Genomic DNA, 127,032 nt, shown 5'->3' on the forward strand with positions numbered 1-127,032 from the left:
AGCCAGCCACTGCATCAGCAAATCTTGATTGCTCAACACGCGCATGAGTTTTTGCATTCCTCCTCACGGCTAACAGACAAATTTTGTTAAAATCTTTCAGAATGTGTTATATATACATGCAGTGAAGACAGAGGAGTCACTATTGAACACAGGAGCGGTGCATTTTTTGCTTTCCTCTGCAGGACAAGCTGCAAAGGCGCAGGAACTCTGTGGTCTCCAAACCCACCATGTTATCTCAGGCTGGATGTGGAGTTTCCACTCAGAACCATCCAGCCTTTGACTGCCTCATGCTCTCCCACAACGCATTTTAGGACCCCTGTGGCTGCCATAATCTTTCCATTAAAAGCGCAGCATCGTTAGCTGTTAGTACCCTTGGAGACCACAGGATCTCTGGCACAGTGTCTGCGTTAGAGGTGCCTCAAGTCCTCCAAGGGAAACCAGGACAGAAACCTGTGTCCATTTACCGCCCCAGGAGTAAGAGAACCCCTTTCCCCCCGGGGGCTCTGGGCCTCCCACCCCTCATCCCTACACGCAACTGCCAGGAGGGAGAGCAGGGATGCTGGGCAGGAGAGACGGACGCCGGCACAGCTACGGCGAGGTGCCCAGGCACCTCCAGGGCTGCTCAGAGCTCTGCAGAGGTGGTTACAGACCCACAAGCACAGGACATGGAGTTTATGCACAGGGAACATCTTGGAGCAATTTCTAATAAAACTTGTGAGAAGTTACACACACCCACGGTGCCCCCGGTGTTCGTGCACCACGTCAGGCAGGAGCACACGCGTCCACCGTGGCAGCATTGGGCTGCACAAAAGTTACACTGGCAGATAAATTTTGCTGAGCTTGTTCTGGAATGAAAACCTCCTGTTTGCCTTTTCCAAGATAAGCTTGTAACAGAGGGAGGAGGGAGAGAAATGAGGTGGAAACATGGCTGTGACCTGAGAAATCAATTAAACCTGTACATCTCATTAGTGCTCTGACAGGCGGAACAGTTACTGCTAGAGATCAGCCACTCCTGACCACTCGCTGCAGGTGTTTCAGGGTTTAAACAGACAAAAACAGATCTCCAGAACCCAAATTCAGAGCAGCTAAACATAGCACAGCCCTGGAACACCCCGAGTGAGCAGATGGAGAGGCTGAAGGGTTTGCGCCCTGGGGCAGACCCAGGGGTGGGCAGGGAACACGTCTTTAACCTTGGAAATCCAGGAGAGAGATGGGAACCCTAGAAAGACAAGCTAAGATTCCTGTGCTAAACACAGTCTCTGACACTCATGCCCCAGCCCTCCTTCTCTACTGCTTTTCCCTGGTGCCTTCCCCAGAAATCCCTCCTGAACCTATCAGTGCTCCTCCAGGATTTTTTCAGACATTTACGAGAAAAGGGAAATTGCACGTGAGTCCAAACGACTAGAAATACCCAATGCTTCATCGGTTACATTAGTGTGAGGATCAGCTCGCTCCTACTTTTATCAGATGTTCTCCATCCAACTTCTACTTCTGTCTTTAAGATCTAAGCAAACATCACCCCAGCTTTCAGCAAGGACAGGTCAGGATAAACCTGCTGTCACTGCAGCACTGCTGTACTCGACTTCTGTGTGCCACTGCCCCGTGGACCCCCTCTGTTCTGGTCCCCCTTTTAGTGTACACACCTCTATTTTCCTGCTGGCATCCACAACTTTAAGGAGAAACTGCTGCAGCAGAGGTACCTCCTCAGCTGCTCCCATCAGACCACAAATACACTTCATGGGATGCCCCGAGCTGTGTGGGAGCCCCAGGAGGCACAAGAGCCCCGTATTCCCAGGCTGGGGGATCCCACAGCTGGGGCCTCCCATTAAAAAAAAAAAAAAAAAAGAAATAAAAAAAAAAAGCACCACAACCCCCCCTCCCCAAACCACCAAGACACCGGCAAAATTAGAGCCCAGAAGGCACAAGAGCCACTATAAGCTTAAACGAGCTGGATTTTTATCCTGTCAATATGCTCCTCTCAGTGGTCACGATGAAACAGCACTGCTTTACCACGCAGGATTTTGGGAGAGTTTAGGGAGAAGAAGCAATCTGTGCAACCACACAGCCGTGTCACAGCCACCAGTTCTATTACTGCTATGAAAACAGCCCCACACACTGCCCAAGCTTTAGCACACAAGGGATAAACTTACACAGCTGGCTCAAAAGCCCACATCTGCTTTGCTAACCCAGCAGAACAATGGTTAGCAAGTGACCAAGGACAGGCCCCAGCAGCAATTTTTTCTTGCCAGCCATCAGCCAAGTTAACAAGAGGAACAAACACAGGACAAAACAGGGCAGAAGGGACTTACCCATCAAGCAGAGCATTGCACGGGCAGGGCTCGTCCAGGCACTCCTGCAGGCTTCCCAAGAAAAGAGGGAGAGCTTCTCCAAAACATCATCCTCTTGGCACTCCCCTGCTCATACCCTCAGCAGAGGCACCCTCCTGCCCTGACTTCGAGGTCCCCTATCCACAGCACCCCATGTCCTGGCACCCCACTGCTCCTTCCCTCACCCCCAACCCCCACCTGCCCCTCATTCCCAATTAAAAGCCTTCTCCCCGGATTGGCCAGCCCCTTGGCCAGCCCCCTGCGCTCTCCTTGCCCAGGTGGACCCCATCTCTCCCCCCATGAGGGCTCAGGTGGTCAGAGCCCAGTCGCTCTCATTGGCACCAGCTGCGTGAGCAGGCTCTGACCTGCAGCCACCCCCACTCCTTCTCAAGCCCTTTCCCTGGCTGGCAGGATCAAGGGGAAATCACCTGGGCCCTCGTGCCCTTGGCCACCCCCCAGGGCCACAAAGTCCCACTTGACCTCTCCAGGTCTCCCCAGCAGTGCCATGGTGCACCCCTGCACAGTCACCCTGCCCCACACCAGGCAAAGGGAGAAGGTCAAAAGCATCAGCCCAGGGAGGATGACGATGGTGATGGAGATGGCGACGGGCTGAGGATCTGGTTTCTGAGCACGGTGTGCGCAGGGAGGGAAGCGTTCCCGGTGCAAGGGACAGCCCCAGGGCTGACCAGATGCTCTGACCACAGCTGGACAGGCCAGATGTGGCCGCAGCAGTGGTAACTGCCCAGTCTGCAGTCAGCAGCTTTGTCTGAGGCCTGACTCACAGCTCTGGTGCTTACTGGGGAACGCTTTCAATTTTATTTTAAATCACCAGTCGTCGTGGTGGGCAAGGTCCCCAGCACGGGACCAAGCCCCGGGGCAGCGATCCCTGCCCTCCCTACTGCAAGTGCAGGCTGCCCGACCTCCCCTGGACTGGGGAACCAGCCTGCCCAAGTGCAGAGAAAGGCTCCTTCCCCCCAAGAATTTATGCATGAGAAAGCTTAGGCTCAATGTTTTTTCCCCATGAAACACAAGAACACTCAGAAGCCTACATACATTGCTTCTACTTTACTTCCCAGTAGATTATTTACTACAAAATACGCTGCCAAGACAGTCAAATATTAAAACACAGACTGTGTGGTACTAATTTCTACAGATTTCTCTTCTAGGGGCTAGTTTCAGTATATTTAACTTCTATTATCGTCCCTCCTAAACAGTTTCCTGGGATAAAAGCTTCCTTGGATAGCAAGTTGACCAGGTTGCAGTCAATAGGATTTATTGTTTTCAACTATCATGATCAATATGTATTTCACAGAATTACTAGAAAAATCAATCAGGACTGGTTAGAGATCTCTCTCTCATTAAAGAAAGGAGATCTGCTGTCTTGGCATGTTAATACCTGAAGCAGTACTGTGAGAGCTTGTAGGAGCCGTGGAACAGTGGGACTTGTGCTGGAAGCAAAGCTGCCGTCCAGCTCTTCCCGTTCTCAGATCCCTGTAACAGCCGCAGGCTCCTGCACTCACCCCACGACCTTTCCTTTTAACTGCTGGAGATCAACAGACTGTTAAAGGGAATCTGCTCCAATATGGTGCTTTTTTCCAAACAAAAAATATCACAAGTCAGTAATAGTAAAACTCTTCCAATACATTTATTTGTCACCAATGAAAATACTGTACAATAGCCAACAAAAGGGGCGGGGAAAGGCAATGTATTAAGACTGGCTTTCATCGATGTCTTTGTCTGGGTCCCTCTCTGCAGCTTCGCTCTCCTGTTGCTGTTTCTTCCAGAGTTTAGCCATGGCAAGTAGTTTGAGGTTAGGCTGATTGGCAGTATCTTCTGGGAAAATATAGTCATAGTATTCCTCCCAGCCAGCATCAGACTAGGGAAAAAAAAAGCCACGAAGCAAGTTTTATTTGCACGTTAATATTAGCTATGAGAAGGTGCTTCTAATAAGTGTAACAGTGAGACAAGGTTAAAATCAATGTTCATTAGACCATCCACAGCAGCTGAAACCAACGAGCTGAATGGGCGTAAGACAGCACTGCTGCTGCTGCTTTGAGTTGTCTGTGGTAGGAGTTTAAAGCAAAGGCAGCGTGAGCATTTGGTGTGAGTGCTTCACCCTGAATCATTGCCCCCCAGCCTGCTGAAGAGCCAGGAGCTCAGCAGCACGTGTTTCAGGCCAATGCTTTTTTTCAATTACTGCAGTAAAATTGATATGCAGCTACAGCATCCATCGTAGCTGACTTTGTGTACCAGACCCCAGCATAAAGCCACCAAGGACTCAAAGTGACTACTTGCACAGTTTTTCCTCTTACCCCATCCTCAGCCTGCAGTTTTCTCCTCTTCTTTATTTTTTCAGGCATAAGTTTATCTATCCTCTCTTTAGTGGTATCTGTTCCAAACTCCTCCTCGAAGTTTCTCCAGGATTCCAGCAGCATGACTCTCTCCTCTTTCTCCTCACAGTTTCGCATGGCCTTATTAGCCTCTTCATAAATCTGCCGGCATCTTGACAGACTCTCCTCCCCTCCCGCAGAGAGCTCGAACTGTGCAAAGCTGATCCATACCTGTGGCGAAAGCAAACCAAAACCAAGCTGAAACCTCCACTCTGAAGTCTGATAACTGAGTGACAGTTTAAAAAAACAAAGCAGCCAAAAAAGCAAATGTCAATGCAAGTCTAAAGCACTTTTTCATAAGCTGGTACCTGGAAAACCCACGTTTCTTTCACATACGTGAGATTTGCCTCATTTTGGCAAGACAAAATGTTCATGTAAGCCATGCTGACCAATTTCTTGCTGCTGTTTTGGGTCATGATAAATCCGTCTGAATTTAGTCAAACGACAGCACCAGACTACATCAGAAAAATCACAACTATTTCTTCCTTGCAATGTTTTTGCAACTAAAATCCCAAAGCTGCTCAGCAGGAAGAGGGCTGCTTGGAAACCTTCTGCAAAGCCTTCTTTTATGTGTATGCCTGTTGTTATATCTAATTTGGAAATTTCTTTCCCCTTTTCATGGCACAGACACAGGACTGAACTTAGGTTCAGTGTTGATTTGAAAAGGCCACACGAGCAAAGCAGTCAAGGGTTTCCATCCAGCACGGACCAGGTTCCAGACCAACTCTGTGTTCTGGGTACCCACACACACCTTAACGTGCTGTGTCCGCTGAAGCAACCTGCGGTAAAGATTTCGTGTTTTTTCATACTCCTCTTGCTCGATTTCAAAGTCAATGTAGGATTTCCAAAGAACCTGCAAAAGAGAAGTCTCTCATTATGTTCACACCACACTGAGATAATGAGGGGAAAAAAAAGAAGAGGAGAAGCATGCAGAAATGTAAAATTTCTCTGAAAAAAGTTTCAGAGATCAGAGTATTTATTGACCGTACAAGCCAGGATTACGACTCAGCAGTATCAAATCTTGTGCACCTAATCCACTTAGCTTACTCCTGTAAGCACGTTTCTCCCTCCATGTTCTATTGTGGGTTTTATAGCCCTGCGTGCCCTGCTAAGAAACAGATGCTAAATTAATGAGACGCAGGCTAAGCCGCTGCGGTAAGCGGTTCTGTTCAAGCTGGCGGATTATTTACATTTTAATTAGCCACACTGTGTAATAAATACCTTAAAATTGTGCCAACTGTGAGGTTCATCTACCCCCTTACCTCTGGCATGTCTAGCCGGGGCTGGCCAATAGCCAGGTCGTATATGGCACGGGCTCTATCGATATCGCCAAGAATGGTCTCCAGCTCAGCAAATTTAATCCACGACGTGCAGTTTTCTGGTGCAAACTCCAGGAACTTTTCGTACAGCTTTCGGCAACGATCGAATTCTCGCAGTTGTAACTCCAATTCAATATAACCTTTAAAGAGTTTGTTTTTTGGACATTTACCTATGGACGTCCCCTGTTAAGCAAAAAAAAAAAACCAAACACTTAAAGATCTCGTAAGGAAGAAAACCCACTATTTTCTAAACATGTTTACCCTCCAGTATTTGAACTAAAATTCATTTTTGAGCAGAGTTTGTTTTTTAAGACTCTGGTCAGGGCTGGTATGAAATCCAACCAATGTTTGCAAAATGAGTGTGCATCCATAAACATCCACAAGAACTCTGAACGCAGAAAACCTTCTAACTTGTTACACTTTATATAACATGGATTCCCCATCAAGTAGTAGTTCAAACTCACCCCGACTCATCAAATGAACACTTCATCTTGCACCAAAAGCTGAAGAAAGCATGGTACCAGTCTGCACCAGTCTTCCAGGTAAGCAGTTCCCAAGTATCTTATAAAACAAATTATATCAAGAGAAACTCTCTCCTGGACCACCACTGCTATTCATCATCGCATAGAGAATTGTCCACGCTCCCTGCCTGCTGACTTACCATAATGGATAGATGGAGAATGATGTTTTAAAGAAATATTTCCTTTTTGATATGCTTCAGCATCTGAAGAAAACTGTCTGTCCTAAGCCACAGTGCCAAGCTGTGAGAAAGTGGTTTCTGATTCTTAATTTGGGAATCTTTTAAAGCAAGAGTTAAGAATGGGCATATCTGGGACAGGTATGCAGTGAGCTTCACTCTTTGTGATGCTTTCGTAGACAAGTATTATTTATTAAGCACTGCAGCCTCTGTTCCCTCAAGCTAATGTGAGTGGGCATGGGTGTGGTGGAAACCCCCTTGGTTTCCTCTTTGCAGTCAAACCACCTCAACTGTTACCAACATTAGCTTTCTCTCAAAATTCTTAATGCTATCACTGAGCTTATTTACAATATCTGAACTGAAGGGAAAGAAAGTTTTTCATTTCAAAAGGTTTTGCTGCCCACATGTACTCCACTGTTCTCTGACACGCTGACATGCACACAGTGAACTCACACGGAAGCTCTTGAGATTGCCCAAAGTCCCATGATTGCTTCTATCAGCAACCTGGTAGCTGGGACTCCAACACTCTATTTGGCAGGCCTTAATTTCTGAGAGTCCAAACCTCCTATTTATTTAAAATGCTACTGTCAGTACAAGTATCATTTAAACAAATCAGCAGCAGTTAAAAATTTCCAAGTGCACTAAGCTGATTTGGGTGCTCTTGCATTCAGATGTGTGTTTTGTCAGATGAAACAAGGAAGCTGCATTCATTTCTGCCCGTGGCTAATTCATCATATCAAGCTATGCTTCTTTTTAAATCATACATGACAGTGATTACTGGTCCCTGCAGACTTCTCGGATGCTTTATATAAGTGGATTAAAACAGCCATTTATAAAGGACAATTTAAGATCTTTTAATGCCATTCCCTTGTTGCTATTAGTTAGCAAAGTCAATTATGGAGTTAACAAAAGCTTACCAAAGCTCTTCTGGCAAGTGGAAGGTTTTTCTGGCGTATTTCAAATTGTGCATACAGCAGCCATATTTTGGCAAATGTAAACTGAAAGAAAAAGAACAATGTGATGCTTAGGCTTGAAGCTTAGTAAATACTGCATGTGTTCTTTAAAAAACAAAATAATCTTTCTATACAAGATGTTACTGCAGTTAACTACATTTAATTTCAGTGCTTTCCTGCTGAAAATTTGAGCGTTCATAACCTAAAACAACTTCTCTAGAACAGGACAACACACTCCACCATGCATGAAAGCAAAAATGGCCAGGACAGAAGTCTTCTTAAACACAGAAAATGGTTCATTAACCAATCAATTGATTGGTAAAATATCAGCTATCACTGAATCAATTAACAGCTAATCAACTTTTAATAATTATTACAGATGAATCCTAATCTACACAGTTGATACTCAGACGACATGATTAATGACAAACTAGAAAAGGAAGTACACGAACTAAGATTTCTTGCCATTCCAAGGCAATGCTGATCAATTGTTTTAAGGGTTTGGCCATGTGGATATTTTAGTTAAAGCTCACTGGCAAAATAAAACACCAAACCAAAAAATCAGCCTTGAAGACCGACTGTAATGGGGAATACACACCTGAAAGATGGTTTATCAATACACCTCCCTCAGCTGGGACCATGCAGACAATTAGAAACAGTTGCTATAAAAGGCAGTAACCCCATATAAAATAGAGTAACAAGTATTCTAGAGAGGCTACAAGTGGTGGGGCTGAGAGCAGCTATAAAAAGACCAACCCGAGGAAGAAAACAAGTAAGTAAAGAATGCATAAGAGTTCTTCCCTGCTGCTTAATAGTACTGGACTATTTTCTGACTATATGTTATTTCAGCTTCTTAGAGCATACTTAGTAATTTGAAAATACTGGAGAAACCCTTGCATTGTATCTGTATGAGGAAATCTGACATCAGTACGTGGCCTACTATTTCCCATCAATAATGCAAATTACAGCCATCTAACACCTTAGCTTAGGGGAAAAAAAAACACTATCAAATCTAGAAGATAGACATTATGAGAAACTAAAGGATCTTATTTTGGGAATTTTAACCCAAGCCTCTACACAAACTGCTGGAGGAGCCATACCTTCTTGTGGGGAAGGAGCTCGATACATGCCTGATACACTTGTCTGGTTCGCTCTGCATCCTGTAAGAACAGGCAAAATTAAACACTTTGTTCACTGCCAAGATTACACTCCATTTTCAGATGTGCAATGATTGCAAAACTGCAGAACAGTATTTTCAAGTCACTTAGAATCATGTACACTTAAGATATAAATGTACTTATCTAATTAGTGTGCACAATGCAAAGAGGGTAACTTCTGAGAATCGGTCACCTTTTCAAAACAAGATTCAACACTAAGAATTAGACAATAAAACCTGGAGTGTTCCCATTATATGTTACATGACTATACAGTTACATGTATGCATTATACATGTAACTGCATACATGTCTACATGTATGCATACTATACAGTTGTATACATACAACTATATGTTACATGACTGATAACAGAAGAAATACACAGCCTCAAAAGGCCAGTACAGCAAGAATTTGACTGCTGCACAGAACAACTGCACAAACAGTTTTGTTAAATATAAAACTATTTCACAAGTTCAGGTAACAGCCAGGAACATGCAATTCACATGGGACTAGAAAGACCTGCTTCTGCTTGTATTATCAGTGTATTTTTGGATGAGTTGTGGTAAAACTGAAATATTTCTTTCCCCTATACATGGGAGTGAAAAACAAAGGGAAAAAAACCCATACTTAAATAGCAAATCCTCTAGCTGGTTACACAAAACAAGACAGACATGGTATTCTTGTTCTCAGTTTTCTTATTAACATATCTCTAGTTATTTAATATAAGGAAAATACTTGGGAAGGAAAGAAAAAAAGCTGAGTTCTTACTACTTGCCTTTGCTTCCAGCTCTTCATATAACGCGTAGTTAATCCAAAGATAGATGTATCTTTTCCAGTGTCTCTTCTCTTGAATTGGGGGGACGTTGGCGATGGCCCTTTCGTACACTTCTCGGACAGTCTCGGCATCTGTGTCACTTTCAACTAGCCTCAGGTAGTCAAACCATGCATCGTAATTATGTGGATTTGCCTTCCAGAAAGATGGGAGCAGGGAAATGGGAAAGAAACTTCAGTAATTACAAATAACAGACCTTGTTCCTTTACTTCCAGTTTTTATTCAGAATTTCTCCTTTAAAATAGATCATCAGAATATTAATGAAAACTGTCAGTCTCAAGTATGCTTAAGCTAGAGCTTTTGGGTTAGAGTGCATTTATTTCTTTATTTTTATTTTACCTACAAACATTAACTGAAGGCAAACAAACCAAACTATGAGAAGGGAAGAGGAAATGATGAAATATGTAGTACTTGGTGAATAGTGGATAGGAGTGACACATCTGTTTTCTCACAAAAAGGCATTTACACACAGGTGAGGTGTCCTGTAAGTTACTGTATAACAGCAGTGAAGAAGTAAGTTACAAGCTAAACTGCATTATCCCCCAAGATGACTGTGAAGGGTACCAAGCTCCGAGTTCAGTGAAAAACTTTGGCTCCACAATCTACATTAGAATGCAGAAGCAAAAAGCAGAGAATGCAAGTATCATTCTCTTCCCCCGTGGATGGAATTCTGCCTCCAAAAAGAACAGTGTTCTCTTGATATTTTTTTGGACTGAGTATCAAGGGTAACTTAAAACTCCTCAGCCTTTGTATCATGAGACACTCCTATATCTTAAGCAGCAGCTGGATATATGAGAGCCCAGAGGATATCTGTAATACATACCTTCACTTCCTCTTCATACTGGAATCTTCTCTTGCTGACGATGATGTCTTCAATTCCCCTTCTATCTCCAAACTTCTTCTCAAAGATGGTGTAATTCTTGAAGAGATTTTGGGCCTCTTGTTTTGGAATTCTATCCAAGGCGTACTTGTAGATCACCCTCACTCTTTCAAACTGAAAATATTTAATATCATTTAAGTAATATTCACAAAGTGGCTTCTGTCCTCCCCCCAATTTCTCAATAAGCTTTTGGCAATATTTAATAGAATACAGAATCATAGAATGTCTCAATGTAAATGATTGTTTTAGGACAGGACTAACACAGATCTCCCTGAAGAGTAAACTTTGGGGTGAAAAAACAATTTTTAAATACCGAAACCCACCATCTCTTATTGATTTACAGGTTTGGAATATTTAAAGTATCTTAGGCTGTGGTTTTGGGTTCACAGAATGTTTTCAATTCCTTAATGGCCTGGGCACTTTAAAGAGACTGGGAAAAACATGGCTAATGCACTTTTTTTTGTCATGCAGGCCTATAACCTCTCAGAAACTTACAAATCTGAGGATATGTATTTGATCAATGACATTATTCTCAGGCTTGGCAGATTTGGTGCCCATGTTTCTTAGAACGTATTTCCTTGATGTCACCAAAAGGCAAATAGAAGCTAAGCAAATAAATGTGTCCTTAACTCGGACTACAATAACAGTACCTCATAAGGTGCTGAAAAATACAAGTATTGCAGTGAATTTTAAGTGGCTTTCAGTTTGATATTCAAGAAGAAATCTTGGGGCAGTTGGTATTAGTCTGACATTATCAAGAAGGTCTTACTTCTTTCTGGTTCTCCTCAAATTTTGCGAAAGCCACGTACAAGTGCTCATCCATGTGCTCTTCTCCAAAGAACTCCACTGCCCTCTCGTATACCTTCCTTGCATGAGCAAAATAACTGTGCTTCTCTTCAAAGCGGGCGTACTTGATCCAGTTCTTAACATCAGGATGAACAATAACAAGTAGAGCTATGTTAAAGAAACAGTGGTGGTTGAACTGGACATTCAAACTGCGTTCTTCCCAGTGCCTACAGGGGGATGGACTGTATGAAACAACTCCCAGGGATGGCACATGCAAAAAACGCAACTGGGAAGAAGACACAAAACAGCTCTAAGCATGCAAAGGCTTTGTGCCCTCCTGAGAACTTAAAGAAAATTTTAAAAGGGATAAAAATCATGCAAGTGTCAGGGAGAAGCTTAAGGAGGAGAAATCTGAAACAAGTGATGACTGCTGGAACCATGAGTGCTGTTAAATACACACTGTTACGGCAGGGTGTACAGTCACTTAACTGACTTTGGAGGCACATACTAAACATGCTTTTAATACCTACTGCTGGCTCTCAGCATGGTGGCTTACTCCTAACACACCACAGTAAAAAGGAGCACAGGGACATAGCTGGAGGTAGAACAGATAAAGAAACGAAAAACGCAGGCTTAGTCTTGGGCAGGTGTCACAATGCACTAAAAAGGATATATCTTTCATAAATGGTGCGTGCCCTGTCCACCTCCTTGTATCTCAGCTCGAAGTTAATGTAGGAATGCCAGGCTTGCTCCTCTGGCTGCCACTCCATCCAACGTTCAAACACCTGACGTGACCCAGCAACGTTCCCCAACATCTCTTCCATGTAAGTATACTTGTACCTTAGAAAACAAGATCAAGTTTTTACAATCACACAGTAAACACATAAATTAGAAGGATTTTTTTGAGTGCTTAATAAGAGCATTACTGAGATTTCTTCATCTATTTCCCACTTGCAGCCCAGAAATGCCTAGAGACACTTGTGACTGGCAGCATGCAGGCACACAAACATCCTTCCCTCCCAGTACTGGAAAAGTACGAAACCTTTCCAAAGCTTAAGCCTTCCTCTTTTTCTCAGACTAGCCTGAAGACTTGCAGAAACAGAAAACAATGCACTTTTGCATGATACCAAAACAGAGAAATGATCTGTAGCCTTTGGGGGTAGAAGCAATGCTCCATCCTCTGCAAACGTACCAGAACTGGTTCACCCTGGGGAGGGTGGTAATGGCTCGATCCCAAATGTTTCGGGCATGATTAACCTGGCGGTTCTTCATCTCCATTTCTGCGTATTTCAGCCAGAGTGTGACATTTCTGTAGTCTACATCTAAAGCACGCTCGTAAATGGAACGGGCTCTGGAAAGCAGAGAGAAGTAGGCTGCGTTTATAACATGCCTCCAAGACTGATGGTGTTTCTCAACATGTGTCTTAAAAGGTTTATAGGAGATGTCTGCAGCTGTGTCATAATTACCTCTGTATTTCCTTCAGGCTTTCCTCCCATTGTGCGTACTTTATCCAGTTACTGATAACAGTCCTGTTTTTTCTTATGTTATCTTCAAAAGTCTGAGGAGAAAATTATTTCTGTAAGTAAGAAATCCCTCCGTGCAGACCAATCTTGTTATAAATGGCTTATGGAATATTATTATTGGTACAAATTCCAAATGTCTTACACCCATGCAGATGTAGTAAGAAATCATACTCATATAATACAACCTTCCTAAAATTTGTGTAACAGAGAAGGCAGAAGCGTATATCATCATACAGAGCAGGACTAAACTCAAGTTCCTGTAACCTGATACCTGAAATACTGATGGAATAACAACTGACAGCACTGAAATCTTACCTTCTTTTTAATCTCCTGCTTAATGTTTCAATAGCAACATTACCTGGACACATGGAATCTAGTCATTACATACAACCCTGAGTATACTTGGATGTACCAGCATGAGTTTATTCATTTTGACCTGTGTGCATCATTGCTCTAAATTTTTCTTTAAAGCAAGATGTCTTATTCTTATTCCCTGGATTTAATATGCTGGCATCAAATGTGCTAGACAAGTTTCAGTGCAATGCTGAGGCCATCTTTGGTCTTGTGCTTGGCTATTGTCGGGATTGGTGCTGTTGGGATTCAACATGTGGCTAAACATGGTTTAACACAGTTAATGTGGTGGCTCGTTACTGCCATTCACAGGAGAGATGAAAAGAGATAACATCAAACATTGTTTTTGCAGGGCTGTGGTGTTGACCATCTGACTCCAGTTGCTCTGCCTATGCCCGAGTGAGGTACACCAGCACCCAGCACAGTAAGGTCTGAAGTCTTCACGAGGAGTCCTAGCCACTATGGTAAGGAGGGAAATGAACACCCACTCAGGGCTGAGCACAGGGATGCTGTGCTGTGCTACGACAGTCACCAGTTCTGAACGTATACATATATGCTCCAGGGAATGATAGCTCTAGTTTATGCTGTCTGCATCTAAAAAAACTGCTGAGTGCTGAAAACATTTAAAGTTCCCTGTTAGGGATATGCTTGCTCTGCTGATCCAGGATACCAACTGTCAAAGGAAAAAGCAGAACAAAACTGTAGCTAAGTTCACACAAGCAAAGCAGTTCCTTTAAATAAAGGAGAAAAAATTATACCTGAAATCACATGCAAAACGGTCAACTTTCAAAATCATCAAAAGTAACCACGTTTAGTGTAGAAAGCTGTGTTCTGAAGTGTGTTAAGTGATACCACAATTATACAGAACAGAAATATCACTTGCAAACACGCTGTATTTTTTAAACAGTTGAGGGGGGAAAAAACATTAGCATTACTGTAAAGCTTGCTAACGTTCTGTCATGCTGGCTGGCCAGATACTAGTGGTGATGAACAAACTGCATATGAACCATGTATGCAACTACCCTTGCAGTGTTCTGAACATACTGAACATGGTCACATGTGAGATGTTGCGTAATACCAAGTTTTATGTTAAACAACACACGTTTAATTTACAATTTTTGCACAAAAGTAGCATTTTCTATTAAAATGTTAGGGTTTTTTAAGAACTGCTATTAATCTGGAAAACCCACAAGTAATACAGACTACATTTTGTTTAAGTTAAAATACAGTAACATTTCAGTGCTTTATACAACTATCAAGATAAGGTTTTTTTTTTTTTCTTTACCTTCCTTTTCCGGAGTTTATAGTCATTTAGCTCTTCAACATCTGTGATCTTCTGTTGTGGAGGAGGTGGAAGAAGTTCAAGTTCTCTCTCTTTTGCTTCTCTTAAAAGCTGTTCTGCTGTGATCTGAACTTCTGCAGGTGCTTTATTTTTCACCTATAAAGTAAGGGGGACTTGATTCACATTTCCTCCTTTTAATGCAACATGGAAAAATCCCCCAGGACCAATTTACTCCGGTGGCTCACCACGCTCGGTATTCCATAGAATAGACTCATAGAAGGGTTTGGGTTGGAAGGGACCTTAAAGCCCATCCAGTTCCAAGCCCCTGCCACGGGCAGGGACACCTTCCACCAGACCAGGTTGCTCCAAGCCCCATCCAACCTGGCCTTGAACACTGCCAGGGAGGGGGCAGCCACAGCTTCTCTGGGCAACCTGGGCCAGGCTCTCACCACCCTCACAGCAAAGAATTTCTTCCTCATATCTCATCTAAATCTCCCCTCTTTCAGTTCAAAACTGTAACTCCTCGTCCTATCACTCCTTGCCCTTGTAAAAAGCCCCTCTCCAGCTTTCCTGTAGCCCCTTCAGGCACTGGAAGGTGCTAGAAGGTCTCCCCGGAGCCTTCTCTTCTCCAGGCTGAACAGCCCCAGCTCTCCCAGCCTGTCTCCAAAGAGGGATTTACCGAAGGAGGACGCGGAGACCCCCTGGGATCGAGAGGGACCCCACCGCCAGCGCTAGCCCGGGCCTAGGCGGCTCCCGCCTGGGGCAGGAGGAGCGGCCGGCCCTCCCGAGGCCGCGGCGAGGGCCGATGGCACGAGGAGAGGCCAGGCGCTCCACCCGCCTTCCCAAGGCTGCGGGAGAGCTGCGGGCCCAGGCCGCTCCGGGGCGCCCGGCGCTGCCCCGAGGAGCGAGGCCCGGCGGGCGCCCGTTGCCCCGACTCCCCTCCCCGCCGCCGCCCGAGCACCTTCGCCACTTTGGGGATCCGCTGCTTCCCGGCCGCCGTAGACGCCATGTTGCCGCCTCGCCGCGCTGGCCCCGCCCCGCCACCCCTGACCTCACGCAGCGCCCGCGCGCGTCGTTGCCGCAGTAACGGCGGCGCGTCCCGGCGCCGGGAGCGGAGCGGGCGCCGGTCGGTCCGTCAGTCGGTCCGTCAGTCAGTCCCTGGCCGCGCCGCGCCGGCAGTGCTGGGAAAGGGACCCCCTGCCGCCGCGGGAGGACGGTGAGTGCCCGGCGCAGCCAGGGGTCCCGCACCCCCGGGCGGTTCCCCGTGCCCCCGGGTGGGGCGGGCTCGGCGGGCCTGGTGGGGCTGCGGGCGCCGGGCAGCCGGGCTCGGGGAGTGGGTGCCGTGAGAGCGGCGAGTGTCCGTCTGACGGTGCGGCGGGGCCCGGCTGCCGACCCGAGGGGCGGTGACGGCGCGGGCGGTGAGCTCCCGTCCCGCCCGAACGGCCCGTGCCGCGCCCTCCCGTCAGGGGAGAGAGCCCTGCCCGGTTCCGCGCCCTAGAGCCTGCCTTCGGGCCCCCCGAGCTGAGGGCGTGGGTCTGGCCGCCTTCCCCCGCGCCCGTCGGGAGGGAACGGTGGACGTGCCCCATCGCTGCGGCTGAGGCACGCCGTTAGCTCCTGGCCCGGCGCCGCCTGCCACGGCCCCCAGCGCCCGGTGCCCTCCGCGGGGCTCCTGGGCCGCACGGCTGGGGTGGTTTGAGCCAGAAACGGAGAAAACGGCACCCCACGGGAACCCCGCTGGTGCTGGAAGGCGAATGGTTCTTCACTGCTCGTCTTGCCAAGTCCTCACCCGGGGTGTGCTGCTCTCGCACTGGGAATGCAGGAGTTGCTGTAGGAGCAGTGCATTTTCTTATGAAAACGGTACACTTTTAATGTGTAAATGCTGCTTTCTCTCAGTCATGGTTGCATGAGTGTTTAGGGCCTCTAAGGGGAGCTAGTAGAGATATTTTTTCAATGTATTAAGTTAAACAACTGAATATGTAAATGTGGCAAACTTTTCCTCAGTTTTCCTCAGTAATCTTAATGCTAGCCTTAAGTTCGCTAACAACATTTTAAAATTCCAGTTTATTTTGATATATTGAGTTGACATTAAAAAAATAGCCAACTGTTTTAGTACTCTCACAGTTTGCAGTTACTTAATGAAATGTAGAAGTGAATTATGCGGCCATTTTCTTTGCTCATTCTAAGAATCACCTGTCGTTTAGCCCTGGGTATAGTTGCCTTCTACTCCACTAGGAAGAATACATATATCTATCTATCTTACAACTTAAGATGTTTGAGAAGTTGCTTACACAAGCTAGTATAATTTTTTCCTTGTAGATGTTACACTCAGTAATAAGTACACTCTAGCCTGGCTCATTCCTTCTACGTAACCACAATTCTGCTTACTAAAGTGTACGCATTAAAACCTGCAGAGGATATTTTGCATCAGGCTGGTGCCAGGATGTCTTTGCAAACATGTTTGCATGACCTGTGGTGTCACCTATAACAATATCTTGACTGCGTGTGAAAGATGTAGCTGTACACATGGCTTCCTCTGTATTTAAAATATATAAATTTCAGGGTTTCCTTTGTTATCCCATTTTAGTGGGATCTGTGGGGCCTAATAATCGGGCACCACATCTGGCTTTGGGAGCCAACATTAGAAATGGCCGTTGTGTTTGGTAGATTGGTAAAAGTGTTCTGCTAGTCTCGGTTTGTTGGTTATTGAGACTTTTCTTGAGTTACTAATGCAATATTTTGCACAAGGATATTTAAGGAATTGCAGAAAGTTGTTGTGTTTGGTCAATTTGTTTTACGTGCCTAATTCTTGATTATATCACAACAGGCTACAATTTCGAGTAGCCACACAGCTGAAAGACAAATGACCCGTTGATAGTCACAGGTGGTCTGAGTGCCTGTTGCCCCTATATGTTATGAAATTTCTAGGCGTGTCAGTAAATCTCTTGGACCTGGCAAATTCTGTGAACGAGGAACCACAAAAACATTTTTCTTCTGGGCAGGGAAGCTATAGAGCTTTTAATTCCTTCTGAAATTTGAGCATCGCTGTTGACTTAAAGAAATTTGAGGAGCTATTTTGGACAAAATACACGTAACTCACTTGAAATTGCTCTTTAATGTTACCAGGGCATTCTTATCCTGATTGCTTGCAGCTGATCCTCCCAGCCCTGTAGACTCAAGGCTATTAAGTTTAAATTATTAATGATGGGCACTGTTCTGATAGATAGCATGCAAATGCCTATAAAGGAATAAATGTAAAAGCAATCTGTAGCCTATTAAAAACATTTATTTCCTGTGTAGCATGTAGAATACATACAATAGGGATGATGGCCTGCTGTATTTGTACTCGTGCAGTGTTTGCATGCTGTATGTGTATGCAGGCAGTATGTGTTTTTGTAGAGGCCTGTAGGAACCAGGCACTTAAATCCATCTGAATCTCACTTCACAGTTTATATAAAAAAAAACCATTTCAAGTAACTACATTGAACGATGGATTGCAGTGGGATCTGCCAGAACAGCAATGCTTTCTTTCTTTCTTGTTGCAGTCTGTAAGATGACTAAAATAACTTCTTCAAGAGGAAAAACAGAAGTGGTCAGTGCCAGAAGAACAGAATCACATGATGTTTCAGATATTATCGGCCTCTTCAGCCATCTTACAGAATTAGTTTTTGGCAGGATTGATGTCGTGTACCTTTTGTAAGTAATAGTATTTTAGGGACATTATATTACCTTTCTTGCAGGAATCTTAAAGAAATTATGTTACATTTAAAATGACAGAAAACATTATGAGCCTTTACATGGCGTGGCGTAATGACTTTTCACAAAAAGGGAAAGAAAATCTGCTTCCAACTCCTCTGTGTCCCACGTCCGTGACTGTGCAAACTTGGATCATTGCTGCCAGCATGGTGAACGAGCTTTGACTATACTAGCTTCCTTTTTATAAAAGTTCAGAAGAAATATTTTTGAATAGTACCTGATGAAACCATCAGATTCCAATGTCTGCTGTGTGCTTCGTCTAACAGAATCCTTTTGCCTGTTGGAGAGTGACAGCAGAGGGACAGGGACTGGGGGTTTTAATCACTTTGTGGCTGTGACCGTTCTGTTTCCTTTTCCTGTGTATGTCTAAATCTTTTCCTTCTCTTCCAGTTTCCCCTTAATGAAAGGAATTAGTTATTTTTTGCCTCTCTTTACTCTTCCTTGGGAGACAGCCTCTCTCTGCCATAAAATATGTTTCAATATGCCTCTTCTTTTCGTGTCCCCAAGATACTGAATATCCTCCATGTTTTGACATCTGTATCCTAGCTGCTTGCATGGCAATGTTTGTGAAATGCTCATGGGTCACTTAGGTTTTTTCCACTCGACTTAATGGCAAGTGTCTCAGATAACAGCTATTTGGGGAAAAATAGATATATGAAGAAACATGCAAAGAAGAGGGAGCATTAAAGTCTTGCATATCAAATTCGTAATAATTGAGGATTTGAAAAATCATGTGGATTGTTATAGTGTCAGAATACACTAAATAAATATTTGGAATTGAAGCAACAGTGTCAAGTTAGGATGTGGGCAATGAAGCTGTATTGAGGCCTGATCCTGGGAGCACTTTTGAACATGGTTAATTTTGCTATTCAGACAGGCTGAATTAATAGTCAGTCACTTTTCTTTGTGTAGCTTCTTCACCTTCTGCAAAATTAAATTGTTTTCACAGAGAAAAATCAAATCTTGCTTTGACACTCTGCAATGAGAAGAATGAGGCTATGGCCCATGCTGTCTTTCTGGACTATCCAAATTGGAATGTCACTGATCAGTCTGATTGGGAATCATTCTTATATGAAAACTACATTAACAACAAATGCACTGTAAGTAAATTGTGTCATTTTAGTTGAGTTTTCATTTAAGGCTCAAGTATGAAAAATATGCATAGGCATCTAAAATCTATTTTTAGGTAGATTTGAGGCATTCAGGCTGAAAAAGGTGATCTTACTAAACCCTCAGGTGCTCAGAAGTTCATGAGTACCTGTTCTTTTGCCATGACAGTAAGTGAAGGTAACTGTAAGGATGGCAGTTAGGGAATGCAAGTCCTTTCTTTGCCAGACATGTGCACAACATGTCTGATGCATTGTGCTAGCACTGAGAGCAGTGTGAATCATAGCTGTCACCAATATTTTTCATTCAAAAACTGATCCAGCTCTGGTGTTATCTAACAGAACATTTACCTGGGAGGTGGAGTCCTTTCTCTAAGGTCCTTCTTACTGTAAGGGAACTGGAGTCCTCATTTCTCACCTTTTGGAATAAAGTTTTGCTATTTTACAGAACTGAATGCAAATTTAATGGCTTCAGAAGAAGAATAAGGGACAGGGAGTGTACCCCTGCTTGAAGGGTGGTGACTTAAACTGGGTGGAGGACCATGCTGACATGAGCATCTTGGTTCAGGAGTAAGCTTGTTTGGAGCTGGTGTGGAGACTGCTGCACTCCATTCTGTGTGGTGACAGTTTTTGTACAGGCTTCTCGGTCAAGTTTATGAATTACCCTTAGGCATTATGGGCTTAAAAGTTCAGGATTCAAATGCTGCCCATCATTCAGTGCAGCTAGGAACTAGATCCTGTGATTGTTGAGAAAAGATGGAAAATGTTAACCATAAACACTCAAAAGCTAGGCAGCACATGCCAGAATAAGGTATTACAGTATTGAAATTACCTCTAGACAGTTTGTTCATCAGTTTTCCGATGTTGGAAAGCCGTTAGCAACAGCTTGCAGAAAACCTGACAAATACAGCAATTGTGTTTGAAAATGCTGTGTGCCGTTAGAAGAAACAAATTACAGCCAAAGGGAGTATAGGAAAAACCCATGTAATTTTCTTGTAATCTGTTTTCTTTGTCCCTTGAACAGTACTTTGTGTACAGGCATATTGCAGGCACAGCCACTTCATTCACTGTGCAGCTGCTCCTGTTGGGTTGTGCTGCGCTGTCGGTCCTGCAGGCTCTTCCTCGGGCAGCCTGCGTGACAACATCTCTTGCAGCAGAGCTGCAGCTGACTTTGGAGTGCAGGGGCATACAAAGAGCAAAGACAAAAAAGAGCTTGAGCATGTTGGGAATTACGACTCGTCAGCAGGGGTGAAAGGTACTTTGGAACACTGACAAAGAGCAGAAGCACTCTTATTTTTCTAGAATGGAGATTATTTTCTAAAATATGTACAGAAGATTCAGTGCGTGTTTTATGCTTCTGCACTGACAAAACAACTGACCCTGTTCTGAGTTATAACTAGATGAGATATCATCTATTAACTGCAGGTTAAATCCATGCAGATGTGCTTTAGAAAACAGAGATCTGAAAACAGAATTTCTTAAAGTCTAGTTGACAAGTATTTTTCCTAGAGCACAGAAATAAGATAGCTTAAAGATCTAAATTAGGAATTGACTTGTGCAGAATTTAATTAGTGAAGATGCTTTACGGGATTGCCTGGTTACCATCACTATTCAGAAACAGTTACAGGCCAAATCTTGCCCCCTGGGCCTTCTCTTGGACCTCAAGAACAAAACATGCTTTTTTTTCCTTCTTCCTTTTTCTGTTGCATTTAAACAAACAAACAAAAAAACTGATTTTTAATTTTTTTTTTTATAAATGACTTTTGATGTTTATTCATTACAATAGCCTGTTGTCTTTGTGCTGGTCCATATACTGCAACCTATATGAAAACAGTTCTTGCTCTAAAGTTGCTGAAATTTGTTGGTGACTCTAGCCATGATATTTTAGTTGAAATTATACTATTCAGAAAACCTCAAGTTTCCCTATTTAAAATATTTTCTGTAGAAACATTTCATCGACAGGTAGACCTTCATTGACTCAGCATTTGAAATTAATATGCAAGAGAAAAGAGCTGAATTAATAGCACTTTCCATTCCAGCACAACAGTTTTCCTTTGCTAGTGTTTCCAGGTGAACTGGAGGCCCACAGAATAAAGGTCTTTTAGTCTGCCCTGCTTCTGCCTGGATATTTGAATGTGTCTGATGATGTGATCTTAAGACGTTGTAATTTTTCTTACTACTTTTCTTTAAAGAAAAAACATTTTAGGAGTATGAGAAGTATGTGAGCTTTTGCTTTTTTTAAACCTAGAAAGAACGTCTTTATCAGCCAAGTGTTAAATTAAATGTTGTTAAGATTTAGTTGTTAATTGTTGTGGTTAAATTAAAATGTTGTTAGTCTGGAATTAACTCTTTTAAATATGAAATGATGAATGTATGTTGTAGTCAAACAATAGTAAGCTTGAGTGTAAATCAAAAATTATTACAGAAGCACAAATAATGATATTAAAAAAAGAGTCTTTTATCACATAATTTATCCACATATGCTTTGCGGTTACTTATGTATGTGAAGCTACTCATTTGGAGTGCAGATCATATATATTGGAAATAAATGTGCATATTAATACTTGGGTTGGCTGCACGGTGTTTAGATTTTCATTCCGCATTTTGTAGCCTTTGAACACATTGTTCATGCATCTTTTTGTGGCGCAAGAAGAATACGCAGCTGGATGTTCCCAAGAAATTGTTAGGTGAGTTCATATGTAACTTTCTGTGTTGAAGCATGTGCACTCTCCTGCCATCATTCAGAGAGGCTTTGGAATTTAAAAACGCCTTAAGATGATCACTGGATCAAAATTAAGTCTCTCTCTAAACAGTCTCGGAAGGTAATAGAACATAACCTTGTATTAATCAAATGTGCACTGCTGGCTTTGAAACCAAGCTGTTAACGTTCCAAGTACGCTTCCCAAACAGTGTTGAGGTTTAGCTGTATCTTTGCTGTAATTTTCCACAGAAGCAGGACTGCAGTGGCAAGACAGATTGATTTTTCTTTTTCCTAGATTTCTGCTTGTAAAAATCAAAGCACGTGACTGAGCAGGAAGCTTAAAAAGCTGTAGATATTTCTGGAATATGCTTGTTCCTGGGTAATCTGTTGATAGGTTGTTAGCTACAGATTATATGGTAAGGCTGCAAACAATGCAGTACAAACAGCACAATATATTACTGTGTTAGCTCAATACCCTTGCTCAGGTTATTTGGTATACTCAGAATTGCACTTGGTGCCGTTGCAGTTGAATATACAATTACTTTGTCATGTCAGGCCAGCTCATCCAGATGCCAGGTCAGAGATCTGCCAGCAGAGATCTGGCATCTTTAATTTTTTCACCACTGGGGAACTGATATAAAAAGGAGGATGTTTGAAATCTAAGGTTTAGGAAATTGAGAGAAATGAAGTAGGAAAAAAAAAACAGTAAAAAAAAATGCCCAGATGAATTTCATATGATCTTATTTGTCATAAAGAAAATGTTTTAATTTTTGAGCCATCTGGACTCATGAAGGAAGATCAGAGACACTGGAGAAAAAATTTTATATATTAAAAGACTAGCAGCTTTGCCTGATTGGTGTAATGATGAAAGGCTGAATACAGTTATGTGATTTGACCAGGAGAGCTTTTATCACAGTACCAGAACTGCAGTTTATACTTCTCTTCATACCAGCTGATGAGAATTTAGGTAAGAATTTAATGTTATTTTATTCTTAAAATAATGAGAACAATCTCAATTCTCACTATCATTAATATGCACTGTGTTGGTCAGCTTTTTTTGTGTTTTTTTTTAAAATAACTGAGAACAGTTATCATTTTCTAAACATGCAGAAAACACAATCATAAAGTATCCTCTAATGGACATCCCTTATAAAAGAGGTTTATGCAGTTACATGTCTGCTCCCGCAGTCTATCCATTTCCTGCAGTCTTTAAATTTGCCAGAAACAGATGGGACTTCAAACAGGAGTAAAGATCTCAGAAATAAATTCCTCCAAGTTTTGTGAAGATTTCTGGCTGAATAGAGCCAAGCGACTGAAATCAGTACTTGTACTTTGAGAGACAATGACTAATAGGCCACTTGGCCTGTGTGTGTGTGTATATATATATATATATATATATATATTCACAAGCACACACATACATAAATTCATACATGTCAGCCAGGCATCATGCCCATACATCAGAACCAGTCACATGAGGTATTTTCTCTTATTTAGCCAAGTGAGTACAAGATGGGGAGAGGACACTGGTGAGGGTCAGAAGGGGTGCTGGAGACATGCAAGGAAAGTAGGATTATTTCTTTTAGAGCAGAGGCACAAAGATGGAGAACACACGTCTTAATTGGAGAACAGCATCTGACTTGGGATTTCAGTCCTGAATTCAGACTAATAAGCCATGCATCTACTTAATGACTGATTTTTGCTTGGAGCTTTATTTGCAGTGAGCTGGAACCTTTTCTGATATGCAACTTTCTAGACATCTTAGTTCCAAGTCATGCTAAAAAACTCCGTAGTGGTGTGTCAGCTACAGAAGACAGTGGCTGAATAAGGGCTTTTGTCAAACCTACCCTAGCAACAAATGTCAACTTCCCTTCAGCACGACGAGTCCTGACAAAGAGATTCTCCAGTGGCACACAATATTGGTTCTAAGACTAGTATTTCCTTAGGCAATTGATCCTACCAATTTGATTGCTTTGAAGCTTATCCAGGTTTTGGGTGCTGGATTAATTAACAAATTAATCTAGTAACAATTCTTTCATGTATTTATATTACTGTCATTTCAGCTTCATTGCCTAACTTAAAAGACTTAGAGCGTTATGCCATCTGTGGTTTAAGTTCAAAACTCCATTTTCCTCAAACGGTTTTGCTGATAATTGCAAAGCTTTCGTAATGAGGTTTCTCTGTTGCTCCTGACAGACTTTTGTCATTCACAGACCCAGACATGGGAAACACCTTTGAAAAGATGGTTACTGCTCCAGGTTCAGTAGCAGATAGAGACTTTACCTTGTTTGTGTGCCCCAGACATCGGTATCACCCACAGCTGTATATTCGCAAAGCAAGGTAAGGCAGTTTCTTCCTTCTGCTTCTGTGAGCAAATCTGTCTGGGTTAATTTGAAAAATTCTCTTTTTTTTTGGTTTACAGCATCGGTATCTTAGTTAAACTGCTATGATTTTCCTTGATCACCTAATTAAGTAGTTCTGCGATTATGCTGGTTTTATTCTACTTCATCACAAGATCAGTTGTATTTTTTATAGAACTATGTTGCTATCTGGAAAGAATACATTTTTGTCAGTGATGTTTATTCTGTGAATCTGCTGGCTTAATTGCACTGCTGCGTAATGAGTGCCTGTCGTTTCCAGGTCTCTCGGAGCATATTCCAACTAACTTTTAATTTTTTCTTGTTATGTCATATTCTGGCCAGTTGAGCAAAGTCTAGATAGGAAGGCCTATTATCTAAAAGAATTAAATAAGAGCGGAGAATCCCTAGTTCTGGTAGTCCTTCAGATGTGGAGCGTGATCCTCTTTTGTCTTTTGCACAGTTTTTTCTGCGTAAGCACTTCATACGTTCACCCTCGCTGTGTTTCAGGGGAGCAGGCCTCCTCAGTGTTGCTGAGAGAGCTGAAGGAAATAACAGGGTAACCCTTTTCCTTCCATCATGTCATCTGTTTCGGTGGATGCAGATTAGAGCACTTGTTCACAGTGGGAAGAGAGCGTGTAATAATTTTACTTGATTCTGAGTCATTCTGGAGTTGCTTTTGTTCGTTGTAAATGTAAGTGTTGCTATGATTAAATTAGCATTTCTGGTCCTTGTGGTAGAAACCGAAGTTTAGGGACAAGCACATCCCCGGGACACTGTATTGTAGGATACTGATGTGAGTGTGGGTCCGTGTCGACCCGTGCTCACAGATGGTAGTGCTGTATTAGGCGTATCTCTGCCTGGTGAATCCACACCTGTTTGTTTATGGGTTAATTCATGCTGACATCTCGGACTGCATTCTGGCAGGAGCCTGTCTCTTGGGGAGATGTTTACACATATTTAATTTCACCAAATAGGCCTGAAACAAATCTGCAGATTGTGCCCTTTTTCCTATAGTTTTAGTCAATGTTTGCAATATCCTGTCGCTTGACTTCTGAGCATTTTAAGAAAAAAGACTGAGGCCTGACCTTGACCACTTCACACCATCCTGCTATAGGTCTGGATATTTCAATATGTTACAAAATTATTTGCATACTAACTTGATCTACAATTTTTAGGCTTTTAATCAGTATTTCCTTTGGGTTGTCTACCATCTATGAGTAGGTGAATGAACCTTAATACTGAGAAGTTATCAGTAGGTGAATTAATTCCTGAGGATTTAAAGTTTTTCCATATGTCTTGATTCCAACTATTATGTTTGGGTTTTATTTAATTTGAATAAATTCTTTCTTTTGATGGCCATTGGATATTATCAATAGAAATATTTTTGACATGACTGGAAACGTAATGTAGGCCATGCGAATATTCCATGTAAGAGATACTATCTTGTCTGGGGTTTCTGTGGTGTATTATGAATAATAAAATTACTTTAGTGTGTTTGGTGATTTTTTTTTTTTTTTAAATTGGAAAACTAACCAGGAAACTGTTTTTTTTCTTAAGTGACACAGTATCTGGTGATATAAAATTCATACTTCAATGTTGTCTATCAGTAGATCCTCTGAGTAAGCTAAATTATGTTTGCAGTAGACGCTTTCCCTTTCCTTCTCCTCTGTATTCACCTTTGTGCTTCCCTGGCATCCATAGTAACGTTCAGTGGAGCCCTTTAGAGACTTATCTATGAAAGTTGTGCGCAGCCACCTGCCTAGCAACATGTTCTGGGTCAATGATAGGAGATTAGGGTAATCTCTGTTCCCTCTTCCCTTGCTTATAGAGAGGGGGAAAAAGAAGCTGTAAACGGATACTTTGCTTAACCATTAATTTTGAAGTTATTCTCCATCTGACCTTTATAATGTGAAATAAATCTGCAGTGTGCCAGAACATAGTACACTAAGCTCTTAATTTAAGTTTCTTGCTGATATCTCATCTTTAGATCCTGTCATTCTTGGTTTTGTACCATATATGTAAGAGCTTACAAATTTGCAGCTCTGTGGAATGCCTTTATTGTGCTTGTTCTTGCAGCCTAGGAATTTTGTAGTTATTTTTATATTAAAAATCTGTTGTGTTTTGTTTTTGTTTTTTTAAAGACTATGGTGCTAGTGGAAGATTGCAGAAATCAAAAATAATTCTGTTCCTACAGTTTCTAGTGTGCAGGGAGATGACTGGGCTTATGTGGAGCCCCTTGACTATCACGAGGTCAGTCTCTTTACATACCACGAGCCGGCAGAGCTGCCATCTGCATCTTGATGTGGGGCCGTGTGTCACGTTGTGTTTTACAGAGCAGAATGCTGTAAGGGACTCGGAGCAATCAGCAAAACGTGCAGTTTGGAGGTGGTGTGTGTATATTATCTATCCCAGTCAAACAGCAGGTTTCAATTAGAGTACAGTCTCATTCCTTTACCCCTAAATTAGTTTGGTTTGTTTGAGGTTTCATAACACATTATCAGATTTGCTGTATAATTGTGTTGAAGTAGTGAAGTTCTGGTAATAGAAAACTTTGCTGCAGCTTTTCCCTTGAGATAACTGCTTGCAAAGAAGACGACTGCTATTTTGGTTTGAGATATAAAGAATGTGAATTACTATAAATTTTCACAGGGTTTCATTGGTCATGGAACTTCATTTTAGTTGCATTTTTTGAATTAATTCTACAGACAAGTAATTGGTGTGTTATATTTTCTGTACTTTTTGTATATAATTTATTACAATGAAGACCCGAGAATAAAAAAGCTGAAACGACGTCAAAATAAAAGGGGTCACCGGTCCCTAGCAGAAAGGGGATCTTACTCAGAAGGGCGCATTCATTCCGGTGTGTACGAGCAGCAAAACCCATCTAGATACCGCCTAAATTGTCCGTTGGTCTTATGCTAGAGTTAGTTAGTGCTTAGAAACTCAGACCATGTTTGATAAAATTAGAAATAAAGTTTTTTGGCCCAGCTGTGTTAGCTTTAAGGCTTCTTCCAAATCCAGAAACATGTGAAGAGTAGAAATGAGAATCAGTTTATTTTTTTTTTCTGAATTGCAGCGTATGCGGATTTCAAATTATAGGTACAAGTATTTAGGTACAAGCACACACGAACTGGAGCAATAGGAGCCTGAAGCAGAACAGGAGCGAGCCTAAAACTGAGGGAACCCATAACCGTGCCTGACAATGACTTTCAGAAGCACGCGTTTCTGAAATATATGACACTTTTAGAGAAGAGAGAACTATTTAAAAATATTTTTCTATTGACATCTTATTTTAGGGAGGTCTAGAGGAGGGTGAAGGACGAAGGCCGGCCTCGGGCTGGCGGCGCGGCCTGGGCGGGCGGCAGCGCTCCCGGCGCCGGGCGGGCTGCGGCTGGCGGCTGAGCTGCGCTGCGCGGGCCGCTAGGGGGCAGGAGAGCGCCGGCGGGAGCGCGGGCTGAGGGGGGGCGCGCGCGGGCTGAGGCCCTCCTGCCTGTCGACCTGCCGGTCGCAGCTATCCGTGAGGGAAGACTCTCGAAAGGTTCATAAAAAAAAGGCCAAACTCGGAGCGTTGTGGCTGTTACACCAAGGAGGGTGCAGGCTGCTGCGGGCCATGGGCCCACGCTGGCTCTCCCAGGCAGGTGTCCCTCACAGGATCGTCTCCTGAGTGCTCTGTGACCGAAGGATGCAACCTGCTGTTTCAAAGGAGCCGGTTGCGGTGGTCTCTGTTCCCTTCAGTAAGCACAGCTGTATTCCTATGTTTGAAGTGCACTGTTTACTCTTCGGGATTTAATTCCTTTATCCTGTGCGGCTCATCTTTGTGTGATAACTGAGATAACCAAAAGCATGTTCGGTAGCAGTCTGCTTACAGCCCTGAGGAGAAAGCGTTTTCTTAACTCTGCAGTCCAGTGGTAAAAGTCATTCCTTCTGACGGCCCATCACGGCCCCGCTTTCTCACCACTTTTTTAGTTGCAGAATTGCTGGTTAGACCACTTAATTCTTGCATTTTTCAGGTAGATAAATAAGAAAGTGATTTCATCTTATTGAAAGCGGTTCCGTGTTAGAGCTGGTTTGCCATCAGCCTTTATGCCATGGTTGCAGCATGTATGACTGATGAATTCATTCATTGCATTGGTAAAAGCACTGAAACTTCTTGTTAAGACTTACATTGATCCTGGATAGCTTTTTTTTTAAGTGGTTTAATGGGAAATGTTGCCTATTTAAATAAAAATCCGTGCAGTACGGGGCCTATATGAGTCTCACACTGAAACTTGGACTGATTGGAAATGGGCTCAGGCAGCTTGTGCGCCGGCAGCACGGAGAGCAGGCTGGAGCAGCGGAGGCAGTCAAAGCCTCGGCGCGGCCGGTTCCCACCTATGCAGAAAGCCTTTCATGAGGCAGAGGAATAGAATAATTGCACTTTGGCCTTTGTATCCTTTTCAATAGTGGACCATTAACTTGACCTTACAAAGGCGTAATGGCTCGATTTCTGCCGGGTGACTCCCACACTGCTGTGTGTAATAACAGTAATCTAGCCAATACTCAGCACTGTTTCTCCCATACAGGAAGGCACTATTTTCTTTTTTTAAAAGAACTGATTTTCTAAATTGCACTGGTGTTGCTTTTTGACATCTCTGCCAGCTCTAACCAACTGATGATTGGGCTCACTGAATACAATTATTTTAAATGAGCCCTAGAGCCCAGGTCCACCTGGCCTGAGATGCCTTAGGCAGGAGAATTTAGGACTGAGCTGCCCTTGTATTTTGTTAGGGAAAGATAAGCATCTCCACTGGGCAATCCTGATCTTAAGAGGGTTGTGCTGGGTTTTGGAAGTGGTTCTATCTGTCCTCTGGTGCTGAGGCTCCCAGCTTAGTGTGCACTGGGGATGTCTCCTAGGTGAAATGATTTATTTGTGGGTGGAGGCTTTGGATGAGGCATTTGTAATATTTATCCATATGCTAACGGAGTAGAACAGAACTATCAGGACCTATTAATGGCAGAGCTTTAGGACGTTACCCAATCTCTTTTTTGTAGGTTGGAAGATTATGATGATCTCATGCCCATCTGGACACGTCAGAGTGAGACTCTGAAAGAAACCTATAATGAGTATTTCCTTGCTGATCTCATAGAATATCAAGATGAAGAAAATCAGGCGGCTGTTTGTGAGGTCAGTCTGCCATGAGCTCTGGTTTTGTCTCATGTTGCCTTTTTAGACATTTGCATTATAGATGACCAGTTTTCATTCCTGGTGAAAATTAATATTGTATGTGAAACCTAGTAGCCAGTAATACTTCTACAACATTTTTAACCGTGGATTTTTCCATCTCCTGGCTCAGGCAGTCAGATTTTTGCTGAACCGGAGACAGAAACACAGGAATTAATTTCAATAAGGAAGAGGCGGTAATATTTATTCTGCTGAAAATTCCTGTTAATATTTTCATGCGTTAGTAATTGTGCATGGAATTGTAAGCTGATAGGCAGCATAACCTACTTAATGCCAGAAGTCTGCTTTCTATAGCAAATGATTTTATAAAACGTTAACGTGTAATCACTACCATTGGAAGCCAAATGGGAAACAATAAGCCATTAGTGTAATAACACATTACAAACGGCTATCTTTATAAATAATACATTTCAGTTGTACATTTATAGCTCAATGTGATACCAGCACAAGGTGTTTCAGGCCCTCACAGTTTATACTTGCCGCTGCTGCCGCAGATTGGAAAGACACCTCCATGCGAACCAAGATAGATGCCAATTTTCCCTGCAGAGAGTGAAGCTGGCAGCCTCTTTTTGCACATATGGTAGATGGATTGGTTAATCAGCCTCTGCTGAGCCTTGGGCCTAAAATTACACAGCAGCCAGACAACCGCGGCGACCCAGCTTTTGTTCGGTTACGCAAACAAGGCAAACAAACAATCACTTGTTGTTTGAGGGGGAAAAAAAATTAAACTTTTTTTTTTTTATTTTTATTGGAGTGCTGATGGCCTGGTAAAACAGCTATACAAATCCAGCCCTTGAGTTGTGTTATCTTTTTAAAGGAGGCTTTCATTATGTGCATTAAGGGGAAAAAAATATTTTGTTTATGTGTGTTTCACGCGAAAGTTGCATATAGTACTGAAAATTGAAGAGCTTCCTTCTTCTAGGCTTGTCTTAGCTTAAAGCTAAAAAACCTTCAGGAGGCCAGTTCTTATTTTTCAGAGTGTATTTCTTTCTGAAGACTGCAGCTTTCTGGAAACTTTCAGTAATAGTCAAACATACAGAGTAACGTGCCATTTCAGCATTGCAGGGATCTTGTCATTTTCATACTTGCCAGGGCATTTTTTATTTTTTGAAGACTAGTTAGTAGGTTTTTTTGGCAACTTGAAAATATTTAGCACTTAGAATTACTGCAAATAACACATACCATATACTGTATTAGATACTGTTTATATACTGTATAATTGCTTTCTTGAATTAATCATTTTCATAGGAAAATAAAATATACTTTTCAGTTTGAGCACTATTTTATTTACAAAGCAGTGTCCAGTAATTAGTCAACCATCATGGCTAGCTAAATCCAGATCTTACTTTAGTAGTTAAAAGTTATATGTCTTTTATTTCCTGTAGCAAATGTTTTATTGAAACAATAGGTCATTATTTGGTCCACATATCTAATCCTAATGCTCTCGCAAGTCATCGCTAACAAAAGAATTGTAACATTTAATATAGGGGTCCTGATACACGCATTACAAGGGGGAAAAAAAAGGATCTTTAACTTTTGCTGAAGTAGTTCCTTTATACTTTTCTATTGTGCACAGCCAGAGACGGAACACTAACTGTTATGTTTCAGAAATTTTCTTGTTCAGTTTTTTGTCCTGACCTAAAATCATGTGCTCAACTTTTACATGTGTGTGACATTGCTTTTACATTTCAGGATGGTGACACTGCAGTGGGATTCATGAGTTTGTGTTCTCAAGTAAATGTTTCCTTGTTTCAAGAGTGTTTTGACTTAGGGCCTTTCCATGGACTCTGTAAACCACATCCTGAAGATATTCTCAAAACGCCACAGAAGCCAAGCATTCAAGAAGGTAGCTATGTTCTAAAATGCTAGATAGATTCAAAGGGCATTTATTTCTAGCTTCTGAGTAGGTTTTGCAAAAGGTTGGAAGAGGATATGGGTTTACTAGCAAGAAAATGTGTATATATATATATATATATATAGGGCACGATACAACAATGCATCTACAAGCCACCTTACTGCAAATGATAACCAGTAACATGAATATGTCACCTGTTTGTAGAACAGAAGTGTCACGTAAATGTTTTACAGTTGTCATCTTTATTTTTCGGTATCAAAGGGCTTTTTGTGCAGAAGGGCAACACATTTCTATCTCCTGATTATCAGTAATAGAATTAAAAAAAATACCATTAGGTTGTTATGTATCTGCTTGTCTGAACACAAAACAGCAGGCAAAAAAAAGCGACTCAGGAGCTACAGAGCAGTCACCAGCTGGTATCTCTGAGCTGACAGTCATGGAACAGAAAAGGGAAAGAAAAAAAGTCTTAAAGGTGCTCCTATGGACTTCCCTTCCCCTGCAAAGCAGCATCTTGCAAATCAGAGATGAAGGAGGCCAGCTGTCTCCTCCTGTATCATTCTTCTGCAGCTTCAGGAGTATTATTTCAAAATAGGTGACAGACATATGTAGAAACATAAATGAGACTGCGGGAGGGAGAAAGATCACTCACCACAGCGTTTTCTGAAAACTAGCTGGAACCCAGTCCTGGGCAGTCTGCTCTAGGTGACCCAGCTTGAGCAGAGGGCTTGGACAAGGTGACCTCCAGTGGTCCCTTCCAACCGTAACCATTCTGACTGTTACCTGGTTCTGGTAAAACCCTTAGACACTTCCGTGTGCGTTCCTTGCCCAGGGACTGCAAGCTGTCGGCCCGTATTTTGTGGCAGATCCTGTGCTGCTGAGCCTTTTAATGAGTATGTGGTTATTGCTTTTAACAATACAGCTGTTATACATTTTTTAACATTTGGGGAATCTATGAGACTTGTTCTAAATGTGAAAACTTAGCAAAAACAACTGGTCTGTTCAGGTTCTTGCATGACTCGTCAATCTAGCATCTGAGTGCTTTTCAGAAATTTATTAAGCAACGTGGTTAGCGGTCTCGTGTTTTCTCACTCTTTTTTCCTCTCCATTTAAAAACTATGTTAGTTTTGATGGTTGATACTACTTTGCAGTCCTGTGCGTTTCCTTCGTGTAAGATTTTTAAAAGTAGTAGCATCCTTCTATTTGGAATGAGAAGGGCAGCTCAGGGAAAGCGAGAATTATTTGTAGACTTTTCCAGATAGCTTGAACACAAATCACTGATGGTCTCGGACACCTGGGAAGGAACTTGAGTATCATAAGCTGAGAGCCTGACTCTGGTGCTGTTCTTAGAGAAAAGAGCCACTAGAAATTTAATAGTAAAATTAGAGTTAGCTCATGGCTATACACTGCTCAGGAATATTAATTCTGTTATCACTGAATAATAATTAAAGTCATTGTTGTAGCTTTGCACATTTTAGAATAAAAATAAACAAAGTGTTGGTTGTCCTGAAACATTATAAATTGTTGTTTATACCTTCCCAGTAGGGCCAGATAGAGAGAGATGAAGCTAAAGGCTGTGATAGTTGAATTTCAGAGAAAGGAATAAGAAAGAGGAAAAAAATCAAATTATACTATTATTACTCTAATTTCTAATCGCAGTTCAATAAGGCATTAGCTTGTTACAAGTTAGAGGTTTGTTATGGTTTATTGAAAATCTATGCTTTATATGGTAGATATACATATAAACAGCCTTTTTACTACTTGTTACACATTTGACTTATGACTGTAAACAAAAAGCCCATATTCTTTGAGCAGTTTGAATGAAAAGCCCTTTCCATCTGAATGATTCGGGGTTCGTTATTGCATGAGACATGACTTAAAATTCATTTCAGTATTCATTCATGAAAACTTCCAGGAAAAGCAGTGATGTTTCTTTTTTTTTAATTGAGAGAGGAAAGAAAAAAACCCACTTTTAATGAAGACATTTACAGCAAAAAAACCCCAACCAATTCATAAGCACAGTTCCCTTCCTCTCTGACTTTTTCTATTTTATTAAAAATGTGATTTGAAAAGAGAATTATCTCATTTGTTTTTTTGTTTGGTTTGTTTTGTTTTGTTTGGGTTTTTTTTTGTAAACATAGAGCCTGTGTGAGAGTTTCATCCCAGTAGTCCATTGTTAAGCCCTTCAAATATAAGGGCCAACCTATATCCTTGGAATTTGTTATAGTGTCAGTCACATATAGTTTATATTTGATTATATTGCATAACACATGCAAGATTATATGAATGCTATTTTAACAACTGCACTGTTTCTGCAGACTCCTGTATTGGAAATTTGCTGCCAAATTGTCCCTTGATGTGAAGGCACTGAAGGTTCACTAGACATATTGCATCAATAGAGGATGTGGACTTTCTTTTAAAGAATTTGAAGGCTGAGAATTCAAAATGCAAGCTACCTTCCTTTGTAGTGTAGTTTTATATTCCCACATTAAAAAAAACCCCACATAATAAGCATATTTTTTTAAGCTCTTTAGCTTGTAAGTAGAGACCACAGGTTGATATTATTTTTCCTTTCAAAATGTAATACTGAATAATAATGAAAGAGTATACAAAAATCTGTCTTTAACACAATATTGATATGCCACTTACGTTTCAGGGTAATTACAGTAATTTGGTTGTTACTCTATATGGTGTCATGAATTAGTAGCTACAAAACATTATGATGCAGTGGGAATGATTCAAGGGCTTTTCATCAGGCTTCATGGTGAACTGGCTTCTTGATCCTCCTGACTGTTACCTCTGCTAACAACCCAGCAATCACTGAATTATTTTAATTTTCTTTTTGTTCACGTTCCTCGCTTCATTTAGTGCAACAATATTTATGTTCTTCCCAGGCACTTGTGTACAGCGTGTATGTAAACAGGGATGCAGCTACATTTGACAGGAGTGGATGGTGGAGCCATTAAGGGATTTCATTTTAGTATAAAGTCAGAAACAACATATCAATATTTACATGACAACAAAAGACTTGTATTAATTAACTTCTGACACCTGCAAGGCTGTTTGTAATGAGAAATGTAGCTGGGTTAATCAAGACAACATTTGATCATTTCTGTGGAGTCTCACATCTGTGATACCCTCGGAGAAGCCATGAGTTCTAACCCCCGTGTTTCTTGCATCTGCATTCTTTTCCACTAACAGAGAAAGATTTTCAGATAACAGATTTTTTAAAATACTGTTGGCTAAATTATTTTAAACCTTTGAGGTTTTTTTTTTTTTTAAAAATGCTCATTACTATATAAAGAAATGCTTATGTCAGTGAATGTAGCTTAGACGGGTTTCCTGAAGTTCAGAGAGCAGTGAAGAATTCTGTCGTGCTGGGTTTCCTGAAGTTCTTTTTCTTCCTCCTGGAGCTCAGAAACTTTGACTTCCTTGTGCTGCTGGAGCTTTCAAATGCAAGGGCGTCCTGGCCTGATATGTTTTCTGCAGCAGTGATACCTGCTCCTCAAGAGTTTTAGTTAAATCTTATTTTCAGGCTTTATTTTTAAATATAAAACCAAACTGTGAACATACATGTAAAATTAGGGAGGTGACAATTTAAGGAATGACAGAACTATTGAAGATATATTCAGGGGCTAAAAATACAGCAGCTGACACTTTGCTTTAATTTTGGTGGTTATTTGGAGCAATATGTAGGATTCACTAGTATTTCAACATTTCTTTTCCAAGTTGATGATTAAAATAATTTTTGTCCGTAACATTAACTTTAAATATGACCGTTATGATACATTATCAGATGATCTTTTGTTCTGAATACCCTCACCTTCCATTGACTTTAAAGAAAATAATCCACTTTCCCCAAAGCGTGGAACATCTGCTGGAATGGTGACTGCCCGCTGTCTAGCAAGCATCATGATTTCATAAAAGTTCATAGCTGGTTCCGTCATGCTTGTGTCAGGTATCAGTAGAGTTCTGTAGAGCTGTTGTGTGTAGCTGTGTAAAACTGCCAAGATCTGTCTTAAAATAATGGTTAGGTAATTGAAATAAAACATAGTGCATCATATGTGTTCCAGGTTGGCTTTGGACATTTTTCTTGAGGTTTCTTAATATTTTAAATATCCACTCTGGATTTGTCCCTGGCCAGGGAACTGAATAGCAAAAAAATGGGTATAGTGATATTTAAATAAACTCCCTAACATATAGATGCTTGCTTTAATTGGCTTAAGCACTTGATCAGAGGTGCTGTATGTATATGCAGTGTGTGTATAGGTATATATAAAAAAGGAGATGTATACCATCATATATATATGTACCATGGCAGTCAGGATTTAAATATTGATTTATCGGATGGCTACAAGTAATTTCATCCTATTACCTTAGTTATCTGCCCACAAAAATATTATTGCTCAGGTTGGAATGAACTAGACTAGAATGTTACTATAATGTTACTGAGGATGGTAGGATGATCTGTCATGCAGATTTAAACCTGGTTTCTGTTACTTTGTTGATTCCTTTTCATGGGGACCTTTTATTCTTTTTTACGCTGCTGATGTCTGAAAGCTTACCAAAGCCTGTGGTCACTACTGCTGTGGGCATTTCTGGTGTGGTTCAACGAGTGTCTGGTTTTTTTTGCTATAAAATCTTGCACACACACACACAAAATTGCAATGGTTGACATAGTGCTTTGAAGCAGTTACTTCAGCACCCAAGGAAAGTGGCAGAGGGGAATTCTTAGATCAGAGGAAGAGAGGCAAAGTGACAGCGACTGATGAAAGAGCAACCACCTTTTATAAGAAGTAAAACGGAGTTCAGAGAGCTAGTTAGGTTTAGCATCTGAGAAGGGAATTTAAATCCTCAGGTTTTATTGTCCCTGCTTGCACCAGTAAGTAAGGGTTCTGGCTTGACAAGGATTTATTCTGAATTTCAGTTCTTTTAGGAGACCCAATCTGACAATCAAGAGCCCTTGCTCACCCGTGTGATCATCAGGAAACAAGTTAGCAACAGGCACAAGGTTTAAGATAGTAGTCAATGCACTCATGACTCATATTTTTCTCTTCAGATTTATTATATATAATACATGAGTTAGGAATTGCTTCTAAACTGTCTTGTTCAATTCTTATTTTACAACCAGTTCTCTGATTTTTTTTTTTTTTTTTTTTTTTTGCCTTGAAATCAAATAGTCTAATGCAATTCTAGATAGGTAACTATAGGAGGGTCCATTTTAACTGCAGTTGTTAAAAATAAATAAAATAAACCTTTCAATAGAGGTAATCTGGCCACTCCAGTTATTGCTGTGGTTCTGAGGGTTAAGCTATCATTTTTAAGCCTGATGCATTTGTTCTTTTTCATTACTCAGATGAAGATAAAAGCAACCAAACAAGTCAAGAAACAGAGTCTGTTTCATCCCAAAACTTTGAACATCTTCAGGAGCAGGATGCAGCTGTTCAGGTAATACCACTATATGCAGCAATGCCGATAACTTTAAAGGCTAATTTGAAGCAAAGGTGGAGGCCACGAGGGCAAGCAATGCTTATTATTTCCACTCCTGCACTGTCCTCTGCATGGGCCCACAGTTACATTTGCTGTTGTCCACAGATCAGAAGCTGCTCTAGCTAGGTTCTGGATGGAGGTGGGAGATAAAATAAAAAATAAAAATACTTTTTTTTTTTTTCTAGCTAAAAATCTGCTACTGAGGGAAATCTACCAAAGCTGAAAAGCAGCAATACAGCTTCAGTTTTCCCTGTAATGTGTAGAAGTTAAAGGGCACGTGTTCTGTCTGTGCCTCTTCTGTTGAGTAAAGCTCGCCTTAATAAAAGACCATTACTGTGAAATGTACTGGTGCAGCATAAATCAACAGAGGATTTATCCTGAGAAGTTTTAAAACGATCACATCTGTCATCTAGTCTCTCTCTTGGTGCTGTGTCAAAGCTACTCTAGTTTTCTTCCCATTATTGTTCATTTCTGTTTCCACAGTATTCTCTGCATTGATCCATTTTCTTTAACATAATGTTTTTAACTTTCACATATTTCCAATACATACAGATAGGGATGATGCAAGACCTTTTAATTAAAAGATTAAAGTATTTTCTGAAATGTTGTAAGTGATCACTTGTCTATTATTGCAGAAAGGTGGAGCCATTACTGTTTCCCATACTGAACTGCTGTTAGATGATGTCAAAGATTTCAAAGACTCAACACCCCTCCTTGAGACTGAAGAAAAAGATGCCTTTCATCCAGTGTACAGAGGAGCTTCAAATGCTTTCTGTATCCGTCTGTTTTTTATTGATGAGAAGCGTGAAACTAGGTAAGTATGGGTGAATAGTTACTGCTTCCCCAATCTTAATAACAGCTTTCAATGTTGTGTTTTTAGGACAAGTCTGAAAGTGATAGCACTTGCTGCAGTTCGGTTGGATTTTTTCTGTCCTCTTTTTTCCATTTCTTTTACCTTCACTGATAACTTACTGAAATTTTCAACCTGCAGCTGCAAGTTCCCATCTCTGGTAGGACTGTGGGGATAAAAAGTTAAGAATTCATTTTTGTTGGAAAAATGCTAGTTGAAATGGTGGAAGAAGGGCAGTTCTTCCTCTGAAGAAACATTAATTCCAAAGCTGGCTAACTGCAAAAAGAGCTAGATGTTACAGTACTGGTCATCTCATTTCATGGGGCAGTAAAGCTGTTTTTAACTCTGCAATTAAATGTTCTTATTTCTAAACACTTAGTCTCCCGTTACTGAGAGAATTGATTCAGTTTTCTAGAATCCACTACAGTAGGGGGAAGACAAAGGCTTTTTATCTTAAAATGATTGCTGCTGCTGACCTTGGACTCTTAGATCCTCATGGAGTAGAACAGATCTATAAATGTGATTTAGACATTTTTTTCCCAAATTTCTTCTACACCCTTGAAGAGTGAACCTATACTCAACCACATCAGCAAAAGCCTCTCCAGGAACATGGGCCCTTTCTGGTTATAAATGAGCCCTGCTCTTGTTTATAGATCCTAGAAAGAAAGACAAAATATGTAGATACTTACAAAAAATAGACAGGAAGAGGCCGAGCACACCCAAGAGCTTCCACACTTTTAAATACATGTAATTTCTAGAGACACAAGGTATCAGTAGCAAGGGCTTTATAGATCATGGGTTTGACAGCTGTAGTACCATTTGAAAAAATAGCTTTCTACTTGTAGTAGTCATTGGTGACTGACAGCGTCTTAACTTATCTGACTTAAAGGGAAGTTAGGAATAAACTTGATTAAGAAGAAAAATCAGAACTCCTTGAAAACTAATTCTATTTATTAAGCTGTTTCTTGATTAAGGAGGTGACCTACCTAAAGGGATTAAACGCTGTGCATCTGCTACAAATGCAAATATCCTAAGTTACCAAAGCAAAGCAAACACATAGCCTTCTTGGTACATATTTACCGAGTAACACAGCTTGAATTTATTAGGAAGAGAGAGAAATGCAGTGTTAGAAGTCTGTGATATACTTAGAAACACTGATCAACATGTATGTGGTAGAACAATCACACTGCAGAGAGTCTGTTCCAGAATAGTTAATTTCTGGACAATCCAGTCTAAAATAAAATTCAAGCAAGGTGGTTATTCTAGAACAAAATAACTATTTTAAAAATAATACTGAGGTGAGGGACTTGCTCAGGAATTACTCCATTACACAGAAATAGCAGTTCAAAGCAGTGATCTGTAACTATGTCAGGAAATAACCTCTCTGGAGACTAGCTGAATTCTCTGCTCATAGCATCCTGCTTAGGATAAGGATCTGTCACTTTTTTGCCCTCTTCTGACATTCTGCCCTTCGTATGCACCGTTACTGTTTCTGTTCAAGATATTTTCGCAGTGTTTATTGTTCAACATTGCAGTCCCATTCTTTTTTCCCCGGAGACATCTCTGAAACAGTTTGGATTGCAAGATGCGTATCTGTGGAGAAGATAGCATTCCTTTCTGAAGACTTTTCCTAAGATTAACACTCATGCAAGATCCTCCTCTCGGAGCTGAAGAATCTGTAGATCTCGGTGTTTTCAAATATTTTGCTTCCCTAGCTTGCATTTGCTTGACCCACCTGTTTGTAAAAGAAACATTAGAAAAGCGAATATGTTGAAAGGATGGCATGAGGTAATCCTGCCTGTATCTCAGAATCTTGTCCTGAAGGAGTTACTGCTGGCCCTGCACAGCATGGGTCCAGAAATAGGAGTTTGGTTGAAGTGTAGGTATGAGTGCATCTTAGCCCTCAAGGGAAGTTTGCTACTGGGGGATTTGTGTTACCCAGGAAAGCTGCTAAACGTTTCCATCTCTTAAATCCAGAGCTGTTAAGTGGTTTGTTAGTGCGTTGAAAGTGCAACGCCAAGGAACTAAATTGCTCATCTAATTGAACTAATTGTTCATCTGCAGATATTTGATACCTTTTTAAGCCCCCTGACAAATCTCCTACCTCCATTCTTGTGTTCCTTGCTGCCAAGAAGGTACTGGATACCAGAGAATAGAAAACTACATTGCAATGGCATTGTCGTTTCCTGCATTTAGCTATTCTATTAACTAATCATAATGATATATTAGGTGAATATATAATACCCCAATCCAGATCTATATTTATAGCTTTTTTTAAGTTTTCAGCTAGTCGTAGATATTTTAATTAGTGAAGAAATTAAAGGGAACTGAATTACAGGTCTGGAGGGAGGAGGGGGTTTATTAGTATTTTTAGGTACTATATATATGTATTGAATTTCTTCAAAAGACACATTTTGTATGGTGGAAAAATATTTTCTAAAACTTCAGCATAACTCTGTTTGATGGGTTTAGAGCTCTGTGATGTCCTTACACACAGGAGAAGCAGGAAGAATTTGTTAGATTTCTCATGTCTTTTTAAACTCAAATGTCATGTTTCACTGTCACCATGGAAAAGAGAGACGAATTACTCTAAACCAGTAGGTGAGAAGTGGAAAGAAGTAAAGTGTTCAAAAACAATTTCAAAGTATTGATGTTCCTGTTAGTCTGATGAAGAACGTCGGGTAGGTTTACCAAGTGGATAGTGACAGAACTCTTGGTACTGCATGAAAATATTGTGGAACAGAGCAACAGCTGTTTGTGACCTCAATTAACGTTTGCTATATACTAATGCTGCTCTGGCAGTCCATGAACGACTTCTGAAAAACAGAGTCAATAACATGAGTCAACTTTTTTTTTTCCTTTCAGTGAAGAGCCTAATGTTTTGATAATTATTTCAAACACTCACGTTTATTCTTGTTGACTTCTAGTGCTTAAAGCATCACTATTGACAACTGATGAACTAGCAGGACTGTCTGATGAGCACTGTGAATAAATGTTCCTTGCACTTACGGGGGTGTAAATATAGAAATGTATAAGATCTGTCTGATACGTGCTTTATTTAACAATGTTTACTCTTGGTTGCAGATCGCTGGATTTTTTGCATTATGTTTTCAACCTTTTTCCAGTACGTATAATGAAAGTTTTAAAGTTTGTGTGCATGTGTATGCATGATGGGACGGTAGTGCAGTTGTCAGCCACAGTATTTAGATGCGATGCCCGAGTCAGTCAGTGACTCACAGGAGTGTGCTATATATAGTTGCCCTGGACTGAGTTACCCTGAGGAGTCTGACTCCTCTCCTTGGCTGCTTTTGGACTTTATGTATTATGTACATAAGTACTTTGTTTAGGTTCCATGGGGAGTTTTCTGAGGTGCAGATTTAGAAAGCAAATGTTTCAGACTGCTTTAAAATCACGTATAGATCCAGACTGTACCTAAATTAAAAATAAAATCGGGGAAATACATCAAAGGAGGTGGAGTTAAAGTCTAGAAAACAGCAGTATTAAGGAAATCCGTAGTATTTATCTATAGCCTAAACAGTGGCACTGAAGGTTTTCTTTAGGGCAAAGCTGATGTGCAGCAAACAAGGATGTGAACTTACAGTGCAGTAGCTATTTCACGCTAACGCCCTGTGTGATCAGTATTTATCTGAGGTAAAAAAGTCCCCTTCCTGAGACATTCTAAATGCACGCTGCAGTGTGTTGTAAATTCACACTACAGATTACTGCATGCTAGCATCGTTTGGAGACAGCTCCTGGTGACTAGAGATACAGACTTGGCCCTAAATATCAGCATGTTCAAAAATGCTGCTTACACCAAAGAAAGTTCCCAGAGAAAGTGAACACAGAAAACATTTCCAATCTCTAAGCAGTTTATCCATCCAACAATGCACCTGTCACTCCTTGAAACAAAGCATCACCAGGTGTGGTAGGAAAAGTTAATCAGGTTGTGTGTTTTAAAGAGAAGAAAAAGAATGAGATTCAAGTAGTGTCTTTCTACTGAAAAGATGCCATAGAATAATCAGCCAGAGTAAACTAATGAAACACCTTCCAGATCTGTGCTACTCGGGAGTCTCTCAGTATGTATCATGCCCCTTGAAGTGTCTTTCTGAATTGTCAGTGTATTCCAGCATCCCTGCGTGCAGTGAGATTGTCTTAAAACATGTACTCAATAAAAAGGGGTGGGAGACGCTCTGGTGGCAGGGAGTGCTTGAACAGTTTGAATGGATAAAGTTATTTGTGGCATGCAGTTTTATTTCCAGAGGATGCTGTCTTTCATCTGAGAGCATTCAACAGAGATTCCTGCATTCCTTTGCACCTCTGCAGCCTTTAGAGCACAGGTCTGTGAACAATTACGTGGACTGCAAATACAGTGTGTCTTTGTATGCGTAGACACCCTGTAACGCCTGCACGCCAGCAGTGCCAAATCTGGGACAAGCTGGACATCACATATACAAACTTGCATTCATCAAGTCTACTGCACATGCAGTACAAAGTGAATCTGTGTGTGCACACTGGCTGTTTGTTCAGGATTTTGGGACATGCTGCTCTAGTTGATTGTCTCACTTGGCTGCAAACGTGCAAAAGATCTCAGATGGGCATACACTGTCCTGAAATTTTGCTGCAGAAGATTAGTAAGGTAGAGAAAAAGGACCTTTTAAGGGAAAAAATGTTAGTACTGAAGGTGTGGGCATAGAGATTATGTTCCTACTAGGCAGTTGGACTAGATGATCATTGTAGGTCCCTTCCAACTGAAATATTCTGTTCTACTGAGGAAGAAAAGAAGAGGGGTGGGGGAAAAAAGGACTGTTAGGGAATATCAGGTTATTAACTAATAAATCTTCACTATGGGAGCTAGAAGACCCATTTCTGTGAGCCAACTTAATTGAGCTGATCAGTTCCTTTGTGCTGTCCAGGCAACAAGCCACCTAGGTAGAGCAGTACTTGGTGTATGTGTACATTGTAAGCACTGCATTGTTTGTTTTCTTTCAGTCCCCTGTAGTCAGAAGCTTTTGTGTAAAGCTTGCATTGAGATCACTAAGAGTCTTTATTGTCTGCAAATCTTTTTCAGGACAAAGACTTCTGTGTCATCCTCGTGCCACATCATGTACCAGAGTTCCACCTGATCCAGAGTTTTGTTCGAGTTGTCCCTTTCTGTACTTCCAGACTTGGTCATGAGCTTTATGTATTCCACCGTGCGGGATTGCTCAAGTGAGTCATGTGCCTCGTGACAACAAATGATGTACTCTGAGCTACTTTTATGGAATATTCTTGCATCACCCAACTTAGCATGAGATGGGTATTCCTTTGCTATCAGAATAAGCTGGTGTTCTGTACGGGACGGCACAACATCTTGCAAAATGGTAGCTTGAGCCCCCAAAACAGTGTAGTTGAATAGCACAGGACTGTGCCTGGAGCAGTTAGGAGCAGAGCGAAATGACTTAGTCTTTAGCAGCATTACTGCAGCTCTCTTGCTGCCTGTTCTGGAGTGAATTGTAAGCCTACTCAGATGTATTTCCACACAGCACTATACTAGACAATGTAGAAATAGCGTTATATTTTCAGTGAAATAAAGTAGTTAGTGACATGATTTTTAATGAAACAAAAAATGAGATAATTAAAAATGCAAAAGCAAGCAGTCTTCTGACTGCAAGTGTTTATGTATAGTTTCCTTTAAGTAAAAACCAGAACTGCAATGCGAGGATTCATTTAAAATTTGTGTGTGCAGTACTAAGTGAAGATGAACATTGGTACGGACAAGTAGCTTCTTCAGGTTACCTTGTTGTGGACCAAGGCCAACAGAGAAACATGGTGCAGCGTTTGGCCCTTTGGACTTGGGTCAGGTTGCGTGACATTGATACTTGAAAGCTTGGTGTAGATTTAATTCTTGGAAACGTGGTATAACTCTCTTAAGAGAAATGCAGTAATGCGTTTCTGGAACGTGCAGAACACAGCAGTAACCTCATTGTTTAGTATCTATTTTATATGATTTATCTCATTTTTTGTGGTCAATCATTTATTTCAGTGATACCTTTCCATTTCTGTGATACTCTGAACGCTTCTGTAGCCTGAAATACTGGTGAGCTGGGACACAAAACCTCTCTTGCTATGACTTCTGTTATGTGGTATGAGTTTTCCAATGCTTTGTTTGTATAACAAGCCTATACTGGCCCAAACACCAAGCTTAAATTGTGGCACAGTTAGAGGTTTTCCTTTTTTTTTGTCTTAATGTAGCTAAATACTGTGTGGTTTCAGAGAAATACTTCTGTTTTAATTGCACACTTAATCACCTTTGGTGGTACACAAATAGCTCGTGCAGGAGCTGGCCAGCTCCTCTTGGACCTGTGCAGAAGCTTTTTACCATGGGATGAAATTGGGCTTCTGTGTCCTGTGTAAGAATCCAGCTGGCTGCAGAGAAAGCCACTGGAGTAATTCCTGTTAATCTCAGCCACAGCTGTTCAGTAATCCACCAGCAGGATTGGTAGTCATACGTCCTTGTGCGATTTTGGTCAAAATTAAACTTGTTATCAAGGCTTTAAAAAAAAAAAACCCAAACCCTTACAATTCTGATTAAATTGTGCATATTCCAAATTATACCAGCCCTTGCATGAAAACAGAACAGGGTCATTAGTGGCATTTTCCAACCCCCCGCTGCAACTGTGCAGAAAAGTAAGGAAAAATAGCCTTTCACTGAGGTTCAGGATCAGAAAAGCTATGGAAGAAACCAGGTGAAGCTTTTGGAAAGTTTCTGAAGAACAAAAGAACTCAGTGCACAAGAGCAGATACTCTTAGATAAACCAAAATATGAAAAAGTAAAAGATCAATATATTGTACTTGCACCAAGGGCCTTTGAAAGACATGGGAGTGAAAAGGAAGTCACAGAAAATGGATTAAAAGGAAAACGTGGGTAAGAAGATGGGAATATGAAGACATGAAAGGGCAAAATCAGAAGAGGCACAGGCACAAAATGAGATACTGATTAGTAACGGTTGTAAAAGGAGTGAGAAAAAGTGTTAAGTACACAAAAGAGTGCAGCAAATGGAAGTATAGGTCTGCTACTTAACAGTGAAGGAGAAAAAAATAACAGATGACAAGGCAGGGACTGAAATGCTTAATGGATACTTTCCCTCAATTTTCACTAAAAAGCATAATAATAATAATAGTGTCCTGGTCTCTGAGCAGTCAGAGGAAGTGGGCATCTAGAATGAGTTAATTCATTGCTGGAAGAGAAATGAGCACAGACCTTGGGAGTCCTTCCTACTGTTTCTTACTCACAGTGGATCTGGTGGGTTTGCTTATTTTTTAAAAAACCTGTTTCAATTTTTTGCATGTTCTGTTTTTCCTTATATTAAAAATGTGATTTGTTATTGGCACAACTGCCTTCTCTTGGATGTGAGTGGGGAGAAAGACTCATGTGCTGGGCTCAGTGGAGTGGCAGGAAGATGGCACGCTCGTGGGTTGCAGAGTGCTGGTCTGGCTGAGCACCATCCTCATCACTTGTTTGATCTTGCAATTAACTGTCTGTGGAAATGTGTTAACAAATGTGCAAACCAAGCTGATGCTCACTTAGTTCAGGATTAGTTTGTAATTTAGTAATCAAATGTATGCTTTTGAGCACTCAAATAGTCAAGTGGAAAATGATCAATGAGATTGAGCTGTGAAATTTCCCATAACATACCAAATATTTGGTAGGTTTATTTAAGGTACTAATGCTATTCATTAAAACCATGTTCCACAAAATCAGTCTCAGTATGGCTGTGGCTTAGACTGAAGAGTAGCACATACAAGTTTAAATTGAAAACAAGGACAGGAATGGAAATTATACTACGTGAATCACACGTTTTTTAACTGTGGGTGAAAGAACTTAATTCTTGGAAATTAAGTTGTAGTTCAGTTCCTTGACCAGCACTCTGTAAGTCTTTAATATGAGCGCCTTATTTAATGAGGAAGGGTTGATGCCTTTAACAGACAACATAAGAGAGTTCCTGAGCTGCTATAGACTGTCCCTGTGAAGTAAATCTTTTTTATGATTAGTGGGTGGGAAGATGTTTTATAACAGTGTGTAAATTAGATAAGTGCCAGGATATTCCTGTCTGTAGCTAACGTGTTGCTGGTTGTATTATTGCACAGACACTTTATACCATGTCACTGTTGAGTGATTACTAATTGGCAGTCTTATGTTTATCAGAGGCATTTTATTCATGTTAAGTTTATCCTCATGTATTACTACTTGAAGAACCGGGGCCTAACACAAATGTTAGTAATTTATTCTTTTTGGAGAAATTGGTGTTACCGCCTTTCTTTTGTACCACATCCAAAGATGACAGTTGGCTCTGTTTGTTTTATTTTTTTCTCTCTCTCCTTTTTTTCTTTTTTTTCCTGTCTTTCTCTGTTTCTTCCCTTTCTTTTTTCCCCATGTGTGTCAGTGTGCAGTTATGGATCCTACTTTTGTTTCAAAAGATTCTTTGCCTCCTTTCTCTGCTGGCTCTTATTCACATGAAGATTAGGTGATATCTATGGTTATAGCTAGTCGTTGCTTTGTGGGATTGGGCTGTAGGTGCAGAAAGACTGTTTAGTAGCAGCTAAAGCAGCATTCTTGAGTTGTATTAAGTAGATAAGACCTTTTATGTTACCCCGCAGTGAGTTAATATATGCAGTTGGAACAACAGTCATATAGCAATCAATTTCAGCTTTGAAAACATGTGTTTGGTGTTTGCAGAAGGCATGTTGTCTTAAGCGTGGGAGTTGTTGTCTTTGTCACAGAGTGAACTTTTACTCTTTTTTCCTTTTTTTCCTATAGGTCATTTAATGTAAGAAGGGCAACAACCAGTGACCTACTTGGTGTCAAAATGCTCATTAAAACCCTTAGCTTGAGTGGAAGTATATTGCGTGACCTAAAGACATTTATTGTGGCTCGCAGGGATCCAGTGAGTATTTGTTGCAAATATACTTAGAAAAGAATGGATAAACACTGGTAAAAGCATCCAGAAGGGATTACATTACTCTAAGCTAGTATACTATATGTGTAGTATATAGGTACCCAAGTCAGCACCAACAGTCGGTGTAGGCTGTATTCAGCCTGACCTGACAGCTAATCTAACCTGTGGTCTCTACCAACTACCCTCTTCTGTGGAGACTCCTCAAGTGCAGGGGCAGAAGCAGGCTGGATGCATTTTTTGGCCACCCACAGCCTGATTTGCGTCGTTGCTTTTTCTTGCACGCACATCTGGTTGTGTGATGAACACGTACTGGTGTTTTGTCACAAGATGGGGGCTTCTTTCTCCTTCCCATAATGTGGCCAGACACAAGTCCATCAGACAGCAGGGAACGTCTGCATTTTTGTTGTGTGATGGAAAATGCTGCATAGACAAAAAACCAAGCACTATCATTACCAATCATACAGCTGTAGGGAAATCCAGTTTATACAATTATTGATGGAGAATATCTGTTGTAATTAATATTCTTTCATAAGATCAGAACTTAACCCAAGACTAGATAAGTGGCTGAGCCAATAGCACTCCTGCAGCAGCTAGATCCTAACTGAAACTTTAGTGCAGTAAAGTTGTGTATGGTCAAGAGTCCAGCTGTATACACTGTTTAAACGTTATGCTTTGAGTTAAGGAAGAGGACTTAAACTGAGGTAGTGTGTAGAATGTATACTGGGAGGAAAGTATTTTAACTGGGATCATGTGTGAAATACACAGTTACAATTAAAAAGAAGATTACTGATGAAATAGGAAATGTGCATGTGTTGCTTTTGCCTTGCAGGATGGGACCGCAGTACAGGCTTTTGTAGCAGAAGTTCTGGATCAAATAGTTGGCATTTCTGTCATTAGAGATGAAATGGTAAATTCTATTTCTGTGTTGTATGAAAAATGTAATGCTCAGCCCTCAACACTAAAGGCTGAGTTTCGTGCTTGCCACTGTACACATATTTAACACAAAGTATATGCAAAAGATACCGCTTCTATAAACTTACTTTCTGTCTTTCCTGACTATGTAGACTGTTATTATTTCCCTTCTCATAGATGATGATTGACACACAGATGAAAAAAAGAAATCCTGTTATTTGCAAGAAGCTGTTCTGAAAGTATGCCCACACACCTCTTTCTGATTCTTTAGCACAAAGCCATTCTGCCTCTAAATATCTTTGTAATCACTTATTTTGCCCCCTGATTTCCAAGGTCAGTAAGCAGTTTTGCCATGCATACTGTGAAGAGTAGTGGTTGTCCTTCTAGATTTGCTTTCCTAACTTTTTTCCCCAACAGTAGATTCTGAGTGATTATGAATCACACACTTCAAAAGAAATAAAAAGCATAACGCTCTAATGGAGTAATAAAAACAGATAATGTTGCACATCATTCTTGAAAAGTAAAAGTTCTTTAAGGCTTACTTTAGTGACATTCTGCTCTTACTGAAAAGGTAGATTTTGTACTGTTCAACAGCTGTAATGCTCAGTTTTTAAAATAAAGCAGTCACTCCTATTTTCAAAAATAGCTATTAATTATATTAGGAGCATTGAGATAAGAGGATATAGCAATTTCTCTTCAGTGTATAAATGTGCAAAAATCTCAGCTTATCACTTCAAAGGGAAGACTTGTTGGAGGGCATTTCTTCCACAGCTCTTTTCTGCAGAGTTCCCCTTTTTCATTTTAAGTTTTGTGAGAGGACCATCTAGGCTTCTCTGTCTTGAACTCAGCAAAACAGTTTGTTCTTTTTTTTTATTCATCCATGAATGTCTGTTAACCTGTATCAGACATTGTTGTGGAAGGGTCAAATGTGCATTCCCTGTAAATAAGGGTGGGCAAACTGCAAGAATAGATTTTGATACAATGAAAAGATTGTCAAGGAAGATGTTCAGTCAGAGCACTTTGATTGAGGATACCTCTCAAAGGCACTTAATTTCAGTGGTCAAACTTAGTTCTTTAATTGATAGAAAGCAACTCATTGGCATTTGCTAAAATACTGTAAATGTAGCTGTTTCATCACTGCTGATTTCCAAATTCTTATTTTCCAGGATATTGAGTATATTCGATCACATTACAACATTGAAGATTTTATTAATTTTAATCACCACCAGCAAGAGGAACATGGACACCTTGACCACTTTGTCTTAAATCCTATATTTCATCACTATACAAAACACTTTCTAAAGGAGATTCTTCGCTTGGCTCACAAATCTTCTCTTTACTATCCTGTTTATCCACAGTATGTGGAAGGCAAGGTAAGAAGAAAGTTATTTGTGTATTTTATATTAAATATTGTCACCTTTGCTCACTTTATTTTTCTCTTTGCTTCTGTGAATGACCATAAACAGGAATTTTCTTAGCAACCTGCAGCAAATTGTACTTTCTTTTCTTCTGGCATGGTATAATCTGCACTCATGGGCATAGCTGTTACACGGCAGGGTTAGTCCGTAGCACTCAGTAGTGCGTGTGTGTCCAGACTTACCCAGTGGCTTCAGGAAGCATGTGGAGGAGCAGAAATTTGCAGTGTACTTGGCCTTGGCTCTTTCCCTAGTCTGTGAAGAGAGAGAAGGCCTTCCTAGGGGGTGGCTGCTTCTGAGCTGAGTCACTCTTTGCAGACGTCTGTTTCTCAATTGAATTTGGAGAATCCTGGGGCAACTGTGCCCTAAGTGTAGTTAGATGTCTTAAGTTACACACATTAGTGTGTTGCCCTGGGAGCAACCCAGTAGAGCAATAATTTGTTTGCTGCCTCCTCGTTTGTTTCTGGGAGAAGTATATCTGCTTCTTACCCACCTAGGTTTGGGTATTGCTGTTGCCTTGTGCGTTGTGTCAGCCCCCTCCATCAATGTGCTGTAGTTCTGATAGTCAGGTTTCTCCCTTTCTTGTCCATTCCCAATAGATCAGCTCTAGGATGAAGGAGCAAGCGTCCAGTATTCCCCCTCCTGCCTAGGTCAGGACCCTGTGTCTGAGTTGTAAACTGTAGTTTGGGTTTGACTTCATTTCTTGCCCTTGAGTTGGATGTATAGGTGAAGAAACAAGAAACTCACGACTTGTCAACTGAGGAGACCAACATAATAATTTTATTTAATTGCTTTTAACATGCTGATACACCTGGTATGCCTTTGTCACTTGCAAATGAGTTACCAATCAGGTTTTAAATGATGAGGTATAAAGCACATATCGTATCTTTATATTTAACAATGATTTGTATTTGCTGTCACAGTTTAATAACAGAACCTGCCCAAGTTGTGCTGTCCCACATACTGCTGCTCAGCTGCATAATCAGTTTTGCGAGGCACCGGCATTTGTTTAGATTCAGGACAAAGTGGAGGGCAGGGAAGAAAGACGGAATGATGTCAATGGGCATAATGTAGCATGGGTAAATGCAAGGGGATGATACTAAAAACACGTCCAGGTGGTTTATAAGAATGCTTCAAAAGTGATTTAGGTACTCTAGGCTGTGTTTCATCAGAAGTCAGTGGGACCTAGGCACCTCGCTGTCATTGAAAATGTGACTTGTGTTTCTGCAAGTGCCACAGGAGAACCATGAGAGCCTAATGCTGTGTGAGAAAATCCATTTCCGAGAAGAACGTAATTTGTGGAGACAAAATAAAAGATTCTTTCAAAAATACTCATGTATGTGTGTTGTCATTGGTCTCATGTCAGAAAAGGGAACACGAGGTAAAATTTTGAAAGTCAACTCGTTGATGTGTAGCCATCTAAAGCTACTATCTGGCCCAGCCTGATCACCTAGGCTCCTGCCAGCATTGTTGGGGAAAACACGGTGCATCCAGAGGGCAGTTCATCCATCCATCATAGCTACCTATCTTGGGAGGGGAAGAATTGCCCTCTGGAGACGCTCATCTCTGACTCTGGGGGGTGTCTGTGTGGCTAGCTGCAGTCAGCGCCTAGCTTTCAGATGGTGACTGAGATGCATTCTGTCCTCAGTGACTTAGGTGCTTTTGAAATCGCCACCATTTTTAACGGAGGAGTTTTGACAGGTTAGACATAGGTACATTGTCAGAAGGCTGTTTTTTCCTGTGCACTTTTGTGGAGTTTTATTAAGTGTTCTCTTGAGGAACCAATGTCCTTGTGTAGCATTAGATTCTCAGATTCTTAAGAGGCACTTAGAAAAATGCAGTTTAATGGCAGTGGATGGAAGAGAAAAGTTAAATCTTACTAATAATTCCAGTTTTATCTATTTCCAGGCTACAGAGTTCCTTTAAGTTACTTTACCTTATCATTGCTTTCTAATAAGTGGTGAATGGGATATTTTACTCAGTTATCAACATAGTAACATCAAGTTTTTTCAAAATTTTTGGATGGAACAGTACTTCAGTGTAATTTAGTTTGCATTAATGTTCATTCTCAATTTCCTGTAATTCTCTCATTTATTTTTTTCCTTTTCATGTCATAAGTTATGACAGAGGCAGTCATGCTGTAATAAATGGAATACAGCTATTCTAATGATCCGTGCTATTCACATTAGCATTAGGGGTTTTGCTCACTTCAAGTTTATGCCAGTTTATTAACATTTATCACTTGGATGAAGTTGACATTTTAGTCGGTATAGTATTTCTATATAAATTCATAACCATTCTTTGCCAAACAAGCAAAGGTTAGCTGTAAGCACATAACATAGCTTAATGAGGTCAAATCAAGCTGATTCATGATCACTATGGAGAAAAATATCCTCCTGGGGAAAATACTTGTGCTGAAAAATCCCATAAACCAAACCACTTGTTTATCTGTCATTCCCACAGAGATAGTAATGTAATTACTCTCATAATTATCTTCATTAGTGTCAGGAATTATCTGCAATTCATTCCTCTGCTCTGAGTATGTTTGTTTATTTGCTGATTTTTCTCTCAGATTTAGCCAACAGAGCTAAGAATTTTGTATTTGCAAAGCCATACAGCAGACATCTGTGATGCACTGTTCTGACATTCTCTCTGCTGAAATATAGATCGCTGTCTTTCAGTTTCAGAATCCCTGTGCCCATTCCCTGACATCTGCCCTTCATTACATGGTTCCCGTGCGAGCGAGACGACAGATTGTCTATCCTCTGGAAGAGCTTGGCATAAACGCTCCATCAGAGCAGGTCTCCAAGGATCAGGTGGGTAACAGAAGCAGCAGCAGGCAAGAGGCATAGTGCCAGCTAATGCAGGGTTTGGCAGATGGGATGGCATTACCATCTCAGTGTTGTTAGGTTGCTTCTTAATTACATTGAACATGGTGTCCATACCCTTACAATCCCAGCTTTGCTTCTGCACGGCCGTTGCTGCTTCTGAGCTTGAATTTCAAACACGTTACAAACAGCAATCACTGAACTACAACATTCACATACTAAATGCTTACATTTTAACAATGCCTTTTCGTGACGTTACTTACAAGATCCCAACACATTTTAAATGTTCTGTGTTAGTGTTTAGCCCTTGCTCCTGGTAAGTTTTTTTAGGTATTATACTCTGCAAGTGGAAAAAGACAATGTCATGCTTCTGACCGTTTCTGTAGAAATTGCCTAAGTCAATGTTATTTTTCAGTCCCAAAGTCAGGTTTCTTCCATGCACAAGATACCCTCAAAGATCACTTCAAAATACTGGGAATGATTTAACAGCAAAGGAAAAGATTGTTTTCCACTACCAAACAGTTCTTATTTGCATAGCACTCTTGCAGTCTGGAGGTTCTAAACTAAAAGTCTCTTAAAATTTCATTTGTTAAATAACTTACACTTTATTCTGTCTTACATTTTTAAGTAACTAAAATTTGGTGTGAAGATTCTTCCTCATGAAGCTGAAATATTAGGAAAAACACCATTTGTGATGGATACTCTCAGTAGGTAGCTGTAATTTCCTAAGGAAACATAATTAGGGAGCTTTATGTCTGTCGACTAACTTCCAGTTGGCTGAGATGGGCTCCCATATAATATTTTTAGTGCTGTCCTTTTCACAGTTAGTCAGTAATTTTTGGCATCCAAAACTCTTAATTAGGCAGCAGTTGGCAAAGCAAAATCGAGAACGTGGCTGAGGCCATTAGTCTGAGCTTGGCTTTGTTGAACAGTCTTCCCTCAACATGCACATCCTGCTGCCACCTTCTCTGCAGAATAAACTATCTGATGCTTTTCTTTAAACTACTTCGTGTTGTATCTTTAAAATGAACTGCTGCTCTCTTGGTAGAAGAGCTTATCTTAGCCTTTTTGTTGGAGCTGGAAAACCACAGACTTCCTATGTTGGAGAGATTTGCAAATCTGTTGTCTGCTCCATTCCCAGGTTCTTCCTGAGGATTTCTGAGAGTTGCAGGTAGTGAGATAATTGTTTAAAATCTTGAAAGTTTAATGAATTTCTATTTAATAAAATGTGCGAGATCTTCACTAACAAAGTTTTGCTGAAAAAAAAAAATTAAGACTAGCCACTGCATAAGTATCCATGCATATACACTGGCATTAATTATAGATTTTTGACAGACTGTGTTCTATCAAAACTGACATCTGGGGTTGATCCCTAGGTGGTAACTTGAGGATAAAGCTAGTCTGCTACTGCTGCCTGGAGTTTTCTGAAATAATAGCAAGAATTTGAAACCATACAGAGCTAAACTGACTCTTCTGTTGAGTGAATGAAATGAGCTTTGGCCACCATACGTTGGGAAAGCTTTATAACTTAAGAGGTAACCTGTCATAGGGGCTGAATGTACTCGTGAGAGTGAGAAGCTGGTGCAGATCTTGGATGTTTTGCTAGCTCTGGTAGTAGACAGGCATATAGGGCATTTGCCCTCTTTCTACTCTAACGTTTCAGGAAGGAAGATTGATCCCATCAATAATCTTGCTCCTCCCTGCAAAATCCTGCAGCTGAGTTGCAAGTAAAATAAGGTGTATTTTATAAAATCAATATAATCAAATTTCAGTAGGCACAAAGTTATTAAACTTCTACATTTTTGTAGCGATCAAAAGGCCTGCTCAGACACTCTGTAAAGAGAAAGACGGAATCCGTGTTGCAAAGAGCAAAAAATGTCACATTTAACTCCTTGGTGGGAACTCTGCAAGATGGAAAGGCTGAGAATTGTCACCTTTAAATATACTGTGACACACATTTTGGTCGTCGAAGGTGCTAGCAGGCTAGGAAGTGAGGTAAAAGGGAAATGGAAAAACAACGTCGTAAGGAAGGCATGGAGAAGAGAGGGAGAAAAGTGAAAGGCAAAGAGGCTGGAGTGGGAGTTAGTGGGAAGTTGTCTGAGGCAAGCACCTGGAGAAAATATCTGCTATCATTTTTGTTACGGTGGTTTTAACAAGATAGGGGCAGGATCTTGCAGGATCTTGCAAGCTTTGGGCAAGCAGGGATTCCAAGTAGTTGAGACTGCTCCTCATTTCTTTATCACTCTTCTCTCTTCTAGCTCCCCGAGCTTGTTTTAGCTGAGGGGGCTTTGCCTTCTCATATTAAAAAGCACTTTTTTCTGACAGTAACCTGTGCCCGCGTTGTTCCTGAAAGCTGGAGGATGGGTTATTGTTGTCATTCTTGGTTTAGATAGCTCTGCGATGATGGCAGGATTTTTTCACATAAACTACAATACAAAGATTGTACATGCAAGTAAATTTCAGAAATGTAAAATTTTCATTTGACTGCCTGTCCTAATTAATTGCTTGAGTATCTATCACTTATGTTGGAGATAATTGTAATGAAATTCTTGCTTTGATACCCACAAGATGCCCCTTGATATCTAGCCATCAACCTCTGCGTCTCATCTACTGGTCTTTCAGCTGCCTTCCTCTTGTTCCTTTTTTGAGCTCGCTCTCTCCTTTTCTTGCTGCAAAATTTATTTTTCACCAGTAACAGCTTGGGGCTCAGCAGCTCAGCCATTCCGTGCCTAAGCACAGCTCTTGATTTGTGCATATATGTCTCTGTAGGCCATTAGTGGCTTAGTATCTTAGAGAGAGTGCACAGTGGGAGCCCTGGGGCTCAATCAGTTTGGTTTCTCTTTAATACGTTCCAGCCTGCTTGTGAGCATGAAGAGATTTGCTCATAAATATTGACCCAGTACAGATAACTCAACCAGGACTCACAAGGACTCTTTCCCCTTCCCTTCTTCCACAGCCAGAAGCGAGAGCAGCAATCTAAATTAGAAAAGCTTTGCCCTCAGCTAATTCCCATGCGTTGCCAGTCCAGATGGATCTCGGCTGTGCTGGAGAGGTGGTTTTCCTGCAGGTCTGGGTCGGTTGTTACACACAGACGAGCACCAGAAATTAAGTCTGTGGTAACTTGTTGTCCCTCTGTCAAGTCGCTCTATTCTACTGCAGTGTCTGGAAAAAACAAAATGGGGTAAACCCATGTGCTGGCCTGCTCACTCCTGCTTCTAGCAGGCAGCATGAGCTGTATTTTGTGGTGTCTCAGAAAGCATGTGTCTTCCCTCCTGTAGGCTCGCTGGGAGAGCTAGATGTGAGGTAGAGAGATTTACTCTTAGAATCCAGAAATTTATCATATAGAAACGTAACTTACCTGAATTACCTGAAGGACTATTTAACTGCAGTTTTCCAGCCACCCTGTTCTGTGTCCTTGTGATATTTCCCTTGGTTCAATACTGTTTCCAGTTTGAGACAGGCTTTTGGTTTGTGTTGCCTCTTTACTTACTGTTTAAATGACTATGACTCTGAACAAATACAGAGTTTAGGAACTCTGCTTTTTCCTTCTCTCTGTTACCCAGCCTTTTTGTTAAAGCTTTGCATAGGTTTTAAGGCGACCACAACTTTTTTCACTCTCTCTTAAACCACAACTTTGTGCTGCTTCATCTCTGCATCAGAAGAGCTGTCACTTCCCAAGCCGTGCCTCTCCATTTCCCAAAGGGCTGCAAATTCTTGTGAACATACTAATATCTTCCTGTAAGTCACTAATGACAGAGTATGTTTTTACCCCACTCCTTGAGGTGGCGAATATGTTTTGCTGATGATTTTCTGTGTCTGTTCCTACAAAACTCTATCTCCCATTGCTCTGCTGAAGGGATTTGGATAAATTGGGTAAGGATTGACCGAGAAGGCACAGAGGGGGAGGCATTAAACAACCCTGTCTGCCATTGCAGCCCTCTGGAATGGCACAGATGCTAGCGGTCTTATTTGCATCTAGTCCTGGAAGTGCCCAGACTTCAGGGTGCCTGTCCAGCCTGTGCCTCTGCAGCAGGCATATCAGAGCTTCCACATATTAGCTTAAAATTGCATCAGGCCATGCATCTGCCGTGCTCTAGGGTTTCAGGACACAGACCTGAAAAAGCTCCTGTCTGCTCATTAGATCAAACACTTTCTACAGCTGTTCCAAATCAAAAGGAAATCTCTGATTTTTTTATTCTGAATCAGTAACCAGTATTGAAGTGCCAATTGGCAGAAGATCCAAAGATTCAAAATCTTAATTCCCACAGTGTTAAAACAGATTAGATTATTATTGTGTTTTGCACATCTGTCAGTCATTTCAGTCACGTTACGTTAAAAAACAGTTGGTTACAACAGAATACTAAATATCTTATAACGTGCTGCTGGCCTTTACGGCGCATGTAATTATTGGTGGAGTAGAAAACTATAGATAATTAAATAATTTTTAATGATTTCTTCATAAATAAACAATTTATAAACTTGTTTGCTTTCTCACCATCTGGGAGCATTCTGTTATCCATCTGCTTCATGTAATTATCAATAAAAGGGAAGAATAGGTGATATAATTAACAAGAATAACTGATCCACAATGAAGAACAAAAATGTCACACATCTGTTGAATTATTTTCTTGTTTCTGCCCTTTCATTATGATTCATGCTGTTGGGTTTATTATATTTTTTTTTTTATTTCATGGCTGCATTCAAGCTGTCAGGTTTTATTGCACAGTTCAGAATTGTTTTTTCTGCTGTAGCTCGTAAAAAGAAGACAGAACAGTTAGTAAAGCATTGCAGAAGCCCGTACAGTGTTGTATAAATTTATTTGGGGAAAAAAAACACCAAACAAAACCAACACTTTCTCAGTTAGTTTTGTACTTCTGAAGTGATGCTACAGGTGCATTACAGGAAGTGTTTAAATGGGGACAAGAAGCAGAGAGTGAAGGAGGGTCAGGCAAAAAGCTGGAGGCAGATGCTCAGCCCAGCTTTGTGTTTTCTGAGCAAGTCGACTTTAACCTTGTTCAAGAGGTGAGTGTTGGCAGGATGGCTAGATAATGTCCGAGAAGTGACTCGAGGGGAGAATGCCTGTGCAGCAGTGACGTCTGTACTACTCCAGTGGCCGTGATTTAACTTCTGTGTGATTAAACAGTGTGCTTTCCCAACAGTCCTTTATTTAAAAAAAACCCTCCAAACAAAAATAACGTTCATGTTACATCCTTTAATCTGCTATTGGCGATTATAATTTTTCCTCAAGAAAGTTAGCTGGCAGCTGGTTTACCTGACTGAAAAGCACACAGAGGGACCTTATCAGGGTAACTACTGTTTTGAATCTGAGAAGAGACCTCACGTGTATGGAATTCAGTGATGCGGTGTATGAAAACATGCCACCTTTTGTTCTGAGCAGTGGCATCAGCTGTGGGAGGTGGTATCCTTCTGCTCCGTCATACTGCACTGCTTTACAGGTTATGTAAATTGAACTCTTGTCACTAGAATGGTAAAGTCTGTGTAACTCATGTGTAACGAGTTGGTCTTATTAGTAGCACTAGCCTTTTTTCTTCAAAAGAGGGTTTTTCCTTTGCCATTTTGAGCACAACTTTCAATGTCCTCTTTCCCCTCGGAGTAGTCATGGAGCTTTCACTGTCACATCAGTGCTGTGTACTGTTTTGCAAATGTGTATTCTGTGGACTCCGTGACTCCCTGGACCGCCTAGAAGGGGTTTGCAAGAGCGAGAGGCTAAGAAAAGCAGGCCTGTTGTCTGCATTCTTACATGGTCTGTGTAGTTCTGCGCTGCCAGATGAAACCATTTGGGGTCAGAGCATGAGAAAGGCTGGAAATTTGCCCTCGTGTTTGTAGTCTGGGAAAAATGGAAGCTTGACCACAGAGGCAATGGTGAATGTTAATGGAAGATTCAAGAAGAAATTGGAATCCAAGGCAGTGCTAACTTCCTAGTGCCAGTATGTGTGTGTTTTTGTGTGTTTGCTTGATTCCACGCTGATGCTTATGGCAAGCGCTATGAATAGATGGCATGAAAGCACTTCACAATAATTTTTAAAAAAATTAAAATGAGGGAAAATACTTAAGATTTATAAAATGTTTTTAAACAATGCATAATTGTTTTTAGAGTAATCTTATAACTTGTTCCATGGAAGTGAATGTTCGTACATATTCCTTGTGTTGCAGAAGATACTCAAATGAGTTGCAAGTGTAAGTACTGTCCTGGACTGTTCTTTATTAAATGAGCTTTTTTTATGTCCATTGTAAAGTTGCAGGACTTTAAAACAGAATAAAGTATGTCCAATATGTTTACCATGGTTCCTAAAAAAAAATTTAGCTATCAGGTAAAACTGAAAAAAGATCTAAAACATTTTCCAGCTTGACAGAAGCTTTCACTCTTGGGGCAGCTTATTTAAGAAGGAAAATAAAAGATACCTGTGAGTGTTTGTATAGGAAACTCTTCTCTAGATGATAGTGTCTCCCTCAGCAAACTCTCGAGGCATTTCACTCTCTGTAGCTTCTACTTTTCTTAGGTTTAGGCCAGCTAATTAGAAGTTGCCCTGACTCTTCACTTGTATGTTAGTGTCTCTGTAGTTGGGACATACCTGACTACACCTTCCTCGGTACTTCGTACTGAAAAAAATTGAACAGAATCTTGAATGTTATGAATAAACAGCCCATATGGAGCATAATCCATTACCCTGACCTGTCAAGGAAGAGGAGTGGAAAGGACTCAGAATTAAAACGTGGAGGGAGAGGCTGCATGCAACAGAACAATCTGTTCTGAACCAGCAAAGCTTTTGCTTCTAAGTGAGCAGTTGAGAGGAATTGAGGGAGCGAGGTTTTTCGCCTTGTGTCCAAAGAGAAATGTCAAGAAGCTGGGCAGGTGGAGATACAAGTGCTATAAAGCAGCAAAGCCTTTGCTTTGGACTGCCTGCCCCCCTGGAGTGCAAACGTGTGTAAGAGCACATCTCGGTGCAGCTCACAGAGGTGCCGTTTCTGGGAAGCGCCCACCCCCATCGCGGTTTGGGTGCGTTACCACAGGAGTAGTTAGCCGCGCTTCTGGAGATGCCTCTCTCCAGCTGTACCCCGGGATAGAAGTTGGAAGTGCACTGAATACCAGGAGTGCTTAAGAAAAGCTCTTGGTGCTGTCTTACTTTATAGCTGTCTGCCTTATAGCAAAGTGCGTTCTGACTTGGTAGAAAATCTGTAGCGATGGGAGGTTTCATTTTGGCTGTTTCAGTTCTGTATGAATTCAGTTGAGGCACTGGAATGTACTGAAAGTGGCTAAAATGCAAACCGTTTTTGATAGATTTTTTTTTTTTTTTTTAATCATTAAGCCTCTACTAAGAGAACAAATATAGCAAAGAGAGCCTAGGTAGGATGGGCAAGAGAATTCCCTGCTTTTTAAATATCAAGATTCATGTGCTAAAGTTAAAACAGAAGCATTCCTACGTGTTACAATTTGGGTATGAACACATTGGTATTACAAAGGTTTGATGTGTATAGTTTTCACTTAACCAGGAAAGTAGTATTAATTTTTAAAGAAGTAACTGTTGCTTAAGATGCTATTGTGTTTGAGTAATGAATTTTTAATGGTTTTGTATGTGCGTGGATTAAAATCCATTATTTATTGTACCTCCACTTAGCTGGTAAAGGTGATTTTGTACCACTAGTAGTCACGCAAACACGGCCGTTCTGAACTGACGTCTGATAATAAATTTCCTTACTGTAAATGTCAGTGGGTTTTGTGTGTTGCTGCCATTACATCTTGTTTGGAAGGCTGAATATTGCACAGTTATGGGAGGCACCAGATGGCATCATTAACAGGAATGCTCTGAATGTTTACCACTTATGTGCATGTGTGAAATGAAAAGTAAGGTGACCTATCGTTATTTTGAAAGCATGGTGTCAGTACTGTACAGGTGTTAATGACATTTAGAGCAAACTAAAATAGTAATTTCTGCTTAAAAACGGGTCAGACTTGTTTTAAAGCTTTTTCAAAGCATTTTGTAGATTGACTTTGGAAGTAGCATAATTGCAGCTTGTAAGGAGGACATAGATATTTTTTTCCACGGAAAGGTAATGTTCACTGTTACAAAATGGAGAGCCACAGCTGCTGTCACAAAAATATGACTCTATAGTAAGCTGAAAATCAGTTTCCCCTTGTATCCTCTCACTGTTATTTAGTTACCCTGTGTTCATTATTTTCAGTATGAAATGTGATGGTGTTTTTTACATTTTATTTTTTAAAGCTTTTAATTTTTATACATCTCTTTCAGTGAACTCAGTACATCTATAGAATGTTACCTCTGTTGCCATGAGTCTGTATGCAGAGTAGATACAGCAGACAGAGGTGCTTCTGCCTTCCTGTCCAGGGCGTACACAGTCCTGTTTTGATGTGGGTGTTGGGGTAGCTGTGATCCGTTGTGGTGATGTCTGAAGAGAATTCCTCAGAGGGAAACCTTCCTGAGCCAGCCAACATTGAGAGGTTTTTCCAGGGATGTTCAGGTTTTTTCATGGTGCCTTTTGGAGCTGGACCAGAGAGTAGAAGCAGGATTTGATTAAAAGTATTTTCCATAGCCATTTACATTCAGAGCCAATTAGAATAAATGGGTGTTTTGCCACTAATTTTGAATGGCTTTGGTTAAGACTGTTAGATCCCAACTTCTCTTGTGAAATTGTCAGTAAAGAATGAGCTTTGATTTTAAAATTTATGGCATTTGGAGTCTACTTACTTACCTAGTTGGAACGACTTAATAGCGCGTTAATAATTATGCCACCAAAAGCAGGATTTAAAGAATTCTCTGTCAGCCCTGATGCTTGGGAAGAACTGGCATGCTCTTTGACCCCCCAGGCTCCAGCCTTCTCTGTGCAAGAGTCCAGAGCGCCGTGACTCTGATTTTGGCACAGACTAGTGACAGGGATCAAGCTGCAGGCACCCACTTGCTGGACCCAGGCTTGGGACCTTCCCTCTCTGACTTCTGGAAGTGCATGATGAAGGATATGCTCAGACATCGAGGACTGTGTGACTAACAGTGAAAGATAGGCTGGCTATTCAAATAATGTTTTCAGATGTCTTGGGAATTTGTTCAAATAACCCGTTTAAAGATGAGGGTTACCAAATGGATTGTATAAATTATGTGGTTAGTACAAACCATTAATTTTGGTGGTTTTCAACGTATAAATTACTTGGCACACTTTTTTCATGTTATTTAGTTAGCTTTTTACAGCATTTTTCATAGGCTGTTAAAAGAATTCTTCATCCTTTAGCATCTGTCTGCTTTAAAGGCATGGGTTACAATCCTTTTCCAGGGAGGCTGTTTAAAGTGTGATGAGGCCGGAGCTCCTGGGTGCCCAGCTTACAGGGCAGTTGCCACCTGTGGAGTTGTTGGTACAGCCACCAACAAATCCAAAGGACATTTGGCTTTCCTGCAGTTTTGCTGGGAGAAGCTGATACACTAAATTGTAGAAACCCAGGAACTGTGGCTGTTCTTCCTCGCCAGGAAGGCAAGACGACCATTAACCTGTCACGGATGAGTGGCATTCTCTGGGAGAAGGTACGTCACTGAGAGCAGCTGGCACTGTTTGTGCTGCTGATACGTGGAGCAGCAGAGCTGTGCAGTGAGAGCAGCCCTGCTCTTACCCCACCAGGAAGCACGCAGGCACTGCAGGGAAATGCCAGTGAACCGCCCGGCCCCGTGCCGCAGAGCCTTAGCGCTGGGTAATCACCAATGTCACGGAGCACGGCACAAAAACCTACACTGGGATGCTGCTGGTCCCACTGCAACTGCCAGAAGCAGTGAGAGTGCCAGAGAGGTACCCCAGCGGAACGGTTTCCATGACAGCTTTCCCAGAGCACCTCAGCCTCTCTAGAGCAGACCCGTCTCCACGCGGACGGGCACAAAGCGGCACAGGCGGCGAGGGCTCGGCGCCATCCCTGTGCTCCTTGGCAGGGCCGGGCCTGCAGCTGCCCGCTCGCAGCAGCCTGGCATCGCGTGCCCGCGTGTGTCGTGCTCCCTGGGAGCGGTTTGGTGCAGGATGGTGCCACCTGAGCAGCCGTTCTCGGCGGCACCGTGCTGGTGGCGGGGAGCCAGGCGGTGTTGCCGGGCAGGGAATGCGGCAGACCGGGCTCCGTGGGCGTGTGTGTGGTCACCAGCTTGGAGGGGTTCGGTCCAGCGTTGGGATGCGTAGTGCTTCGGTCACACTTCTGCTGGGGGGGGAATGCTGTCGATTAAAGGCGCTGTCTGCTGGGCTGCTGCCAGCACGGTGAGCCGTTAGACGCTGGGTTTGTGCGCAAGGGGGAAGCGTTGGTCGCTCTTGTGGTCAGAGGACTGGGTGGTTATTGGTGGTAGCATTTACAGTGAGACTTTGGGACCAGCTGACATCGCTGGTGAGCAGCGTGGGTGCTGCTTTATCCGCCTCTACAGATCTGGCTCAGTGGCCGTTCCAGTTGCCATTTCCAGACTGATGCAAGCTGCTGGCTCTTTCCCTCGGTCGGTTGTTTCTGTGCAGACTGTGCACAGTCTGTTCTCCCAGGAGTCCTGTACCCAGTGACTGGCCGTACGCATCACTCTGTAGTACACACTTTGACCTTACGGAGGTCAGTCCTACGGAGGGCAGTGAGACAATCTTTCGTCATTGCATCGACAGACCCTGTATGATTACTGCAAGCTCCATTTTTGCTGTTGTGCCTTTGGGCACAGCCAGATCAGCTCTGGGAGTAAATGGGTCTGGCTGCTTGATGTGAGGTGTAATAGACCTGTGATGGTTTATGTAAATGTGCCATACAGAACTGAGAGCCATCCGGCCCAGCCTCTCCTCTACTTCCACCCACATTTACACTGGGAGTCCGGCTAGACAGTATCTGGAAGGTATTTCAGGCTGAAGTTCCTAGATGTTGTTACATTTTTGTATATTTTATTGAATCGTGGCCAAAAATAAAATACTCTATTTACTACCTGCTTTCCCCTCCCTCCAAGAACACCTTGTGGGATAGAAATTGATCATCAATATATAGACTTTTTCCAGCAGCTGAAGATCAGTATTTACCCATATGAAGATTGGTATAATAATACTGACTTTGTTCGTAAAAGCTTTTGAGGTCTATGGATGAAAAATATTACATAAAGGCTATGTATTGTCTATGCAACCTGGTTTTATAGAGCCACAGTTACTGAAGAAGGGTTCTTTGGCAAAGGTGACAGGCTGCAGTCTTCATCACAGTTGTATTTCTTTTTCTTTTTGCTTTTCCTTCTGTTTCTGGTGTTTGTGTAAATCTGTGAGTGCTTGGAAACAGCTTCTGAAAACATGTTTACAGACATTCCTAATGAGACTTTTTGGAATGTAGCTGGTATTTAGGAAAAAAGTAATAATGCAGGCTGAAAAAGCATGCATTTTCCAATAATTTTTGTTCGTATCTCCTTGGTAAACATTGATTTTTCTTTTTTTCTTGTGATTCAAATGGAGCTTGAAATTAAAATAGCTCTGTTTGTTCACCTTGTTTGCCTGCCACTATTGCTGACCTCAGCACTAATCCAGGAGCAGGTCTGTTAATCATTTTTACTCCTCCTGATGCTTTTTACAGTGACAGAGTTCAAATCATGTAGGTGCTGTACAGCAGTAACTGTCACTCGGGTTTCTCAGCAACAAATGCTAAATTAAACCAAAAGCATTGCAGACAGGCGTAGAATCCCCCACACCAGGGCTGGGAAGGTCCCTTCGCTGGCTCCCTGTTACCTCCTGTAGTCACGAGGCGTCTGTGGAGATGCTGAGTACATAACTAATGAGTCGGTGCCGTGTTTATCTTGTAGTTCCCTGAGCAGTCCTGAATTCAGAGCCACTTTAACATACCTAAAATTTAGCTGGATAAGGCCCAAGTGCTCAGTGTGTAATAAAATCAAGTCTAAATTCTGCTGCATCATGGAGCATGAAGAGTTCCAGCGATGAGTGTAACAGCTCTTTGACACACTGCTGGTGTTTTACTGGGATATATTTACCAACGCCCAGCTCAGAACATCGCCCTGCTCTTTTTCTGTCAAAGCTGAAATCCTCTGTCTAACTTGGTTTTTCATTTTTGGGAGTTTCCCTTTTCTCTGTTTAAATGAAGGTAACATTTGCTATAAACCCAGCCCTGTTGTAGAACAATCACAGTAAATTTTTTTAGAGATCCTACAAATAGGCCAGGGTCCAACGTTTAAAAACAGAACTAAAAGGAGCTACAAAATATTCTCCATCTGAGTTTGTACCACCCATGTATGTTGTGGAGTAAATGTACAATCAATACGTTCCCAGGCAATATGCAAACTGAGTGGCTGCACAGATGGGAGATCCGCCCACTGAACGTATGATGCTTCACCTGGTTTGAAAGGGCAATGGAAAAAAAATGCACACAAACGTGTTTGCTAAAAGCAAATTCTTATTTCATGTGTCTTTTTCCATTGGTTACTGAGGGTGGAAGGATGTATGAATTTTTAATGCTATAAATTAATCCTGCTCTGGCACATTGTGCTGTGAGATCGTAAGTGATTTACACGCAGGGTTTGTGTTTCCAGTGGGGTATTCTGAGAAATGCATAAGCATTTTTGAGGGAGGTAAAGTTTGAAGGCCTGTAAGTGGATGGCACCGGCTGTCCACATGAAGGTTTAATGAAGAAGGGCCACCTCTGTCCGATGGCCCTCTGCCCGCCCAGGTGGAAGCAACGTGGCAGGTGGTGCAGTGGAGAGGCTGTCAGGTACCGCAGGGGAAAGGGGGGGAAATAATCTTTCTGATAATCAAAGAAAATACCTTTTTCTGAGCTCTGTATGCCTTTTCTAACAATGGCAATTATTGCTTTTTGCCTTACGTTAGTTAATGATTGCTGTTTTCTTTAATAAATTGGATACAAAATAAACAAGTTAGAGTTTGCTATTGACCTATCAATTATGATGTCTGATTACTCCTCTGGGGAACATATGTAGTCATTTGTCCTGGCATTTTGTTAAAATAAGGTGGTATTATGGGACCAATCCACCTAATTCCTTACTCCCTGGGGCCATTTAGTGTACTTAGCTGTTAGAAAGGTGATTTCTGAAGCATGACAGCTGTTGGTGTTGGGGCCATTGTGTGCTGAACAAAACCAGTTATATTCTGCTCATATGCTGCCTTTGTATCATTGGTACAGAAGCCATTTCATAAATTAGATACAACTCTTCCCTAGGAAATTGTATTACTGCTTTGTATTTCATTGTTGGAGTACATCTGAAAAAAAAAAAAACCAAACACAGCACTGCGGTAGAAGATGTTTGAACTTGGCATTGCTGTAAGGTCTGTTGGGTTTATCCTATTAGCTGCTGACATTTCTGTCTAGTTATTTTGGTTGATTAGGTGCATTACAAGTAGTTTCTCTTTGTGTTCTTTTTACTATTTTATTAATTATGTTAAAAGCCACATTTCAGCAAAACATCACTAACAATTTTTCCTCCAGAAGGCATTGCTTTTCTAGAAATTTGCAAAACTCTGTGTGCAGCAAAAAAAAAAAAGCCTGTCAGAGTTCTCAATCCCAAGGAATCTGAATACCAAGGTTAGGGCCTTAAGCACAGTATCCTCAGTGCCTGTTTGTGGTGCCATGAGATCTCTGCAAGTGCCAGCACTTGCAGAACAATGTCAGATGTTGTAGTTGGGACGTATCCACTTAATATGTTATAAAAAACATAGTCCAAGTTTTATTTTAAGCAGTGGAGCGTGCCTTTAGTAACTGGCATCGGTTCTTCTCATTTCTTAAAATCTCTTCCAGTGCTGTACATTTTGAGTGAAATAGAAAAGGTTTTTGTGGTTTCTGACACGTGGAAATGTTATGATACAGTTTCATTTATGACCAAAACCCTTCTTCCTGGCGAATCCTGCTGTGAGAAGGGTTTACCATGTTAAAAAGCGCTGGCTTTGGATTAGCTTGTTGGGCTTGTTGGTGGAGCCGTGGAGGTGGCTCACATACCAACCACCTGGGCAGCATTACAGTCGTCCTGTGGCTCAGCCCTGGCCAGTCGGGTCGTTCCTGGGTGCGGGGCTGCCTGCGAGGCCGCAGGCCTGTGCTAGGTTTCACACAGTTGACTTCATTAAGCAGCCCATGGGCTAGTATACTCCTAAAGACACCTGGAATTTTCTTGGTGAAGGCCAGTCCCTGGGCTGAATCTGGCTCACCACTGGATGTCATCATTGCACTGTGATGAACTGCGACCAGAAGAACATTTATCTGGCAGTAAAAAATCATGTTGCCTGACCGAAGGAGACATTTAATTTTGCCAGATTTTAAATTACTTGCTATACAGTGATGACAGTTTGCAAGTAATTGGTCCGTAATCCTTCCTTAAGGTACAGGAGAGCACTTTGGTGTGTTATACAGACACTTCTCCACCTTCTGTAGGGAGGCTATGCTGAAATCTCAGCTGTGGGTCTCCACCATTGCAAAGACATGGTATAAAATCTCTTGGAGATCTCAATGTGCCATGTACTTCTTGAGAAGGCTGGTATCATTACCACAGCTTTAAAATAAAATAGTTATTCTTCATATATTGAGTTACTCTGTCAACTAATATATAGCGAATATATTTATCCTGTAATTTCATAGGAGGAATTTAATTTTATTAACGCTCTGTCTCCTATTCGTAATAGAGGAGAACATGTTAGAAGTCTTGAATTGGTTCCTGCCTAAGTGACACAGCAGAAATATATAGGAGAAGTGTTTGACAAATAATAAAAGTAGCTCCCTTTTCTATTTGTCTCCTCAGTGCATTTATGAATCTGCAATTATGCATTCTGTGAGATGTGAATGTATACAAAGCAATAAGAAAAATGTGAAGTGTGTTGTACTGCAAGATGGAAGGCATTTCCCCGTCTTTCATCAGGAATTTGAAAACTATAAATATAGTTCAGGGCAGAAAAAACACTGTCAAGTGCAGTATTATCTCTTGGCCATTTCTTGCATATGTTTTGAGAATCTCTGTTAGCTAGTGAGACCTCTAGAGACAAATTTAAAAAAAAAATACATGAAGTTCATTGTCTTAACCAGGGTATGGAAACTGAGAAGCTAGTAATTAAAAACTCTACAGTAAGGTTTTTGGCCAGAGTATTGATCTTGGTGTCATGGAAATAGTAGTTTACTCATTTGACAGCCTGGCTTTCAGGGTAGCTGCTCTGTGTTTAAGAAAAAAGAAGGTTAATTCTATCATTTTGGAAGAGAGTTTTCAATTAAACAAGATATAAGTTCCTAATTAATTTGCAAGTAAAGCCATTTCCATAAATAAAACAGCAAGAGTAAATACTGCTCTAGAAGGTATAAAAAATGGCCTTAATGTTATGTAAATATGTGTTCCCCAGGTGTTAGCTAAATGGTAGTAAATTATAGAAGAGGCAGTGTTTTCTCCTCTCTCACAAGGCCTCCATAGCATCTTTTCCAGGAGAAGACAGACCATTAAGCTCTGCTGATTTTCTGTGACCTATTAAACATGCACATATTTCAGCATTTTAGTACCACTTATCTGCTGTGTTATCTTGTGCTGTGCACAGAAGAATCATAGTATTAGTCACGTCAGTGAGCCGTGCTAAGTTCTGTATGAACGCAAGGTAATGCATTACTGATGGTTTAATGACTCTTAGCACACTTTTGCTGTTTTTTTAATGCATTTCTATGTCATTTAACATGTTTTTTAACAGCTGAGTTACTCTTTGAACCACATAAATCGAAAGCTGGTATTGGAATCTAAAGCGTCTATCAACACTCGGATTGTGGTGGTTGGTGCATCTGACGTTGGAATCTCTTTTCTGGAAACGCTAATTTTTTGGTAAGTTTTTAATTTGGTTTCCTTTCCCGGGAAGAATATGTTACCTTTGTTTGAAGGGGCTTGCTTCCTGCAAGCCTGCTTTGAGTCTGTACCCCAGTCCAGATGTTAAAGGTGTGAGTGTCTGCAGATGTGAAGAGGGAGGTGCTTGCATCCTGGCTGACTCTGGAACTTGGAAGTGCTGACAAAGTTGCTCATAGATGCCCAAGGTGAAGGCACACTGAAAATGAGAATTCCACATACTTAAAATCTCTTTGACTGTTGTTCTTGAACAAAAATCCTGTAAGCGGAGGTTAAGTCCATAGCCCTCCATGTGTGCTCCAGAGCAGTATTGGTCTTTAAAGCTAGTTGTGCCCAGTGGGATCACAAATCGCTGTCTGGATCCCTCCCTTCTCTTACCTCGTTGTGGTGCTGTGTTTTCAGAGCCACACAGAAATGTACGACATAAACCTGTTGGGTTGTAATCTCACTGTGATTCTTTTGATTCTGATAACACCTTTTGATACCTTTGATTCTGATGAGGCTTTTGATGTTTGGGATTGTTCAGGAACCAAAAAATTGTCATTTCTGGCCCTTCTGCCATTTTTGCTGCAGACCCTAGCGTGGGTGTGGGAAAGGTCTAGCAGAGCACACTGCTCTCCAGCAGCCACAGCCTGTGGCCCACCAAGAACACAGGCCACCAGCATCCGTGAAAGAATTTTTCAGCAGTAAAACTGCAAATCGAATTGCTGTGGTTACCTTGAGTTACCCAAACTGGAGTAAATAAACTGTGTAAACTGGTTGGGAAGGGGAATAAATGTATGCAGCTGTTTTTATACCTTCCACTGTCTAAGCCAGAGTAAACCTGTGGACAAGTTCTGCTGTTTTACAGGCTTCCATAGTTAGGACAGGGGTGCTGTCTCGCTGATACCTCACTGCTTGCACCCCGTGCCAGTACCCCCTCCATAGCAGTTCTAGGGTTATTGGGAAGTCAGAGGGTGTATGTGACAATGCAGTTCCTTTTATGCGATTGTTTTCCTCATAGATCAAACATACATGCTAGAAATGTCTTGTAAGACTTGCAAAATGAATATAAAATTCAAATTCTGTATGTGATTGTTACAAAAATGTGCATTGCAAAAACTAAGGGAGACGGCACTTGTGTGGTTGGCAGAGAATTGAAAATTTTGCCTATTTTTTCAGTTAAGCCAAGAGTTTGTATTTCTACAACAACCATTAATAACATCAGAAAATGAAATATCAATATGGCAAGAGAAGAAAAAGGTGAAATGCTTTATGGCTGATGTTAGATTGCTGGAGCTGTGAAGAAAAAAACCTGCTTCTTGCTCCTTTTCCTTAGTTCCTGACTGGCCGTAGAGCATCCTCTCTTGTGGTAAAATGATTTTCCTCTCATCCTCCTGTTCTCAGCGCCTTTTAGACTTTCAGTTCCACTCAAAATTCAGTTAAAAATGTACTTTGGAGCTATTAGCCACTTTCTTGGTATTCATCCTGTGCTGTTTATTACTGTGCTTCCAGTGTAAAATACTGTGAGGGAAAAACAAAGCATATTTACGCTCCAACCCAGTCTGTCAGCCAGGAGTGAAGTCCTTCTGCAGTCAGCAGGACACACAGACAGCGTTGTGTCTGCGGGGCAATCCTTTAGGGGTATCTTTGAGATACCTCAGCCAAGACTTTCCAGCCAGAAGTTTTGTTTGCACCGTATTCCAGCAAAGAGTTCTTGCAGAACCTGCCCTTCTTGCACACAGGAGTGCTCGTCTTCAGCGCTCACAAGTGGCGTGCTCCTGCTGGAGAGGGATGGAGCATTGCCCTGGGAACGCAAAGAGCAAGCAGTCAGCACTTAGTGCAAAGTGCCACAGAATTTATATTAATATATGTATACATTTAAGAAAGATTACTTTTTTAAATGTTCACATCAGCAGCAGATAAAGTCTCCTGATCAATGTGAAGGCCTTTTAATAGAATTTAGCTTAATTTACTCATAATTTTCTAACATTCTTTGCAAAGGTTACGTGCACTAAAAATAGCTAGATTGAATCAATTCGTAAGCCCCTGATCCTTAAAAAGAGGAAGTAGTTTTCTCCTCATTATTCTTCATACTTAATTATTTTACATTATCAGTCACCATGGAAACACACGAATGTAATTCACTTACCTACATAACAATTATTAGAACTGGATTTTACAAGTGTTTTCAACTCGTTTGAGACTGGAGAAATATATTTTTCATTGAGCAGAGGAATAATCAGAATGACCTCTCCTGTGCGCGGCGCAGGGCTCCTGGGGAGGGTCAGCGGTGCCACCCTCGGAGCAGTGCCACGGAGCAGCCGTGGGCACCCGCACCCAAAACGGGCTTTATAATCCGTGCTGCAAAGGGGCCCTGTGCGCTGTGAGCTGTCACCTTACCACACACCCCTTCGGTCGTTCGCTGCGGCTCGTTGCCTCGCTGTCGGAGCTTTCTGGAAGCAGAGATGGTCGCAGAGGTCAGAGCGCCGGTGCACCCGAGTCGGTGCCCGCTATTTCAAAGGGCAGTGCCAGAACGCTGCAAATGAGTGTGTGGAATGACCTGCTAGTAGGGGAAGCTTCTTCCCAACGCTCAGGGTACTCTGAGCCCTGGAGAACTGCATCTGTTGTGCTTACGGTAGGTCACTGAAGGTGATCGCATTATTCATGTTTCACCATTCAAATAAATATCTCCTGCTGATTTTTTTTTCCTCGGGGTGTAATCACATGCAGACGTGTTTTCAGCTATAGGGCTACTTTTCTTTAAGGTGCATATGAATTTTCTGTTCAAGACACAGGCGGGTGATGGAGGCAGCAGTGCTGGCAGGGGTGCAGACAGAGCCTGGCCTCCCTTCTCGTGCACGGCCGGCTGTCGGCGGGCACGAAAGCGGCTCCGGAGGCGCCTTGGCTGCTGCTGTCCGACACGCGAGGAGCTGCGGCGAGCTGGGCAGCAGGGCTGGGACGCTGTGGAAGGGGGGGACTGAGTCGCATCATAAATTGCTGCAGTAATTAACTTCCCTGCAGGAGCGTGGCAAGCAGGGAAGGAATCGCGACTCCCACAATTCCTGCACGAGGCTCCTCCTGGGCAGCGCAATTACACGCTTCCCCTTGCACAGAGCCAGGACTTAGGTCACTCTCCAGCAGTAAGATCAGGCTTATATAAACTGCAGCAGCGTCAGCCCGTTTGTTGAAGTGGTGTAAACCCTGAGCGATGTCCAGTCCTAAAGGAGGAGCAGCAACTGAGCAAACACCCCTCCGTGTGATAAAGCAGCGCAGCCCAGCAGCGCGGAGCCTCGGCCTCTATTGTTCTCTGCCCTCCCAACTGTTAGAGCTGGCTGGCTCCTGCCTGCCCTTTGTTGGGGGAGACGGGGAGGAAGCCCCTTCTGCGTCGGCGTGAATCAGGTCAAAGCAACTCCAGAGAGACGTTAAGCTAAAATGCAAGTTTTATTGACTTTTAGTTTCCCTTGAGTGACTTGGTCTCAGGGGAGAAAAAAAAAATTTACAAGGAAAAGGGTTTTACCAGACATTGTGGTAAATATGTACATGCCCCCACTTACACCTGCAGTACTGTGAGCCACTAACACTGACAAAGTATCATGAATGAAGACCCTGAAAAGGAGTCTGATCTAAGACTAAAGGAAGCTTTCAGAAAGTTACCCTTTTTTGTCATCCCCACTGAGATCAGGTATGCATGTACTAAATTTATAATGAAAAAGCTGTTTTAAATACTCAGCTTGCAAGTATTCAATGAAAATTATATCTGAAAATGATCTGCAAGTGTAAAATCTGTTTTCATGAATACAGAATGTCAGTGTCTATGAATATGAGAAAAGGAGTAATGAGTTCAGTTCGGAGTTCTGCAATTGCCAGTTCCTGAAGGTGAGGTTCAGCAAGAGAAGTATCAACTGCGGTTAAATAATTTATTTTAAAACCTGTGAGCAGCTAGAATTGGGGATACTGAGTGCACAGTCCTCAGTTAAACCAGCGTTCCCCTAAGTGTATGTCCTGATGAGTGCAAGCTGTAGCCCAGCATTTTAATCTTTTCATATTCCCAGGTACTGAGATGCTTTAAAAAAGAACCTCATTGCCTAATAGTAATTTACCAGGAGGGCAGAGGTTTTTTTGTTTCTTCTTGTTTTCTTTGGTAACTTAAGAATGATGGTCATGGCAGCAGCGTTAGGCCAGAAGAACATACAATTAAAAAAAATAGCATTTTCAGTTTATTGTGGTGGCTGCCCTACGGAGCAGCATGCTAACTAGCATGCCCTGACAGCAGGTGATTGAAGTTTGGCTGCAAGAACGCAGAAAGCTTGCTCCCAGCAGTATCTTGTCAGTGGTCCCAGTGTAGTGAACCAATTAGCTTTTTATCCACCTCTTTGCATATAGCTGTGGAAAGCGTTATTGTCTTCTGATTATAGGGAAAACCCTTTTTAATCCATGATTTCGAAAACCTCCTTAATCCAACCTCTGGTGTAAACAATGACTTATTCTCTGAGGACGTTGGGAATATGCATAATGTGCTACACCAAATAGCAATAAATGAATGGTGGCTAAGATCACAATATTTTGTATGAAAATGTGAAATAATTTCCAGTTGGGTGCATTGAAATAATTATTGCATTTAACAAGCAAGTGGATTAAAGTGTATTTTTGTCCAAGCCCTGAACTTTTGAAGTAGAATTAGAATCTAACACAGTAAATCTGTGAGGTTTTGCCTGCAGGATGGTTCCTCCCTTTGTGAGTTAAAGGTGTCTAAGATTAGCTCAGAAACGGCAGGGATTTTTGAAACAGGGTTTCTGACAGAACAGCTACAACTGCTGTTATCTGGCAGCACAGTATTATACAATATCCTGCACATCTGTCCTGTTTGGCAATAGTTAGCATAATGCTCGCTGTTTAATTAGGCTTTTTATCTTTGCATTTGTCTGAGAACATCTGAAGCCTTCCATGTTGCCTGTCACTAATTAGTTGACTAATTAAATAGTTAGTGCTTACTTGCTGATCACAGAGCTAACATGTAATGAATGGTTTAGTGATCCTCATTGTTTTATGCTATCTATCTTTGCCACGCGAAGTGATACACATGTGCTTCCTTCTGACTGCCTGTTTTTCATACCAAGGCAAATCCAGGACAATGTTGTAGTCGACCATGTGTTCGGTGTCACCGGGCCCGCGTCCTCCAGACATTGTTGCCTTCCGTCGTCGCTGGTGAACAGAGATCAAGTTGTGACAGAGATAAATAAGATAGGTCACATCTCGCCTTGTTGCGCCGTCGGGATCACAATGAGCACTGTCAGCGACCGACACCAGACATAGACTAGGGGAGAGGCTGTGGGTCGAGACCAGCCTTCCCAACAGCCATTTGACATGCCTCTGCCAAAAAATTATCCTCCATTAGCATTGATACGTCGATATTTTATAGTTATATTCTTGCTTTAGAGACAGTTTTCAGTTTCAAGTACAATTATTTCAACTTTTACTTGCCCTTTAAACACATGCAAACATTTGTCTGAGCCCAAACTGTTCTTTCACACTTTAAATTTGTAAGTATTTGTAGATTTTCTGTTGTTACTATTTATATATGAATGCTCATAACTTCTTGCAGCATGTTAAAACTGATCTTGGAAGTCGTGGTTTTCTCATGAAAGGGCTGTTTCAAAATTGAAATGAGTCACAGGAATTTTTATAGAATTATCTTTAGTATTTATCATACCTCTCCTGGTGACTCAGTACGACATTAGCTTGGCTGTTCCAGCAGCTCTGTGCAGAGCTTGGTAACCCGACTACCCGAAGCATCTGGCAGCTCTCTGATCAATGCCGTTCAAAGCAAATAAAGCAGCATTCCAAGTGCAAACACTGCGTTTAGGCTTTCCAGTTCTCTGCTAAAGCGATGGAGGAGATGTACTTTCTCTTCTGTTCATGTTTATTTTTCTTTGTTTGAAGTTTGTTTCCCAGAGCTGTTGTGGAGATCTGAGTTCTTCAGGGCAGTCTATAAACTGCCTGTGCGTTGGTTTTGAAGCACAGAAGACTGTTCAGAGTACTGCAGTGGAGAAAAAATGAGTTGGCTGGTTAAGTTGTGGTCCTTCCCTCTAGTGATATGTATGTGTGTACTCTAGTGGGCAGAGTGAGGGTTGTGACAAATGAAGATCGCTGTTTGAAGGTACTTGCTTGTTTTTTCTGAATGCTCGATGAGCTGAAATTCAAAGGTTGCTTTTCTGAATTGCTGTGATTACCCTCCAGATCCCAGGAAGGAGACGAGTCTGAGTGGAGTTTACCTTGAAATGAGAGTGGTCAGTAGGATCTCTGCATTAATCAGGCATAATTTCAGTTTGACGGGAGCTCCAGGGCATGGGCCATCTGGGAAGGAGCTGCTGGAGGAGCATCGTGTTGCCCTGGTGAAGAGACGGGCATTGCGTGGCTTTGTGGTGCTGCACCTCTCGGAGCTGTTTCCCGTTACGGGATGCAATATCAGCGCGGCAGCTGTGCTCGTCAGGCTGCCAGGGCTGGAGGTGCTGCGAGGCCCAGATCCGCAGCTGCTACAGGCAGATGTTTGAGATGGGGAGTTTTGGCCCCGCTGACTCCTTTGCCAGCCGTGTCCCCGTCCTTCCTGCGCTGCCAGCTTTCTGTCAGGAGGATGTGGCACTGGGCTGGTGCCTCAGAACATGCAACTTTTATGAGTATCTTCCTGTGTGCTCTTGCTGTCAGGAGGAGAATGTATGGTCCTTGGCCGTAAGCTGGGACAAAAGCATGGGTACAAGTCTCGAGCCCTTCAGATTCAAGGGGAGGCCGTCTTTTGACACCCATGGACTTTTCTAGGGTGCTTTTTCATCTCGATGAAGGCAGCATTGCCAAATCTGCACCAACAAACATCAAAGTCAAAATATCAGTCGCCTCTGCGATAATGTGGAAAACTGGGGTCTGGTAAGTGGGCAGCTGTAAAAAAACCCCTTAGTTTTGACGTGGGTGATTGGCCAAGAATATTAGAAATGTCCTATTAACAAGCTGGAATTTGCACTGTGTGTTGTTCACTGGAACATTCGCACAGGAGCAGACAAACCAGCAAAATTTGAACCACGCTCTAGTTTTACTGCCCAATTTATGGTATCTTTATTTTTGGAAAATGGTGTTGATGTCTCTCAACTGTGATTTTGAATCTGCCAGGCGATTAGATTTAAACAGGTAGAGACTGTAAGGCCGTCATCAGATACCTCTCATTTTCTGTCTAGAAAAATAATTGCCCCGTTTCATACTTTGAACAGGATGAAATGCTGAAACATTTATGGAACGGAAATGGACGTTGTAGTAAGGAGGTGCTCTCGCTGAAGCAGTCGTTGGATGGAACTTTGCTTTGGTCACATTCAAAGCCAACTTACATTTGGGGTGATAGTGATAATCTTGTAAGCTTTGTAGCTGTGGGTCTTCCCACATAAGTATGTGGATGTGTCTGACTCAGCTGTGTTTTGTGTGGGCCAAGGAAAGAGCTCTTCAGATTCTCCTGCTCTGTCACGTAACGATTCACACTGTAAGGACTTTGCCATGCTGATTTTAATGAGCTAGATCCTGGAAATCCGACAGCTCTCGAGTGAATACCATAGTTTTTGAAAGAGCCTCCTAAGAAATCTGTAGCTGGGTTGTCAGACGAGTCATAATTCAGTTTGTACTTTGCTACAAAAGTTGGGGTTACGCTCCCAGTGTTTCTCAGCGCAGGATGGTAAGGCAGGTCACGTTTGAGCCTGAAGTGATATTACACTAAAGGAGTAAATAGGCAGATATGTAAATAAGCAACTACTTAAGACTTAGTTTTAAGTTGTGTTAGAAGTTTGCTCTTAAATGGTGCACTCCTGTGTTTGAACGTTACATGCTTTAATTGATAGGCATGATCAAACCTGGTATGACCTTGCATGTGCTGGCAAGATGCAGAGTCAGGGTTCTGAGAAGAAAGCCTAACGAGAGGTGTTCAGGGAGGGAGAAGAGCCTAGTGGTAAAATTGCAGAGGTCAGTATGGGTTGGGAGGCAAAGTGTGGAAAAGAATTAGTCTAACAAAGGAAAAAGGGCTCAACTGAATTACAGTGAAGAGCCACAATCGCTAGAGAAGAATGGTGCAAAAAAAGAGTAGGAAAAGCAAAGCTGACATAAGTGAGGAAAGCAAAAACAGTTGCTGGGCAATGAGAGGTGGTTAGAAGGGATACAAGCAGTGACAGAAGGGTGGCTGAGTTGTTTCAGGAAAATGAGTTATGATATGGATGGGAGTTTGAACGAAGAAACTGGAAAAAGACACGTTTGCTAACGTTCAGGGAGAAGTCAAGGTCGTGGGTGGTGTAAAGCTACCCAAAAAAGGGGAAATTAATAGAATAATTGAAATGCAGCAGAGTTAGTGTTGTTAATGTTTTTAATTATATTGTCTAGGAAAAGGGACAAAAGAGAGACAGACAAGCATTAAAATTACAAGATGGAAGGGAATCTGGAACTAACCACTTGAAGGGAAAAAAGCGAGAGGACAAATCGATCTACCCTAGCAGGAGAATCAAAATTCAAGTGGAGAGGAACAGCTTTTGGGACGGGGTGTTGAGGAAGGGTTGAACACTACAGGGGAGGGATGCCGCATGAGGGAGGGTCAGGGAGGGGACACAGGTTTTAGTGAGAGCAGAGAAGGAAGCAGAAAATATTTGTTGCACAAAGGGAGGTAAAGTGACAATTCCGGGGGCAACAGAAGCTTTGCAAGAATAAGCCCATCTGAAACACGAAAAAACCACAAACTATTTAAGTTCATGATGGATGTCCTTGTGCAGTTCAAGTGGGTATGAACTGGCACCCAACAAATATGGGTGTTAGTCAAAGGTCACAGTAAATATCGCTTGGCTTTTAATGGATTCTTGGTAAGGTGTCAAAAGTGGTGACGGCAGTGGCCTTCCTGGCCTGGGCTTACAGGCTGCTCTTCTCTGGAATACAGCAGCTGATAAAATTGATCACCAGTAAACCTGGTGGGAAGTTTCTGGAAAAAACAGTACTTTACTAAAAAGCACTGTTCCATCAAAATGTGAGTTTTTGAAGGGAGAATGTTGTTGTGATATCATGAGGAAGTAATTGGGACACGACAAAATATTTTGTTGAGGTGTCATTAAAAAAATTCAGCTCTCTTGTTTTTAAAGAAATTACATCTTGAATTTTTTAAAAATGGAAATCAGAACCAAACATTTTCCTTTTAATCTCTGTTCTGAACAATTTAGAATAGTGTTTTCTGAAATTAAAATGGATGGTGAATTTCATCAATGTTGTGGCCTCTCTTGGAAGGGAAATTGTTGTGTTCTGGGAAGAAAAAGGTGTGAATTCTCCCACTGAAGTAAGCAACTGACTTATTTATCCCCTGGTGTCAAAAGTGGCAGTCAAATTAAATGTGAGCTACTGACAATTAGATCCACTTATCTTTGTGTTTCAGTTGGTGGTGGTTTTGGTAGGCCTGTTGCTGGTCTTGGGAAGAAGAGTCATCTTGGGCGCAGCTTATAGGACAAACGGATAGGTGAAACACCCCTCTCCTGACCCTTGCATTGCGAAGTGTCCCAGGAAGGACTTTATTGTTACCCCTTCTTTCATGGAGCACATTCATTCACAACCTGAACGCTTTTCCCAAGGTTGATCCAAGGGAGAACTGGCTTATCTTTGTTTACTCGTCATTAAAGAGGGATAACTTCTCGATGGACATCTGCTGGTCAGCGGTTAAGCTGAGATCCTGTTCCGAGGTCTGTGATTGATGCACTTACATAAGGTTCTCGAGAGCAGATGCTTTTGGTAATTGTTGATACAAACAATAACCCCTTTCTGCTGCTCCTGTTACTGACTCTCTCGCTAAAAGCTTAATAACCAAGTGGGGTAGGATCAGTGGCAGAGCCTTCATACTGCCAGAATGGCATCATGTAGCATCACCCAGGGAAGCAGTTTTGCTGTGTTTTCACATATCTTCGTACTTGATTTTGTGTTGTTTCCTACTTGTTTAAGTCAAATGTAGCTGCCCAGAGAGCGGGAGGAAGCGGAGAGAAGGGTAAAGGCTTTGTACAGCTCTGCCAGCGAAAGCAACGGGCTTTGTCCAAGCAAACAAAAGCAATTTAGCATAGTGCAATATGAAAACACTTTACTTGTAAAGGTTACTCAAAGAATCTATAGTGCTAAGAAACATATTTATCCTTTAGTAAAAATAGGAATGAGTGGGGTTTTTAGTGTGGCAATTAATGTTGGCAACCTTCGTTAAGCTGAGCATTTCTATTTGTGGTTTTGTGTAAAGATGGAAAATTTGTTAGAAATTTTTTTCCTTTTGGAGAAATCTGTTCTCCAAGTCACGTCCCAATTATTTTGTTCTTGAAATGTTTGGGGTGCTGATCTTTCCTTAAAAAATAAATCCTACTTTAGATAAATTGTTCCATTATTTGGGAAAAGGAGAACTACTGTCTATGTCTGCCTTTTCCAGTGAGACTTGTACCTGGGCACTTGGAGTTTCAGTGCCTTGACCACCAGGTTATTGCCTGCTGGGACTCTCTTCTATCATCATCTCTCGTTCTGGGCTCCTTCCTCCCCACAAAATCTTAAGGTTCCTTTTTTTTGTTAGAGGACAGAGATTTCTCTGATTTCAAAGTTTCATTAATGCCAGAATTTATCACATCTACGTTTTCAGCATCTGGTGCTGAAAACAGACTGTTACCATTTTTAGAACGATCTAGAGCTGCCATTTTTACAGGTGCTCTGCTGCAGCCAAGTTGAGGATACAGCATAATTAGGACTTCTGGGTACGTTATAATTCCAGATATTAAAGTTATTGTTTAGAGATTATGTGTACAGGAGAACAGTGCATATAGTTACCAATTTTGGTACCCAGATAAAGCATTATCTTCTGTCACCCTTTTTATTTTAGTTTATATAAATGACTGGAAAAATTAAAAAAAAAATCATGCTTGGTTTCAAATCAATTGAAGTGCTTAGGTTCATGTAGACTACTGCACTGCACTGTGTTTTTTGTAACAAAAGTGATTTGACTTACTTGTGATAATGAGGGGTTTAATGAAAGCAATTAATTAAATCATTTGTTCGTGCAGTTTCCACCATCTAAGCCTCCAGCATTACACTGCACACACAAGTTAAAAAAAAAGGTAGCAAGACATCAGGCAAAAAATCCTGCAACGCTAGCGAGGAGTGTTCTAACAGATTTACAAATATATATAAATAATGTACTAAACTTTTTTGTTTGTTCCTTTGATTATGCTCGCAGTAAACTGGCGATCCGATTTCATTTCGAGGACAAGGGTGTTCAGACTTTTTTTTGTAGCTGTGCTCTAGAACTGTGCAATGAAACCCAACACCTTTTACTTATTTCCTTAGATACTCTAATCCCTCCCTGCTTTACCGGTGTCTTTGAGCTGCTCTTCCCGTTGTATCCACAGCAACAGGAATCCCTGCTGGAATTATTTGCTCCTGAAATGCAGGTGCAGGTGTTTAATGTTGCATTGGTTCAGACTCTTACCTTGAAGACTTTTTCGCCAAGTGGGAATCTCTGCTCTTACTCCATATGAGGCAGTGTTCTGTACGTTAGAAGCATGTAAGACTTTCACTCTCCCAACGTGGGCTACCTGCTTCTCAAAGCCTTTGTTGTTTTCAGTTATTAAGGGCTTTTAGGCAGCAGTAGGAATCAAAAGCCATAATAAACCATTCTTTTGTCAGCCAGGAAATAATAACGCTACGTAGAGGAAAGGGGAGAGTGTTATAGAGGGTGGTAATGTGCGTAACAGCCACTGGTCAAAACGCTCAGACCTGCTGCCTCTCTGTAACTCTGTGTGCCGGTGGCTGAGCACCAGCGGTTTGCCTGTAGTTTTCAGGCTCATGTGTAATTGCCTGTGTGTGTGTATATATATATATATATATATATATATATATGTAAAATCCTACGGTTAGGCATACCAGCAACAGTTCTGAAATCAAGCTTTTCTAATACAAGATACTGGGGTTTGTTACTTATTTAAAGATTCTGACAAACTCCACAAACGCCAGCCTGTGCTTAAACATTTAACAAATTTTGATTCTTAGCTGAAGAAGAATTTTACCTCTCTGTCTGAAAATGTGGCCAGTATTTGCATGACATTGTGCCTGGAGCTCTGCGGCTCCCTGGGCCCAGGAGGGCAGTGTGCCACGCTCCGAGCACGGGGCAGTGCCAGGTACCAGCTTCTGGGTCTCTTCAGTTCTGCCTCCAACATCACCGTGCCTTTTTGACAGCTTTAATCCGATTTTCTTTGTGCCTTGTTTTTTCTCAATGTAAAATGGGAATCAAAGATATGACTCGTTTCATCGCAGTAATCTAAGGAGATGCTAATCAACATTTTGATGCCTGCAAGATGAATGAATGGGAAACATGAATTAATGTTTGGGGCATATGGGAATGCCATCGGAGCACTCAGGTAGAAGTAAATCATGAGTTAGTAAATCATACTGAGTGAAAGGTCTGAATTTTAGCCTCACGCTCAATGGGGAAGAGCTGAACAAATAGCATGTGACTGTGGAAATACTGGATGACTGCGGATGGACTAAAGAGAGTAGAGCATCTGCAGGAGAAAACAGCACGTGACCAGATCAATGAAGTGCATCATAGTGCAATCGTGCAAAAGAGGCATATTAGTGTTGCCTAGGACCTCCACTCTGCCATTTTCTGATGCTTGCTTGCAACATTTTCATCCTAAATATTGTTAATGTGATGTAAATTTAATGTCATTGTAGCACCTAGATTTGGAGACCAAAAATCCAAATATCCAAAACTTGCCAGTAGGCAAGAGGCTATGCAGCATGTACAGAGACTATTTCAGCTCTAAGCTGAAAAGAAACTTCGTTGCTATGAGGGCAGGCAGGATAGGAGAATGTCTAGGATGTTTATGTACCATTGTAGTAGTTTTCCTCATAATTACATGTAAACTAAATGCCAAGGAGTTGTACTATTTGGGTGTGTAAAGTTATTGTAACTGTTCACACTTGCACCCCACTAGGAGTGCTCCAGGAGTGAGGTGGCATTCTGTACACTTTAAATTCAGCTTAATGTATCGTGCTAACTCTCATTTACATGAGGACCACTTTGTATTGCTCAGCCAGCATAATGTGGCCATAAATGAAGAGCAAATTCTATTTACAACCACCTCTGCAGTGACCTTAATTTAAATGAGGATCAGGCCCATAATCTGTATAAATATATGCACTCTGTTACATTCAGGTTATTTATTACATTGCACTCGGCCTGAGTATGCATGGAGATTTACCATAGATAATCCATAATCCAGAATTAAACTATTAATATGCATTTTGAGAGGGGCAGCCATAACCTTGAAATTCCTTGGTTTAAGCATGACCTTTAACTTTGTTTGAATATATTTTGTTAAACGTATGAATAACAAATTAACATCGGTTGATAAAAACCATGCTGATTCCTTTGTACCGTTTGCATCAATCCATACTTAACTTACAGAAAGCCTTGAAGATTAGAAGGCTTAATCACTCATAATATTTATTTGTTTTCAAATGTCAGATCACATTTAGCTCAACATACGGTCAGTCTTGCCCCCCGCAACACACACACACACTCTGGCATTAATGAAACTACGGTGGAAAGTGTTCTTCTTTGTGTCCAAAGACACACGCATCTTAGCAAAGTGGTGGCCTGTGTAAAGGAATTGCTTTCTGTATCCTCCTGAGTATGGAGTTAAAGTCCAGGCTGTTCCTTTGATGTGCCCTCCGATTTCAGCAGACCTGCTGCAGGAAGCAGACAAGTTACCACTTGTCAGGAGTTCTTTTTTCTTTCCTGCAGCTCACAGAAGGTGTTTGAGCAAAGACTCGGCGGTCTTGCAGTACCTTTTGTAGTCATGGAGGGTGAGACCTGCCATAAGGTCCTGGGAACAGAGCTTGTAGAGTCTAAACATCTCTGTGAGGACTGGGACAGTACAGTGCTGGCTGCTGTGCAGCTCCAAAGCCACGGTGATGGACGGGGAAGCTGGGCTGTGAACACTGTATGACCATCCCTTGAAGTGCACTTGCATCACGCTCGTACCAAACGGAGCCTCAGCAGACTTACACCGCCTGAACTGTGCCCTTGTGTTTTTCTTTCCACAGCCCGCGTCTGAAGTTCAACAATCTGACCTTGATTTCAATTCGTGGCCTTCCGAGAAAAGACCTGCTGGGCTCCAAACAGAGAAGATTTTTAATTAACAGGTTTGATTTAATATCTGAACGCTTCCATAGCTTCAAAGGAAAACATAACACTTTGTAATTCTTTGTGAACTTGTCCTAAATTTTAGATAGATACATAGACAGATAGCCTCAAAATAATCCAGTCTGTCTCTACAACGTGCATTCACCTGTGAAATGAGTTGAATGTAATTATTACTAGGGAAATGCTGCTAAAGCAGCAACTGCAGGACAGCAACCCATAGTATTATACTAGGACACTGTAGTTTGGGACGTTGAGAAGCATAGAATTAAAATGAATCAGTTATTTTGAATAGCTGGGGGATGAACTTAGTATAATTTATTTAGATTTGGCAGGCTACTCTCTGAAACCTGCACATTTTTACCAAGTCTTTTACTCAGGAAGCAGCAATGCACCAAAGGGCCAGCTCTTTAAATGACAAAACAACTCGGTGTCTGCTTGCTCCAGTTTAAAAATGAAATCGCAACAGAGACATGAAGATGGTGTGATGTGAACCTGTTTAAAACCACCTTATCTCGTTTGGAATTTTGCCCTGTCGAGGAATTTTTTATAAGTAGTTACCTGAATTAAATTTTTTTTATTGTAGGGGCACGTTTAAGTACAAATCTGGTAAACGAAAGGATTATATACTCACATAAGTGCATGTACTCTTTTTCCTAAGTGTACTGTAAAAAAGAGTTGCGAGAACAAACCATCCTTCCTGAGGGGAAGTTTCAGTTCAGAGCTGCCTCACCAGAATTAGCTGTTAAAATGTGAAAGCAGATTAAGAGTGAAAATTGAACTCTGCAGGGTATGATTTTTGAAAGCATCCCTGTGATTCTGGAGTGTCAGGCTCCTGGGAGCTGTGCACCTCAATTATAAAGGTGCTTTTGAAAACCCTCATCTGTCCTTGATGTCCAGTTTATTTATAGATTTCTGCGTGATTACAGTTTAGAGTTGTCAATGCTTTTCTTCCCGTATTTGCCTCTGGTATTTGTGAGTACAGAGGATGCAGAGGACCTCAGAAAGCCTGGTCATCCGGTCCTAAAATTCTTCAGGTCATGAAAGCAACTTTATTTGTTTCTGTGGCATCCTGTCTGAGAGTTTTGGGAGCTCAGTAACAACAATTAATGTGTGGGAATCGGCTCTGGTTTAGAATGTATATTTGGTAGATGGAATATTTTTTTCTGCAGTGATTTCAGATCACAGACTGGGTGAAGCCCGGGACTTCTCTATTGGCCATTCCCATCTTGTCTCATAGGTGTGAAGTGCCAGCAGGGGTGAGGCTCGGCTTCCTTCCACACAAGGTGTGCAGCTCCCATCTTCTTGCCGTGTCGCTCTGATCCCATAATCCAGACATCTGGGTAACACCAGCCGTTCAGCTTTTTGGCTTGTTTAAAACCTGTTACATTGTTGTTCACAACTAGATCCTGCGAGTTCATCCCTCTACAAAGCTATGAATGGGTTTGGGACTAGCATTGATCTTCAATTCTACTGAAAGAACCTAATTTAACACAATTTTGCCTGGTTTGTTTTCAGTATCAGGGAAGTATTGAGTTGAGTTCTAGCTGGATTTGCAGAATGGGAGCAACGTACTATGTATTTCCATAATGGGCTATTGTAAGACTCAGTAGTGTCCAAGAGTCATAACGGACCTTGTTGAAAATATTATCTCTCTGGTCCTCCGTGCATTTTATAATGACGTGTCTGTTGTACAGCTGTATTGAAGTATTTTATCTTCAGGAATTTTTGTCTTTCCAGAAGTCTGTTAAGCAGAGAGGGCAGTACAAATGCAATAATAAATAAGTGTCCTGGTATTTGCTTAGCTGGGCAGGCTGGGGGCATACGCCGAGTCATAAAAGACCTTTGGAAATAATTTTCATTTTCATTATGGAGGCATTAAAAGAGGTTTTGTTCTATTCAGATTTTGATTCAAAATTGTCTTTTTAAATAGCAGCTTCCAGATCTTTGATACTTCCATCATACATAGGGGTATATATGATACTTGACACTGAAAACAGGCTGTAACACCGCTGAAATTTAAGAGCTGCAAAAGTAAACCTTGCCTGAGATCTTCAAAATCGACAAGTGATTTCAGGTTCCTTAGTTTTTCGGTGCTGATACTGAATTAACACTGCCAGAGCGTGGTGCTCGGAATGTGCGCGCCATGTGCACCCTGAAAATCAGATTTCTGTCGAGATATCTCATTTGGGCAGCACTCAGTCCATGAGATATCCAGGGACAAAAAGCCCTGGAAGCCGTAACTACTACACGGAGCAAGGCTCTGCTGCTTAGAACAGACAAACCTTTATGTTGTTTGTTACTTGGCACTGAAGGGAATTGCTTTGAAATTGTGAAAATTGCTTCCCCATTTTCATTAAGAATAAATTGTTGTTCAGTTACAAATTAGGGAAGATTAATATTTTTCGTGTCTGCACTGTGTGTCTCTCTCATTTACCTGCTAATTTCTTTGGGATAGTCTACGTGATGATTTCTCCTTTATTCCTGTTAATATTCAGTTCGTGTTGCAGAGGAATTCAGTTGCATCTTAGAGACTTGAAAGTTTGGGGGTGGGGGTCAGTTTAGTGTGCTTTCAGAATTTTTTATTCTTGCATTTTGAAAAAGTTCATTTGGAAGGGGGTCACCAAGAGCAAATTTGAGATCTCTGCCTTTTACTTCTAGCTCTGAGAACAGTTTTCCTAGCTTTATTTTTGAACTTCTCAGACTAATACTTTGGAAGACGGATGTTAAAATACCAATGGTGCCTTCATTGCATTTGTGTCTCGCCATAGGCACTGCTGGTGAAACTGAATACCAAGTGAAGCAAAAGTGGAAAAAAACTTAATAAGGGAGTCTTGCATAGGAGAATTAGACTGTTAAAATATTTTCTTTGCAGGTGTAAAAGTCTCTTCCTCGCATCAGCCTGCAAATAAAAAGCAGAGTAAAGCATATATTTCTGACTTTGGTTTTAAATTATGTGGTTGTGTGGCCCAGTGCTGGGAGGGATGGTTTGGTTTTAGCAGAAAGTTGTCAGTTTGTAACCGAGTATTTCATAATGGCTAATCTTTTACTGTAAACCCGCGGCGAGAGAAGAGGCTGGAACCACTAGGGGACTCGGGCGGACCCACCAGATGTCTAATTAATGCCTGCTGTCAGCCGCTGAAATGTCACTTACAGATATTCTTTCTTCACAGCCACTGTTTTAATGATGAAGATTATGCACAGATGTCACTTTGTTCCTGGGTTAACGTTGTGGTTGGTAAAATGACTGGCATAAATCGTGCTGCCAAGTATGTCGTTGTTTCCAAGGACAGAAAAGTACCGTACGACTACCTTGTTCTCTGCACGGGGCAGAAATACCAGGTAAGAGTGACAAACATAATAATGTGTTCAGTTTTTACAGTGAGTAATGTTTGTGATTAGCAACGCAGTACAGTAGTCCCTAGCAAGTGTGTAACCAGACAGTCTGCAGCCCTTCAGGGTGGCAGGTTGTACCCTTTCAGTGCGGCTGTAGAATTTGGGAGAAATGAGAGGTTTTACAAATTTTCTACCAGCAACGTCACTGCTCAGTATTAGATACTAAGCAAAGCTACTGGTATTTTTGCCACCATGACCATTAAACCTGCTGAAGAGTAGGCTCGATTGACATGTGGCCCCAGCCACAGGAGACTTAACTCCAGCTGGCCTAACACCGTTTGACCTAGTTTTGGCAATGGAGAGAATTCCTTATCAAATTAATTACTCATCTCGCATGATGACCATGCCTAGGCACGTACGTGGTGCTGTATGTTATTGTAGCTCACAGTTAAGTTTCCAGTGAGATTGAAGCAGACCTTTAGTGACACGTGAAATGTGGAATCAAGCTCAGCTTTGACTCACACATCCCAGGCAGGGCTCGTTCGTTCTCGTGTATCATCCATCACGTGGCCTTCAAACCATGTAAACCACATGGCCGTCCTCTGTACAGCCCCGCTGCCTGCAGTGGTGTTGCCTTAGCAGTTGGGTTTGGGTAGGAATCACGAGCAGGGCGTTCTGCCTTTAAAATCAGATCACGCTGAGCTCGTGTCCACAGGTTCTTGCAGCGCTGTTCACCGTAAGTCACAAACATGAACACGCGGTCTGTTCAGCCCCATAGTGAGGTCTGGACTGCACGTGTGCAGCACATTGGTGGAGCAAGGCAGCCCATTTTCTGTAATCACTTTTCAGAGCAGAGCCACGCTTTAAACAACAGTCCCTATGCACTGTTCAACAGGGGTGGAACAAGCGTTGCAGTATGGTCTGAATGACTTTAAGCGCTCCTAGAAAAAGAACTTTGGAGGTAACTGACTTGGAAAATAAGTTATGGGAAGTAACTGCACTGGAGGAGAGAGAAAGATAAAGCAAGCAAGGGAAAACTCGGGTTTTATCTGCCTCTAAGAAGAAAACCTAACGTCATCCATTCTCACTTTAAGCCCTACAAAAAATAGGAAGGAGTTTATTTTTTATCATCTGGCTTCTGTTTTGTTACACAGAGCTGTGTAACATCCTTTTTATAAGTTGTCCCTTATTTGGTAAGCAGTCAAATTAATGCCTAGTAAAACATTATTCACTATGATCAAGAGGATTTACTTGTTGGGTAAGTAAGATCTTTGATGTCATGCCTGTTTTTGTATGACCGAAGAGTCTTTCAGTTGATCCAGCTGGCAGTGAGAACGTTGTTCAGGATGTGAATCACTGGTGCTGTAGAAGGCAGAGATGAGATTCCCTTTTTTGCTCTGTATAATTCAGATTGAATTTCTTACTGTAAAGTAGCGTCATACAATTAGTTCTTTACTGAATCCTGGCATTTTAACCATCAAGCAGGTTTTGGTCCCTTTCTCTGGGACAAAATCTCTCCTGTTTTAGAAAGTTTATTTTTGCTGGCAAAAGATGGAGGCAGTCTCGCTGCATAAAGAATTTTCAAGTGTCATTTAAAGGTATATGTTATTCAAATAACTGCAGAGATCTTTCAACCATATAGTTATGCATTTCTAGTCCCCTTCATTTGCATTTTGCCTGTGTTGTTACTCACTTGTTCTGGCACTGCTGTTTAAAATGGTCACCTCTATCCCATAGGAAATATGGAATACATGCACACGCGTGTGTACCTGTACGTGGACTCAGACGAGCATGAATCTGTTTGCTCTGGGGCCACTGATGTGTTTGCTGCTGCTGAATGTTAAGAAGGGTTGGGATGTACAGGGACAGCACCCCTTAGGTAGCCAAATGGCTCGTGTCATTGTTTTTTAAAATCATTAAAGGTTCTCCAAGATGTGTGCCATATATTCATTCACTCATTTATTCATTTCTTCCAGGTCCTGTCTCCCACTGGAGTAGATATCAGCAAACTCCCAACTAATAGAGAAGTCATAAGTAAGTGGCCACAGAGATACACAGGGAGAGTCCCTTCCAACCATTTCACTCTCAATGATGATCAGGACTGCTTAAAGGCAATGCACTGGCTGAAAGAAAACGTTGTCAGCTCAGAAGGTAGGGGTTTTTGTTAACACACATTTGCAGAAATGTTTTCTAGGCTTATTGTTTCCTTAATTCCATGGTATAATTGGTGCCTGATTAGTTCTAACAAAGTCTTTCATCTGCTGTGCTTTGTTTTCCAGATTAATTTACAATTTGTTGTCATTTTTGATACCCAGCATATTTAGCTAGGAAAAAAAGGCTTGAGATAGATTAATTATCTATAATTATTATATAAAACAAAGTGAGTCCCAAATGCAAATCTGGCTGGAGTCATTAATTAGCCAATTAAATAGTAATTTAATTAGTGGATACATTTTTCTGTTGTATAGAAAAATATCTAGATTTGAGGCGTAACACAAAGAAAACAGGTCTGAATTAGGAAGTGGGTTTTTTCAGTATCTGTCATCTTCATATCTGGTTACATCAGTTACAGATTTTCACATAGAAATGCAGGCTCCCAGAATTTTCTTTCTAACCCTTAAAATCACACATTTGTGCACATAATGAAAACTGGTGGTTATTGGGGTTATTTGGTTTCTCCCCACCATGCCTATGGCTCCAGCTCTGTCATTGCTCTTCCCACCTCGTGTTCTCTGCCGCTGCAGATGTAAGCTATGAAGAGTGCCCAGCTGGAGAAGTCCTTCTCCACCTCTCTCTGTTTCTGTTCTTCCTCACCCTGCTTTGTTTGCGGGCTGTATTTCTTACAAACGTTGTTCTTCCAGACTTGCTCACAGCTGCATCCAAGATCCCTACTCTTTCTGAAAATGAGTCCTCTTTTCAGCCCCTGCCTATTCTGGAGACGGGCTAAGAGGCGATGGGCTCGCGGAGGTGCAGAGGCAGGGCTCCTGTGGGGTTCAGCAATTGAGCTGGATGTCTGTCAGCTCTCTGCAGGCCATGCTACCGCTCTACTGGGAGGGCCAAAGGTTTACGTTTGCATTTACTTTCCATCTTTGAAATTCTCCAGATCCTAGTTTTGCCTTCAATAAACAGTAATATTCCACCTCATATACTTCATATCATCAAAACTGTGAAGTATTGCTTGTCGGATTCCTGCTAACCTGTTTTAAACATGCTAGAATTCAAAATGTTAACAAATACAATTTGCTTATATTTAAAGAACTGAAGTGGCTGGTGAAGCTACGTGTGCTGGTTATTGTAGCTGCACAGAAACACGCATTGCATCCTCCCACTTCAGGTATAATAATCATTCTTCTCAGCTCATACTCAGTCTTTTCTCCATGCAGCTTTGTTCTGTTTGTGCTCCTCTTGCTCAGCCAGTTGCTGTGTTTATCAAAAGTGGCCTGCAGCCCGCCGTGCCCAGCCCCGCTGGGTGAGCCCCACGGCGTCCCAAGGGAGGGCGGCTGCGCCTTCCAGACCACCTGTAGTCCTGGAGGCCTTTTGAAGGAAAGCGTGAATCACTGAGCTTCACAGTGCCGGTCTTATTGGCTTAATTGGATGGAATCTTCATTTGGTGGCACTGATTTTGAGAGCAGCTTTTAATTAAGAGTTAAGGTAGGGCTTTTAATTGCTTTTCTTCCCTCTGTGAGCACTGGGTGCCACTTCGCTCGGGATGAAATCAGTGGGTGCTTCTTGCAGAGCAGGATCAGCCGGCAGCGGCGTGCACGCCGTGGCGGGGTGGCAGGCGAGGAGAGGGGACGGGGGAGGCTGGCGTGTGGCTCCAGGAGCCCGGGGGAGAGGGGTGAGCCACGCGTGCTGCTGCCAGCGCCTCGGCCCGCTGCAGCGGGGTGCCCCGAGCCGGGGCCGGAGGCCTTTGCCCCTGGCCGGGGCCTGCTGCCACCCAGGGCCCGGGAGCAGGGCGAGCACCAGCCCCGACGGCCGCCGCTGCGGCTTCTCTGATGAAACCCAGCCGCCTAATGCATGTAACCTATTATAACTGTAATTGTGACTAATTGGAATTCATCTCCGATTAGCCCTGCACTTCCCATGGAAATAAAAAGTAGGGTGGAAGTAAAGTAAGGAACAAAACTGCTTTAATGGCCCAAAATGGAGCAATTATTTTTTCTTTTTACCTAAACATAGTTTACTGCCTTATTCAAAGTGTGTTTGTAGGAATACTATCGCATTAAAATTCCAGTGCATGAATCACCAGCCGGAGCCACCGATGCTTTAGCTAATACTGGTTTGCTCCTTCAGCTTTTGCAAACTAAAAAGATCCAGGTCATGCTAGGGTCACTGAAGTCTTGTGCTTCCACTCGTGGAAAATGAACGAGCCCGCTCTGCAGCCCAACGCTGGCGTTCAGTAATAAATGGTAAAACTGCTCTAACGATCTTTATTTATGGATGCTTTTTTCCGTGGAAGATTATGGTGTTTACTCACAGATAGATACATTTTCATGTAGTTAAATAATAAAAGCATCCTGAGGAACTGCTATCTGTCCAGTGAACATAATTTCAGTCCATAATGAATATCTGTAGTTCCTAGACTACTAGTGCTATAATCTAAAAAGCCACTAATATTGTAATAAGCTGAGACCGTAAATTGTTGATTTACAAGAGGCCAGCAAAGGAGCATTGCTTTCCTTCATCTAATGCAGTTGTATTTAATATTACCATATAAAACAGAATTTTAATTTTCCTTGAGAAATGCAGGGCTCGAGTCTGATCTCGTCTCTACAGAAATGCCAACAGATAATGCAATAACTGAACTGCCCTCCCGAGAGGCCGGTTCTGCCCAGTGCTGAGGATCTCTCAGTTGCCCAGACTCGCTTGCCTTAGAGCCAGACCAGAGCTTTGCTAGGCTCTGCCTTTGGTGAGCACTTCTCATTCCCCTTTCCCAGCCACTGCATCCTCTTGAGCTGCTCATGTTTTTCACCCCTTGCTAATTGAAGAAGTGTAAATGTGATGTGAGGCTGTCAGCATCCACGTGCCACATTCTTACCTGCACTGTTAGCACATTAGGTGTGCTAATATAACGAATATATCGGAGTTGGTATTTCACCACTAGTTCTTGTTTACTTCTTGCATTACACCCTGCTGCAGCAGTGAAAAAAAAATGGATCAGTCTCATGTCATCTCTCTATTTTGGCTCTCATGAGGACAGTATTGCCTACAGACAGGCTTCCTGGCAGGCACGGGTTCTTCTGGCTTGGAAAGTCAGCTTAGCAGTGTATACATTGTACGGAGTTCCCATTATCACATATTATATGTGTTCTGTATTATATTAATGAAAGCAGTAAGATCTTTCTTCTTATGATTTCAGATGAATATATTTGCAGGTAAAATTGTTCTGCCCCTCTGGTCATTGATGTGGACAGTAAAAATATGCTTTCCATAATTTGTGAGCATGTATAATCATGGGGCAATTCTTTCCTCTGGCAGTTATGAAGAGATATGTTTATTTAGCAGCTACAAGTAGCCAAACTGATATGGACAAATAAAATAACCTTGTAGTCAAAGGGGAATGATAGAACATCCGTTAACAATTTTTATCATTAATATTCTTGGGAGCTAGGGCTTTGTGAATGCTCTGTTTAGTATTGCTCTGTGTCTCATGCAGTAAAACATGGTCCCAGTGAAATTAGTTTAGCCTATGAACTAATAACATTTAGGTTATAGGGGATGCTGTCACTTGTAGTGAGACATAAATGCCAATGCCGAGATAAACGTGCAAGTTAGTTGCATGAGGCACTCTCGTACCTGCTCATCACTGCTCACTGCAGTGCCCTGTAGGAAAACAAATGCTGCCAAAAGTCGGGATCAAGCCAGATCTGTGGGAAGGTCAGCTCTTTGTCCAAATTCTGGTTGCAGCTCCTGCTATGGAGTCTGAGGGGAGCCAGTGCCAGCTGCCTTTTGTGTCAGTTAAAGGCCATTCCTGAAACACCTCGTATGTTTCAACACTGATTTTTCTCTAGTACATTCCACCCTACACTTGTCCTTCAGTGCCAGACTACAAGTTATTTTCATGGAGCTCATAGAGAAACTTCTGCCATATCATCAGTCTTCTCATACGAGGCCTTATATCCTCCGTGTTACCCGTCAGCTTCAGTCTGAGCCTGGGCCAGCCCAGGATGGCCTGGGATTTGTGCACTGACTTGCTTCTGGTTTACACACGTTACCTGGAAAGGTGACACTTGGGGGTGTTAGCTTTTCTGCAGTCTCCTTTCTCCCAGCTCCACGCTGGAGCGCAGGCTGTCCTCTGTGGCAAGGATGTTTACGTGTTAGCTTGTGTAGGCATGGCTCAGTTCGTTCCTGTGTCTGCCAGGGACTTCCCAGCAGGCAATAAATGCCCCTGCTGCCCAGCAGTGCTGCCAGGTAGGGGACACTAAGTGCACTGGGAACGTGCATTTGGTGCATCCTTGGCATAATGGAACACCCGCCAGACCTGACCTGTGGGAAAGGGTCCTTAGCCACCAGGAAAGGAGCTCCCAGCGCGTCCTACGAGAGCTGTGTGATTTTGCATGGATTACCTGAAGGCTTAGTGGATCACGGAGCAGAAAAAAGGCTCCTATTCTGAGCAGGGGGATAGAGGGAACAGGGAGGAGAGGAGCATGTTCCAGTCCCTGCTGAGGAATGTTTGTGTTTTATATTAAACCGTCCTTAGAGAAAACGCACGGATGCTCCAATGCATCCCGGCCCTGCCTCCCTCTGTGCCAGGAGGGCTTTAGCCATCAGGCTGAAGTCACATTATGCCCACAGAGAACCTGCTTCCTTCCCACCCTCACGTATTCGCCCTCCCCTACTGCACAACGGCCTGTTTTCTATAACTTGGCCTTTCCACAGTTTGTGCTTTTTTTCTGCGTGATGTATTTAATTTGTTCCCGTCCCCCCCTGCCAATAAGTCCTTTGAATGAGCAAAATTGAGGAGCGAGGGGAGAACAAAATAAAAACAGGGTTTTTTTCCCCCCTAGAGGATTTTCAATCAAAATAATTTCAAATTATGGGGTCAGAATGAATGTCGTACCTCTGTGTTAAGTACTTGCCTACTTTGTGGGATGTTTTGTACAGATTCTTCACTAAATTATCTTAGCTACTGTTGCTAGGTAACACTGTTTGCTTCATAGCATCAGAGAAACGAGAGGGTCAAAGAGAGCAATTTCGTGTTATTATCATCTGAGTTATACTAATAAGGTTTTCATTGTATGTCTTAGAAATTTTCCCCCCTTTTTTTTTCCCTTAGGGAACGTCATTGTCTATGGGAACACAATTGACATTTACACCACGGTAGAAACCCTCTTATCTCTTGGAATTGGTGGTTCTCGCCTACATCTCGTACAGCCTCCCCTCGGCTCCAACGTTACTTGCCTCAACAACACCGCAGTCGAAGGTGCTGTCCAGGAGGCGCTGGCGGGGGCCGGCGTGTCCGTGTATTGCGACAGCGTCCTGGCGCAGTGGGGCCAAGGCGGCGACCCAGGCCTGATCACGTCTGCTGCCTTCACGACTAACACAAAACCGTTTCAATTGCAGTGCTCAGTAAGTCCATGCTTGCATTGTACTTCCTTCAGTCTGCTTTTTGAGACAAAGACCATCAAATTTAGATAGTCCCTCGCTGGTTTGTCTGGTTTCTCATTGTCTGCAGAGGATTGAGCGTTCACTTGTTAGTCTAAAGGATTGTTTTTGAAAAATCCAAATAAACCCATTGTTAATGCCCTGACTGATTTGGATTGAAATGTATTTAAGTCACCTGACTCACAAATAGTTGTTCGCTGCTAAGTGACAAATACCGTTAATTCATTTTCTAAATAATTCCAGAAATCCTTTTATTATTTAAATGCGTACAGTAACTCCTGTCTAGAGTTATATGCATTTAATTAAGATTTAAGTCATAGTAGAAGCCAATAATGTTAGAATAGAGGCCTAATATGTAACTTAATTAAAATACATTTTAAGCAGCGTTTTCTCCCTCTACGTTAATGACTACATTTTTGTTCATCTAAAGTATCAATCTCTAAGTGAATTATAGGCACACTCACAGGTATGGCCCCACTGTGAGATCTGGGACAGGTTTTAGCCTTTCCTAATGGGCAGAATAGATCTGTTTGCCTTGATTGGGCTGCTCCATGTGAGTGAGAGTCACTTGGAACCGTGCACCCGTAGGCAGCCGTATGCCCCCCCAGCACACCCCACCGTGGGCACGCTGCTCTGTGCAGCAAGTGTCTGGTGATGCTGGGGAGGAGGCGCCGTGTGCCCGCCCCGGAGAGCTCCCCGGGGTCGGTGCTCCCTGCCGGCTCCCCTGCACTGCCAAGCTCCAAGTCACTGGGTTTTCCCAACCCTTTTCTTCTTAACGTATGGATAGTTAAGCCCTTCCTGATGGAGGTGAACACCTGGCATAGCACTTGTATCTGCTAGCAGCCTCCTGACTTTGGTCCCCGTATCAGTAGTGATGTTCTTCCCACTCTCTCCTCATCTGCAGCCCTTCTGTGCCCCGTGCCCGTCCTTCCTCCAGCCGTGGTTCTTCCCTCCCAAGGTCTCTCTTAGCCAGACTCTAAGATGAGAGACGTGCAGTCACTTGTGATGTCGGGGGCTTTATGTTCTCCAGAACGGGTTCAGCTGTCTCACGTGGCTCCTGCCTGCCTCTGGCCGCCCAGGAGGACAGGGCTCTGAGGAGGACAGGGCTCCGAGGAGGACAGGGCTCCGCTGGGAAGGCAGCTGCGCTGGCAGGGGAGCAGGCTGTGCAGGAATCAGCACTGCGGCCGCGCTGGGCCTTTTGGGACCTGAGCCAGTATCAACTGTTGATTGGCAGTTCTTGGGGGCTTAATTTGTTGAGTCCTGCAGGATAAAAACAACAGGAGAAAATCTCCTCTCTCCCTAAAGCGGCAGCCTGCCTCCCTCCCTCCCCTCGCGGGCTGACAGATGGCTCCCAGCCCGGAGGGTGCAGCCGTCCCCTCCCCGCCGGTGACGCTGTGTGCTCCCCTTGCCTCTCGGGCAGAGCTTCCCTCATTTCGGACCTGCTGGGTGGTGTTAGAATTCCCTTAACTGCGCGTAGTTGGTTACTTGTTTTGTGTATGAGCAAGCCCAGAGGCTCTGGCTCCTCTGCTGCCACGTCTCTGCCGTACCAGGGCTGCTAAACCTTCCAGCCCCCTTTGCTTCCCGTGTCTTTCCTTCCGCTGGCTCATCCAGCCGGTCCTGTGCATCTGATGCTTGTCCTTAGTCCATGGGAAAGCTCTTTGGTGGTGTAACTGGGTAATACCTTTACCCAGGTCACAGCCGTGTTCCCCCTGAGGCTGACACTAAGGGAAGGATGTGCTACTGGTGCTGGTTTGCCCTGGCACAGTTATGTCTGGGCAGTCCAAGACGAAGGCAGCAAGATAACACGTGCTCGTCTGATAACTTTTCACCCTTTCCTCAGCCTGTACAGTAATATTTCTCGATGGTGGGCAGCAACACCCGACTTGTCTGATCATTTTAAAAGCTGAGGGCACTGGTGAAGGGGAAGGCTCTCTGTAAAGCCTCTGGAGCCTCACAAGCTGTATTGTAGCAGGGAGATGGTCAGTCTTCACCTGTACCCTTTGCAGACCACGAGGTCTGATCTGCTTCCTCCTATCCCAGGAGAGGGACTGTGCAGGTGCCACAAGAAGACAAGAGAAGGGAATTATCGCTAGTTTTTTTTCTTTGAGACTTAGAGGAGGAATTTAAGGATTTAGGGTGATTTTCTTTCAATGCCCTCAAAATCTTCCTGTGGGGAAGATGAGCTCATGGCTTCAGCAGATGCTGGTCCCAAGATAAACCCCTACCCCAGGGCCAGTTCTGTAAGGAGGAGTAGGACAGCCCAGGCAGTGTTTTCAAAGAATGGAAGTCGCATCTTTTTTCAGTCCCACAAACCAAAACACAGTGGATCGGTGTCTGCCGTGCTCATTACCGGGTTCACTAACTGACTGCCAAACGCACCAAGCACTTGGCTCACGGGCACAGCCTCCTCTGGGCTGGCCTGGAGGATCTAGACGGGCCTGACCTCCGCCTAGACCTGTGCCCTGCCTCTGAGAGCGGCCAGCCCCAGCCGCTGCAGGGGCAGCATCCCAAGCGCTGAGGAGGTACAAGGCAGTCTGCCTCCTAAAGCAAGGATTACCCAGAGCTGGAGTAGGTAGGGAGGTGTTTCAGTCCTGACAAAGTCTGGATATGCTTTCCAAAATCTACATCGCTATCAGCTGTAATAAATCTGAATGCTCTCCTTTTCGTGTAAATACTCAGTCCTTTTGTACCTTTCACAAGCCTCTTGGCCTCCACGGCTTCCCCTGGCTTAAATCCTGCAGCTGCAGGTTGAATGAGGATGACATTTCCTCTGAACAATTTGAATTTCCTATCTTTCCATTTCATTGACTATCCCTGGGCTGGTAGCCATAGTAACGTAGTTTGTTGGTAAACAGTTAGGCACAACAGTTGGAAAAATATTTGTAATACACAGTTATCCTGCTAAAAAACAAAGTACATTGTACTTTTGTATTACTGAGCTTTTCAGTTGGGCTTGAGCATTTGAAGGAAGAAAACCGACTTCATAAAGGGCTCAAGTCTATTTCATGTGCTCATACTAACAGAGAAAATATGCACATCCACTCAGGCCATTTGACAGAGTTAATGTTAGAGTTTTCAAAACAAAACTCATCTAATAACCAGAAGTAGATGAGTCGAGTAATCCTCTGCTGTCTTTTATTTTAATTTTAGTAGCTGTAAATAACTGGATCAGAAGGATGTGTCTGTGAATATAAAATCAGACTTTATTTCATGTTCTTGTTTTTTAAAATAACAACATTCAGAGCAAAACATAGATTTAGATTTATGCAATTAGCCAGTAACTAATGTATAATAACCTGCACTTATTTACATCTCTTTTTCAGGCATTTTTTAGCTTTGCCTACAGGACAGTGGATTATGAAACCTTTAAGGCAATTAATGATGCTTGCCTCGTTTTTGATGGAAGACTTGTGATTGATACTGAATTCCGCACTAATGACGTCAGCATCAGGGCTGCGGGTCCTTTAACGAAGTTCTCCAGGAGGTACTATGCAGAGGAATGGACACACAGCAACTTCAGCTCCAGAGAGATTGGCTGTGAGCTGGCTACAGCTATGCTGAGTCTCTTTGACCCAGCCCTCAAGCCCTTTTCCAAGCCGCCAGAAGGCTCAGGTGGACTCATCCCCATGTACAAGGGCTGTAAAATTAAAGGTATGTCAGAATGGATTTCTGTCATCCCTTCATGCCCTCTTTGGTATTTTTGCTGTTACATGATGAGGGTAGGTCCATCTCACCTCAGATGCCATCTGATGTTGGTAAAGTCCTCACAGCTCCTGACATAGTCGGTGGAGAGAGGTGAGTTGCAACAGAACCTTACGCCGTGGATTTTTGCTATTAAGGGACCAAGCTGTGCTTTCATTTATTTTGCAGTAAATATGGCACGTTTCCAGTGAAACTCGGTGTCTTTATTCCAAGTTCAAGATCAATAAAACTATAATCAGAACTTCTAGTGTGTGGCTACTGCACAAATATGTATAACAGTACCAAAAAAAAAGTTTCTAATGTGAAGTCCACCAAAACAAAGTTCCTTGCTTTCTTTTTAGAGCTACTTAGTAAAAAAAAAGAGATGATGGGAGAAGGAGGACAAACAAATACTTTTTCTTCTTTATGATTTAATAAATCTCATGTTTTCATTTATGGCAGGAGGTGTTCTTCCTGGAGGTTATAATTACTTGCATATTTCCAAACCAGAAATCCCCATCCGCTTGGACTTAGAACTTGCACTGTGTGATCACGTAAGTCACATTATTTGACTTCTCTTTGTTTCATCCTCCATTTGTCCCAGCGCAGGCTGGGAGGGCATCATGTGGCTTTTCCTCAGTACTCTCTTTGTCAGGATGGCTTTCTGCTTAATTCTGTAGAGAGAGACAAGCCATTTTCTCAGTCATACGGAATATGTTCCTTTTGAAACTCCTAGCCCATGTTTAATACACAGCACACCAAGGTAGTAGTGGTGGTATTTGCCATCAGATTTGCATAACAACAAATCCAGAGCCAGCTAAGCCTGGGTGCATCATATAAATCAGGTGCAGCTGGTGAACAAGTATGGATCCTGTAACTAACTGAACCTCTTAGATGTTCATTTCCGTGCTTTCCAATATTGGGCTTTCTCAAGGTGAGAAACCTTGCAACAGGTTTTAGAGATATATAAAACTGGGACATAAATACAGCTTTAAAAAATAGCTCCAAGCTGTTTGCTCATCCCACTGCAGTGTGAGGTTTGAAACAAATCTTTACGTTTTTGCCTTCTATTAAGTGATTGATTTAACTAGCTGAAACTAAATGCTACAGTTTGAGCATCAACATCCAACATTATTATTCTTCTACTGATAGTGGAGTTGGTGTTAGCCACACTTGGCAGCCCTGGTTTGAATTAGCAAGAGTGAGTCACAGAACAATTCTAAATCATATATGTATGTGTATGTTGGTGTGTGTATATATACACACACACATACATATGCACATGTATGTAATGTAAGTATATCCATACATATTTTTTAAAGGCAATAGTAATTCATCATTTAAAAGTCTACAACATAGCCTGAAGGAAATGTCCTAAGAGGCCCAGCCCAGCCTCCTGCAGTTGCAGGCAACCATCTAGTACATAGTGCCATTTATAAAACCTAGAAGTTTGGTTTTGAGCTGAGCAGGGTCCTTCTGGGCATGTCTGTCCTTGTTGGGAAGCTGTTCCAACACATCACACCTCGGACTACTGGAAAACTTCTATACAAAGCTAAAAATGCTTAATTGTTATGTGATAAATCTTTGAGTTCTACCATTGAAGTTTGCTCGTGACTGATTAGTGTGGTAGTATCAACCCTCTCCCTACACTCGTATAGCTTCTGCCAAGTGCCATCATTTGGACTCTGCATATATACTGTTTGTATATACATATATAAAATAGTTATAAAGCTGGAGAGAGAGTAAAAGCATACCAGTGTGGTGTTCACTCATCAGGATGGTATCCTACAGTAAATTATGATGTACCATGTGTATGCCATAATATGGACTCCGTATAATAAATTAGGATGAATAGAGTTCAATTCAGTTGCCTAAACAGAGGCATCTAGTGTTGCTTGGGATGCCCCAGGGCATCCCTCCTGACCTCCAGCTGCTGCTCCAGGAGGTCACAGGTCTCCCATGGATGCTGTGTCCCAACTGCCAGCGCAGCTGGGATGGCCCAGATACCCTTAGGTGTCTCAGATGGCGCTGGGGATTAGGCAGCAGAAGCCCGTGCTGCTCACGCAGTCGTAGCTGCACAGTTTTGTGTGCAGTTAATGAAGGTCCAAACCACATGGAAAACCTTTGTGTCCAAACCATAGCAAAGGCCCTGTTGTATAAACCACGTTACCAGGAACGGGTATTGTTGATTGAAAAATAAAGGGCTGTGGATTTTGAGAAATGGTAAATTTTGGCTAGGAAACCCTAGCTGATGCTGTCCGTGTGCCAGCTCAGGTGGTTGTTCTGTCTCCACAGCTTTCCTTACGTTTTCTGTTCCAGGGGATGGAGATGATAACTGGAGAGGCAAGACAGGGGAATTATTTCAGGATGCATATCAACCAGTACAGTATGGTAGACAGCATCACCTGCTTCTCAAAAGAACCCTTTCCTGTCTCCAACTACGTTTGCTTGTACGGACAGCACGAGCGTCTCCTTAACGATCTGTGTTATCGCTGGAGCGAAGGGCAGATCACAGATCTTTACAGGTAAGAGAAACTCAACGTTGTGCAGAAAATCTACATTCTGGCAGAATTGTAGTTTTATTTTATTACAGTTTATTTTCTGGCTGTTTTCCCTTAGAACAAAAGATAGATTTTAAAAAATATTTTCCATTATTTGGCAAAATCTTCAGTGGTAATGCAAGCCCTGAAGACCTTCCTGGGAAGAGCTGTGTGTCCGAGATGTATTTAGGGAAGGAGCAGTGGTTTACTTGACCGTCTTTCATCTGAAAGAGCATTTCAGTATCTTTATAACTTTTGCTTAGAATATTTAGTAGGCTTAACTCATTAAGCTGAACCTGAACAATTTTTTTTTTTTTTGAAGATTCATATTTGGAAGTCACTTTTAAAAGTCAGTATTTTTCTCACTTTGAATCACATTTTTAAGCCAAGGGTTTCTCGGGGGGTTTTAAATCACCCATGGTAGTCACACTCAACAACTTGCCTGCTGATCTGGTGACAAACCCTGAAGTTTATCCTCTAGATGGTGTTCTCTGTGTAAGGGGTTACTCTAACTTAATTTTCTAGCTGTGTCAGGACTCTGCACGTTTAGTGGAGGTTCCCCATCTCCCACCACAGCGCTCTGCAGCAGTGGAACAGGCCTTGCAGGTTTTCTGAGCTGCTCCCCTCTGCCCGCTGTGCCCAAGCAAGCGCAGGGCAGCCTGGGGACCAGGTGTTCCAAGGCAAGGACTGAGGTTCTCTCAAGTGCTGAGAGAGCCTAAAGAGCCTGGCTATTTCTAGCCGAGATTTATGTGCTGTTTCCTCTGAGAGAATTTTTCATTGCTTTTGGAAATGCAAACTTAATTAAAGAAGTTATTGTGGAGAGAGGAGTATCTGAAAAAAATGTGATCCACCATATCTTTAATCTTCTGCTACTTCTCCAGAATTTCATATCTTAAAAAATTACCTGCCTTAAAACCTCAAACTTGGTTTGTTCCTTATGCCTCAGTGAAAACAAGTGCTTTGGGAGGTCAAGCCTGATTAAAACAAAACAAAAAAACCCAGCCTTGAGTTTTATTCATAGGGTGGAATTCTTTGAACATGTAATTGGAACAGGAGGTAAAGAAGAACTTGCTGATACATCTTATTTTGATTTTCATTTTTAAAAAATCCCTCACAAGTGGTGGCTTGGGAACCTAAATTGTCACAGAAAGAGAAGTGAAGTACCACACTACGAAAGCTGGCTTAGAGGCAGAAAGCCAAGCACAGGAACAAATGGTAAATGTTTATCACGACACAAAGCTGATAGCGGTGCCTTAAAAGTCTCCAGGTCTGATTTTGTTATAACTGATTTGAAGACAGGCATAAATGGTAGCAAAACTGTCGGATTACACAGTGTTATTTAGGTAAGTTTGTAAAAGTTTGCTGTAAAGGGTGTGCTGTGGTCCAAAAGGAACTAGCTCCTCGTTTTTTCCTTCTCATCGTGTACTGAAAGGCGGGATGAACCCAAACTTCAGCTGGAGGTTTAAAGTTTCTTGGACAAACATGCTTCTTTACAAATTTCACTTCAGGAGACCTTCCTCTGCTGAGAGGAGCGTGAAACCTGTGAATTATTGCTGCTACAGGGATTGATTTTGATTCATAGAAAGCGTTGGGTTTTTTTGACAAGAGGGGAATGGCACACAGCGTATGTAAAGTTCACATAAACACTATGTTGTCAATAGGTGTTAAGTAGAAACTGAAGGAGCATGATGCAACTGTGTGAGATGTGGGCTCAGGCAGCAGGTAATTTCCTTCCCTTGTCACAGCTGATGCCGATCAGCTCATACATTTTGAGCACTGGAAGAAACTCAATATTCAGGTTGTGGCAAGGTCTCGTCGGTCTTTTTCATGGTGTTACAATATGCAAACGCAGCTGTGACCTGATCTTCTCTGTGAACCACAAATGTTGCCAGACACTTCGCCTTTGTTGTTTGCCCAGATGTGGTTACAGCATCAGTTGTTATATGTAGTAGCAACTTTCACACCAGTATCAACATCTGGAAGAATAAATCTCCTTGCTTTGGGATTTCTGCCCGCAGCACAGGTAGCAGTATTTCCCTGACCTTGACAAAACCAGCGTTTGTTCCCTCTGTTGCTGCACGTTGGGCCTGTAGCCCGGCCCAAGGACCTCAGCGCAGCTGCACTTACCTGGACTCTTGATAGCTGTGCACATAGATTTCTGACAGCTTATTTCTTCATGAGAGAAATTAAGAATGTATTAACCTCCCTTGCCCTCGTGGCTGTGACAGGAGCCCCACACAGTGCACAAGCTGATCGGGGGATTACAGCCAAGATCAAGTTCTAAGCATCCACACAGATTTTAGAAATCTCAGGAGAGATGAAGATCCCAGTGACGATGCGTTAACAGGATGTCAGCCAGTCAACGCTGTGGGAGTAAGAAGTGCAGCTTTACCTGATGGCAGCACATACACCCCTTGGGGGAGTCGCCAGCTCCTGCAAGGCTGCTCATGCCTCGCCTGGTCTTTGCTCACCAGGGCCCGAAGCTGGGCGAGGTCAGGGTCCTCTCACGTCCACCACGACCTGCGTGGCCAGGCGGTCACTAGTGTGCCACACGGAGGGACACCACTTATCAGGTCCTCATCACATCTCTTAAGCTCTTCTTAATTAGTGGTGATGAACTAATTTTGGACTTGGCTTTTACAGCCTGTAGATATGGATGTTGTTTGGGATCTTTAGCCTCGTTATTTTATCTCACCTCTCATTAGCCTGCGGCAAAATTCCTGAATTACAGTTGCACAGTTTTTCCTGTCTGATTATTTTATTGCCTCCAGTCCTGTTTCTCATCTTCTTTGTACCTTATCTTTAGATAGGTTCGTTCCTTCTCTTCTTGCTATTTGGGCATTTGAATGAAATCACCTATGTTGCTCTGTAGCAATTAACACACGCTGTTCATTAATCCTTGCTCGCTTGTTTCATTCTGTGCTTTCACACACACACACACACATTTCCATTCACGTCAGTCTTGATACTTCTGTTACAATGTCTGTACTATGAGGAGGACGGATTCTCTAGCTAGTGTAACAGGTGGGAGACAGAAGAGCAACACACTGCGAAGGAGAGCAAAAGGAGTCAAAGGAGGAAGCGAACTGCTGGTGATCTCCACGTAACCCCTAGCACAAAGCAAACTGGCACAGGAAATTGCTTCTTTCAGGAGGACGTAGGGCAGTGGAAAAAGGCTGGCAATATAGCAGTCTCATAATATATAATATAATATCATAAATACAATACATATACCTCTGCATCATACAGCATTATATACCACGTACATGTATATATGTGCAATATACAACAATATACAGTGTTAAAACCTAGCCGTGAGGAGACTATTAGAAAATCATTAAACTGAAAAATGTTTTAGCATCTCTTGTGAGATGAAGATTGTCTCAAGGCTTTTATGCAGATAAAAAGTGGTGTCTGGTCTTCTTTTGGCAAGGAATATGAGAATGCATTCGTTGATTTCTATGTGTGTGATAAAAAGAAAAACTTTTGGGTGGTGTTCACGTGCTCTGTAATGATCTCACATGATTGTATAAATGCAACCTGATGTTAGGACTGAATTTCTCTCTTTAACTTTGAAAAAAATCCTTTTAAACTAGTACAGATTACACTTACATCCCCTGGCAGTATCTTCTAGCAAGATGTGAAGTGCCCTTAGTGAAAAGAAAATGTAGACTGGGGAAATGCTGTGGTGTGTTAGTTAAGCTTCTGAACTTGCTGGTTTGAAACCTTCATTCCCCTCCTCCCTTCTTCATGCCTCTGTTTTGGGGAGGGCCTTCCTACAAGGCAAGGAAGTACAATGTTTTAATCTTTTGCTCTGCATTTAGATTTCCCAGCATGGCATCTAGTTCCAGGAACGGACACAGCGGAACAGCTGTCACCTGGGAGCTAATTTATTTCTGTGTAGCATGCAAATTATCTTTTAAATAATTAGAGACTGCACCTAGCAATGAATTTCCTCACTGATTTGCGTTCGGTGTAAGGGCTGAAAGTTAACCCCACGATACCAGATTTCCTGACCATAATGTGCCAGTGCCACTTTCAAATTAGCATTAACAACAGGCCCGCAGGATTGAGCTGACTTCAAGAGGTCACCCCTCCCGGCTGTGCGCGTGGAGCTGCGGCTAAGGGTAATAATGAGGTAAATAACATTTCCTTTTGATGAGAGAAAAGTTCCCTGGATTTCAGTATGAGTTCAACGTGATTAAAAGCTGCAGGACTTGACCCACAACCAAAGGAAAGATTGAAATCACTTCTCTCTCCTCCACCCTTCGCCTACAGTACCTGTACTCGGTGAGGAAGCCCAGCAGGGTGGTGGGCATGACCAGGTGCAGGTCAGAGGGGTCCACCTGTGGCTGCTGTCCCAGCCTAGTCCCGTGCTGGGGAAGGAAGCCCCTCAGCCCCTAGATTTGCAAGGCCAACAGTGTGATGCTCCCAGTCACACTAATACCGATGCGGGTATTCAGACTGCTGCCCTGTAAGACCTTAAGTTCACAGATTTATCAGCCTAGCAAGCAGTTATTAGTCTTTTTCAAAAATAATTGCCTGTAGCTAAGCTTCTGCAGCCATATTTGGGCCTGATTCTCATAGGTGTTAGGCACTCCAGCTTAATTCAGAGTAGCGTCCGAGTGGGCTCAGTTCATTACTTAGCTAAACGTGAATTTAAGAGCCAATGTTTTTGTTTCTGCCTCTGCAAACAACAGCTGAGGAAACAGGCTGCTAAGCCAGAAGATGACCACATCCAGTCAGACAGCTGTCTCTTCTGACTGCACCAGTGGGATGCACTCCATCCCTCTGACTGTTTCAGAGGATGCCAGGGTCTACTGGGCAAATTGTCAGGGCCTTGCACAGGCAATATTTCCTGACCAGGAAAGTCTGGTCCTCACTTGTCATTGTGCTACAAGAAAAAGGCCCCATTGCCACCAGCGATGGTCACCCTCCCATCTGCCCCACACCGCCATGGTAGGTGTGCTCACTCCTCCTGGGCCTTCAGCCGTTACGTTCCTGAGCAGAGAGGTCCTACAATGCAGCTGTCCAATGTCAGGGCAGGCAAAACCTTAGGGACCAAAGACACGGTATCCTACAGCTGAAGATTTTGTATACAAACCTTCTTTGTCACCTGGAAATTTAGCAGCATTGCTCCCTGGATTTGGAATTCACTTCAGGCAGGAGTTTCTGCAATTTATATTCATTTCCCATAAGGCTGCAGCTCAGAAAGGCTCAGCTGGAATTTGAGCACCCAAGAGCAAGGCTCTTCCTAACAGGGAAGACTTCTCTTGAAGGAAAGAGAAAGCAAATTCCAGCAGGTTTCATATGAAGTGTCCCCTGTACCACACTCCTTCCCTTCCCGCAGAGGTCTCCGGTGCTCGCTTGAAAGCCTTCAAATCCTTTCCATTGCCATAGCAGCAGATAAAAGGGGGGGTGGGGAGAGAGCTCCGAAATATTTTTTATTTTTAAGCTTATAGATTTGTCAATGGTCATCAGTGCTCCACGCTGCTTCACGAAGGAGGAATGTAACCAGCTAGTTACACCCTTTTGTATTCTCCTGAGATGAAGGCAACGGTGAGGCAGTTGCCAAGTTATGGAACGTGTCCACGGAGCGGTGGAATCTCCCTCTCCTGCATCTTAAGTACAAAACGGATAATTAGAGGGGTCTCCTGATACTTGGCAACCAAATGGATGCTCACTGGCATCATGCCTTTAATATGAGATAGATAGGCTTCATTTGGCATTAATGAAAACCAAATCTACTAATATAATACATAAAAATCTGATCCACTAGTTTCTAAATTACTTAAGTAGCTTATTTATCCAATTAGGTGCGAGTGGTTTTTTCCTTGGGACTTTGTATTACTGTATTAATGATAAACTTGTTTTCAGTCATGACCTGCAGAAGGTGCTGGTTGCATCACATTAACGTGGCAGTTAATTGATGACGGGGCAAAGGAGTACCACTGTTGCACGACAGCAAGTGCAGCATCGCTGGAGGAAAGGCACAGATGTGGGCTGACAGCGATGGAGTCCTGTCAGAGGCAACATCATTATGCCCATCAGCTCCTAAAAGGCACCTCCTGAAATGTGGTGTTGCTCAGCCATCCCCTTCTCACATTTCTTCCCTACCTATTCACCAAGTTTACTCTCCATGTGATGGTGTTAGTAAGATGCTGTGTGTTAAGCACGTCTGGTATTTAACAGTTTGTAAAGCATGCTGATAGACTAACGCATGGTGTAGTAATCAAAGTGTTTTGAACAACACAGAGTACTAAGTGCTCTGTTTATGTTGTGTTTATATCTAGTTCTTACCAGAAATGTGCTTTTTGTCACCTGTACTTACTGTGCTTCAGTTTGCATCATGGAGCCATCCTGGTGCACACAGGCTGGATATAGTTTAGAGAAGTTAAACTGCAAGACACGCCACAGGAGCATCCCCAGCTGCACACTGGTGTTCTGTCTGTGGGACCAGACTACAGCTGGTCCAAAGTGAGAACAATCAGAATAAAACCCTGAAACACATCTAGGGAGGATCTCAAGTCCACTTCTGCTGGGCTGAACCGCTTGCTAATGTGGACAGACCCTTTGAGATTCAAAAGGTAAAATAGTTCTAGATAGGTGCTGAACTGCTGCCAATGCCCTCACACCCTGCATTAATTCAGCTAAAATAAGGACTGTCTTTCCTTAAAAAATAGAAGAAAACAACAGGATGGATTCTCAGAAGAGGGTTTTTTTTTTGTTTGTTGCCTGTGATTGTGGGAGGAGTAAAAAGGCACCAAGTAATTCCTGGATGTGCGTTGAGAAGCAGTAAGCCAACTCCTGCTTCCTCTTTTGAGGGGTAACACTTGCACATTCAGATTTTGCTGATCATAGTGCTGTTTGCATTAGGCTAAAAGGGATTTATTAATCAGTGTCATTTAATGAGTTTAGGCAGAAACTGAATTGTTTATTGATGCAACTCAAACAAATCTCACAATATAACACATAAATTATGAAAAATAAGAGCATTTGATGTTTTCAGTATTATTTTTAAAAGGACTAGGTAAAGATATAAAAGTATTGGTTGTAGCCTGGATAATCAGCTATTATTTGAACATGAAATGCATGCTACATGGAAAGGCTGTTTTTAAACCAGACTTTCAAAAATGAAGAGTGATTGTTCATTAAGAGAAATACTCGAATGCTGCTGTCTGGAATTCGCCGGGTCCCACACCATTAGCGCGCCGTGATTACATTTAAGGGATTCCACCTTAGGCTTTTGTTCATCGTGCAGGCGGTGAGACTTGTTTTCTCCAGGGATGAAAAAAAACAGAAAGGAAATGTGGCAGGTAGTGAGCATGGCTGAGAGGGACTAATGCTACTCAGTACCCTTTACAGCCTAATTAGGGGAAAATTTGTGTGCTGTTTATGAAGAGAGAGACAGGGTAAGGAAGGAGGAATACGTGAAGGGATATCGAAGCACTAACAGCTTTTTCCCTGCCAGAATTAAATGCTAACCCCAAGGTGCACTGGTAAGGCTGTACTTACACAGCCAATCAATATAAAGGGTAGACTCCGTTAGGTGGCTGTAGATTTCTATGTTTAATGTAGTTGTTAAGGAGCAGCTAACTTGCTAATGAAGAGCTACGTTACTAAGAAACCCCATGTCCAAATCAGTAAGTAAAGGCTGGTCAGCTGAATCTTACCACGTTAATTTGCAGGTGAACTGTGCTGATTCATATTAATAATTATGCAAACCATTATGAATGACTGAACTCTGAATTCATAAACAAGTAATTGCAGAAGAGCAATCATACCACTGCACACAGCATATTTGTTGATTTTGTGAGTCAGATTTAATTTCCTTTTAATTGTTTTTCATAATACATTGCGTGTGAAATTGTACCATGTGAAAAAATGCAATAAACCTTCCTTCAGGGTCAGCCATAATTTTCTCACAAAAAGAGCAGGCAGCGATGTTTTTATATCAAAGAGCACAGAGATCAGAAAGTTTAAAGAGCAGTTCAGTGAGAATGAGCCACTGACCACTGAATGATTCACTGGCCATTTTTCTTGAGCCAGAACCACAGGATTAGTTGCACTGCGCTACGTTTTGCTATTGCAGCTACAGAAAAAGGGGTTTGCAAACCACAGGTTTGAAAGGGGTTGTCTGCCAAACAAGACATGGCGGGTTTGGTCACAGTTCTGTTCAAGGTGTTGAAAAGCACAGGCTCCCTTGCTAGGATTTACCTCTCGGAAAGTACAAAAGAAATGTCAGCCTGTAAATTAGTGACCACCATCATCATTTCATATATCTGCCCAATAAAGTAAATCACAGGTTCATTGTCCATCAGACTACTGATTTCACTAATCGCTGGGTCAGAGCAGTAACGGTGAGTCCTAGATTAATGAATTTAACAGGAGTGACTAAAACGCACGGACAAACAGGTGTTCAGTGAGCACGACTGCAGAGCAAGGAGCTAAATGGCTCTCTTGTCCCCATGCTGTTGGTTCGACATTCGCTTGATTGTTCAGCAGTTGTAAGTGAATTTTAAGAAACTGCAAACCAGGGAACACGTTACGTTCTTTGTGATTAAGAACAATGCTTTCAGGTGGTGCTTTACTGGATTTTGTACGAATCAGTCCTGCTTTTTACCTACATAAACAAGCTGTCTTTCAAAATTATTGGGCAGCTGATACTTAGCAGGAAACTAAGTATCCATGGTTTTATTTATATTGTCTTTATTATCAGCAGTTAAATTTACACTTTATGATTCCTGGTCCAGCTATGCAAGGTATATCTGGAAATATTCTATATCTTTTACTGGAATCACAGTATGTTTGTAATTAAGAGTCTTCAAAACATCCATATATTGTCCCCAAAACAACGCATCTTCTCTTTTCCTGGCAAGATGGGACATTTCTTCTTACGTGCACTTGTGTTGGAGAAAAGGTTTTGTGTGTCTGCAGGCTGTTTGGGAAGTAACGTCAGAATTACCTGGCAATTAAAATTGCACTGCATCCCAGCCCACCGCAGTACCTTCCTCTCCTGCTCTTCGCAGGCACGCCTGGCGTAGCTGTGTTAGCCTGGAGCCCCTGTCAGGTGCCCAGCTGCTTCAATTTCTTGTGGTTGGCCGTCTGGTTTGGTTCATGGGGTTCAAAACAGCAGTGGCCACCTTCCTGCTGACTAGAAGGACACGCTGCAGCAAAAGCACACCAGCACTGGGGTAGCTTTTCCCACCGTGTGCCAAAAGCACCACCGAGAAACTCAGCTTCCACAGACTGCCAAAGGCACCGAAGTTGTAAAGAAACGAAACGTGCTGAGGAATGACTTTGTTCTGAGGTCTGAGTGTTTGAGAACTGTCAGAGAATCTTCCAGATGTCACTGATAGTGTCTGGAGATTCTGCATTTCAAGCATTACATTTCTTCTTAAAAGAAATTTAAACCCAGAAAAATGGACATCCAGCTTGAAAATTCACCGTGTTGTGCTCAGTGTGGGAAGCTACAGAGAGGAAAGGAGGCTCTACAGTACGTACAGGTTAACAGGAGATTAAGTGTATCAGTGACTCTGCCTTATATTGTGTACTACAAATAGTGTGTGCTGCTCTGCCTCGCTTACAGTGCTGGGTGGTGGCAGATACAGCTCTGACCAGGGGCCCACTGAGTTTAATGGGACGTGAGGCAGGTCACTGGTGAAGTATCGACTGCTTTGGGAAGAAATGAATGGCATGTCAAGAGATCTGTATTGATGATTATTTAGAGACATTTAACGACGTTTGCAGACATATTCAAACCACTTCATAGAGTGTCTGAGTTTCTGAACTTGGCTGTTTCCTCTGGGTTTGTGTCTCAGTGAAAGAGTGGGGATAGCAGGGATGCAAGGGGCTGCATTTGGCTTTGTTATTGTTTCCATAAAAGCTCCGAGTAGCAAAAGAACGCTGATTGACGTGGCGTCCTCAAAAGCTGTAGTCCATGGCGTGCCAGTGACCTGTGGAGGGATTATTCCACATAGCCTAATGAGCCATCAGGTCTGCGTTCCCCGTGCGTAAGGTGTGCCCACGGGCCTGTCTGCGGTGACACCGGTTATCTTCACTGTCATCAGGCCCGTGGAAAAGGAATGGAAGTAATTAAAAACATATTACAATCCTCATATTAAAAAGAAACCCACTGTTTTTCAGGCTGTAATAATGAGATTTACTTCACATTAAGAGGAATGAGAAAATCAAACCTTTTTTAAACATTGGTTTCTGTTTTTTTTGCCATGTTGGATACATTCATATCACTGCTTTCAGTTTGTCTTTCCACCAGTGATTATTTTTTTTTGAGAGGATTCCAGCTGAGATTTTTCCAAGCAAAGCACCCAATATGAAATATATTAAGACAAAACTGACAATGGTCCTCAGAAGCCCATCTTTAGTGATCTAAGTGGAAATCATTCAGGCCTTGCCTTGCTCCATTTTCAGGAAGGGAAGCCCAGCTTGCAGGAGTTTGGAAAACATTGTGGTAAAACTGGTCTGTGTGAGTAGTACAGTTATGCCAAGCTTGCCAATGAGCAAAGATTAGGTGTACCAGAGTAGATAAGCTCACTCTACAGAGCTGGTCTGCACCTTTCTGCCATCACTTTCTTGACATGGGATTTAAAATTATTTAGAAAAACTTCAATTATTGATTATCTTTTTTAACTTTATATCTTGCTTTTTGTTCTGTTGTATGAACTGTGTGTGTTATTCTGAAGGGTTTTCATTCAATTTTTAAGATTTTCTGGCTTTAACACCTTGCTGTCAGTGGTAGATCTCGTGCCATTAGACCTGCCTTGGATGGCAGAAGGGCTGCCAGAGGCCGGTGTCGGGTCCGTGCTGTCTCGGCTTTGCAGTGCCAGGACACACGGCAGACGTACGGCAGTTTCAGAATTAGCTTTCATGGGTGCAGAGGGCTTGTTCTCCAAGAGTGGTGTGTAGTTGCAAAGGGAATGGAGAATAAATACAGACAGCTCTCAGACGGAAAGCCATGTGCATGCATACTCCAGTTCTGCTGGCTAGCAGTGGCCAGCTTTGCCCATTTTATTTACTGAGCTATCCCTTGAGGAGGGAAGGATTCCACGTCTTTTGTACAGGATGGCACAAAATATTTCCCTCCTTCTTCCCTTTCATCTAATGCAGGCTACACATCACAAATGAGGCAGAACAGACTTTAAATACTGTTTGTCAATGAAAGGCGAGACCAGCTTCCTAGCAACAAAAAGGATGTGGCTTATTGTCTTCCAAAGGAGACCATTTCATCCCACCTCGTCACAAACGCCTTCCCCTGGTAGCTTCTGTCGATGCAGACGCCTGCCGGCAGGGGATCCCCACTAGGAAGGGACCAAGCCTGCAAGCCCGTTACGCTCCTGGCAAACGTTGTCATCTCGTACATATTTAGCCTGATCGCTCTGGCAGGTTATGAAAGACTAAACGGTGCAAACACATGTGGCAGATGCCGTTCTCATGATGGTTGAGGAGCCTTTGAGCCTCTCTTGGTAGCATGCCAGCTTCATCTGGTGCACTGAAGAGCATTATACTTTCCAAGGCTTCTACAGCTTGCCCTGAGGGACTGCTGCTGAAGTGGTAATAAAATTGAGAATGAGCCTCAGAAAGTCAACTTGTTGGTTTGGCTTCAAATGGGTTGTTTCATTATTAAACTTCCCTTTAGCTGCCATATGTGGGTCTGCTTTCTCGGAAGCACCGTGTGCCCCTTTAGAAAGGTGGTGCTAACTGAAAAGATAAATAGATAAAAACGCAGAGCCAGCAAAGAAAGTGGATTGTTTCTGTGAAACATATCTTTAAATTGCCTTTGGTGGTTACATTTCTTCAGGTGAAGGGAAGTAAAGGGAATCTGGGAGTAAATGTTGTTTACTGGTAGCTCCTCTTGGCAGCCTGTCTAGAAAATACAGACAAGACATTCTCCATTCCCCAAAAAAGGGCATTTTATTTGCATCAAATATGGCAAACTGGGTGACACATTTCAGATTTTGAGCTCCAAATCTGTGAATACTGACAGGAACAGTTAAAAACACAGTTATGGAGTGAGCTGGTGGCAGTAGCAGTAATATGTATCATCCCTGAAATATTTTATAAACATCATTCAATGCAGCACCCCAGTGAGGCAGGTGAACAACTTAACCAAGGTAAAGCCGTTGGAAGATGTGCCTCAATGAAGAGATGAAATCACTTTATCAGGGTTAGAATTAAAATTAAGATGCCAGCTTGAAAACAAAATGTTTGGCCAGTGGAACACGGCTTTTAGCAAGGCGTATCAGTAAAAATAGTGTCTTTAATTACCTTAATGTATTATTGTATAACACCCCCCTTTTCCCTGCTTTGCTATCTAATATCAACATGGAGTTAAAGGTTTGTATTGTGTGGGGTTTAAAATATTTGGGGGATATCCTGTTCTCTAGCTCTCCGCACACCTTATAGGTGTATAATCACTTAACTAAAGGTAGTTAAAGCTGAGCTCATGTTTTCTAACACTTCACATCCGAATGAACAGAATTATTAAACTCGTGTAGCACCTTTTCAGTTGCTTTATCCAGACGGTCCTTTAAAGACCACGCAGCTGGACCGAGCGGCGGCGTCCGCGCGCTCCCGCCAGCGGTGCCACGCACGCCACTGCCATCCTGGGAGTGCACCCATCGTACACCCTGCCGGGTGCCCCTGCCGACGTCTGCTCGGTCGGCACCGGGACGGACGCGGTGCGCCTCCTGACTCCAGTTAGCATTAACGAGAGGCACACACCGAGCATCTCACTGAAGCTGTAAAATTATTTTTCATTATGGAGGAAAGAGAAATAAATCCCACCTTTGTAATCTGGCTGCCTCTAGTTACACTTACAGCCTTGAGGTTCTACATGGAGTCACGTCCTCTCCATCCCTTCACTCCTTTTGCACAGAAGAATGCTGTCATGAATGCTGTCACTGAAAGAAAAAGTTACAAGAGCTTCCTCGTAGAATAGGTTCAATTTAGCTTCGGTGTACTAGTGCAAAGACCATATTGCAGCTCCGTGGTGGCCTGTTTTTCTGGCCTTTATTAATCCAGAAACCTTAATGATGAACAACATTTGTGTCATTGTCTACACAAATTTAATTTGTTTATGCAGCGGCTCAGTTAATCCTGCAATCTGCTTTTCTCAAATGAGGACAGATAATGGAGACACCGTTCTTTACAGGTCTTCGGGCTTTTAAATTCTGATAAAATCAGGATTCTTCACTGGGTCTTGCCACAGCTCTGAATTAAGCCACTTTAAATGTAATTACTGAAGCTGGCTGTACATCAGGAACATCCATTAAAAGAATTGATTGACCATGCTGTTACAGGAGGCATTTTATGAACAAACGATCATGATGGGCCCAGAACTGTAATTTATAAAGGCAAAAAAGCAGGTAAATACTTTATTAGTGGTTAATGAGAGGTTCACAGGATAACTAAATTTCTTCTTTTTTAACCAGCTACTTCAGGGAACCTTGGTCCATGGCCATCTATCACGATCGGTTTATCGATCTCAAGAAGGAACTGCGCCAAATCCTGATCTCGGAACAGGTAAGAAAAATGACTGGCCAGTGCATTTTATTATTGAGGTAATTTGTGAGTGTTGTTCACTTCGGTTTCTTCCCCCATCTTTCTCCTAAAGCTTTACGTTTCTGTTTAGCTCTTTCCCCTGGGAAACCTGAGCAGGTCCTGTACCTCACGGGGGGTTCACCAAGGACAGCTCGTTGTTCAGTTTTGTTATTTGGGCGTATTTTCAAATCTGCCAGTAGAACTTCAGGTTGCTTTGTTTTCCCTCACAGCATTTTTGCGTTATAGGTGCAGTTTAGTACAACTACGCAGCAGAATCTGGAGGCTTATTTTGTTCAGTTATCCCTTTTTTTTATTAATGTTTCCTAATAAGAATACAGTACAGGCCATCCTAAACCTGTCTCAGCTGAGCCTATGAGAAGTAGATTTTTCAGTATCTACCCACGGGGAACGGCTTTTGTAGCTGAAAAAGCAACCGGCTTTTTCAGTGATAAGTGGATTTCCTGAATAAGGATGAAATTAAAATGTTTGCTAATGCTGTTTCCAGCTTTGGCCTTGGTACCACAGACAGAGGCATAGAGTCTCAGCAGCCTGTAACTCTGCCTGCTCCAAACCCAGAGCCGTTGCACCCCATGAAAAGAACTGCTAGCTGCAGACTTCCAACAACCCCCAGAGCTGCTTCCCCCACCCCCTGATGAATTTCTGGCTGATTTCAAGCGTAATTTGCAGTCTGGATGTCGGTACTTCCCACCCACTATTGGGACCAATTTCCCCTCTCTCTCCTCGGGCTGCTCTTGCTTTACGCAGTGAAATCCCCTGCGATGGCAGTATTTTTTAAGTATTTGCTCACAGTTTTTAACTGTGTAGAGAACAAACGGAATCGACTGCAAATGGAGGCAGGGTGACAAAAGGCAGGGACGAAGCGTAGCCCGTAGCCCGCCCATTGCCATGGCCCAAACTGGCGCGCTGTCGTGTGTCCCAGCTGCAGCCACGCGCGCTCGACCCCCGCCTCCTCCCGAAGGGCTACGTGCAATTTTCCTCCTATTGTCATGATACAGAAAGTGCCTCAGTGCCGCTTTATTGTAGATTCTCTGGGAAGACACCTATAAAGGAACACAAAATGAAACTCTGTGCAGAATGGGAGGCCTGAGGAGAAGTGTTTTTCTTGCTCTCATTCAACCACATTTCGCGTGCTGCAGGTGTGAACAGCTTTAGAGAGAGGGGAATTGGTGTCCTACGAGTTACAGACCTGCCTTACCCTTTTCCTGTTGCCGTAGTCCTGACACACAGAATAGTCTCACTGAACGGACTGAAAGCACCTCTGTGAGTGAGAATTGCTTACAAGAACATAGGTTACTACCTCCATCAGAATGCAAATTCTTCTTCTTGTATTCTTATTTTATTTTTCTTCACGGTGATTTTAACTGTTATTGCTAAATGTCACATTTCTGTGTTTTCCTTGGGTGTCCCTTCTAGGATGGTGCCAGCACACAGTAGGTACCGTGCTCTTAGGGAATATATCTTAAGTGCCTTGGGACTGGCTGTGTATCTGTATGGAGCACGAGAGCTCCTGCCTTTGCTTCTTGTTGCTCATATCCCAGCTCGCTTCAGCCTGCAGATAAACTAGTAACGAAATGTAACAGTGAGGGAAAAACACACCTTAGAAAGAGACGCTGAAGAACTGTGAGTGTGAATACACAGTCAGACATTTCTGGTTACAGTTTCCACAGAAACTGGAAATAGGTCTCATGCATTTAGGGATGGTATTTATGGAAATGCTTGCTAGGAGTAAGTAATATATGCATAGAAAAGGCAGCTACAGCTGGGGCTGGGACGATGTTTTTAGCCTGTGCATTGAAATTGTCACCCCATGCACTGATGTACGCACGACTCGCGCCGGACGCTCTTGCCCGTCGCTGGAAGCCGAGCGAGGGCGCGGGGAGCGTTTACCCGTTGGCGGGATCACACACGTGTTTATTTCACGATGCAGAGCTCCAGCTATGCAAACACGCAGATGGCAGCGCTGGTTTGCGCACCTACATCAGCTGTCGGAGTATTAGAGCAAACGGAGGGCACACGTGTGCAGCGCGAGATCTTCTGGAAAAGGCACTTGTCCTCCATGGGAAATAGTGGTCTGATTTTCAGACTGCAGCTGGGGCTGCTCGGAGCAGTCAGTTAAAAGCAGCAACTCGCTTCGTATTGGGGGGGATTTTCCTCTGGTGAGCGCTAGGAACCTCTCGGACAGGGCCGGGCCTGGCCGCAGGCGCTGGCACACGCACACCTCTGCTCGGTACCACCCAACCTTGCGTGCGTGGCCGCTCACGCAGCCAGGCGCGGGTCCGTTTGGAGGGGCACGCAGCCGAGCGACGCTAGCCCCCTGGCCCCGGTCCCCGCGCTCTCGGGTGGCCGTGCCCGCTGCCTTCCCAGGGGCGTGGGGTGCCGCGACCCTCGCCCCCGGCACGTTTACACTCAACGCCTCCGGGGTGCGTCCCCCTGCGAGCACCCTCCCCGGGGCGCCGCCGGGACGGCCGGCTGACGGCTCTGCCTTGCAGGTGCCCGGGCCGCCTGCCGCCACCGAGCCGCCCCCGGAGGACCCCGACGAGCAGAGCCCCGTCCCGCCGCCGCTGCGGGAGCCCGTCCTCCGCTACCTGCGCCGCCACCGCGCCCACCTGCCCATGTACGCCCCGGCCGCACCCACCGGCGCCGGACCCCCGCCGACTGCAGGTGAGACGGCAGCGCCGGTTCCGCGCGGCAGAGCCCCCCCCCGCTTCGGTAAAGCCGCGCCGGGGTGAACGGGGGGGGGGCTCAGTGTGCAGCCCCGACGGGGCAACGGGGGTCTCGGTGTGCAGCCCCCGGGGATGGGGGAGTCTCGGTGTGCAGCCCCGACGGGGCAAGGGGGGGTCTCGGTGTGCAGCCCCGACGGGGCAAGGGGGGTCTCGGTGTGCAGCCCCGAGGAGGGGGGGGGGTGTTTCGGTGCGCAGCCCCGGCGGGGGGGCGGCGGCGCGTGCCCGGCGGGCCCGCAGCTGTATGCTAATGCCCAGCGGGCCGCCCCGCCCCGCCGCACGCCTGTCCCACCGGGCGGGCGGGGGGGCCGCACGGGCAGGGCGGCCCCACACCCCCCCCTTCCCCCGCGGCCCGGCCCGCTGACGGGGTGCCCGGGGGAGCGGCGGCCCCCGGTGCCGGGCTCCCCCCCCCCCCCGCGCCCCGGGCTCCCCGCACGCCTTTGTGCCGCCCGCCGCGAGGCCCGCGCAGCTTTATGCTAATGAGGCGCACAAAGGCGGCGGGGGGGCCGCGGGGGGGCCGCCGCTCGCTCGCGTGCCGCCCGCGTGCCCCGCCGCCCCCCACAAAGGCCCGCGGGGGCGGGGGGGGGGGGGGAGGCGCTGCCCGCACGCGCCCCGGGGGCCGGCCGGCTGCTCGCACCGGGGGGCGGCCCCCTACACCCCCCCGCGCCCTGCCACCACCTGCGACGCGCGGAGCAGCGCGGAGCTCCCCGCGCAAAGGCCCGCGTGGGACGTGGGGCGGGCTGGGGCCGCAGACAAAGGGTTAAGGGGGAGCGGGGCCGCGGCCCGGTGCTCGCCCCGCAGCGGCTCCGGGCGCCGGCGGCTGCACCTGCCGGGGACCGGCCGGCCCGGGGCAGCCCCGGGCGCGTCCGCGGCGTCTCGGCGGGTCCGTCCGCGGCGGTGCCCGCCCGGGCGGGCGGGTGTTCGCTTTCACACCCTGCTGCGGACGCGGGGCAGTGGGGAGCGGGGGTGTCCCCACATGTCGGCTGCGTCGCCTGGCACCGACCGCGTACCGTCTCCGACGGAAACCCGAGAGCCGTGCCGCCGCCGTCCCCAGCCCCGTCCCCGCGGCTGTGCCGGGGAGCCAGCCCGAGCTCTGGGGTGCCGCTGGACAGGGAGGGGGCGGAGGCGCTGCGGGACCCGGTGCCCGCGGCGGGGGCGGCTCCGCGGCAGCGGACCGGGCGGAGGGCGCACCGCGTAACAGGTTACCGCCGGGCCGCGGAGCGCGGCGTTGCCGGGGCCGCTGCGGGGCTCCCGCGGGCAGGTGGCCGTGGCGCTGCCCGGCCCGGCCGCCCCCCGCACGCGTCCCCGCTCGCTCAGGCTGGCCGCCGCGGCCCTCGGCGGGGTTAGGGCTCGGGACGGCGGCCGCACGCCCGTGCTTTATTCTTCCCCGCCTGATCGGACCCTTCACTGGGCATCCGATGCCGGCGGCGGACAAAACCCACCGCCGCGCCCACGGGCCGCACCGGCACCGTCTCGGCGGCGGGGCGCTCCGCCGGGCAGCCTCCCCCCGCGGCCGCCACGAAAGCGACTTTCTCCTCCTCCTGCGCCAAGTTTCCTTCTCCCCGCGCCCCCAGCGCCGGCCTTGCCCCCGCCGACAGCCCTCCGCCCGCTCGGTGCCGGGCGTCCCTCGGGCCGTGCTGCCGCCGCCGAGCGCGTCCCGGCTTCGAGCAAGGGAGGGGACAACCGAGAGCGCGGGGCGCGGAGCTGCCGCCCGTCCCCGCTCGGCGCTCGCCATCCCGGCCCCGGCCCCGGCCCCGGCCCCGGCGGGAGGCGGCGCCCGCCGCGGGGCGGCACACAAAGGCCCGCGCGTGCCGGGCGGCGCGGGGCGCGGGGCGTGCGGGAGGCGGGGCCGGGCGTGTGCCGCCGCCGGGGGCTCAGGTGCACCCGCTCCGCCCGCCGCCGCCGCCCGCCGCGGCGCCGCTGATTGGCCCGTCCCGCCGCCGCCGGCCCGAACAATGGCCCCGGCCCGCTTAAAGGCGGCGGCGGCGGCGGCGCGGCGGGCAGAGCCGGGAGCGTGCGCTGCTGCCGCGGCCGCCGCCGGCGCGGAGGCGGCGCGAAGATGCCGCGGGGCTTCCTGGTGAAGCGCAGCCGGCGGCCGCCCCCCGCCTCCTACCGGGCGCGCTGCTGCCGCGAGGCCGCCGCCGGCCCGCCGCTCCCCGCCGGCGCCGCCCCGCCGCCCGCCTGCCCCGCCGCCCTGCCGCCGCCGCCGCGGGACTCGCCGCCGCCGCCGGTGCCCTTCGGGACGCCCGATGCCGCCGTGCAGGCGCTGTACAGCCCCACGCGGCCCGTCAGCAGGGACAAGTACCTGGAGCGCGGCTTCAGCCTGGGCTCGCCCGTCTCGGCCGAGTCCTTCCCCGCCCCGGCCGTGCCCGGCGCCACGGACCCGCTCCTCCTCGCCCCGGCCGAGCTCAAGCTCTGGGCCGCCGGCGGCCACGCCGAGCCGCCCGCCGGCCCCGGCGGAGCCCCCGCCCCGGCCGCGCCGCCCGCCGCGGGCCGCCCGCCGCCCGCCAAGCGCCCGCCGGGCGCCGCGGAGCCCGGTCGGCAGAAGGCCCCGTCGGGCAAGAAGGCGAAGGCGATCCGCAAGCTGACCTTCGAGGACGAGGTGACCACGTCGCCCGTGCTGGGGCTGCGCATCAAGGAGGGCCCGGTGGAGGCGCCGGCCAAGGCGCGGGGCGGCTGCGCCCGCCCGCTGGGCGAGTTCATCTGCCAGCTCTGCAAGGAGGAGTACGGGGACCCCTTCGCGCTGGCGCAGCACCGCTGCTCCCGCATCGTCCGCGTGGAGTACCGCTGCCCCGAGTGCGACAAGGTCTTCTCCTGCCCCGCCAACCTCGCCTCCCACCGCCGCTGGCACAAGCCGCGCCCGCCCGCCGCCAAGGGCGGCCCCGAGGCGGGCAGGGCGCCGGCGGAGGAGCCGCCCAAGGAGCCGGGCAGCGGCAGCGAGCGGGACACGCCGAGCCCCGGCGGCGCCTCGGAGGCGGGCTCCGAGGAGGGGCTCTTCGAGTGCCCGCGCTGCGCCAAGCGGTTCCGCCGGCAGGCCTACCTGCGCAAGCACCTGCTGGGCCACCCGGCCCCGGAGCCCGCCGCCGAGGAGCCGCCCGCGCCGCCGCCCGCCGAGTGCCGCCTCTGCCCCGTCTGCGGGGAGACCTTCCCCAGCAAGAGCAGCCAGGAGCGGCACCTCCGCCTGCTGCACGCCGCCCAGGTCTTCCCCTGCAAGTACTGCCCGGCCACCTTCTACAGCTCGCCCGGCCTCACCCGGCACATCAACAAGTGCCACCCGTCCGAGAACAGGCAGGTCATCCTGCTCCAGGTGCCGCTGCGCCCCGCCTGCTAGAGCCGCCGTGCCTTCCCGGGGCCGCCACCGGCACCGGCACCGGGGCCGAGCGCGTCCGCGGGCTGCGCGGGGGGCTCGCCACACCATTAGCTTTAATACGGCTTGTGAACTGCTGGAATCTGGCTTTACACTTACCTTTCCGGGGTCTCTCTCTTTTATTTTTATTTTTATTTTTTTTCGGTTGTTCGTTCGTTTCGGTTTTTATAAATGTGAACGGATCAAACCGCTTGAGGAGAAGCGAGAATTTCCCTTAGTGTAGCCACAAATGCCTTGACTCTGCTGTTGATGGTCTCCAGAAAATGCTGTAGAAACTGCCTTAACTGTGACACGCCAACTTTCTGTTCTTGTTCGTTTCGCCCTTGCTAAGGTAGCTCATGAGTTGACTATCTGTATATGTTGGTTTGAGTAATTATGTTATTTATTCGTTATTTATTTATATTAATTATGAAGATGGATATTATTTGATCGCCGATATTCTAACGCGCTTTTTTTGTCTCCCCCGCCTGCCATTTCACTGTGCATTTTAGAAGATCTTTTTTTTTCTAAAGGGATCTGCTAAAAAGGTTTTAACTTTTATACCTAGAATAACGCACGATCTTTAACCATTTTATCCTGTGCAACTGACAGCTCTTACTTTTAGATGCAATCTCTTTTTCTACACACATTATTTTCTTAACTGTTAGCTATTTATAGAGTGCTTCGATAGAACTGTTTCAACTGTATAATTATTTACTATTCAAATAAAATATTTTCAAATTCAAGCGTGCCCCTGCTGCCTCCTGCTTCTCCCTGTGGGGAACCAGGCTCTGGACTTCAGCTGGCAGGGCACCCTGGTAGGCACCAGCCCGCCCTGCGCCTTCTGATGAGGTTAATTAAAAAGGAATTAAAGGGGGGCGAAGAGCAGGGTGAGGTGTGTCCTGTTGCCTTGCTGTGCTGCTGAGCCCTGTCCCTTGCCCGCGGCTGTCACCGGGCACAGGCTGTCCCTGTGCTCTGCTGCTGGCCCTTGGGAAGAGCCATGGAAGAGCTTCCAGGCAGCTTCCCCGGGAAGTGTTGCAGGGAAAACCCGCGGAGAGAAGGTGGCAAACTTGGAGGAATCCTTGCCCGGGAGAGGACGTGCTGTTTGCTTGGGTGGCTCTCCTGGGGGCTCGGCTCTCTGTGGTGTGGGGTTAGGGGGCTCTGCAGAACAGCTGCATCCTGCTTTTGCTGTGGGCTCTGGAGGCTGGCGCGAGGCAGGCTGAGCTTTTCTGTGCCCGCTTTCAGGGCTGGAGCCTGGTTCTGCCTGGTCCCCCTGTGCCCTGCGCTGGGATTCTGCAGCATCCTTCGATAACGACCAAAAGGTAAACCAGGCATGCTCAGACTCCCCCGTGGAACAGGGGGAGACACTAATGCGTGAAAAAACTCCCAGAGCAGTGACTGGGGCAGGGGGAAAACAAGGTGCCAAGCGCCCGGTTCACCCTGCGTGGGGAGGGTGGCTGTGACCCGCGGCTCTGCGTGGGACGTGCCTGGCCCCGGGAGCGTTCTAAGCAGCAGCAGTGGTGCGGGGCCACCAGCCCTGATGTGTGCGGGTGCTCCAGGGCTCTGTCTGTGCGTGAGAACTACATGCTTTGGTCAAAAAGTAGTTTCTTGATTTTTTTTTTAGCAAAAATTGTTATAATATCAGTGTAAGTGGGGAGGCCGTGTGGTGGGGCAGTGAAACCCCTCGCCCAGGCGTCGCAGCGCAGCTGTGCGCTCTCTCCCTGTGCCAGCAGGAGAAGCCAAGCTCATGGCACGCAGCCTGCTCGGCAGCCCCCACAGCAAACACCTTGTCACCTACCGGCGTGTTTGGGGCTGGGTCTGGGCCGAGAGGTCTCGGCTTGGGCGTCCTGGCACGCTCTGGCTCGGGGAAGAGAACGCCTTCGAGGCTTTTGCTCGCTGGAAGAGGTTTCCAACCTGTTCCTGCCATGTCCACTCGCCTAAAGGCTCTTGTGTGTGCCACGGCTGCTTTGCCGTGGGAAAGGCAGGTGACCTGCTGGAGCTTTCTGCGGGAAAGCCTCCCAGGACGTGTCTGAATGCTTTCTGATATGGCAAAGCTTCTGGAGAAAGGAAAACTCGTTTTTGTTTGGGTTTATTTCTTTGCTCAGTCAGGCTAAAAGCACCACCGCCAGTATGCTCCTGCTGCCTGATTCCTCGGAAACCCACTTGGTTACTGGGCTGCCTTGGGGCCAGGTGGAGCTGCGGTTTTAGCTGTAAACTGATACACTGAAAAAGAGAACGTGGCCTCGGCAGCCTGGGAGATGCAGGCAGCAAAACATGCTGGCAGGGAGCGGGGTTCTGCTTTTCCCGGCTCCCCTGGCCTCGGAAAGCCCCGGCGGGGGGCTGTTACCCGGGGTGTCCCCTGCTGAGATCTTTGCTCTGAGCCTGTGGCACCGACAGGCCACAGAACAACTGCTCTGTGTTGGTATCGATTTCCCAACAGGCAGGTGAATCTGTGCCTGTCCCGGGAGGAGTCAGGGGGAATCTGTCGGGGTGGGAAGCGTTTCCCAGGTTGGAGGGAGCCGTCAGCACCCCCGCTTTTGCGTTGTCTGCTGACGGGAACATGCGTTACAGTGGGAAGGGTGGCTAGTGCAGGCTCATGCTTTGGGGAGGAGTGAGGAGAGGTGGAATGGAGGAGTTTGTAAACTGGACTCCGTTCACAAGCACCCTGTAAATCAGGGGAATGGCTTTTGGTGTCGCCGGGCTACAGCAGCCTTGGCAGAGTGAGCTGCGGGGCCCTCGGGGCTGCGCCCTCCTCCCGTCGGCTGCAGAGCGCTGGAGAAGGTCCTTGGGAGCGGGAGGGACCGGCTGCCCGAGGGCTGTACAGGCAGTGATCGGCATCACCTTCTCGTGTCTCTTGTGACAGCGGCAGTGAAGGGCATCGCGCCGCCACCGCGGGTGACAAAGCCACCTGCTCGCTGCCAGCCTCCTCTGGGCAGTATTTTGGGGAGGGATCCGTCCCTACCCCTCACCAACCTGCCCCAGGGCGGAGCTGCTCCTCCCCTGCGCTCTCCCACCGTGCGGGACCTCAGCCCGGCTCTCCTCTGCCTCCACCTCCAAGGCCGTGAGACCCCCGAGCCCACTTTTAGCCCAGCGGGTACGTCGGGAGCCAAGCGGCGCGGCTGAAAGCGGAGCCTGGCCAGCGGCACTCGCAGCAGCTGCCGGGAATGCAGGTGTCGCCTTGTGGGTGCCACGGTCTCGCCGTGCGGCAGCGCGGGCTGCAAGGCCTCCTGCTGCCAGCTAACAAATCAATTTGCTGATGGCTCTCAACATCCATCAGGAACAGGTTTGGGCACCGCGGAAAACGCGGCTCCTGCCCCAAACGCGGCGCCGTTCCCAGCTCCTGGAGGCGGCTGGCGCAGGTACGGAGGCCGCTCGCCCTCCGTGCGTGGGCAGGGGTGTTTGTGAACCGCCGGAGCCTTCCTCCTCGCTGAGCACGCGGAGAGCTGAGCACACGCTCTGGAGAGGGGTGTTTGCAAACCCAAAGGAGCCAGGGAGATCAGTCACAGGAGCCTTCAGGGCCCTGGACAGCGCGGCTCGTACAGCGTCGCTGGGCAGCGGGCGCGGAGCTGGCGGGAGGCTGGCAGAGCTTTTCCTGCCCGCGGTGTCCCTACCGGCTCTGCGGTGCCGCTGCTCAAGGGTGAATCCCTCACCAGTTTGGGTATCCACAACAGGGTCAGTAGGTGCAGTAGGTGCGTCCGTCAGCCGCCTCACTGGGACACGTGGGCACGGGCAGAGGTGTTGGGGGCTGGCGGTGCGGCACGAGGCTGCCAGGCCCTGCCCAGCATCGCCGGGCTGGGTGCCCGGGAGGTGTCCCAGGGGCTGGGACGGGGCTTTTGCGTCGCATTTCAGACCCGTTACCACACAAACCTGCTGAAAAACCTGCGTCGCGTTGTAATAAGCTGGTGGGGGGGAAAACCACGCGTGGAGCCGCAGGTGTTTCTGCCTGTCTGTGCCCAGCGGGGCGTGGGGTGCTGTGGGCTGCTGCTGGGTGCTGCGGGGTGTTGTGGGGTGCTGCTGGGTGTTGTGGGGTGCTGCAGGGCAGCCATACAAAGTGCCTCCTGTCTTGTAGCTCACCTGCGAGGGTGCTGGGTCCCGGCGGGCACTTTGGGCCAGCAGGGCTATACCGTGTCACCTGGGGCACCCCCGCGCCTCCCCTCGGTGCAGGACCAGGGGGCTGCCTCTTTTGCACGTTGCATTCAAACATCTCAAATCCTCCCGTGCAGGTAAAAGCCTCGTTACAGCCTTAAATGGGTTTAATTAACTCTAGTTTGCAATCCACAGAGCAAAGGTCTGCCTCGTGGGCACGTTTGGTGTGGCCTCTCACGTCACAGGGCTGTCCCGCAGGTGAGGGTTCCAGGGCAGGGTGCTGGCGGGGTTTTTTATTGAAAAAAATCTTATTTCACCTGAGCGCCTGGCTGAAAAGCTGTGTGGTGTCCAGTGACGGCACAAACACCCCGGTGATGCTCCGGCCCCAGCTGCTGATTTTGCCGTTGGCACCAGTACAGGTGGGGACGGGGATGGGGCAGAGACGGTGGCATGCGGTAGTTTACACAACCTTCATGTTTTACACCTTTTCTCATGTGCCGGGGAAGCTGATTTCCAGGGCGGACCTTGGAGGTGAGGTGGGTCCGCTGCTGATTTCACAGGTGGGCATGTGGCAATAACAGGGCAGAGGGACCCCCTGAACGGGGGGCAGCGGCAAACGGCCGCAGGGATGGTGACAGGGAGTGTGACCTGGAAAATGTTATTGTGATTATACACATCCATACATAAGAAATATATAATTTATTATGCATAATAAATAATAATAATAATTCTACATGAAATAAATATATATTATATTCCTTTTAGATCAGTATATTTTATATAGCTTATCCACATAAGTATACTTCATAATATGTAGAGCAGAGTATCATACATTACCCATATCATACAGTGTATACTGTGAATTACATATTGCCTATTATATAATGTACATTATAATAAATTATATACAGTACATAACAGTATATATGAATTATATATCATTATTGATACATTATCAATATTCATATAATGAAATAAATATTGTCATAGAATTTGTGTTAGCTTTGTAGGACTATATTATGGAGTATAGAGTGTGCACGATGTAATGCACTGGTCTGTAAGTGCATGTACGTGTCTTTACTCCTGCAGACCCTTTAGCATACATTCACTTCCTAACTCAGCTGAACTCAAACACCTTAGATTGGCCGCAAAACAACCTGTGCTTTCTAATGGGAGATGCTGATTCTGTTCAATCCAATGAATTCTAGAAATATTTTCTGCCATTTCTTGGCTGAGAGACTGCAGTAGGAGCAGGGCATTTCAATGTCTGACTCTAAATAAAGAGCTTCAACTCACATTTTAGATTTGTGTTAAAAACCCCCTATGTAACGGGACCCACTGAGGTTGGCGTAAGTCTCTACATCTGTCGCTTGTGTGGCTTGAGGTCCTCATGTTGCTTCCTGTCTGCAGCTTCACTCTTTGCTACTTGTCTCCTGTTAGCTTGGCTGAACAGATTTTTTGATAATTCACTTTTGGTGAATTGTGTATATTAAGGAAATATCCACGTAATGGAGGTGATGGTAGTTTATAACCAGAAGGAGAAAAAAAGTAATGAAAAGCCACATGTTGCTAATGCTGATATTTTCCTATAATGCTTAATGTAAGGGAGAAAAGCTTATTGGATGGTTCTGGATCCAGCTCCTGGTTTCTTACTCCATGCACTGGTCTGTGTGTACATGTACATGTATGTAGATATATGCGTAGGTGCACATATGTGTGCATGCATAACATATATATTATACATACATGTTATACATAATCTATAGTGTCATATGCTGTATTGTACATAGTGCATTGACTGTTCTGTGATGTAGATTATATACACATTATGCAGTGTATAGTGTGTATTATATGTTCATTATATACTCTATTATACATATTCATACATTGCTGAGATGATTTATATAACTATAAATATATAAATATAATATTTATATAAATCTAAATATTAAAATTTTTAAATGAAAGTATACTGCATATATATTATGCATACAATGTTATAGTTTATATAGTAAGGTTGTAGCTTATACAAGTTACATGTAGCTATATCTAAAGTATATACTAGGTATGTGTGCATATGTATATATACATATATAATGTATATGTATTATATATGTAACCTATAACCATATTTTGATAAAATATATAATGAATATTAATATTAAACAAATATTAATGTATGAATAACATACAATATATTACATAGTGCGCATGTAGTATAATATACTGTATATTATATAATGTATATCACATTATATACAGTATATAATACATAGATTATAGCTCATAGATTATGTATATTATGCTTATTATAACATAATATTATATACACATTATAGCTGTGTATATTTAATACCTATAATATATACTATATCTAATGTTCATATATAGATATACATAATATAAAATGTTATATATAATTAGATATACTATAGCATATAATAAATATTATATACATAATGGTTATATAATTATATAATATAGAAGATATTAATAGATATAACAATAAGATAATACATGTAAAAATGTTAGGCATTCTTAAGTGTAAGTATGAATTAATTTGTATATTTTTTTTTTTAACTTAGTTTAATTTAATTTAATTTAATTTAACTTTTATTTTGTTTTATATTTTATTTTGTTTTATTTTAGTTTAATCTTTAATGTGTGTCTCTCTGTGGCCGTGTTTCCGCCTGTTGTGGGTGGCTGGTGGCGCTGGGGTGCCCCGAGCCCAGGCCCGCGGGCGCTCACTTTGGCCAGCCCGGCTGCAGCCGCGTCCCGCTGACGACAGCCCCTGATGGTGACTGAGCTGAGACCTTTGCTGGCTCTTCTCAGCGAAGCACAGGTGTCCCAGGCCTCTCCTCCCGCTGCCCAAGCAGCCCCTCGCCGTAAGCGGGCACCGCACGGGCACCCCCGTCAGCATTCGGGCTGAGTGCACAGACCCCCTCATCTTCCTCAGTGAAAGGAGGAAGTAGAACCGCAGCGGAGTAGCAAAGCTCCGTTAGAAACCTCCTGGGTTTGACGTTGGTGCGAATCGCTCAGCAATAAGGTGTAACACGGCCGGGCAGGGCAGCCGCGGCGGCGGGCAGCTCTTGCAGTGACCAGGAGCTACACGATGGCTTCGGGGGCTCCGGATTGTCATTAGCAACTGCTGTGGCAGCCGCAGCCGATGCCAATGGCACGGGGGCTCCGAGGATGCTCGGTGGGGCAGCGTGCCGGGAGCGCTGTGCCGGGAGCGCTGTGCCAGGAGCGCCATGCTGGGAGCACTGTGCCGGCGGGGCCGCTGCCACGCTCAGCCAAAGGGCTGGTGCTTTGAAAATATTCATCAAAAATATGTGCGCTCCACCTTAAAGCTCTTTTACTGCCTCTCTTTCAGGTGCCTGCCCGTACCAACAGTGACACAAGTAAAGGCGCTTTAATAAGAACCCAATTGTGCAACCAACGTCTGTTCTTCAGAAGAAGAGGTTAAAGCCCTCTGGTTTTGCCCCGACGCGGCTCCTCCGCTGCACCACAGCCATTTCAGCCGCAGCCCGGCAGATTCAGCCCTACAGACCCGGTCAGCCTTTCCCTTTTAGCCCACGGTGGGTGGCAGTGTGTCCTGGTGAGGGCCACCCTGTCCCTGTCACCAGCGGGAAGGGTGGGGGGGTGGCGGGAGGGACCCACCCTCCAGGGGCACAGTGGGGAGCGGCGGGGGGGCTGCAAACAGCACGGCCGAGGGTCTGGGGCCCCCAGATGAGGGTGCAGCCGGGCGAATGCCAGGGGTCGGCATAGGGTGCCCTCGGTTCAGCCACGGCGCGGCGTTACCTGTGGAGCTTTGCCCAACCGCGCTCAACGTGACACGCTGTTGCTGGTGGCAAACCCAGCAGCCGTCCGTGCGGCCGCAGCCCTCGGGCAGTGCCAGGGGCACACAGCGGCCGCGCTGGTGGCATTGCCTCGCATGCGCCAGCGTTGGCACAGACCCCCCCACCACGCAGGAACCAGCCCCACACGACGCTGCCGCTCGCAGCAGCCCGACTCTTGCCCAGCGGCTCCGGCAGCACCAGGCCGAGCTGGCGGGGAGCAGGGGAAGGCAGAGCGTGTGCCCACCACGGCACCGCCCGCACACAGGCGCCGCGCACGCAGGTACGGACCCTTTTATTGCTCTTTGAAGCGTTTTGTGGTGAGCTCAGATTTATTAAGTTCATGGGGGTAA

General features: G+C 44.1%; 3 protein-coding genes across 3 annotated transcripts; 2 read left to right on the forward strand and 1 right to left on the reverse strand.

Moving 5' to 3' along the window:
- Positions 1-3,947: 3,947 nt before the first annotated feature.
- CRNKL1 (crooked neck pre-mRNA splicing factor 1) lies at positions 3,948-15,533 on the reverse strand. Its single transcript, XM_068402797.1, has 14 exons — positions 15,459-15,533; positions 14,501-14,653; positions 12,808-12,899; positions 12,534-12,692; positions 12,015-12,181; positions 11,325-11,503; positions 10,499-10,669; positions 9,619-9,810; positions 8,787-8,846; positions 7,651-7,731; positions 5,980-6,219; positions 5,469-5,570; positions 4,640-4,888; positions 3,948-4,203 (listed from the first exon to the last, which is right to left on the reverse strand). Exons 1-14 carry the CDS (start codon positions 15,504-15,506, stop codon positions 4,036-4,038), a joined length of 2,061 nt encoding a protein of 686 aa, XP_068258898.1. The 5' UTR covers positions 15,507-15,533; the 3' UTR covers positions 3,948-4,035.
- A 153-nt stretch (positions 15,534-15,686) lies between these two features.
- Positions 15,687-115,420, forward strand: CFAP61 (cilia and flagella associated protein 61). The gene is given in 27 exon segments (XM_068416302.1): positions 15,687-15,713; positions 18,040-18,190; positions 19,200-19,350; positions 21,967-22,043; positions 22,957-23,024; positions 24,254-24,273; positions 24,276-24,397; positions 29,449-29,581; positions 31,331-31,484; positions 36,847-36,938; positions 37,616-37,794; positions 40,915-40,954; positions 42,899-43,038; positions 46,628-46,754; positions 47,596-47,673; positions 48,845-49,051; positions 51,775-51,909; positions 67,600-67,727; positions 81,852-81,950; positions 85,122-85,290; positions 87,261-87,435; positions 92,561-92,853; positions 96,213-96,540; positions 97,033-97,124; positions 98,890-99,095; positions 112,562-112,652; positions 115,181-115,420. Coding segments are annotated over 26 exon segments (3,687 nt in total). The 5' UTR covers positions 15,687-15,713; positions 18,040-18,047.
- Positions 115,421-117,366: 1,946 nt separating this feature from the next.
- INSM1 (INSM transcriptional repressor 1) lies at positions 117,367-118,742 on the forward strand. Its single transcript, XM_068414198.1, is given in 2 exon segments — positions 117,367-117,435; positions 117,438-118,742. Coding segments are annotated over 2 exon segments (1,374 nt in total).
- The last annotated feature ends 8,290 nt before the right edge of the window (positions 118,743-127,032 follow it).

This window comes from Nyctibius grandis, chromosome 1 (assembly GCF_013368605.1).
Source record: "Nyctibius grandis isolate bNycGra1 chromosome 1, bNycGra1.pri, whole genome shotgun sequence".
Lineage (NCBI taxonomy): Eukaryota > Metazoa > Chordata > Aves > Nyctibiiformes > Nyctibiidae > Nyctibius > Nyctibius grandis.

Coding starts and splice junctions, on each gene's coding strand:
- CRNKL1 (XM_068402797.1), bottom strand. CDS start 15,506: ATGGCGTCTACGGCGGCCGGGAAGCAGCGGATCCCCAAAGTGGCGAAG. Junction 12,693..12,807: donor AGCCTGAAGGAAATACAGAG/GTAATTATGACA, acceptor TCTGCTTTCCAG/AGCCCGTTCCATTTACGAGC. Junction 12,182..12,533: donor CCCAGGGTGAACCAGTTCTG/GTACGTTTGCAG, acceptor TTGTTTTCTAAG/GTACAAGTATACTTACATGG.